Source organism: Xenopus laevis, chromosome 5S, assembly GCF_017654675.1.
Source record: "Xenopus laevis strain J_2021 chromosome 5S, Xenopus_laevis_v10.1, whole genome shotgun sequence".
In the NCBI taxonomy this organism is placed as follows: Eukaryota; Metazoa; Chordata; class Amphibia; order Anura; family Pipidae; genus Xenopus; species Xenopus laevis.
Window position 1 is genome coordinate 93,832,975 of NC_054380.1, and position 144,179 is coordinate 93,977,153.

The 144,179-nt window shown below is 41.8% G+C and overlaps 4 protein-coding genes, 2 long non-coding RNA genes and 1 pseudogene across 8 annotated transcripts; all 7 read right to left on the reverse strand.

Moving 5' to 3' along the window:
• Nucleotides 1–8,330: 8,330 nt before the first annotated feature.
• Nucleotides 8,331–14,699, reverse strand: LOC121394272. 2 transcript variants are annotated; one of them, XM_041564835.1, is made up of 9 exons: nucleotides 14,426–14,699; nucleotides 12,480–12,521; nucleotides 11,092–11,161; nucleotides 10,940–10,979; nucleotides 10,728–10,812; nucleotides 10,579–10,632; nucleotides 10,258–10,317; nucleotides 9,753–9,902; nucleotides 8,331–8,848 (listed from the first exon to the last, which is right to left on the reverse strand). In XM_041564835.1, the coding sequence occupies exons 2-9, from the start codon at nucleotides 12,510–12,512 to the stop codon at nucleotides 8,798–8,800; spliced, it is 543 nt and encodes a 180-aa protein (XP_041420769.1). In that variant the 5' UTR covers nucleotides 12,513–12,521; nucleotides 14,426–14,699; the 3' UTR covers nucleotides 8,331–8,797. The 2 variants fall into 2 exon arrangements, with proteins under 2 accessions (XP_041420769.1, XP_041420768.1); XM_041564834.1 differs by lacking the exon at nucleotides 8,331–8,848 and having other exon boundaries at nucleotides 9,602–9,902.
• A 12,753-nt stretch (nucleotides 14,700–27,452) lies between these two features.
• On the reverse strand, nucleotides 27,453–63,222 carry LOC121394273 (annotated as a pseudogene).
• Nucleotides 44,374–47,842, reverse strand: LOC121394275. The gene is made up of 3 exons (XR_005961606.1): nucleotides 47,714–47,842; nucleotides 45,765–45,806; nucleotides 44,374–44,443 (listed from the first exon to the last, which is right to left on the reverse strand). It is a non-coding gene; the product is annotated as an uncharacterized LOC121394275 (long non-coding RNA).
• Nucleotides 59,442–79,962, reverse strand: LOC121394274 (probable G-protein coupled receptor 160). 2 transcript variants are annotated; one of them, XM_041564836.1, is made up of 2 exons: nucleotides 79,721–79,962; nucleotides 59,442–60,473 (listed from the first exon to the last, which is right to left on the reverse strand). In XM_041564836.1, the coding sequence occupies exon 2, from the start codon at nucleotides 60,423–60,425 to the stop codon at nucleotides 59,484–59,486; it is 942 nt and encodes a 313-aa protein (XP_041420770.1). In that variant the 5' UTR covers nucleotides 60,426–60,473; nucleotides 79,721–79,962; the 3' UTR covers nucleotides 59,442–59,483. The 2 variants fall into 2 exon arrangements, with proteins under 2 accessions (XP_041420770.1, XP_041420771.1); XM_041564837.1 differs by lacking the exon at nucleotides 79,721–79,962 and adding an exon at nucleotides 64,677–64,767.
• A 7,130-nt stretch (nucleotides 79,963–87,092) lies between these two features.
• Nucleotides 87,093–92,740, reverse strand: LOC121394118. The gene is made up of 8 exons (XM_041564124.1): nucleotides 92,467–92,740; nucleotides 90,527–90,568; nucleotides 89,156–89,225; nucleotides 89,004–89,043; nucleotides 88,792–88,876; nucleotides 88,643–88,696; nucleotides 88,322–88,381; nucleotides 87,093–87,353 (listed from the first exon to the last, which is right to left on the reverse strand). The coding sequence occupies exons 2-8, from the start codon at nucleotides 90,557–90,559 to the stop codon at nucleotides 87,093–87,095; spliced, it is 603 nt and encodes a 200-aa protein (XP_041420058.1). The 5' UTR covers nucleotides 90,560–90,568; nucleotides 92,467–92,740.
• Nucleotides 92,741–105,558: 12,818 nt separating this feature from the next.
• gpr160.S (G protein-coupled receptor 160 S homeolog) lies at nucleotides 105,559–111,752 on the reverse strand (the record flags this gene model as incomplete). Its single annotated transcript, NM_001114813.1, is given in 2 exon segments — nucleotides 105,559–106,593; nucleotides 111,554–111,752. A coding segment is annotated over 1 exon segment (861 nt). The 3' UTR covers nucleotides 105,559–105,603.
• Nucleotides 111,753–128,621: 16,869 nt separating this feature from the next.
• LOC121394079 lies at nucleotides 128,622–133,534 on the reverse strand. The gene is made up of 4 exons (XR_005961494.1): nucleotides 133,261–133,534; nucleotides 130,502–130,543; nucleotides 128,762–128,831; nucleotides 128,622–128,649 (listed from the first exon to the last, which is right to left on the reverse strand). It is a non-coding gene; the product is annotated as an uncharacterized LOC121394079 (long non-coding RNA).
• Nucleotides 133,535–144,179: the final 10,645 nt, after the last annotated feature.

Genomic DNA, 144,179 nt, shown 5'->3' on the forward strand with positions numbered 1-144,179 from the left:
TCTTGTCTTAGAGTCGGCCACCAGAGAGTACGAGACAATAATTCACAAGTCTTCGCACAACCCAGATGACCAGCCACTTTGGAATCATGGGATTCGTGAAGGACAGCTTCACGTAAATTACTCGGAACAAATAACTTGCCCACAGGAATATTAGGAGGAGAATCTACCTGAGCATTTGACAAAGAAGTAAAGAGATCCGGACTCAGGGCTGCCACAATCACCTCCTTCGGAACAATAGGGACTGGCCCCAAATCCTCCCTAGGTTTGGAGACAAAACTTCTAGAAAGGGCATCTGCTTTTACATTCTTATCTGCTGGCCTGTAGGAGATGAGAAAATTAAACCGTGAGAAAAATAATGACCACCTGGCTTGCCGAGGATTTAACCGTCTAGCAGATTCAATGTATAATAGGTTTTTATGGTCAGTGAACACAGAAACAGTATGTTTGGCACCCTCAAGGAGATGTCTCCATTCCTCGAATGCTAATTTAATGGCCAATAATTCCCTGTTGCCAATATCATAATTGACCTCCGCTGAAGAGAATTTCTTTGAAAAAAAAGCACAAGGATGCATCTTACCGGAGACAGGATGTCGCTGAGACAACACAGCACCAGCACCAATCTCGGATGCATCTACCTCAACAATAAAAGGTAAGGAAGAGTCAGGGTGCCGGAGAACTGGGGCAGAAATAAAGGCTTCTTTCAAAAGATGAAAAGCCTCAACCGCCTCAGCAGGCCAAATACTCGGGTCAACCCCCTTCTTAGTTAAGGCAGTAATCGGAGCCACCAACTTAGAAAAATTTAAAATAAATTGTCTGTAGTAATTAGCGAATCCTAAAAACCTCTGGACTGCTTTCAATGAAAGAGGTTGTGCCCACTGCTGAATTGCTTGGACCTTAGCGGGCTCCATCTCAAGACCTGTTTGAGAAATAATGTATCCAAGGAAAGGTACAGCAGAAACCTCAAATAAACATTTTTCAAGTTTTGCATACAAATGATTTTGCCTTAGCCTAGATAAAACCTCACGAACATGGGCCCGATGAGAAAATAAATTTGAAGAAAAAATGAGAATGTCGTCTAGATATACCACGACAAAACGGCCCAAAAGATCACGGAAGATATCATTGACTAGTTCTTGAAAGACAGCGGGGGCATTGCATAAGCCAAAGGGCATAACCAGGTATTCATAATGCCCATCCCGGGTATTAAAAGCTGTCTTCCACTCATCCCCCTCCCTTATCCTGATTAGATTATAGGCGCCCCTTAAATCTAACTTGGAAAAAATAACAGCTCCCTTTACTCGATCAAACAGTTCGGAGATTAAAGGGAGGGGGTAACGATTCTTGACCGTGATCTTGTTTAACCCTCTATAATCGATACAGGGTCTAAGGCTCCCATCTTTCTTTTTGACAAAGAAAAAACCCGCCCCCGCAGGAGAGGAAGAAGGTCTAATGAACCCCCGCTCCAAATTCTCTTTAATATATTCTTCCATGGCCAAGGACTCGGGAAGAGAAAGTGGATATGTCCTACCCTTGGGGGGAGAAGACCCAGACAATAATTCAATGGCACAGTCGTAAGGTCTATGGGGGGTAGAGACTCAGCTGCTTTTTTACAAAAAACATCAGAAAAGGCAGCATAACAGGGAGGGAGACCTTTTAAAGAAGTTGCAGCCAGAGTTTGACCAACCTTAATACAGGAATGTTCACAAGCAGGGCTCCAATTCAAAATCTTACCAGAAGGCCAATCAACCTGGGGATTGTGACTCTGTAACCAGGGAAGGCCTAAAATGATTGGAGTCTGAGGGCACTCGGTAACGAAAAAAGAAAGAGACTCGAAATGATCAGACATGGACATACAGATGACTTTAGATTTGGTAGAAACTAACCCAGAACCCAAAGATCTACCATCAATGGCAGACAACCTGAATGATGGAACCTGTGGTTCGCAAGGGACACCATGTTCTTTAATAAACCCAAGATCCAAAAAATTACCCGCAGCCCCCGAATCCAAAAAAGCAGAGCTCTGCACACAACCACTGTCCCAATTCAAACGGACCGGAATTAAAATTTGAGAAGACTGGGGAGTAGAAACGACATCACCCAAGCAAGACTCCCCAGACCTGCTTAGGCTCTGTCGTTTCCCGGCCTTTTGGGACAGGTGTTGCGAAAATGCCCTTTATCCCCACAATACAGACATAACCCATTACTCCTCCTACGGACCCTCTCAGCAGAAGAAAGACAAGTAGAACCAATCTGCATAGGTTCTTCAAAGGGTTGAGGAAAAACTTGCGGGATATTGGAAACATTTACAGAAGGAGGTGAGATATTGGCAACCTGTTCCTCCTGAAGTCTCTCTCTATGCCTACGATCAATCTGAACAGCCAAATGCATAAGAGAATCCAGGGAGGACTGTGTAGGAAAATTAACAAGACTATCTTTGATAGCTGCGGCCAGACCAACCCTAAATTGGCTCATGAGAGCAGTATCATTCCAGCCCGTCTCTACAGCCCACCGCCGAAACTCAGTACAATAATCCTCTGCCCGCCTCTTGCCTTGTTTAAGAGCACGTATGGCTGCGTCGGCAGAGGCGGCACGATCAGGATCATCGTAAATTACGGCCATGGCTTTAAAGAAAGCTTCGAGAGAGAGACGGGCTGGATCCCTCTGGGACAGACTAAATGCCCAAAGCTGAGCATCGCCCTGTAACAAGGTAACTACAAAATTTACCCTAGATTCCTCGGTGGGGAAAGAATAAGGTAAAAAACTGAAATGTAGCTTACAGGCTTCTTGAAACGTAAAAAACTTACTACGATCCCCAGTAAACTTCTCAGGAAAAGGAACCTTGGGCTCATGGAAGGAGCTACCTGAAGGTGGAGGTAGAGAAGAGCTTGCCAGAGGAGTTGCAGTACTCGGACCAGGAACAGGCTGTTGCTGCATCATATCAAGCCTGGAAGAAAGACCGTGAAGACATTGGACAATATAATCTTGCTTGTCTTCTTGTTCTCCAAGCCTCTGCAGAAGATTTGCCAGGATTGCGTCCGAAGGAGTGGTGGAAGCAGTAACGTCAGCTGGCTCCATCTTCTTAGTTTTTCTCTCTTTTTTTTAATTTGGCCCAACGTAATGTCACGTTCGGTATCCCACAACCCAGAGTTAACCCCAATGTCCCGGGCTCGGCTCACGCTTCAGCCTCAAACCGCCGCCTTTCACTTCGGGATGAGCCCTCCGCTACTCGGATGCCGCCAGGTCTTAAAGTGAGGGGACTAAGAGGACTACAACTCTGAGCGAGCAAGGGAACCTTACGTAAACGTATATCAAAGTCCAGAAACAGGCCAAGTCAAAACCAATCGGAAACAAGGTACGGAATCAGTAAGAAGTAGAGTAGTCGAGGTCACAGGCCGGGTCAGTAACAGTCTTGGGCGAAGTACAAAATCGGGATCCAGAAAGCGTAGTCAGAGGAAAGCCAAAGGGTCAGGGCAGGCAGAGATCAATTACAGGAGTCAGGACTATCCGGAAGGTCAGGAGAAATCAAACAGAATCGCACCCAGGAACTGAAAAACTAGAACCTACGTTGGGCAATGCAGACACTGTGCATTGCCTTTTTATTTTAAATTTTGGCGCCATTGCATGCGTCGCAATGACGCCAGCGCGTCTGCGCCATGACGTCAGCGCGCCTGCGCGAACGCGCCTGCGCCTTTAAGACCGGCGCATGCGCGCCGCGCGCTCCCTAAGGAGCCGGCGCCTGAGGCCTAGAAGCGGCGGCTGCCGCTCGGCGTGACGGGCGTCCCCGCCGTGGGGGCGGCAGGCGTCCCTGCCGTCCCACAGGTAAGTTTGTTACATATACAGATTGGGTACTGTTTCTCCAAATGGGTTGAATAGGGAGTGGGAGTTGAATTGTTTCATTGATCATTAGTTTTGCTTCCTCTTACCGTTCTCTTTATCTCTTTCACTCTTTTTTCTTTTTTCTTTGCTTCCCCCCTTCATATGCATACATTTATTTATTTACATTTATATAAATATTTTCAGGAATTTCCTTTGCATATTTGTTTATCTACATAGAAGTGTATATTCTTTTGTATTTATTTATGTCTTTGTTGTTTTTCCTTTCCCTTTAATAATGTCTGATTTTTCATTACATACATATATTTATATATTTATATCTTTTGATTTTTCAGATTTTTCAAAACATTTTTTCAAAATTTAATATTCAAAGTTTAATATTTAATTATGTTGTATAGGATTAATGGATTTATATTCATACTGTAGTGGACTGCTTAAAGAGTTTACATTTCTAATATATAATAGATTTTTCTACTTGGTGCAAATGCACGCTACGTGATTTTTACTCAGGTGTTCTCATTTGATTTTAACGATGTGTGTTATTTTAGTGTGAGCCCGACAGAGGGCACTCATGCTTCTGATGAAGTGACATAATGGTCACGAAACGCGTCAAGCGCACATCCCCTGCCCGCTGGTGATTTTAATCCATATCCAATAAAGTATTTACGGTTTTAATGCTGGTTCCCTGAGTGTCTACTGTTCCGGTGGAGTCCGTTCCTGATTTTTTGCAAGTTGTTGTATGCCGCGGCCAGAGCGGTTCCTTCAGGACACACCGGCATGCAGATTCCCTGCTAATGGGCTCACTCCGTCAGTTCTTTACTGCTCCTGTGAACTCTTCTTTTATGGAATCACACGTGAATGCTCTGCTGATAACATGCAAGGCGAGCAAGCTGTGGGCGTCTGATCACTATTTTCTTTTGCACCGCTAGAATTTGTCAGGGTGTGGGTTGCTGGATCTGCAGCTGCCACCAGAGCCAATGTTTCAAATCAGGTGTGCTGCTGTGACGTTCGGCTCCTCTTCTGCTCTTTGCTGCGGGCCAATTAAAATTGGATGGCGGGCCGCATTTGGCCCGTGGTCTGTAGTTTGGACACCCCTGGGCCAGGCCAACCCTGAGCCAGTCGTTGTCTCCGCTTAAATGAGAAACAAACCATTAAAGGGATACTGTCATGGGGAAAAAAATGTTTTTTTTAAAATTAATCGGTTAATAGTGCTGCTCCAGCAGAATTCTGCACTGAAATCCATTTCTTAAAAGAGTAAACAGATTTTTTTATATTCAATTTTGAAATCTGACATGGGGCTAGACATATTGTCAATTTCCCAGCTGCCCCAAGTCATGTGACTTGTGCTCTGATAAACTTCATTCACTCTGAGGGGCAAAACTCTAAGGAATATAATAATGGGTATAGATGGGGTTACACTATGACCAAACAATAGAAAGGGCTTTGTCATTAGTTGGAGAATATACAAGGTATGTATGGGGGGTATATTCTTCTTGTAAGGGACAGATGGGTGGGGCAGAAGCAAAAATCATTCATTACTCTGGCAGTGACCAGGCCATTGCATCTTGGGAAACAGGAAGTGATGCTGCATATAGACTGATGTCAGTAACACAATATGACACAAGGTTTCCCTGCCAAATTGGGCTACTAATTTAAACCTCAAGCAGGTTTTTAAAGTCCAACCTAACCAAGATACGGATTTGGGTTACTTTTAGCGGGTTTGTGCCATATTTTTCCATATATAAAGATATGACCAATGTTGGGTTCATATATTCTCGCTCCTCTTCCCATAGGATTCTCGATTTGGGATATAGGATTCTGGACCACAAAGAGTAAGCCCCTCTTGGATTTGAATAAATACTTACTCAAATTGAGCCTGGCCCCCAAGTTCCCCTGGGGCCTGATTCAAACCAATCCGATTCACTCAGGTTATTAACCAGACGGCTTTATTTGAGGTATACATTAATACACAATGTTACAATACAGGGTAAATAATCACTCTTATGTCCCAAAAGCTTGTGAGGACATGGGGGAACAATTAGCAATAGAACATGTTACAATGTAAGCACTTCTTCCCATGGTCCCATGGTAACCAGTCATCATCCTTGTTTTAGTATAATTGTGCCCCTCTGTCCATCTAACATCAGCACAATAGCCAAATAAGGTGCATCTGCTGTATCAGCACAGTGTCCAGAATGGGATCTGTGCTGTGGGGATATTTCTGAGACTATTAAAGAGTCTACCTTGACATGGTGGCAGGCTTAATAATCCTTTGGCCAAAAGTTACTGTTCAGCGCTCATGTCCATGTGACCTTTTGTACTGAGTGGGGGAGTTGTGGGTCCAGGGACATGGTTGACCCAACTTGCCCCTACCTTCCTTATTACCCCTCACAGTGTTGGCAGGCCTAGCAAACAACAGAGTGTGTCATTGTGGGGGCAAGTAGAAATTAAATACTCCTCCATCACTTTAGCAGGAACCCCCGCCTATCAATAGGCTGGTGGGAAGTGGCTAGAATTCCCATATTAAGAAAGGGGACGCAGACTTAGAAATGCTATTGCATTGTGGCCTATGGAGTAAAGCAATATTGTAGTTCCTTCCAGTATGTGTCCCTAGGTCTTTTAGCCCCATCATGTACATATTAATCAATTAACCCTGCAGAAATATTAACCCATTCCCTTCTTCAACTAAATCCCTCTATCAGCACAACCACCCAGTTTTACCCCATGCCGCCTTTGCCCATTTTGAGCAGCCCCAGCAATATTAATTAGTCCGTCACCCAACTGTCAGTCATCTTTAATAGAATGAGGCACAGGAGCCCCTTCCCTCAATATTCACCATAGGGATTAAAGAAAAACACAGAGACATATTTATGGGGAAACCAGGCATTGAGCACAGGATTTATTAAAATAAATAGCCAATTTATGTTTGGGCATCCCTAACGGCTGATGATCCAGAGGAAGGAGAAAAACCCTAAAGTGCTTGGGAATGATCTGCACTGAAGGTAAAATTCCTTCCTGACTCCAAACGGCAGTCGGTTTTACTCCCTGGACCATGGCTTTCTAAGTTCATTAACAAACAATAATTCAACTACACACACACACACATCAAACCACCATCCTTCCCCTACACAGGCTCCCACCAACCCTTTCTACATAGACTTGCTACCCACACCTTATACTCATGTACCAACCCATCCCTCATACATACACCCTCGATCTTATACACATGCAACCACCCTCCCTCTTGCATACGCACACACCCTCCCACTTGCATACAAACCCACCCCTCATACATACATCTTCCCTCCTACACACATGCACCAGCCACCCTCCCTCCTACACACACACACACACACCCTCCATCTCTTCTACAGACAAAAAACACAAACCCACCCTCCTACACACATGTACCTACCCTCCCTCCCTGCTACACACAAGCGCCCACCCTCCTACACACACACCCACCATCCTATACAGACGCACTCACCTCGATCCTGCAGATAAAACACACACACACACACTCCTACACATACACACCAACCCGCCCTCCTACAGACAAAACACACCCACCCTCCTTCCTACACACATGCACGCACCCTCCTTCTAACACACATGTACCCGTCCTCCAATAAACACAGGCACCCACCTTCATTCCTACAGACAAACCCACTCTCCTACACACATGTACCTACCCTCCCTCCCTGCTACATACATGCACCCACTCTCGTACACACAAAAAACACCCACCCTCCTACACGCATGCACCTACCCTCCCACATACATACACACCCACCCGCACACATGCCCCACCATCCTACACACAGTCATCTACCCTCCTACACACATTTAACCAACCTCCCTCCTACACATGCACCCAGCCTCTTACACACACACACACCCTACATCCCTCCTACAGACAAAACCCACAAACCCACTCTCCTACACACATGTACCTACACTCCCTCCCTGCTACATACATGCACCCACCCTCATACACACAAAACACACTCACCCACCCTCCTACAAACACACAACCACCCTCCTATACAGATGCACCCACCCTCCCTCGTACAGACAAAACACACACACTCCTACACACACGCAACCTCCCTCCTACAGAAAACACACTCACCCACGCTCCTACACACATGCACCCATCCTCCTTCCTACACACATGTACCCACACTCCAATATACACATGTGCCCACCTTCCTACAGACAAAATACAGATACCCACTCTCCTACACACATGTACCTACACTCCCTCCCTGCTACACACATGCACCCACCCTCGTACACAAAACAAAACACACTCACCCACCCTCCTACACACATGCACCCACCCACCCTCCCACATACATACACACCCACCCTCCCACATACATACACACCCACACGCACGCACACATACTCCTATACAGATGCACCCACCCTCCCTCCTCCAGACAAAACACACACACACTCCTACACACACGCACCCTCCCTCCTACAGAAAACACACCCACCCATGCTCCTACACACATGCACCCACCCTCCTTCCTACACACATGTACCCGCACTCCAATATACACACATACCCACCTTCCTACAGACAAACTATACATACCCACCCTCCTGCACACAGCCACCCACTCTCCTACACATATGCACCCACCCTCCTGCCCACATGCACCCACCCTCCAACACACATGCACCCACCCTCCCTCATAATACACATACCCACCCTCTTTCCTACATACATGTACCCACCCTCCTACACACGCACCCCGAGCATGCACCCAAGAAGCTAATGATCCAAAGGAAGGCAAAAAAACCAACCACCAAGTGCTTAACAGCCAATCTGCACTGAAGGTAAAAATTCCTTCCTGACTCCTAGAAATGGCAGTCAGTTCTACACCCTGGATCATGGCTAGACACACATATACACACACAGTTACACACTTGCAGGACAAGTAAAAAGGATTCAGGTGGTGGCGGTGGATCGATGACAGCAGGCGAGTTTTCTGGTGGAATGCTGAAAAGAAAATGTTTAGAAAGTGTTGAAATAAGAATAAATTACAGACAAATACTTGTTTATTTCTGATATAAAAGGCTTAGCCTGTCTTTAAGAGCATACTATTTGTTAGGTCTGTGGGGACTGTTTGGGTCTCTTTACATATACAATGCCAGGGCCTGTTATGAATCTCAGTTTTATCAATCTCAGTGAGCATGCACCATTTATTCTTTTATACTCTTTGATCACTTGGTGCCAGTTCATTACCCAGTGGCAACCCATTTCTAAAGATGGATATCCAGGCTAGATGCACAGCAGCCCTATAAGAGTTAACTACCTTCCCTCTTATTGGCCTACTATAAAATCAACACTTTATCTGCAGACTTAGATCTCAGCCTCTGTTAGCAACCTTTTACAAACTTAAGGCAGTCATAAATTGGTCTATCATGTAAGCCCTCAAAGTGATCAGCCTGCGGGCTGAACAGACAGGGTGTATAACGCCAGTGTCAGACCGGGACTCCAGGGGCCCACCCAAAAACCTTAGACCAGGGGCCCACCATAAAACCTTAGACCAGGGGCCCACTCTCAGTAATATTATTCTTCATCTCCTCAATCAACCTATATTCTCCTAGTCTGCTCTCTTTATATTATAAACAATTATTCCATCTATTTAGCCTCTTTTTTCTCATAGAAATACGGAATGGCCATGAAATAGGCCAAAAGTTTAGCAGCACAAGGGCCCACTGACATCTGGGCCCACCGGGAGTTTTCCTGGTATCCTGGTGGGCCAGCCCGACACTGTATAACTTCCTTTCTATTGTTCTGATTGAAAATGATCAGAATGGCCGGAAGTAAAGTGGAACTGCACTGGACAACATGGGGCATCTCTAGATGAAGGGTAATTGACAGTAAATAGATACATTACCCAAACTCTCTGTAGCCTCTTCATGATGGCCTTCCTGACCCGTTTTCGGAGGGTCAGCCTTTCCCCCACCGGAGGATGAGCAGCTTCCTGCAGTTTCTTCTCCTTCTCCGAGAATGTCATGCCAAGCTGGAGAAGGTGAGATTGGACAGTCTGCGAGCGAAGGGGAAACACAAGGATAGGAAAGAAAGGAGACAGTTATGATTATGCCCAGGGCCGCCATTAGAAATTATGGGCCCCGTACAACAAAACTTTTGGGGCCCCTGGCACCCAAGCCCCACCCCTGATCCCACCCACTCCACATCACAGTTAAAAGACCACACAGACATCAGCGCTAAAAAGTAACCCCCACACATACAAGTTATAAAAAGCTATTGATGGTCAGGTCCCCCTTATAGGTTAAAAAAAAAAAATGTTGGCGCCAGGGCCCCCCATAAAAGTTTTTTTTAAACTTGCAAGTGGTTGAATATCCAAGAAAAGCATCAGAGACAGTGATCAGGGAACTTACATTCTGCAGCCGCAGATACTCCAGATGCTGCCTCCATATTTGCTGCTCTGTTGGTGTCTCCTGTGGAAGAAGAGAGTCAATGTTAAGCACTGCTTTGCACCAATGCCATTATTTTGCCCATGTGGCCCCTTGAAACAAAACTCTTTGCAGTGTCTGTGCATAATGACATTTTTGTTGCTGGTGAAGATGGCACTTAGGTGGGTGACTTTAGATGCCCCCCAGGGGAGCAGGAGATACAATGAATAATAATGTTCCTAATTATTATAAAGACACACAGTGAACAATAACCTCTGTTATAATAATTATAATAGTGACACTTACAGGAGACAGCGACACATCAATGCAGAGGGTGGCATGCTCCCTCTTGAGCTCTTCCTGTAACATAAAGAAATTAACAGTGTGAGACAAGGGCTGGCAAATTAATATAATGTATTCCATATTTATCTAAATGTCTATTCTGCATTACTTACCAGATAGTAAATCATTATCCAGTAATGGATAATGTTCCCATTGATTGTGCTCGGGTCCAAAAAGTAGAGCAGTATAAACTGATCTCTGAAAAAGAGAAATCCCAGTGTTAATAACACATTGCTATTTTCCACCCTTACTTCCCTTGCACTTACCCCTGGCTCAATAGCAAATTATTCACAACATTTAATAAGACCATTTTTGTTATACTTACAAGATGACGTTGCTCCCATATTGGACCCGGTAGTGATGTTCTGCAAAGAAAAACACATTTCCATTAAACACTGAGCTAAAGGGGAAAGGAATTCTCATATAATAAAACTAAAGCTGCAACCTCAGCAACTGATAAATAATATAAGATTTTACCGTAATAAGAGGCGAGGGCCTCAAAATCTGTATCCTCCACCCTGAAATCCTCCAGGACGGAGTACAGTGACTGTAAATGAAAAGGAAAAGCATTAGGGACATAATACTAAATGCGTCTAAATGCTACTCATAGTCAGTCTGGCAGGGCCGGGCCAAGGTATTTTGGCACCCTAGGCAAGGGCTTCAATCAGTGCCCCCACCCGGTCCTGCATTACCATTTCCCACCTTACTATTCATGTTGCCCCCATTTGTACCTGTGCCAATGCCAGTCAATCAATCAGATTGCACCCAAGCCCCCAATCTGTACCTGTGCCAGCATAGCCCAAAATATCCATCATATTGTTACCCCCAATCTGTGCATGTGCCAGCAGCAGCCAAAAATCCACAATATGTCCCCCAAATATGTATTTGTGCCAGCAGGAGCCAAAATATCCACAATATTGCCTTCAAATATTTACTTGTGCTGCGCAGGCATAAGCCAAACATCCATCATATTGCCCCCAAATATGTGCCTGTGCCAGCAGCAGCCAAAATCTACAAAATTGCCCCAAACATCTGTGTACTGTGCCAACAGCCACCATATTGCCCCATGTACCTGTGCCAGCAGCAGCCAATCCCTCATATTGCCCCCAATCAGTACCTGTGCCAGTAGCAGCCAAAAAATCCAAAATAATGCCCCTAAATATGTACCTTTGTCAGCAGGAGCCAAGAGGGAGGTGGGGAGTACTTCTGCCTGCAGTACGAATAATGGGCAAGAGGGAGTTGGAACAGGCGGTTTATAAAGTTTAAAAACTATTAAAGGCTAAGCATACCAGAGTTTTAAAAAAAGAAATTCCCCTTAAAAGTGCGTCCCCCCCATGATTGCCCCCTAGGCAGGCGCCTACTCTGCCTACCCCTAGTTCCGGGCCTGCAGTCTGGCTTTGAGGAGAATAGAGACAGAAAAGGTTTCTATGGTACATACATTTTTTTCTGAAAAAGAAAATAAATGTAGTAATTCGATTCCCTCAATGTCGGCTCCCACCTATGTCGAAAAGGAAGCAGTGCAGACAGACAGCTGCTTAAGGGTTAGGGCAAACGGGCAGATTCAGGGAGATTTAGTAGCGTTGCTTCGTTGCCCGTAGTTTCCTCGTGAGGCAACTTCAGACGACTTCGGAAAACAAATCGGCGCGAGTGGCATGCCGCAGGCGGTTTTTAATTTTAGCAGGCAGAAGGCAGGGGGAAGCAGTTCGGGGAGATTAGTCGCCCCAAAGAAGAGGCGATTAGTCGCCAGGCGACTACATCTCTCCAAATCTGCCCGTGTGCCCCAACCCTAAGGAGAGGTTATATAAAAGAGTGAATGGAAACAAAAGTTCAGATGAGAGAGTATTTTTTTTTCACTGAGGCATTACCAGGAGTGATGGAATTCTCTCTGTCTCGTTCATCTTCAAAACCTAAAGATACAAATGGACATAGTCAGACAAAATGAAGTCACAGTTAAAGAGGCTGTTCACCTTTTCAATTTTTCTAATTTGTCATTTTTGAGTTATTTAGGGGCAAATTCACTAACGAAGCGCCTAACGCTAGCGTTGGGCATTTTCGTTACTTCGCAAATTCACTAACGAACGCTGGCGTAAATTCGCTAGTGTTACTTCGCACCCTTATGCCTGGCGAATTTTTGCTACAGATGTAACTACGCAAATTCACTAACGCGCGCAGTGTACTGAACGCTACCTTTTACGCTAGACTTCCTTTGCCACCTCAGACCAGGCGAAGTGCAATAGAGTAGATAGGGATTGCTTGAAAAAAAGTTCAAATTTTTTCTAAGTCCCAAAAAACGCTGGCGTTTTTTCTATAATATGGGTGATAGGCTGAAAAAGATCAAAACATTTTTTGGGGCTCCATTCCTTCCCCCCTACATTTCCTAACTCATGGCAACTTAACTATACAGTGGGCACATGTGTAGGGCAAAAAAAAAAATTTATTTGATGTTTTGAAGGTTTCCCAGGCATTTGTAGTGATTGTACGTATTCCTCCATTGAAATTTGAATTTGGTGCCGTATGCAAATTAGGCATCGCTAGCGTAACTTCGCTTTGCTTAGCGAATCAACGCTAGTGCAACTTCGCAACCTTACGCTACCCCTGTGCGCAACTTCGGATTTTAGTGAATTTGCGGAGCGCTGGCGAAACTACGCCTGGCGAAACTACGCCTGGCTAAGTGTGGCGAAGTGCGGCGAAGTTGCTCCTGGCTCAACTACGAATCTTAGTGAATTTGCCCCTTAGCTTTTTCTTCAGCAGCTCTACAGTTTGCAATTGCAGTAATATAGTTGCTAGGGTCCAAATTACCCCAGCAACCATGCACTGATTTGATAAATAGTAGCAATAACAATAAATGTGTAGCCTTACAGAGCATTCATTTTTTAAATGGGGTCAGTGACCCCCATTTGAAAGCTGGGAATATTCAGAAGAATGCAAATAATTCAAAATTTTAAAAATAAACAATGAAGATCAATTGAAAAGTTGCTTAGCCCACTTTAAGGATAAACTCAATTGATAATGGTTAATGAAAGACTAACCAGTATACTTATAGATAAAAATGAGAAATTCAAGGAAATATGGTAACCGTGTTATCGATATTCCTTCCCAAATACAGAAACCCCTATGATCTTTTTGTAATCACTATATGATAGCAATATATGTTACACTTTATACTTTCTCAGATGTGGAATAACTAATACTTAACAGTTGTATTTCAGGTAATTCATTCAGCCTATAGAATTATCTTCTATTATGATACTTAAGGGACCTCGTGGAAACCACTGTAGAGCATGCAACGCTCGATACAAATGTTTCATAATACATAATATGCCGTCAAAGTTAATTTCAGTTTATTTATTTCTCTTTCTTTAATCAGCAGGTCCATTGGATTAAGAAAGGACCGACTCCATCTCTACTCTTCTCTCTTAACTCCTTTCCTCCAAGTAAATACTTGATGTTATTACATAACTGTTATAACTTCTCATTTTTCTTAAAATGTTAAAACTCAATAAAAACTATTGAAAAGAAAAGTTGCTCAGAATTTGCCATACTATAACATAATAAAAGTTAACTGAAAGGTGAACCACCCATTTATTTCCTTATCTATATTATCCCATTTGTATGAAACATTGTTCCACTCAATGACAAAAGCCCATTATTAATGCTGTTGATGGCAATGGATTGGCTTCTTATAAATACCATATACAGTAAACATATGGGCTGATATGGACAAAGCCACATAGGACTCCAACAAGAGAATTTAGAGCAGACTTGCTGAAGAAGAATTCATGAACTGAATCAATTGTATTTGCAAGATTACCTGTTAAAGGAGCTTTTCAGATCTTGAAAAATGTAGGGGCCGGCTCAAGGCCGGGGTACCCCAAGGGGGTCTCCCTAAGGAGACCCTGGCTATCTCTTACACTTGTTCAGACGAGATGGATTTATCTGAACAAAGGAGAAGCCAAAAAATAATAAACCCAGATGTTAAAAGGCAGGTGTAGCACCAAGTCGCAGTCCAAAAAGGCAGGAAAAGCACTGTAGCAATCTGTATAGAAAGAGAATAAAAAGGCAAGTTAATGAATGTAGCACTTAATATTTCCTATATAATACAGAGGGAGGCAGGCAGAGATCTATGTTACCCTAAACTTGAGCTTTGCATCACTTCCAGAAGGTAATGGGCCTCAGTTTATAGAATTAAGCATCGGTGCAGTTGGAATGAGCACACAGTACATTGGTGCCATTCACTCCATGTTTTTTTAAGTAAGGCCCAGTTATGCCCTTGGGTGACTTGGCTAGAGAAGTACAGAATTCATAGAAAACTCAAAGCAAATACTTCTGATTGATCTACAGAAAGTGACTGGTTTGGTTGATATGGGGAATGACACACATGGCAGTAAATGAAGCTTGTTGTCCCCAGTTCATGGAAAGACTCATTGATCTGTTAGATCTCCAACTATTTCATACACTATTCATAGCAGGAATGCACCCGATCTACCATTTCAACTGAACTTAACTCTGCAACACATGATTAATATCTAGTTGCTAGGCTTCATGGCGTTAGCAACCAGGTGCCTAAATGTAAAAGAGCACTTGCCAATAGCAACAGATCAGCTATTCGCTTTTATTCATCACCACAATTTTTGGACTAAAGTACCTGCCCTATATACCCCCTATCTTTTATAGTTGTTTATAACTGTAGGCAATAAAACATTGTGACCTACCATGTACCCTGTTTGCCCCCCTCATTTTGGCATTTGAAGGGAAAGAGCATGCATGAGATTTACAAATAAATGTTATTCTTTAAAAGGAAAAAGAATTGGGAATGATTAAATTTAGTTTTATAAGGTACATAAGAGCAGGGCAGATACCCGGGGTCAGAGGGGCAAAACTCTAAGAAACCTGTCGGTACTGGCAGGAAAAAATAAGTATGTTATGGTGAGGTGCAGGGGTCCCAAAATGTTTCCTGTTTATGGGGCACTAGTGGAAAATAAGAGTAGATATGCTGGCAGCCTGCATAACATCCAAATCCTGGGTCTGTGTTACCTAACCAGCACTAAGATTAAAAGGCAGCTCCAAAGCCCATTTTAGGGGAAAAATCTCTAAGATCAGTGAGAGAAGCAACACCTGTTAGTCTGGGGAGGTGTCACTTAACTATTTCCCCTATTTTTTCTACTAATATAAGGGATATTTGGCAAAGAATCCCTCAGAGGGAATATACACTTATCACAGTGTTAACCAACGGACAAAACCAACTGTCAAACCCTAGGTATGCTCACCTCCCTTATATGGGATCCTGCTATTTGTCCCCTACTCATTTGCTATCACCCCCCCCAACTGTCCAAATGGCACGTGCCTCTGCTGCCAACTGTTGCTGTTGATACTGGGAACAAAAAGTAAGCACCTTATGGTTGGTACAGGGGTCCCCAAATGCTACCTATAGTAGGAAGTGGTCATATTTGCTGGCAGCCCTGCATAACTGACAAATCCTGGGTCTGTATCTCCCAAGCAGCGCTTAGATTAAATGCATCTCCAAAACCAATTTTAGGGGAAAAATCTCCAGATTCACTAAAATCAGTGAGAAAAGCAACACCTGCTAGCCTGGGGGGGCATCACCCAACTTTCCCCTCTTTTTTTTGCACTAAAATAAGGGTTATTTTGCCAAAAACTCTCTCAGAGGGAATATACATTTAACACAGTGCCAACCAACGGACAAAACCAACAGTCTAATCCCTAGGGGTACAGTCACCTCTCTTACAGTATATGGGATCCTGCTATTTGTCCCCCAATCATTTGCTATCACCCCTTAACTGTCCCCATGGCACGTGCCTCTGCTGCCCTCCCCTAGTTCCACACTTTGATAAAGGGAGCATGTATTTAGCTACAATGTTGGTAGATAAGAGCAGGGCAGATACCCCAGGGCTGAGGGGCAAAACTCTAAGGAGCCTGTTAATACTGGGAACAAAAATTAAGCACCTCATGGTGTAGTACAGGGGTCCCCAAATGCACCAAAATCAGTGAGAAAAGCAACACCCGCTAGTCTGGCGGCATCACCCAATTTCCCCCTATTTTTTTGCACTAAAATCAGGGTTATTTGGCAAAAAATCTCTCAGAGGGAAAGTTTACTTACCTCTCACCACAATGCCAACCAACGGACTGAACCAACTGTCGCATCCCCAGGCATGAAGTCACCTCTGTTCCCTGCTCTTAAAGGGGAAGTGTCCCCTGTTGTTGAGTGAAGTTTATATTTTGCCTTAGATGTGCAGTACATACACAGCTTATTATGTACACAGAGCATTGCTTTGTATGGGTGGCCTATTGAGTCAGTGCAGTTACTATGCTGCCATATCTGTTGGATCCATTCATTTATCAGCCATGGTTCCAATCACTGCTGCTGCTGTTGCTAAGTCTGGTGGAACCGGGGGTCCTTTGCTTGTAGGGGTTCCCTTCCTTAGCCTGAATAGTGGGTTTAGATGGGGTTACTCTCTGACCAAACAATAGAAAGGGCTTTGTCCTTAGTTGGGGAATATATAAGGTATGTATGGGGGGGCATATTCTTCTAGTAAGGGACAGTTGGGTGGGGCAGCAGCACAAATCATTCATTACTCTGGCAGTGACCAGGTCATTGCATCTTGGGAAACAGGAAGTGATGCTGCATATAGACTGATGTCAGTAACACAATATGACACTGTGTTGGCGGTTTTCCTGCCAAATTGGGCTACTAATTTAAAGCTCAGGCAGGTTTTTAAAGCCCAAACTAGCCAAGGTACGGATTTGGGTTACTTTTTGCATCTTTTGGCTGGTTTGTGCCATATTTTTCCATATAAAAAGATATGACCAATGTTGGATTCATATATTCTCGCTCCTCTTCCATAGGATTCTTGATTTGGGATATAGGATTCTGGCTCACAATGAGTAAGCCCCTCTTGTATTTGAATAAATACTTACTCAAATTGAGCCTGGCCCCCAAGTTCCCCTAGGGCCTGATTTGAACCAATCAGATTCCCTCAGGTTATTAACCAGATGTTCTTAGCCTTGCACTAGGAATACTTCTGACATGAGACAACCAATGTATTCTTTGTATTCCTTTTATCTTCCTGCCCTTGATTCATGATTACTGATGGCAGTGGCGTAACTAGTTGTAACTGGGCCCCACAACAAATTATTTTTCTGGCCCCCAAAATTTCTAGAGGTTGGCCTGTTTTACCAATATTTATTGACAGGGTTGGACTGGCCCATCGGGGCTGCCACATCAGGGCCCCCCCCAAACCCCCCACAAGGTCTCCCTCCTCAGTCACAGTCTTCCATTCTCAGCAAACCACCGTCTGCCCTCTCGGAGCATACCTAATTCATGCAGAGTGGGCAGGCAGGGCAAGTGAGAGTCAGGAGCGAGTTGGAGGACAGGAGCAGAGGGGGTCTGGGCCGGTGGGCCCACAAGGACTGGGGCCAACTGGGTTTTTTCCCAGTCCTACGGTGTTTATTGAAATTGTTTATTAATTGGGGCCTTTTTTGGCTGCTATACCTCCTTGGCCCCCCCACTGTAGTTACGCACCTGGTGATGTGAAAATTCACAAAAAGCATATTTTCACATATATTATTTGTTAAGGCATTTTTTTCAATTGCGTATTGTGCTATTTTTGGGCTACTTTTGAAGTGCCTTTTGGCTAGTTTTGGGCTGGTTTTGAAAATTAGACCTGGCAACCATGTTCCAGCCTGATGTCAGTAATACAATTTGGCAGACCTGTTACACAAACCCCCATAACACAGGGAACCTCCTCTTTGCGATAAACCTTTTTGCCTTGGCAGTCTCTGTCTCTATCTCTATATATATTGAAAATGAGTTTTTGAGCAGTCGCACGCATGAAATACTGAGGGGGTCACGCTGTGTCTGTCAAGAAATCCTAAGAGGTTATGCTGTGTCGGTCATGAAATGCTTAGGGGCCATATCTTGAGTTTTTTTTGTCATATTTCATTTCAATTGTATGTTTTTAATGCTGTAAAAAAAATACAATTATAAAACGCTGCTTCCGGATGTACTGTCTTTCCCAAAAGGCAAAAAAGGCGACTGCAAGATCCAAGGTGCATCGCTCCACATCTCTACCTTGCCAGCCTTTTAAACTGGAAGCTAGTTCTAGCTGCGGGGAGTGTAACTTCTTTGACGTCATTTATTTCTGCAAAAGCAGGATAGATCTGTAGGTGGAAAAGAGTAGAGTGGATTTTTAACTTGAAAAAACTAGTGTTACTGGTCCTTTAAGCTGGCCATAGATGTGCAGATTTATTCCTTGTGCAATGGAAACTTATTCAGTATAGACTAATTATCTACCATTAACCATTCAGTCCTAAATAAATAAGAAATATAAATAAAATGATGTTCTAGCCATTAGTTGAGAGACAGCAATCGTACAAAAGTCACCCATTGATATAGTCAGGCAATACATGCAGAAATCTTATTGGTTGCTGATATAAATCTTTTAACCTGTCTGATTGACAAAATGAGACCCTCCTTTCTTGTAATTGGAATGGGTGACCTCGTCAGCTGGTAAATAAAGCATTAGAGAAATTCTTATATGATCCCCTTATATATTTATAAATAGTTATCATGTCACACCTTAAAGGGATACTGTCATGGGAAAAAAAACATTTTTTCAAAATGAATCAGTTAATAGTGCTACTCCAGCAGAATTCTGCCCTGAAATCCATTTCTCAAAAGAGCAAACAGATTTTTTTATATTCAATTTTGAAATCTGAAATGGGGCTAGACATACTGTCAATTTCCCAGCTGCCCCAAGTCATGTGAGTTGTGCTCTGATAAACTTAAATCACTCTTTACTGCTGTACTGGAGTGATATCACCTCCCCCCCCCCAGCAGCCAAACAAAAGAACAATGGGAAGGTAACCAGATAGCAGCTCCCTAACACAAGATATAGCTGCCTGGTAGATCTGACTGACACATTCAGTTACATTGAGAAAGAAAAACAGCAGCCTGCCAGAAAGCATTTCTCTCCTAAATGGATTCCATACTCTATTTCATACTCTATTCTATTTATAGGCCACAAGATGGTAACAGAGAGTAGATTTTTAGCCTCTAAAGAAGCAAACCAAAGATGCTTTTATTTGTATTAAATAATCACTGATTTTTTCATTCAGAATTGCATTTAGGCTGTTTTACTTTGCTGATCCTGCTGGAGACCATTGCATACTTTTATAATGGGATTGTGCGTCTGGAAAGCTCTGGAAGGTTTGTCCCAGCAAAGCATCCATAGAGGGAGCTTGTGGCCAGCTAACCAGGAAGCCAGACTGTCTGTACAAAGGAGTGTATAGCAGGGAGGCAGGGACAGAGAGGAGAACAGCCTGGATTTGTAACAATGTGCCTGAAGTTTATCAAACTGAGAGTTCAGATTTTAATAAATAAAAACTCCCCCATTCATTCCTATGGGATTTTTGGAAGCGTATTCATCAAATGGTGAGTTCCAATTTTCACCCATTGATAAATATCCTTCTAAAAATCCCATAGGAATGAATAGAATGTGGAGGAGTTTTTAATTTATAAAAATCTGAACTCAAAGTTTCATAAATCTGCTCCTAAATCAGGGCTTATTTATCAGGCTCCGAATTTTTGTAGTCGGATTTTTAGGGGAAAATACTGTTTTTTATGTGAAAAAAAACTAACATTTTTTTGGTGTTAAAAGTCAGACCTGTTGAGAACATGTAAGAGTTAATAGCAGAGGTCCCGTTAACAACTGGAAGATTTTTTGAGTTCCGAACTCCAAAAAAATCTTAGGATTTGGATTTTTTTTTTACGATTTTATTGTGACTTTTTCCACACAAGAAGACATTTTTGAAAAATTATTTATAAATAGCCCGTGCAGATTTGGTTCGGAGTGGTTTTCAGAAAAAAGAAAATTTCGGAGTTTGATATATAATTACCCTAAATAAACCAAATAGAATTGTTTTACCTCTCATAAAGATTAGTTATATACTAGTTGGGATCAAGTACAAGATACTGTCTTATTATGACAGAGAAAAGGGAAATCGTCTTTTAAATTATTTTATTAAAATGCAATTCTGTAAGCTCTCTGGATATGGATCCTATACCTATAATAAAAAAAGCACAACAGAAAAACAAACTGAAAAAGGTCACTTGTAAATTCTGATAAGAATACTCCCATCTCATCAGCACTGCATTTTTTAGGAAGAGATGCTTTCCTATAAACCAGGATAATCTCTTCTCAGACTTGACCATAAGATTGTGTGAAAAATCAAATGCTTTAAAGAACCCAGCAAGAAGGGTGCTGCTGTCTAAATGCAGTTCAGACAGCAACTTGCATGTATTAAAGATGTCCTATTATCATAAAACTGGAATTGGGAAAAGGAACTTTTAGGGGGTTATTTATTAAAGTCCGAATGCCAAAAATCTTTTCTGCCAAAAAATGTATTATACGCAGAGGATGGAAAAAGTTTGAATCCGAAAATCCGGCATCTCCGACCTACTGAGGTTGTATATATGTCAATGGATGAGGTCCCTATCCTTTTTGGAAGTTTTTGTGGTCTGTGCTGGAATTAGCCTGACAATGCGACTATTTTGGACTTTTCGGGCATAAATCCCAAAATTTTGTGCTTTTTGTGGAAAAGGCGTTAAGGGAAAAAACTCTGCAACAAATCGATTCGGATTTTCGCTAGATTTTTTCCGTGTTTGTTCCCTATCCGATTAAATTGTGCTTTTTTTTAATAATAAATAAGGTCCAACAGTAGATTCTAGTTTGGTTAGTCTTTTTGTTATCTAAATAGTCAGAAAAATTTGGATTTTGATAAATAAGGCCCTAACTTTCTCAGAAAATTATACTGCTTAGATCCTATAACCACTAAGGGTAAAAGCTTGATTCTATAAATATTGTGAAAAAGATAAACCTTTTAAGTGGTTAAATTCCATCAAAACCCCCAACAGTAAAGAAAACTGAAAACTATTAACCCTACTAGGGTCAAGGTAAGTACTTAAAGGGGACCCGTCACCCGAAAAAATTATTCCAAATCCTATTTTATCTAGTTATTCAAGCAAAATGAACTTTAAATACACCATATACATTATTTGAATCTTCAATCTGTGAACTAGGGATGCACCGAATCCAGGATTCGGTTCAGGATTCGGCCTTTTTCAGCTGGATTCGGATTCGTACGAATCCTTCTGCCCGGCCGAACCAAATCCGAATCCTAATTTGCATATGCATATACAAATTGGGGGCGGGGGGAAATCATGTGACTTTTTGCCACAAAATAAGGAAGTAAAACATGTTTTCCCCTTCCCACCCCTAATTTACATATGCAAATCAGGATTCGGATTCAGTTCGGTATTCGGCTGAATCTTTTGCAAAGGATTCGGGGGTTTGGCTGAATCCAAAATAGTGGATTCGGTGCATCCCTACTGTGAACTCAAAATGATAGCAAGGAGGCAGGAGCCATTTTGTGGACAATGTTATTAAGGCAAGCCTTGTATCATCTCAAAATTGTGTTTGTGAATCAGAATAGGGGACCTGATGTCCAACCCCATGCACTGGTTACACAATTAAATGGTGAAGAGGGAGGGGGAATGTGGGGAGAGCAGTGACATATATTAAGTGCTGAATGGAAAGTGAAAGTAATTGTCTGCCTAAGGCATAGAGGAGGGGTCAGGGCAAGTAAATTAAAGGGTCATTTTATTGCATACAGTCAGGTTAAAGTATATTGAAGATAAGTTCTTTTTCATTAAAGAAAGTAAAAATTTTATTTTATTTTTTGGCCTTTACGTTCCCTTTAATGAAATAGTTGTTATTGTCTTTACTGCATTATATACTTCTAAATACAAAATACATTGCAAATACCTTGTCCAAGATTTTAGCATTTGGTGAAACCATATTGGAATATCACATTTGAAATACATTATGTCTAAAGCAACTGCATGTTGATTATTATTGGAAAGGTTTCGCCACTTCAGTTCAGAGTGATAGGGAAATAAAAAAATATTACTGTTCTATGCAGGACTAAGCTTGGGATACCCAGACATAAGGTAAGATGGCAGTGAGACACCCATGCTGGTGCAGTCCCTAAAGGGATAAAATTTGCAGTTGGACTCACTGGCGGGGGGTGCCTAACATTTTGCACCCACCCCCAGTAAATCCACCAGATCCTTTAAACATGGTATATAAAAGTCTACAGTATGTTGCATGACAAAGTATTATCTTGGAGAGGGCAACTCCACTTGGTTACAGTCCTGAGTGTTGATCTCTACAGGCTGATGGCAAAAAATCCAAGTTTAAATCAGGGATTCTTTATCTATGGATGGGTTTCGGACCACATAAAAAATACAATAGGCAGGTTTTACCACTACAAGGGGTTAGAGTCAGGCAAAAAGACATGGGTCCCGAAAGCAGTCCAATGCCAACCTCAATATCCCATCCCCAGAGCTATGTGCAGAGGGCTCATCACAGCAGGGAACCATTGCTATTTAGTTATCAGCGAATTTGTCCAAAAATTTCACCAAACTGCAAAAAAATTTGCGAGACGAGGAGATTTAGTGAAACTTATTGAAGTAAATGGATGTTTTTTCTTATGGTTACTTTTTTTGTCCTAATGCATTAAAGTCAATGGTTTTTTTTTTCTCTGCAAGTTTTCGCAAGTTAACCTGCTTGCAAGAGTAAGGGATGTCTGGGGTATCAGGGCTGTAGCAAGCGGTCAACAACAGCTAAAATGCCATTCCCATTCCTGAGAATATTAATTGGCTGATCAATAAATGCTTCCTGCTGATTGATATGGGTTTGTAGTCAAGCTGTAAACTTTGCACCTTTTATTACATCCCCCCTTAATGTCATGTGAGCTGAAAAGAAACAGGTTGTGCAGGTTCTCTCCATTTCTGACTCCCTTCCTCTATTTATTATTGGGTAAAAATGAACTGCAACACCAGAAAGAAGAATACATTAGAAGGTTGCCCAGTGTGGTCAGTGACAAAGCTAATTTAGGATGTCCAGCCTGTCAAATTGCTATTCACAATTGTTTTCTCTAAATGCCGTAGTTACTCCCACCTGGGTTCTGAATTTGCAATACAGCAACTGGTGCCTAAAGCCCCCAATCATGCCATGTTTTGGTTCATTTGTGTATTTCCATGCCCACAGAGGCACACTATCCCAGGCTTGGAAACTTACTGTAAGCCGCTATTACAAATAATAATTCTTCCTGTGACTCCTGCAATCAGTCTCTGTAAGTGTATGCATGCATTGCTGCTGAAATAAAGTTTTATGGCAGCTGAGAGTAAAGCCGCCAACAATTTGACCATCACCTAAGGCACCTTTAAAGGCTTTAGTTGATAGCACATAGTAATCTTAAGATGTGGTCAACTGAACACTCATTTAATGAAGCTAACAGTTTAGGGCTATAAAGAATACAGAGTCTATTTTGCTATGCAGTCCTCAGGGGCCACTTAACCAGTCAGGATATAATTACTTGACATATATATCCGACATGACTATGCACCTGTTGCACGTGTGTCTGCAAGGATACGCATTATTTATTGCTTTCAGGCCCCTGTTAGCAGATACTTCTAACCAGAATACTTATGCATGCTCTTAAAGAGGTAGTTCAATGTTCCAATACAGTAGCCCAAGATCACAGTTTGGCCACCTGTGTAAATGTGCTGCTTGCTGGTCACCAAAATGGATGTTGAGAACAAAATGTGCAAAGCTAAAGGTGGTGGCCAACATTTGCTGAAAGGCTCTGTACTTCTGGGGATGCTTTAGGGGAACAGGTAAGTTGGAACAAGTATTAGTAACACATTGGGGAGGGGTCTGGGGGCAGTGTACTGGTACTAAAACTAAAAACTTGCCAGGGAGGCTTTACTTCCCTTTTGAATAAAGAATTTTAGCATATATTCACCCAAAATGTTAATTTTGCCTTATTCATTAAGCAAAAACTAGCAAATAATGCAAAAGTGAAGTAAATCAAATTTTTGTCACCTATTTTGTTGGCAGTAATACATTTACTTAGTTCGAGTGAAGGAATAGAATAAGAAAAACTTCGAATTTCGAAGTTTTTTTCGGCTACTTCGACCTTTGGCTACGACTTTGAATCAAACGTTTCGAACTAAAAATCGTTCAACTTTTGGACCATTTGATAGTCGAAGCACTGTCTCTTTAAAAAAAACTTTGACCCCCTACTTCGCCACCTAAAACCTACCGAACTCAATGTTAGCCTATGGGGAAGGTCCCCATAGGCTTTCTAAGCTTTTTTTGGTTGTAGAAAAATCGTTCGATCGATGGATTAAAATCCTTCGAATCGTTCGATTCGAAGGATTTAATAGTTCAATTGAACGATTTTTCGTTCGATCAAACTAATTGCGGTACATCCTTCGACTACGATATTCAAAGGATTTACCTTCGGCAGTCGAATATCGAGGGTTAATTAACTCTCGATATTCGACCCTATGTAAATCTGCCCCATATATATATATGGTAAAAAAATACACTTTTTTTCTTGTTTATAAAAATGCTAACGCGGCATTTTACACCTATTATTCTAATTATACAAACACCTAGCTTGTACCCTGCCAATAGGCTGTTGATTTCGATGAATGTGCAAATGACCCCCTGAAACTGCCACTGAAAGCAGGGTGAATTGAGATTGGAGGAAGCAATGCAGAGCAGAGGAGGAAGAGTTACACTGAGCTTGACTTCATTTTAAAAACTTTGAGGGAAAATTAAGTTTTTCTTCTCCGCTGTTTTAACAAAATATTCACAAAGGTGCCAGTAAACCATCTTTCTTCCTCAAAAAAATTCTGTTTGTAAATAACGAGATGATTTTAAAGGGGTTGTTCACTTTAAAACACTTTTTCAGTTCAGTTGGTTTCAGATAGTTCACCAGAAATAAAGAATTTTTCCAACAACTTTATATTTGTTACCGTTTTTCTAATACTGAAGTGTTAAGTTTCATTTTTCAAGTTAGGAAGCAGAGGGGCTGAATGGAAGGTGCACAATAAAAGGAACAATAACAAATGTAGCATCACAGAGACTCTGCACTCAAATACTGAATAAAGTAAAGTTTGTTTAAAGTAAATTTCATATAGTAAAAAGCTGCTTATCACCAATAAATGTGCGACTTAATAAAATGTCAAATTATCTGAATGGAGGGAATAACTAATGGTTATTATTGTTGTACATTCATAAAGTGAGAGATGACATGTTATGTCCCATTTTATGTGATAACGTGTGTGTTATTTCATATCCATCTTTATTGAATAGATGCCAAAAAGTCCACTTAATGTTGAACTTCCCCTTTACGTTTATCCCTTTACATTTTTTGTTTTAAAGAAATTTCTAAACACCCATGAAAATTGGTATCGCTTGTATGAAACAAGAAAGATAGTTCATGGCACACGTAAAAAATGGGACAGAATACCGACATTCCTTCCTAGAGGCAACAGTTGTTTTTCAATAAAATACTCACACAGTAACAGTTTGGGAAAAAAAAAAGAATTATGCGACTTAATCAGGGAAGCACATTTACCACGTCCATTTAGAAAATGCACAAGTAAGAGATTTCAGAGGGTGTCACAACAATGCTATTTAAAGAAACAGTAACATCAAAAAAATAAGTGTTTGAAAGAGTTACAAATATAATGCAGTGTTGCCCTGAACTGGTAAAACTGCTGTTTTCTTTAGAAACACTACTACTGTTTATATAAATAAGCTGCTGTGTAGCCATGGGGGCAGCCATTCAAAGGAGAAAAGACTCAAGTTACACAGCAGATAAGCTCTGTAGAACACAATGGTGTTATCTGTTATCTACTATTTAACCTGTGACATATAGCCTTTTTTCAATTTCCGCCATTGCTACACAGCAGGTTGGGTATATGAACTACAGTAGTGTTTCTGAAGCAAACAGATCAGTTTTACCAGCGCAGGGCAACGCTACATGATATTCTCATTACTTTAAAGCACTTTCATGTTTTGGTGTTACTGTTCCTTTAACAGCATCCTATGCAGCAGGCTTCTAGCAGATAGGTTTTCTGCTTACGGCTTGCAGGCCTCTTTGTGATCCTTGACCTACAGCAGTTGGTGAAAAAAGGGGGTGCCTTGTGTCTAGTTACCTAGACACAAGGCAATGATATTTCCATTTTTTATTTCCCCTTTAAAAATGGAAATATCATCGCTTTAAAGGGATTCTGTCATGATTTTTATGGTTTCATTTTTATTTCTAAATGCCACTGTTTACACTGCAAATAATTCACTCTACGATATAAAATGTAATTCCTGAACTAATAAGTGTATTTTTTTTAGTTGTAATATCGGTTTGTAGGCAGCCATCTCAGGTCATATTGCCTGGTCATGTGCTATCAGAAAGAGCCAGTACTTTAGGATGGAACTGCTTTCTGATTTCTCCTACTCAATGTAACTGAATGTGTTGCAGTGGGACCTGGATTTTTACTATTGAGTACTATTCTTAGATCTACCAGGCAGCTGTTATCTTGTGTTAGGGAGCTGTTATCTGGTTACTTCCAATTGTCATGTTGTTAGGCTGTTGTTGCAGTACAGAAGTAAAGAGTGACTGAAGATTATTAGTGCACAAGTCACATGACTGGGCTCCTGGGAAACTGATTATGTCTAGCATAATGTCAGATTTCAACATTAAATATAAAAAAAACTCTTTTGAAAAATGGATTTCAGTGCAGAAGTCTGCTGGAGCAGCACTATTAACTGATGCATAATGAAAAACATGTTTTCCCATGACAGTATCCCTTTAACATAACAGAGGAAAGTATCCTCTGTATTGCAAGAGTAATAGAGAAACCTATTATACAACCGTTTAGTAAACAAAAGAACCTGAGAGTAGATTTCCTATTTTACTAACTGTAGCCTGGAACATGAAATGAATCAAACAATCATAACTGGATGTAACTGCTCATTCAAATAATCTTCTGCTTTGTAGTGAATGTCAATAAAAGGCAGAATGCAATATTTCCAGCTGATGAAAGGGTCTATGGAAAAGGTCTCTCTGGTCGGGTCAATTTGAGGATACTTAAGGACATAGGCCAATCCCACAAGGAAACTGTTCATAAAATAAAGCCAAGCCACGTTCATGTCCATGTAGCCTGGGATTGGTGCACACAAAATGAGGAGAATAATTTGACGGAGGACAAATGGAGCCCAAGTGCCCAGAAACGAGAACACAAGAGCAGTATAGAGACATATGGTTCCTTGGACAGGCCACTCATCTCCACAGGAAAACAGGACAGTCTTGTTGGTGAAGGAGATGAGCTCATGGATTTTATTAAAGCCACCACTTCAAAGCAACATATTCCCAGAATAAAAACAATGGCACACACCACTGCGGCTGATAAATAATAAGTCTGGCTGCTGACGTAGAAAGTGCACTGGTATGAGGACAGTCCAGGGCCTGAGATTGGAGGAGGAACAGAAGATAGAGAGCAAAGGATAGTGCTACCGTCCATAGGAGCAGGGTAAAGTATAACATGCAGGAAGCCGAGACAAAGCCTGGGGAGATGAATGGATTTAACAACAGTATTGTAATAATCTAGCCCTGCTGTTAACAGCACTGGATAGTGTAGAATGCCATACGCATGGATATGATCTGAGTAAACAGGCAGATGTGATAGTTAGTGAACCTCATGCTACAAACAGCAAAATCCTGTAAATAATGGATATTTATTATGATTTTGCCAGTTAAGATCAGTATCAGTATACAGCTGGGCTCGTGCAGTTGTATGTCCATGTCGGGCTTCAGGAACACAGGCCCCTCTAATGCATCCGGGTCTGGCATGCTCTGGGTAGAAGGCAGACTAATTTCTTGCTTCTTGTAGGCCACAAGGAGGAACCGACATTTCAACCTCTTTTCTTTCTCCTGCAAATTTAAAAAAACACATTGTTTAATTTATTAAGGAACATATATTCATAATTTAAATGGAGATGTTCGTCAAAGCTACTTGCTATTGTTAGACTATAACTCACTGCAGTCATTGGGAATCAGCAGGGGGGGGGGGAAGACAAGATGACCCAGGTGGATAGTAGACCTGACTGGGGGAGTTGGCATTGTACAGAGGGGGCATATAACATTTTATAAACATTTGTCATTTACAGGACAAGTGATTCCACTGTTTACACTGCAAATAATTCACTATCCAATAAAAAAAAGTCATTCCTAAACCAACAAGTGTATTTTTTTAGTTGTAATATTGGTGTGTAGGCAGCCATCTCAGGTCATTTTGCCTGGTCATGTGCTTTCAGAAAGAGCCAGCTGCTTTCTGGCAGGCTATTGTTTCTCCTACTCAATGTAACTGAATGTGTTGCAGTGGGACCTGGATTTTACTACTGAGTGCTGTTCTTAGATCTACCAGGCAGCTGTTATCTTGTGTTAGGAAGTTACTATCTGGTTACCTTCCTCTTGTTCTGTTGTTAGGCTGCTGGGGAGGAAAGGGTGCGCTTTGTTTACCACCAAAGCTACCCCAGAACAAACTGCACGTGATTTCCTTCTGGTTTCTGGCTTTAACTGTATCTCCTCCCAAAACCTGTACTGTTATGTAATATCCCCGGACGTTCACCTTGAAGAGGCCTAGAGATCAAGACGGTGTAGTGTGATGTGACTGAGGGCATGATCACCTTGCAGTGTTTAAACATGATAAAAGGTCAAGGAAGGCAGCAGGAAGACCCGATATAGAAAGTTATTATAAGTCATAAATGTTCCCTAGTTATAATATATATATTTTATTTAACACATGTACATGTACAAATGCTATCTTACAGTGCATTATACTGATAATAAGGAGAACTCCACCCAAAAACTCTGTGTATAATAAAAGAAAATGTCAGTCTAAACAACTTTCTGACACCTCTCATAATAATTAAAAAGAATTGCATGCGAGTATAGCACACAGTTATGCTACATTCCACTTATTATCATGAGAAGTGATGCTTTATAATTCTCAGCATTATTCTACCTAGACACAGAAGTCTGGGCTTACCTCCTACTGGCCTATAGCTGTCCACAACTAAAGTGCCAATCTGGGATGGAAGACTTAAATTATGAGGGTAGACTGTCAAGGTTGGGGTTGTTTTCTCTGGAAAAAAGATGCTTGAGAGGGACATGATTACACTTTACAAGTACATTAGAAGACATTATAGACAATAGCAGGGGATCTCTTTACCCATAAAGAGGATCACAGCACCAGAGGCCACCCCTTTGACTAGAGGAAAAGAACTTTCATTTGAAGCAGAGTAGGTGGTTCTTCACAGTCAGGACAGTGAGGTTGTGGAATGCACTTGCCGGGTGACGTTGTGATGCTGATTCTGTTAATGCTTTTAAGAGGGGCTTGGATGATTTTTGGACAAGCATAATATCCAAGGATAGTGTGATACTAAAATCTATAGTTAGTGTATGAGTATATATAGTTTATGTGAGTGTACAGAGTGTGTGTATGTATGGATGCTGGGTTTCATTTGGAGGGTTGAACTTGATGGACTTTGTCTTTTTCTAATGTAACTATATACCTGTAGCTACATTTTCCTCTTAATACTGTAAACTGAGAAAGGGGCAAAAAAGTCACTAACCACCAACTAAAGGATAGGCCAGGATTAAGGTGGCCATGCCACGGGCAGATTTAAACTGCTGATTCGGCAGCTTATCTGCTGTGTATGGGGCCCTCCAACAGGCCTCCCCGATTGAAATCTGGCAAAAATTGGCCAGATTTATCAGAACTATATCACCCAAGTGGGCCTTTGAGAGAAAAGATTCAATCGTTAGCACTTCTACCTTTAATTTGTTATGGCTCAAGCTGTGTGTAAAGAAACATATTTAATGAAATGCTATTGTTTGCCATGGAGGAGAAATTGTTTCTTGCCCACCAAACAGTGCGGTCTGTTGCACTTCAGTTGCACTGAAACCTAAACTACACAGTAACAAAATGTCACTCTTATGTCAACCACTATGAATTATATGACTGTGCCCTGATCATGTGACAGAAACTTGCCATAACACAGCCCCCCCTTTTTGTATATCATAACACTGCCCCGCAGCACCTGAAACTACACTAGAGCAGCACATACTCTCTGGTCTGCTATAGAGGGCGCCCTCTAATGTTAGCAAACATGAATACAATAAACTGAATGAAAAGGGGCTTTTTCTAAACACTATAAGTGGCACCTGAAACTGCACTACCGACAACAACAGCGGCACCTGAAAATGAAATAACAAACAGTGGAACCTGAAACTGCCCTAACATAGCACCTGAACCTGCATGATAGCACCGCGGCACCTGAAAATGAAATAACAAACAGTGGAACCTGAAACTGCCCTAACATAGCACCTGAACCTGCATGATAGCACTGCGGCACCTAAACTGCACCACTACAAAACTACAAAAACTATTTGCAGCTGCTGTGGCTAGACAATGTAGCAGTGCAATTTGTTGCCACGGAATAGCAAGTGACATTGGCTTCCAAGCCAGGCCTGGACTTGCTGTGTTTTTTCTTGAAGACGTTTCACCAGTCATCCAACTGGCTTTCTCAATTCAGAATAATTTATAAATAGGGATCTTTCGGGAATATATTATCTGGAATCTTGCTCCAATCAGTGTAATCTTTTTATCATAAATCAGTCATGAAGTTAAGTGTTGATTGTATTAGCATAATTGGAGCTTGGAGGTGTTATTAAACCTTCAGGGAGAGGTGCCAAAACAGCATTGTATGTGGCAGACAATAGATGCAGTGTGTATGTGTAACATTGTGTATGCAGTGAGGAGTGTTCTGATTTGTATGTGGGAGAAACCAAACAACAGTTACACCAGAGTATGGTGCAGCACAGAAGAGCCGGGTACCTACATCTAAAGAAAAAGGACACACGTTTGAAGACTGCCAAGTCCAGATTCTAGACCGGGAGAGCAACTGGTCAGGTTCGACATCTATTTTCTGCCAATACAGAGAAAAAGGAAATAATCATATGATTAAAAATGGAGTCTATGGGAGATAGCTTTCCCGTAATTCAGAGCTTTCTGGTAAATGAGTTTCTGGATAATTGATCCCATACCTACCTGTACAACACATTTTACAAGACATGTACACAAATGGTCACGGGTTGCGGATAAGGCAAGTGGGGTCTGGGTCGGTAGCGGATCGATAGTGGGTAAATATGAGGGTTGCGGTTTCGGGTCGCAGAAATTGGTTCCCACATATCTCGACTCTATGTTAGTAGGGTTGGGACCTTTTCTGGAAAACACTCTACCGGCCTTCCTTTATATTATCTTTTGTCTCATTAATCACATTTGGGATTAATCATATTTTACCGGCCAGGCCGGTGGGAACCCTAGTGTAAGGTTAGATACAGGTTAATAACCTGCTAACACCAATCTGTAGGCAGCATTGTGGTGTTCCCTTGGCTAAGAGATATTGCACCGGCAAGTTCCCCTTTTATTAGATATGAGTAGTGTAATGGGTGTCAGATGTAGCCTTTTTTATGAGACAAAGAGGCTAAATAGTTGGAAATAGAGTATGTTGTAAAGAAAAGAACTAGGAGAATAGAGAGTTGATGAGGAGAGGAAGAAAAATAGTACTAAGAGTGGCCCCTGTCTCAAAATTAATTGGTGGGCCCCCGTGGTCAAAAGGTTTTTGGGGTGGGCCACTGAGTGCCCATTCCAGGCCACTGCCTAGGCTGAGCCAAATGCCGCACAGGTTGGAACAGTCCATCCAAGAGCTGTCCCAGTGAACTCACCTCTCTGTTTCATGTCCAGAGGCATGAGGGCCCCATTAAAGTGAATTAGAATGGGGACTGTGTCAGGCAGGTCTGGTGGAGTCAAAAAAGCCTGGCTTTTGTTACAGAGAGGCCCAATCAGCTATCCCCACCAGCCCACTAAATATGACATTCTGTGGCATCTTATGACAGCCCTCGGCTTAGTGTTGGACTGGCCCAAAGGGATACCAGCAAAAGTCCCGGATGGCCCAGGGTGTCAGTGGCCTCCTGCTGCTAACATTTGGCATATTTCATGGGCATTCCATATTTTTATGAGCAAACAAGAGACAAAATAGATTGGAATAAAGATTATATCATGTAAAGAAAACAGGACTAGAGGCTGAGTGAGGAGTAGGATATTATAATATAGTGAGAGTGGGCCCTGATCTAAGTCTGTGGTGGCCCCTGGTCTAAGATTTTTGGGTGGGCCCCTGGAGTCCCAGTCTAACACTGCCTCTGCATTGCCACACCCACAGATTGCCAGTTCGGGTTTTGAATTGTCAGGTTTTGGCGGGTGTTCGTACAAAAACAATGATTGTCCATTACAGATACACTTACCCTTTGGCTAAACACAATGTTCTCTAAGGAGCAGTAATACATTACACTGAATTAACAAAGACTCCTGAACTAGCACTCCCCAAAACCGCTATTATCCAGATTGTGGCTGGGACCTGCGCAGCACGAAACATGGCTTAGTGATAACCATTCTTATTATAAACACATCCAGCGACCCCCATCAACCTCCCCCTATCCTACTGACCGACGTAGCTCTTCCCAGGGACGTCTCATGCTGACGGTTCCCAAGTTCCACTAGGAAATAAATGACCGTTCCGACCGCTGCAACAGCCCAGTTCCGGCTCCCCCAGCCCAGAGAAAAGGTATACTACTGAACCCGGCTCCTAAGAAAGTGTAGCCAAGGTACAGACCCAAGAAGTCCGGGAGGAGGCGAAACCCTTAGGACTCAGGTGCCATCAGATTTCTCCTGCCTGTAGTACACCATAATACAATACACCATCACAATAACACACATCACATACCAAACACACAACTGGAGGAGAGAGCAATAACTACCAGCGGGGATTATAGAGTACCTGCGATGGTCCATAGTCAGTCACAGGGTGGTTCTCTTGTCAGAGGAAGTTGGACTTTCCTAATGGTGTGCGGTAGAGAGCCATGCCGAAGTTGAGGGGAGGTAAATTCGCAAGAAACTGCCTAGATTACCAGATTCAAACCGACATACAAACCATACATAACTTCTTGACTAGTCGAGGCACAGTGCACACACACACACAGTCAACCACAGTGGAGTATATCGTTAATAAGTCCCCAGGTGATCTGGCGTTATTTAGAGTCACCGAGATCTGAAAGGCAATGAAGATAGGATGTATAAGGGATTAATTTACAATGAACAACATAGTGGCGGACCTTATACGTGGAAGGACGTATCAGGCAAGGCAATAAGTGTGTCCAAGTAGTCAGTCTCGCTTACGGATGGTGAATAATCAAAACAGAATGATATTCATTGACCGTTAGATCCAATTATATCTTATAGGGGCGCCTTTTGCCTAGAAAGATGTTTATAGAGCTCACTCTATTAAGATCACCAGACATTCATGTCTCTCTAAGTGCAGAATTTTGTGCAAAAGGCAGTATTGTTAGGATTTTTGTTCTGTACTGGAATCCGTTATTAAATGAAGAGCTCTAAATACATCTGCTAGGAAAGGAAGGCCCCTATAAGATATTATTGGAAAGTCAATGATTATCTTGACACCCACCTGCTGCATAAGAACAGAAATGAAGAGAAACAGATCCTGAGATGAGGAACAGGTGAATATAAACTTGATTTATTTCAGAAACAATTCAAGAATATTTAAGTTGATTGTATTTACACATTTTCTATTGCATTTATGGTGAAGCTTATATTTAATTTTAATTTCGGATAGTTCCGCTTTAAAAATAAGCACCTACTCGGAGGCCACTTGAGCAACATCCAAGGGACTGTGGTTGTGAGGCAACACATTGCTCACGAGCAACTGGTGGGGATTTCACTGGCTCTAAAACATTGGACTATAGAGATTAAAAGCTAAATAGCTGCACATTGCAGTTGCTGCACAGGACACAGGATTAGTTGTGAAGTCCAGTTAAATAACGTGCTGGTTACTGTCACACTCACTGAAGCACACTACATCTCTTACAAACCAGAAGTGGTTTTGGTAAAGTTTTGGTAATGTTATTTGTAAACACACTGTTTTCTTTTTTTGTCAGCTGCGCACAAGGAGAGTAACATTACACCTTTAAAAAAGTTTGGAAATTGGAACTCCTGAACATTACAAGAAGCCTATATTTACACATACACAGTTGGCCGGGAGGGACACATTATTAAACGATCAATAAATATCAAAATAACCAGAGAAAGCTTGTCTCGTGGTCTTTTTGCCCTTCACGATGCAGGAGCTACGTGTGGGTTTTAAGAACGTTTCCTATTACATAGTTAAAAGCCTTTTAGCATGTCAGGTGAAAGATAACAGTGTGGCGGTAATTGGAGCAGATACATGCTGACAATTGACTGGTTTAATGAATTAAAGCAAGATATACATTTCATTTTAAATGACACCTAAAAGAATAAAATACTAGAATGCCAATATGTTGGAAATCCCCCTCCCAGAGTTAAAGTAAATCACGTTTACTCTATCTCATGGATCAGTGCACATCTTACAGAAAAAATGCAGACAAGCCCCAAATGCCACATTCTTCAAGCACCCCCATGTGGAGAATAGTACTTCTGGAGTTTAATATCGGAAAAATTGCCCAAGCCTAGCACATTACTGCAGGATTCAAAATCCATTTTAACAAATTGTTTAAAATTTTGACTAAAATAAAAAGATTTAATCACCTTACCAAAGTTAGTAATCAAGCAAACCTATTCTTTAAGTGATGGATAGCAACTCCATATCAATTAGGTTAATTTCCATAACATATTCATGACTACAAGCAGTTCATGGTCGCTGCCTCCTGAAAAGTCAAAATGAGGCACTGAGATAGAAAAATTAAATTGTAATTCATATATCTCGGTTTGGTTGGATAGGTCATGGTTCTAATATCTTTCCCTCCGCATTATACAAGCCTGGAAAGAAATGTGATTTTTTAAGACTGAGCTAACATTTACCATCAGTTCACAGATCACTGGATACATCACTAAAATAGTGTATTTAGCCAATAAGCAAATTCTAGATGGATGTAAATATACCCGCCAATACACATATACAACAAAACAATTATTACTCTTTACTCATCAGTCATTTTCCACACCTATTAATGGAGTATTTAAGAATGGCTGACCTTTTAATTTAACTTTATATGTTATCAGTAAATCCAACTTTAAATCCAACTTAAATTGATCTTCAATATTAATTATAGTTTTTTTTTTAAATTATTTGTCTTTTTTTCTGACTTTCCCAGGCTATAAAATAGGGTCACTGACCCCCACTAGAAATAATGCTCCTGTTAATGCTGCAAAGATTGTTATTGCTACATTATTTATTTGCTCATCTTTCTAATTCAGGTCCTCTCTTATTCATAATCCAAAGCGACCCTAGCAACCGACTGCTGAAATTGCCACACTGATAAGAACTGCTGAATAAAAAAAAATAATAACAAAGAGATAGAGGAATATTCACTCTAAAAGCAGATTTTCCAAGGGAACTCCAATTACAATCTCCTGCTGCCAATCCCCTAAATAAACCATTAAAGGGGTTTGTTCACAGTTAAGCTAACTTTATAGGGCCAAATTCACTAAGCAGCGAAAATGTGCAGCCTCGGCTTCGGCACCACTTCGCCGCATTTCGCCAGGCAAGTTTTCGCCACGGGCGCCGCAATTCACTAAAATCCGAGAAGTTTCACTCGGAGGCGAACGGTTTTGCGGAAGTTGTGCTAGCAGTTAATTCGTTCAAGCCAAAAGCGAAGTTTCACGCTAGTGAGTGCCTTAATTTGCACACTCGCAAGTTAAAGTACAATGCGATGTATATGTAGCAACAATACATTACACTACAGAAAGGCTGGGAAAAGCTTCATAAGATAAAATAGAGTTGTTATATTGCCCTAACATGTGCCACTGTATAGTTTAGGTGCCATAATATGTTAGGGAAATGTAGGGGGAAAGGAGGAGGTACCCCCAAAAAATGTATTATCTTGTTTTCAGCCTATCCACCTAAAAAGGGCAAAAGACGCCAGGGTTTTTGGGACTTATTAAAAAAATGTTCAACTATTGAAGCAATCCCGTATCTACTCTATTGCCCTTCTCCTGGTCTGAAGTGGTGAAGCAAGTCGGCGCAAGAGCGTAACACTTCAGTTAAAAAAAATGCGCAATTTAGTGAATTAGCTTTAGTTATGTCCCATTCGCGCATAGTGTTTTACTTCGCCTGGTGTAAGTGTGTGAAGTAGCGCTAGAGTAGGTCCACTTCGCTAGCGAATTTACGCCAGCGCCCGCTAGTAAATCGGCGAAGTAACGAAATGACGTCACGCTGGTGAATTTGCGCTAGCGTTAGCCACTTCGCACTTTAGTGAATTTGCCCCTTAGTATGATGTAGAGAGTGATATTCTGATATAATGTGCAACTGGTTTTAATAATTTATATGTGGGTTTTGCCTTATTTAGATTTTAATTCAGCAGATCTGCAGTTTGATATTTCTGCCATCTGGTTCCTAGGGTTCAAATTACCTTAGTAACCATGCACTGATTTGAATAAGACACTGGAATATGAATAGGAGAGGACCTGAATAGAAAGAGGAATATTAAAAAGTAGCAATAGCAATACATGTGTAGCCTTGCAGAGCATTTGTTTTTTTAGATGGGGTAGTGACACTCATTTGGAAGCTGGGAAGAGCCAGAAGAAGCAAATAATTTAAAGGAGACATACAGGATAAATGAAAAAACACCAATTTTGTAGGCAATATGAGTAATATATGGTGTTGCTTTTACATGGTGCTAAAAAATTATATTATCTTTAAAAATCGCCCCTTTATTAGAGCTCCCTATAGTTGTTTACTGGTCCCTGTCTGTGTTTCAAATGAGGGGTGGGCAGCGTCCGACTGGCCCACCGGGATACCAGGAAAACTCCCGGTGGGCCCAGGTGTCAGTGGGCCCTCATGCTGCTAAACTTTTGTCTTATTTCACGGGCATTCCCTATTTCTATGAGAACAAAGTGGCTAAATAGGTGGGATAATAGATTATAGTATGTAAAGAAAAGAGACTAGGAGAATAGAGGTTGAGAAGAGGAAGAAAATCGTACTGAGGGTGGGCCCTCGGTCTAAAAACTTTTGGTGGGCCCCTGGTTTAAGATTTTTTGGTGGGCCCCTGGTGTCCCAGTCCGACACTAGGGGTGGGTGTGTCCTAACATCCCTGCCAGAAGCACAGTAGGAGGAGGACAGCCAATCACAGCCCTCCAGTCACACAAACTGAGACAGGCTTCAGTTCCCTATCAGGGAACTAGTCAGGTGTCACAAGTCTCATCTCGCGAGATATACATCCGTATATAAGTACAGTCCATTTAACAGCAGGGGGTATGGAATCACACGTGAATGCTCTGCTGATAACATGCAAGGCGAGCAAGCTGTGGGCGTCTGATCACTATTTTCTTTTTGCACCGCTAGAATTTGTCAGGGTGTGGGTTGCTGGATCTGCAGCTGCCGCCAGAGCCAATGTTTCAAATCAGGTGTGCTGCTGTGACGTTCGGCTCCTCTTCTGCTCTTTGCTGCGGGCCAATTAAAATTGGATGGCGGGCCGCATTTGGCCCGTGGTCTGTAGTTTGGACACCCCTGGGCCAGGCCAACCCTGAGCCAGTCGTTGTCTCCGCTTAAATGAGAAACAAACCATTAAAGGGATACTGTCATGGGGAAAAAAATGTTTTTTTCAAAATTAATCGGTTAATAGTGCTGCTCCAGCAGAATTCTGCACTGAAATCCATTTCTTAAAAGAGTAAACAGATTTTTTTTATATTCAATTTTGAAATCTGACATGGGGCTAGACATATTGTCAATTTCCCAGCTGCCCCAAGTCATGTGACTTGTGCTCTGATAAACTTCATTCACTCTGAGGGGCAAAACTCTAAGGAATATAATAATGGGTATAGATGGGGTTACACTATGACCAAACAATAGAAAGGGCTTTGTCATTAGTTGGGGAATATACAAGGTATGTATGGGGGGTATATTCTTCTTGTAAGGGACAGATGGGTGGGGCAGCAGCAAAAATCATTCATTACTCTGGCAGTGACCAGGCCATTGCATCTTGGGAAACAGGAAGTGATGCTGCATATAGACTGATGTCAGTAACACAATATGACACAAGGTTTCCCTGCCAAATTGGGCTACTAATTTAAACCTCAAGCAGGTTTTTAAAGTCCAACCTAACCAAGATACGGATTTGGGTTACTTTTAGCGGGTTTGTGCCATATTTTTCCATATATAAAGATATGACCAATGTTGGGTTCATATATTCTCGCTCCTCTTCCCATAGGATTCTCGATTTGGGATATAGGATTCTGGACCACAAAGAGTAAGCCCCTCTTGGATTTGAATAAATACTTACTCAAATTGAGCCTGGCCCCCAAGTTCCCCTGGGGCCTGATTCAAACCAATCAGATTCACTCAGGTTATTAACCAGACGGCTTTATTTGAGGTATACATTAATACACAATGTTACAATACAGGGTAAATAATCACTCTTATGTCCCAAAAGCTTGTGAGGACATGGGGGAACAATTAGCAATAGAACATGTTACAATGTAAGCACTTCTTCCCATGGTCCCATAGTAACCAGTCATCATCCTTGTTTTAGTATAATTGTGCCCCTCTGTCCATCTAACATCAGCACAATAGCCAAATAAGGTGCATCTGCTGTATCAGCACAGTGTCCAGAATGGGATCTGTGCTGTGGGGATGTTTCTGAGACTATTAAAGAGTCTACCTTGACATGGTGGCAGGCTTAATAATCCTTTGGCCAAAAGTTACTGTTCAGCGCTCATGTCCATGTGACCTTTTGTACTGAGTGGGGGAGTTTGGGTCCAGGGACATGGTTGACCCAACTTGCCCCTACCTTCCTTATTACCCCTCACAGTGTTGGCAGGCCTAGCAAACAACAGAGTGTGTCATTGTGGGGGCAAGTAGAAATTAAATACTCCTCCATCACTTTAGCAGGAACCCCCGCCTATCAATAGGCTGGTGGGAAGTGGCTAGAATTCCCATATTAAGAAAGGGGACGCAGACTTAGAAATGCTATTGCATTGTGGCCTATGGAGTAAAGCAATATTGTAGTTCCTTCCAGTATGTGTCCCTAGGTCTTTTAGCCCCATCATGTACATATTAATCAATTAACCCTGCAGAAATATTAACCCATTCCCTTCTTCAACTAAATCCCTCTATCAGCACAACCACCCAGTTTTACCCCATGCCGCCTTTGCCCATTTTGAGCAGCCCCAGCAATATTAATTAGTCCGTCACCCAACTGTCAGTCATCTTTAATAGAATGAGGCACAGGAGCCCCTTCCCTCAATATTCACCATAGGGATTAAAGAAAAACACAGAGACATATTTATGGGGAAACCAGGCATTGAGCACAGGATTTATTAAAATAAATAGCCAATTTATGTTTGGGCATCCCTAACGGCTGATGATCCAGAGGAAGGAGAAAAAACCCTAAAGTGCTTGGGAATGATCTGCACTGAAGGTAAAAATTCCTTCCTGACTCCAAACGGCAGTCGGTTTTACTCCCTGGACCATGGCTTTCTAAGTTCATTAACAAACAATAATTCAACTACACACACACACACATCAAACCACCATCCTTCCCCTACACAGGCTCCCACCAACCCTTTCTACATAGACTTGCTACCCACACCTTATACTCATGTACCAACCCATCCCTCATACATACACCCTCGATCTTATACACATGCAACCACCCTCCCTCTTGCATACGCACACACCCTCCCACTTGCATACAAACCCACCCCTCATACATACATCTTCCCTCCTACACACATGCACCAGCCACCCTCCCTCCTACACACACACTCACACACACCCTCCATCTCTTCTACAGACAAAAAACACAAACCCACCCTCCTACACACATGTACCTACCCTCCCTCCCTGCTACACACAAGCACCCACCCTCCTACACACACACCCACCATCCTATACAGACGCACTCACCTCGATCCTGCAGATAAAACACACACACACACTCCTACACATACACACCAACCCTCCCTCCTACAGACAAAACACACCCACCCTCCTTCCTACACACATGCACGCACCCTCCTTCTAACACACATGTACCCGTCCTCCAATAAACACAGGCACCCACCTTCATTCCTACAGACAAACCCACTCTCCTACACACATGTACCTACCCTCCCTCCCTGCTACATACATGCACCCACTCTCGTACACACAAAAAACACCCACCCTCCTACACGCATGCACCTACCCTCCCACATACATACACACCCACCCGCACACATGCCCCACCATCCTACACACAGTCATCTACCCTCCTACACACATTTAACCAACCTCCCTCCTACACATGCACCCAGCCTCTTACACACACACACACCCTACATCCCTCCTACAGACAAAACCCACCAAACCCCACTCTCCTACACACATGTACCCTACACTCCCTCCCTGCTACATACATGCACCCACCCTCATACACACAAAACACACTCACCCACCCTCCTACAAACACAACAACCACCCTCCTATACAGATGCACCCACCCTCCCTCGTACAGACAAAACACACACACTCCTACACACACGCAACCTCCCTCCTACAGAAACACCACTCACCCACGCTCCTACACACATGCACCCATCCTCCTTCCTACACACATGTACCCACACTCCAATATACACATGTGCCCACCTTCCTACAGACAAAATACAGATACCGACTCTCCTACACACATGTACCTACACTCCCTCCCTGCTACACACATGCACCCACCCTCGTACACAAAACAAAACACACTCACCCACCCTCCTACACACATGCACCCACCCACCCTCCCACATACATACACACCACCCTCCCACATACATACACACCCACACGCACGACACATACTCCCGACACACATGCACCCAGGCCTCCTATACAGATGCACCCACCCTCCCTCCTCCAGACAAAACACACACACACTCCTACACACACGCACCCGTCCCTCCTACAGAAAACACACCCACCATGCTCCTACAACACATGCACCCACCCTCCTTCCTACACAACATGTACCCGCACTCCAATATACACACATACCCACCTTCCTACAGGACAAACTATACATACCCACCCTCCTGCACACAGCCACCCACTCTCCTACACATATGCACCCACCCTCCTGCCCACATGCACCCACCCTCCAACACACATGCACCCACCCTCCCTCATATACACATACCCACCCTCTTTCCTACATACATGTACCCACCCTCCTACACACGCACCCCCGAGCATGCACCCAAGAAGCTAATGATCCAAAGGAAGGCAAAAAAACCAACCAAGTGCTTAACAGCCAATCTGCACTGAAGGTAAAAATTCCTTCCTGACTCCTAGAAATGGCAGTCAGTTCTACACCCTGGATCATGGCTAGACACACATATACACACACAGTTACACACTTGCAGGACAAGTAAAAAGGATTCAGGTGGTGGCGGTGGATCGATGACAGCAGGCGAGTTTTCTGGTGGAATGCTGAAAAGAAAATGTTTAGAAAGTGTTGAAATAAGAATAAATTACAGACAAATACTTGTTTATTTCTGATATAAAAGGCTTAGCCTGTCTTTAAGAGCATACTATTTGTTAGGTCTGTGGGGACTGTTTGGGTCTCTTTACATATACAATGCCAGGCCCTGTTATGAATCTCAGTTTTATCAATCTCAGTGAGCATGCACCATTTATTCTTTTAATAACTCTTTGATCACTTGGTGCCAGTTCATTACCCCAGTGGCAACCCATTTCTAAAGATGGATATCCAGGCTAGATGCCACAGCAGCCCTATAAGAGTTAACTACCTTCCCTCTTATTGGCCTACTATAAAATCAACACTTTATCTGCAGACTTAGATCTCAGCCTCTGTTAGCAACCTTTTACAAGCTTAAGGCAGTCATAAATTGGTCTATCATGTAAGCCCTCAAAGTGATCAGCCTGCGGGCTGAACAGACAGGGTGTATAACGCCAGTGTCAGACCGGGACTCCAGGGGCCCACCCAAAAACCTTAGACCAGGGGCCCACCATAAAACCTTAGACCAGGGGCCCACTCTCAGTAATAATATTCTTCATCTCCTCAATCAACCTATATTCTCCTAGTCTGCTCTCTTTATACTATAAACAATTATTCCATCTATTTAGCCTCTTTTTTCTCATAGAAATACGGAATGGCCATGAAATAGGCCAAAAAGTTTAGCAGCACAAGGGCCCACTGACATCTGGGCCCACCGGGAGTTTTCCTGGTATCCTGGTGGGCCAGCCCGACACTGTATAACTTCCTTTCTATTGTTCTGATTGAAAATGATCAGAATGGCCGGAAGTAAAGTGGAACTGCACTGGACAACATGGGGCATCTCTAGATGAAGGGTAATTGACAGTAAATAGATACATTACCCAAACTCTCTGTAGCCTCTTCATGATGGCCTTCCTGACCCGTTTTCGGAGGGTCAGCCTTTCCCCCACCGGAGGATGAGCAGCTTCCTGCAGTTTCTTCTCCTTCTCCGAGAATGTCATGCCAAGCTGGAGAAGGTGAGATTGGACAGTCTGCGAGCGAAGGGGAAACACAAGGATAGGAAAGAAAGGAGACAGTTATGATTATGCCCAGGGCCGCCATTAGAAATTATGGGGCCCCGTACACAAAACTTTTGGGGCCCCCTGGCACCCAAGCCCCACCCCTGATCCCACCCACTCCACATCACAGTTAAAAGACCACACAGACATCAGCGCTAAAAAAGTAACCCCCACACATACAAGTTATAAAAGCTATTGATGGTCAGGTCCCCCTTATAGGTTAAAAAAAAAAAATGTTGGCGCCAGGGCCCCCCATAAAAGTTTTTTTTAAACTTGCAAGTGGTTGAATATCCAAGAAAAGCATCAGAGACAGTGATCAGGGAACTTACATTCTGCAGCCGCAGATACTCCAGATGCTGCCTCCATATTTGCTGCTCTGTTGGTGTCTCCTGTGGAAGAAGAGAGTCAATGTTAAGCACTGCTTTGCACCAATGCCATTATTTTGTCCATGTGGCCCCTTGAAACAAAACTCTTTGCAGTGTCTGTGCATAATGACATTTTTGTTGCTGGTGAAGATGGCACTTAGGGTGGGTGACTTTAGATGCCCCCCAGGGGAGCAGGAGATACAATGAATAATAATGTTCCTAATTATTATAAAGGACACACAGGAACAATAACCTCTGTTATAATAATTATAATAGTGACACTTACAGGAGACAGCGACACATCAATGCAGAGGGTGGCATGCTCCCTCTTGAGCTCTTCCTGTAACATAAAGAAATTAACAGTGTGAGACAAGGGCTGGCAAGATTAATATAATTTATTCCATATTTATCTAAATGTCTATTCTGCATTACTTACCAGATTAGTAAATCATTATCCAGTAATGGATAATGTTCCCATTGATTGTGCTCGGGTCCAAAAAGATAGAGCAGTATAAACTGAATCTCTGAAAAGAGAAATCCCAGTGTTAATAACACATTGCTATTTTCCACCCTTACTTCCCTTGCACTTACCCCTGGCTCAATAGCAAATTATTCACAACATTTAATAAGACCATTTTTGTGTATACTTACAAGATGACGTTGCTCCCATATGGACCAGGTAGTGATGTTCTGCAAAGAAAAACACATTTCCATTAAACACTGAGCTAAAGGGGAAAGGAATTCTCATATAATAAAACTAAAAGCTGCAACCTCAGCAACTGATAAATAATATAAGATTTTACCGTAATAAGAGGCGAGGGCCTCAAAATCTGTATCCTCCACCCTGAAATCCTCCAGGACGGAGTACAGTGACTGTAAATGAAAAGGAAAAGCATTAGGGACATAATACTAAATGCGTCTAAATGCTACTCATAGTCAGTCTGGCAGGCGCCGGGCCAAGGTATTTTGGCACCCTAGGCAAGGGCTTCAATCAGTGCCCCCACCCGTCCTGCATTACCATTTCCCACCTTACTATTCATGTTGCCCCCATTTGTACCTGTGCCAATGCCAGTCAATCAATCAGATTGCACCCAAGCCCCCAATCTGTACCTGTGCCAGCATAGCCCAAAATATCCATCATATTGTTACCCCCAATCTGTGCATGTGCCAGCAGCAGCCAAAAATCCACAAATATGTCCCCCAAATATGTATTTGTGCCAGCAGGAGCCAAAATATCCACAATATTGCCTTCAAATATTTACTTGTGCTGCGCAGGCATAAGCCAAAAATCCATCATATTGCCCCCAAATATGTGCCTGTGCCAGCAGCAGCCAAAAACTTACAAAATTGCCCCAAACATCTGTGTACTGTGCCAACAGCCACCATATTGCCCCATGTACCTGTGCCAGCAGCAGCCAATCCCTCATATTGCCCCCAATCAGTACCTGTGCCAGTAGCAGCCAAAAAATCCAAAATAATGCCCCTAAATATGTACCTTTGTCAGCAGGAGCCAAGAGGGAGGTGGGGAGTACTTCTGCCTGCAGTACGAATAATGGGCAAGAGGGAGTTGGAACAGGCGGTTTATAAAGTTTAAAAACTATTAAAGGCTAAGCATACCAGAGTTTTAAAAAAAGAAATTCCCCTTAAAAGTGCGTCCCCCCATGATTGCCCCCTAGGCAGGCGCCTACTCTGCCTACCCCTAGTTCCGGGCCTGCAGTCTGGCTTTGAGGAGAATAGAGACAGAAAAGGTTTCTATGGTACATACATTTTTTTCTGAAAAAGAAAATAAATGTAGTAATTCGATTCCCTCAATGTCGGCTCCCACCTATGTCGAAAAGGAAGCAGTGCAGACAGACAGCTGCTTAAGGGTTAGGGCAAACGGGCAGATTCAGGGAGATTTAGTAGCGTTGCTTCGTTGCCCCGTAGTTTCCTCGTGAGGCAACTTCAGACGACTTCGGAAAACAAATCGGCGCGAGTGGCCATGCCGCAGGCGGTTTTTAATTTTAGCAGGCAGAAGGCAGGGGAAGCAGTTCGGGGAGATTAGTCGCCCCAAAGAAGAGGCGATTAGTCGCCAGGCGACTACATCTCTCCAAATCTGCCCGTGTGCCCCAACCCTAAGGAGAGGTTATATAAAAGAGTGAATGGAAACAAAAGTTCAGATTGAGAGAGTATTTTTTTTTCACTGAGGCATTACCAGGAGTGATGGAATTCTCTCTGTCTCGTTCATCTTCAAAACCTAAAAGATACACAATGGACATAGTCAGACAAAATGAAGTCACAGTTAAGAGGCTGTTCACCTTTTCAATTTTTCTAATTTGTCATTTTTGAGTTATTTAGGGGCAAATTCACTAACGAAGCGCCTAACGCTAGCGTTGGGCATTTTCGTTACTTCGCAAATTCACTACGAACGCTGGCGTAAATTCGCTAGTGTTACTTCGCACCCTTATGCCTGGCGAATTTTTGCTACAGATGTAACTACGCAAATTCACTAACGCGCGCAGTGTACTGAACGCTACCTTTTACGCTAGACTTCCTTTGCCACCTCAGACCAGGCGAAGTGCAATAGAGTAGATAGGGATTGCTTGAAAAAAAGTTCAAATTTTTTCTAAGTCCCAAAAAACGCTGGCGTTTTTTCTATAATATGGGTGATAGGCTGAAAAAGATCAAAACATTTTTTGGGGCTCCATTCCTTCCCCCCTACATTTCCTAACTCATGGCAACTTAACTATACAGTGGGCACATGTGTAGGGCAAAAAAAAAAATTTATTTGATGTTTTGAAGGTTTCCCAGGCATTTGTAGTGATTGTACGTATTCCTCCATTGAAATTTGAATTTGGTGCCGTATGCAAATTAGGCATCGCTAGCGTAACTTCGCTTTGCTTAGCGAATCAATGCTAGTGCAACTTCGCAACCTTACGCTACCCCTGTGCGCAACTTCGGATTTTAGTGAATTTGCGGAGCGCTGGCGAAAACTACGCCTGGCGAAACTACGCCTGGCGAAGTGTGGCGAAGTGCGGCGAAGTTGCTCCTGGCTCAACTACGAATCTTAGTGAATTTGCCCCTTAGGCTTTTTCTTCAGCAGCTCTACAGTTTGCAATTGCAGTAATATAGTTGCTAGGGTCCAAATTACCCCAGCAACCATGCACTGATTTGATAAATAGTAGCAATAACAATAAATGTGTAGCCTTACAGAGCATTCATTTTTTAAATGGGTCAGTGACCCCCATTTGAAAGCTGGGAATATTCAGAAGAATGCAAATAATTCAAAATTTTAAAAATAAACAATGAAGATCAATTGAAAAGTTGCTTAGCCCACTTTAAGGATAAACTCAATTGATAATGGTTAATGAAAGACTAACCAGTATACTTATAGATAAAAATGAGAAATTCAAGGAAATATGGTAACCGTGTTATCGATATTCCTTCCCAAATACAGAAACCCCTATGATCTTTTTGTAATCACTATATGATAGCAATATATGTTACACTTTATACTTTCTCAGATGTGGAATAACTAATACTTAACAGTTGTATTTCAGGTAATTCATTCAGCCTATAGAATTATCTTCTATTATGATACTTAAGGGACCTCGTGGAAACCACTGTAGAGCATGCAACGCTCGATACAAATGTTTCATAATACATAATATGCCGTCAAAGTTAATTTTCAGTTTATTTATTTCTCTTTCTTTAATCAGCAGGTCCATTGGATTAAGAAAGGACCGACTCCATCTCTACTCTTCTCTCTTAACTCCTTTCCTCCAAGTAAATACTTGATGTTATTACATAACTGTTATAACTTCTCATTTTTCTTAAAATGTTAAAACTCAATAAAAACTATTGAAAAGAAAAGTTGCTCAGAATTTGCCATACTATAACATAATAAAAGTTAACTGAAAGGTGAACCACCCATTTATTTCCTTATCTATATTATCCCATTTGTATGAAACATTGTTCCACTCAATGACAAAAAGCCCATTATTAATGCTGTTGATGGCAATGGATTGGCTTCTTATAAATACCATATACAGTAAACATATGGGCTGATATGGACAAAGCCACATAGGACTCCAACAAGAGAATTTAGAGCAGACTTGCTGAAGAAGAATTCATGAACTGAATCAATTGTATTTGCAAGATTACCTGTTAAAGGAGCTTTTCAGATCTTGAAAAATGTAGGGGCCGGCTCAAGGCCGGGGTACCCCAAGGGGGTCTCCCTAAGGAGACCCTGGCTATCTCTTACACTTGTTCAGACGAGATGGATTTATCTGAACAAAGGAGAAGCCAAAAATAATAAACCCAGATGTTAAAAGGCAGGTGTAGCACCAAGTCGCAGTCCAAAAAGGCAGGAAAAGCACTGTAGCAATCTGTATAGAAAGAGAATAAAAAGGCAAGTTAATGAATGTAGCACTTAATATTTCCTATATAATACAGAGGGAGGCAGGCAGAGATCTATGTTACCCTAAACTTGAGCTTTGCATCACTTCCAGAAGGTAATGGGCCTCAGTTTTAGAAATTAAGCATCGGTGCAGTTGGAATGAGCACACAGTACATTGGTGCCATTCACTCCATGTTTTTTTAAGTAAGGCCCAGTTATGCCCCTTGGGTGACTTGGCTAGAGAAGTACAGAATTCATAGAAAACTCAAAGCAAATACTTCTGATTGATCTACAGAAAGTGACTGGTTTGGTTGATATGGGGAATGACACACATGGCAGTAAATGAAGCTTGTTGTCCCAGTTCATGGAAAGACTCATTGATCTGTTAGATCTCCAACTATTTCATACACTATTCATAGCAGGAATGCACCCGATCTACCATTTCAACTGAACTTAACTCTGCAACACATGATTAATATCTAGTTGCTAGGCTTCATGGCGTTAGCAACCAGGTGCCTAAATGTAAAAGAGCACTTGCCAATAGCAACAGATCAGCTATTCGCTTTTATTCATCACCACAATTTTTGGACTAAAGTACCTGCCCTATATACCCCCTATCTTTTATAGTTGTTTATAACTGTAGGCAATAAAACATTGTGACCTACCATGTACCCTGTTGCCCCCTCATTTTGGCATTTGAAGGGAAGAGCATGCATGAGATTTACAAATAAATGTTATTCTTTAAAAGGAAAAAGAATTGGGAATGATTAAATTTAGTTTTATAAGGTACATAAGAGCAGGGCAGATACCCGGGGTCAGAGGGGCCAAAACTCTAAGAAACCTGTCGGTACTGGCAGGAAAAAATAAGTATGTTATGGTGAGGTGCAGGGGTCCCAAAATGTTTCCTGTTTATGGGGCACTAGTGGAAAATAAGAGTAGATATGCTGGCAGCCTGCATAACATCCAAATCCTGGGTCTGTGTTACCTAACCAGCACTAAGATTAAAGCAGCTCCAAAGCCCATTTTAGGGGAAAAATCTCTAAGATCAGTGAGAGAAGCAACACCTGTTAGTCTGGGGAGGTGTCACTTAACTATTTCCCCTATTTTTTCTACTAATATAAGGGATATTTGGCAAAGAATCCCTCAGAGGGAATATACACTTATCACAGTGTTAACCAACGGACAAAACCAACTGTCAAACCCTAGGTATGCTCACCTCCCCTTATATGGGAATCCTGCTATTTGTCCCCTACTCATTTGATATCACCCCCCCCAACTGTCCAAATGGCACGTGCCTCTGCTGCCAACTGTTTGCTGTTGATACTGGGAACAAAAAGTAAGCACCTTATGGTTGGGTACAGGGGTCCCCAAATGCTACCTATAGTAGGAAGTGGTCATATTTGCTGGCAGCCCTGCATAACTGACAAATCCTGGGTCTGTATCTTCCCAAGCAGCGCTTAGATTAAATGCATCTCCCAAACCAATTTTAGGGGAAAAATCTCCAGATTCACTAAAATCAGTGAGAAAAGCAACACCTGCTAGCCTGGGGGGCATCACCCAACTTTCCCTCTTTTTTTTGCACTAAATAAGGGTTATTTGCCAAAAACTCTCTCAGAGGGAATATACATTTAACACAGTGCCAACCAACGGACAAAACCAACAGTCTAATCCCTAGGGGTACAGTCACCTCTTCTTACAGTATATGGGATCCTGCTATTTGTCCCCCAATCATTTGCTATCACCCCTTAACTGTCCCCATGGCACGTGCCTCTGCTGCCCTCCCCTAGTTCCACACTTTGATAAAGGGAGCATGTATTTAGCTACAATGTTGGTAGATAAGAGCAGGGCAGATACCCCAGGGCTGAGGGGCAAAACTCTAAGGAGCCTGTTAATACTGGGAACAAAAATTAAGCACCTCATGGTGTAGTACAGGGGTCCCCAAATGCACCAAAATCAGTGAGAAAAGCAACACCCGCTAGTCTGGCGGCATCACCCAATTTCCCCCTATTTTTTTGCACTAAAATCAGGGTTATTTGGCAAAAAAATCTCTCAGAGGGAAAGTTTACTTACCTCTCACCACAATGCCAACCAACGGACTGAACCAACTGTCGCATCCCCAGGCATGAAGGTCACCTCTGTTCCCTGCTCTTAAGGGGAAGTGTCCCCTGTTGTTGAGTGAAGTTTATATTTTGCCTTAGATGTGCAGTACATACACAGCTTATTATGTACACAGAGCATTGCTTTGTATGGGGTGGCCTATTGAGTCAGTGCAGTTACTATGCTGCCATATCTGTTGGATCCATTCATTTATCAGCCATGGTTCCAATCACTGCTGCTGCTGTTGCTAAGTCTGGTGGAACCGGGGGTCCTTTGCTTGTAGGGGTTCCCTTCCTTAGCCTGAATAGTGGGTTTAGATGGGGTTACTCTCTGACCAAACAATAGAAAGGGCTTTGTCCTTAGTTGGGGAATATATAAGGTATGTATGGGGGGCATATTCTTCTAGTAAGGGACAGATGGGTGGGGCAGCAGCACAAATCATTCATTACTCTGGCAGTGACAGGTCATTGCATCTTGGGAAACAGGAAGTGATGCTGCATATAGACTGATGTCAGTAACACAATATGACACTGTGTTGGCGGTTTTCCTGCCAAATTGGGCTACTAATTTAAAAGCTCAGGCAGGTTTTTAAAGCCCAAACTAGCCAAGGTACGGATTTGGGTTACTTTTTGCATCTTTGGCTGGTTTGTGCCATATTTTTCCATATAAAAAGATATGACCAATGTTGGATTCATATATTCTCGCTCCTCTTCCCATAGGATTCTTGATTTGGATATAGGATTCTGGCTCACAATGAGTAAGCCCCTCTTGTATTTGAATAAATACTTACTCAAATTGAGCCTGGCCCCCAAGTTCCCCTAGGGCCTGATTGAAACCAATCAGATTCCCTCAGGTTATTAACCAGATGTTCTTAGCCTTGCACTAGGAATACTTCTGACATGAGACAACCAATGTATTCTTTGTATTCCTTTTATCTTCCTGCCCTTGATTCATGATTACTGATGGCAGTGGCGTAACTAGTTGTAACTGGGCCCCACAACAAATTATTTTTCTGGCCCCCAAAATTTCTAGAGGTTGGCCTGTTTTACCAATATTTATTGACAGGGTTGGACTGGCCCATCGGGGCTGCCACATCAGGGCCCCCCCCAAACCCCCCACAAGGTCTCCCTCCTCAGTCACAGTCTTCCATTCTCAGCAAACCACCGTCTGCCCTCTCGGAGCATACCTAATTCATGCAGAGTGGGCAGGCAGGGCAAGTGAGAGTCAGGAGCGAGTTGGAGGACAGGAGCAGAGGGGGTCTGGGCCGGTGGGCCCACAAGGACTGGGGCCAACTGGGTTTTTTCCCAGTCCTACGGTGTTTATTGAAATTGTTTATTAATTGGGGCCTTTTTTGGCTGCTATACCTCCTTGGCCCCCCCCACTGTAGTTACGCACCTGGTGATGTGAAAATTCACAAAAAGCATATTTTCACATATATTATTTGTTAAGGCATTTTTTTCAATTGCGTATTGTGCTATTTTTGGGCTACTTTTGAAGTGCCTTTTGGCTAGTTTTGGGCTGGTTTTGAAAATTAGACCTGGCAACCATGTTCCAGCCTGATGTCAGTAATACAATTTGGCAGACCTGTTACACAAACCCCCATAACACAGGGAACCTCCTCTTTGCGATAAACCTTTTTGCCTGGCAGTCTCTGTCTCTATCTCTATATATATTGAAAATGAGTTTTTGAGCAGTCGCACGCATGAAATACTGAGGGGGTCACGCTGTGTCTGTCAAAATCCTAAGAGGGTTATGCTGTGTCGGTCATGAAATGCTTAGGGGCCATATCTTGAGTTTTTTTTGTCATATTTCATTTCAATTGTATGTTTTTAATGCTGTAAAAAAAATACAATTATAAAACGCTGCTTCCGGATGTACTGTCTTTCCCAAAGGCAAAAAAGGCGGACTGCAAGATCCAAGGTGCATCGCTCCACATCTCTACCTTGCCAGCCTTTTAAACTGGAAGCTAGTTCTAGCTGCGGGGAGTGTAACTTCTTTGACGTCATTTATTTCTGCAAAAGCAGGATAGATCTGTAGGTGGAAAAGAGTAGAGTGGATTTTTAACTTGAAAAAACTAGTGTTACTGGTCCTTTAAGCTGGCCATAGATGTGCAGATTTATTCCTTGTGCAATGGAAACTTATTCAGTATAGACTAATTATCTACCATTAACCATTCAGTCCTAAATAAATAAGAAATATAAATAAAATGATGTTCTAGCCATTAGTTGAGAGACAGGCAATCGTACAAAAGTCACCCATTGATATAGTCAGGCAATACATGCAGAAATCTTATTGGTTGCTGATATAAATCTTTTAACCTGTCTGATTGACAAAATGAGACCCTCCTTTCTTGTAATTGGAATGGGTGACCTCGTCAGCTGGTAAATTAAAGCATTAGAGAAATTCTTATATGATCCCCTTATATATTTATAAATAGTTATCATGTCACACCTTAAAGGGATACTGTCATGGGAAAAAAAACATTTTTTCAAAATGAATCAGTTAATAGTGCTACTCCAGCAGAATTCTGCCCTGAAATCCATTTCTCAAAAGAGCAAACAGATTTTTTTATATTCAATTTTGAAATCTGAAATGGGCTAGACATACTGTCAATTTCCCAGCTGCCCCAAGTCATGTGAGTTGTGCTCTGATAAACTTAAATCACTCTTTACTGCTGTACTGGAGTGATATCACCTCCCCCCCCAGCAGCCAAACAAAAGAACAATGGGAAGGTAACCAGATAGCAGCTCCCTACACAAGATATAGCTGCCTGGTAGATCTGACTGACACATTCAGTTACATTGAGAAAGAAAAACAGCAGCCTGCCAGAAAGCATTTCTCTCCTAAATGGATTCCATACTCTATTTCATACTCTATTCTATTTATAGGCCACAAGATGGTAACAGAGAGTAGATTTTTAGCCTCTAAAGAAGCAAACCAAAGATGCTTTTATTTGTATTAAATAATCACTGGATTTTTTCATTCAGAATTGCATTTAGGCTGTTTTACTTTGCTGATCCTGCTGGAGACCATTGCATACTTTTATAATGGGATTGTGCGTCTGGAAAGCTCTGGAAGGTTTGTCCCAGCAAAGCATCCATAGAGGGAGCTTGTGGCCAGCTAACCAGGAAGCCAGACTGTCTGTACAAAGGAGTGTATAGCAGGGAGGCAGGGACAGAGAGGAGAACAGCCTGGATTTGTAACAATGTGCCTGAAGTTTATCAAACTGAGAGTTCAGATTTTAATAAATAAAAACTCCCCCATTCATTCCTATGGGATTTTTGGAAGCGTATTCATCAAATGGTGAGTTCCAATTTTCACCCATTGATAAATATCCTTCTAAAAATCCCATAGGAATGAATAGAATGTGGAGGAGTTTTTAATTTATAAAAATCTGAACTCAAAGTTTCATAAATCTGCTCCTAAATCAGGGCTTATTTATCAGGCTCCGAATTTTTGTAGTCGGATTTTTAGGGGAAAATACTGTTTTTTATGTGAAAAAAAACTAACATTTTTTTGGTGTTAAAAGTCAGACCTGTTGAGAACATGTAAGAGTTAATAGCAGAGGTCCCGTTAACAACTGGAAGATTTTTTGAGTTCCGAACTCCAAAAAAATCTTAGGATTTGGATTTTTTTTTTACGATTTTATTGTGACTTTTTCCACACAAGAAGACATTTTTGAAAAATTATTTATAAATAGCCCGTGCAGATTTGGTTCGGAGTGGTTTTCAGAAAAAAGAAAATTTCGGAGTTTGATATATAATTACCCTAAATAAACCAAATAGAATTGTTTTACCTCTCATAAAGATTAGTTATATACTAGTTGGGATCAAGTACAAGATACTGTCTTATTATGACAGAGAAAAGGGAAATCGTCTTTTAAATTATTTTATTAAAATGCAATTCTGTAAGCTCTCTGGATATGGATCCTATACCTATAATAAAAAAAGCACAACAGAAAAACAAACTGAAAAAGGTCACTTGTAAATTCTGATAAGAATACTCCCATCTCATCAGCACTGCATTTTTTAGGAAGAGATGCTTTCCTATAAACCAGGATAATCTCTTCTCAGACTTGACCATAAGATTGTGTGAAAAATCAAATGCTTTAAAGAACCCAGCAAGAAGGGTGCTGCTGTCTAAATGCAGTTCAGACAGCAACTTGCATGTATTAAAGATGTCCTATTATCATAAAACTGGAATTGGGAAAAGGAACTTTTAGGGGGTTATTTATTAAAGTCCGAATGCCAAAAATCTTTTCTGCCAAAAAAATGTATTATACGCAGAGGATGGAAAAAGTTTGAATCCGAAAATCCGGCATCTCCGACCTACTGAGGTTGTATATATGTCAATGGATGAGGTCCCTATCCTTTTTGGAAGTTTTTGTGGTCTGTGCTGGAATTAGCCTGACAATGCGACTATTTTGGACTTTTCGGGCATAAATCCCAAAATTTTGTGCTTTTTGTGGAAAAGGCGTTAAGGGAAAAAACTCTGCAACAAATCGATTCGGATTTTCGCTAGATTTTTCCGTGTTTGTTCCCTATCCGATTAAATTGTGCTTTTTTTTAATAATAAATAAGGTCCAACAGTAGATTCTAGTTTGGTTAGTCTTTTTGTTATCTAAATAGTCAGAAAAATTTGGATTTTGATAAATAAGGCCCTAACTTTCTCAGAAAATTATACTGCTTAGATCTATAACCACTAAGGGTAAAAGCTTGATTCTATAAATATTGTGAAAAAGATAAACCTTTTAAGTGGTTAAATTCCATCAAAACCCCCAACAGTAAAGAAAACTGAAAACTATTAACCCTACTAGGGTCAAGGTAAGTACTTAAAGGGGACCCGTCACCCGAAAAAATTATTCCAAATCCTATTTTATCTAGTTATTCAAGCAAAATGAACTTTAAATACACCATATACATTATTTGAATCTTCAATCTGTGAACTAGGGATGCACCGAATCCAGGATTCGGTTCAGGATTCGGCCTTTTTCAGCTGGATTCGGATTCGTACGAATCCTTCTGCCCGGCCGAACCAAATCCGAATCCTAATTTGCATATGCATATACAAATTGGGGGCGGGGGGAAATCATGTGACTTTTTGCCACAAAATAAGGAAGTAAAACATGTTTTCCCCTTCCCACCCCTAATTTACATATGCAAATCAGGATTCGGATTCAGTTCGGTATTCGGCTGAATCTTTTGCAAAGGATTCGGGGGTTTGGCTGAATCCAAAATAGTGGATTCGGTGCATCCCTACTGTGAACTCAAAATGATAGCAAGGAGGCAGGAGCCATTTTGTGGACAATGTTATTAAGGCAAGCCTTGTATCATCTCAAAATTGTGTTTGTGAATCAGAATAGGGGACCTGATGTCCAACCCCATGCACTGGTTACACAATTAAATGGTGAAGAGGGAGGGGGAATGTGGGGAGAGCAGTGACATATATTAAGTGCTGAATGGAAAGTGAAAGTAATTGTCTGCCTAAGGCATAGAGGAGGGGTCAGGGCAAGTAAATTAAAGGGTCATTTTATTGCATACAGTCAGGTTAAAGTATATTGAAGATAAGTTCTTTTTCATTAAAGAAAGTAAAAATTTTATTTTATTTTTTGGCCTTTACGTTCCCTTTAATGAAATAGTTGTTATTGTCTTTACTGCATTATATACTTCTAAATACAAAAATACATTGCAAATACCTTGTCCAAGATTTTAGCATTTTGGTGAAACCATATTGGAATATCACATTTGAAATACATTATGTCTAAAGCAACTGCATGTTGATTATTATTGGAAAGGTTTCGCCACTTCAGTTCAGAGTGATAGGGAAATAAAAAAATATTACTGTTCTATGCAGGACTAAGCTTGGGATACCCAGACATAAGGTAAGATGGCAGTGAGACACCCAAGTTGGTGCAGTCCCTAAAGGAAGCCTTGGGATAAAATTTGCAGTTGGACTCACTGGGGGTGCCTAACATTTTGCACCCACCCCCAGTAAATCCACCAGATCCTTTAAACATGGTATATAAAAGTCTACAGTATGTTGCATGACAAAGTATTATCTTGGAGAGGGCAACTCCACTTGGTTACAGTCCTGAGTGTTGATCTCTACAGGCTGATGGCAAAAAATCCAAGTTTAAATCAGGGATTCTTTATCTATGGATGGGTTTCGGACCACATAAAAAATACAATAGGCAGGTTTTACCACTACAAGGGGTTAGAGTCAGGCAAAAAGACATGGGTCCCGAAAGCAGTCCAATGCCAACCTCAATATCCCATCCCCAGAGCTATGTGCAGAGGGCTCATCACAGCAGGGAACCATTGCTATTTAGTTATCAGCGAATTTGTCCAAAAATTTCACCAAACTGCAAAAAAATTTGCGAGACGAGGAGATTTAGTGAAACTTATTGAAGTAAATGGATGTTTTTTCTTATGGTAACTTTTTTTGTCCTAATGCATTAAAGTCAATGGTTTTTTTTTTCTCTGCAAGTTTTCGCAAGTTAACCTGCTTGCAAGAGTAAGGGATGTCTGGGGTATCAGGGCTGTAGCAAGCGGTCAACAGCAGCTAAAATGCCATTCCCATTCCTGAGAATATTAATTGGCTGATCAAAAATATGGGTTTGTAGTCAAGCTGTAAACTTTGCACCTTTTATTACATCCCCCCTTAATGTCATGTGAGCTGAAAAGAAACAGGTTGTGCAGGTTCTCTCCATTTCTGACTCCCTTCCTCTATTTATTATTGGGTAAAAATGAACTGCAACACCAGAAAGAAGAATACATTAGAAGGTTGCCCAGTGTGGTCAGTGACAAAGCTAATTTAGGATGTCCTATGTAAATCTGCCCCATATATATATATGGTAAAAAATACACTTTTTTTCTTGTTTATAAAAATGCTAACGGCATTTATTATTTATACAACAACACCCCTGCCAATAGGCTGTTGATTTCGATGAATGTGCAAATGACCCCCTGAAACTGCCACTGAAAGCAGGGTGAATTGAGATTGGAGGAAGCAATGCAGAGCAGAGGAGGAAGAGTTACACTGAGCTTGACTTCATTTTAAAAACTTTGAGGGAAAATTAAGTTTTTCTTCTCCGCTATTTGTTGTTTTAACAAAATATTCACAAAGGTGCCAGTAAACCATCTTTCTTCCTCAAAAAAATTCTGTTTGTAAATAAGGAGATGATTTTAAAGGGGTTGTTCACTTTAAAACACTTTTTCAGTTCAGTTGGTTTCAGATAGTTCACCAGAAATAAAGAATTTTTCCAACAACTTTATATTTGTTACCGTTTTTCTAATACTGAAGTGTTAAGTTTCATTTTTCAAGTCAGGAAGCAGAGGGGCTGAATAGAAGGTGCGCAATAAAAGGAACAATAACAAATGTAGCATCACAGAGACTCTGCACTCAAATACTGAATAAAGTAAAGTTTGTTTAAAGTAAATTACATATAGTAAAAAGCTGCTTATCACCAATAAATGTGCGACTTAATAAAATGTCAAATTATCTGAATGGAGGGAATAACTAATGGTTATTATTGTTGTACATTCATAAAGTGAGAGATGAGATGTTATGTCCCATTTTATGTGATAACGTGTGTGTTATTTCATATCCATCTTTATTGAATAGATGCCAAAAAGTCCACTTAATGTTGAACTTCCCCTTTACGTTTACCCCTTTACATTTTTTGTTTTAAAGAAATTTCTAAACACCCATGAAAATTGGTATCGCTTGTATGAAACAAGAAAGATAGTTCATGGCACACGTAAAAAATGGGACAGAATACCGACATTCCTTCCTAGAGGCAACAGTTGTTTTTCAATAAAATACTCACACAGTAACAGTTTGGGAAAAAAAAAAGAATAATGCGACTTAATCAGGGAAGCACATTTACCACGTCCATTTAGAAAATGCACAAGTAAGAGATTTCAGAGGGTGTCACAACAATGCTATTTAAAGAAACAGTAACATCAAAAAAATAAGTGTTTGAAAGAGTTACAAATATAATGCAGTGTTGCCCTGAACTGGTAAAACTGCTGTTTTCTTTAGAAACACTACTACTGTTTATATAAATAAGATGCTGTGTAGCCATGGGGGCAGCCATTCAAAGGAGAAAAGACTCAAGTTACACAGCAGATAAGCTCTGTAGAACACAATGGTGTTATCTGTTATCTACTATTTAACCTGTGACATATAGCCTTTTTTCAATTTCCGCCATTGCTACACAGCAGGTTGGGTATATGAACTATAGTAGTGTTTCTGAAGCAAACAGATCAGTTTTACCAGCGCAGGGCAACGCTACATGATATTCTCATTACTTTAAAGCACTTTCATGTTTTGGTGTTACTGTTCCTTTAACAGCATCCTATGCAGCAGGCTTCTAGCAGATAGGTTTTCTGCTTACGGCTTGCAGGCCTCTTAGTGATCCTTGACCTACAGCAGTTGGTGAAAAAAGGGGTGCCTTGTGTCTAGTTACCTAGACACAAGGCAATGATATTTCCATTTTTATTTCCCCTTTAAAAATGGAAATATCATCGCTTTAAAGGGATTCTGTCATGATTTTTATGGTTTCATTTTTATTTCTAAATGCCACTGTTTACACTGCAAATAATTCACTCTATGATATAAAATGTCATTCCTGAACTAATTGGGAATCAGCAGGGGGTAGACAAGATGACCCAGGTGGATAGTAGACCTGACTGGGGGAGTTGGCATTGTACAGAGGGGGCATATAACATTTTATAAACATTTGTCATTTACAGGACAAGTGATTCCACTGTTTACACTGCAAATAATTCACTATCCAATAAAAAAAGTCATTCCTGAACCAACAAGTGTATTTTTTTAGTTGTAATATTGGTGTGTAGGCAGCCATCTCAGGTCATATTGCCTGGTCATGTGCTATCAGAAAGAGCCAGTACTTTAGGATGGAACTGCTTTCTGATTTCTCCTACTCAATGTAACTGAATGTGTTGCAGTGGGACCTGGATTTTACTATTGAGTACTATTCTTAGATCTACCAGGCAGCTGTTATCTTGTGTTAGGGAGCTGTTATCTGGTTACTTTCCAATTGTCATGTTGTTAGGCTGTTGTTGCAGTACAAAGTAAAGAGTGACTGAAGATTATTAGAGCACAAGTCACATGACTGGGGGCTCCTGGGAAACTGATTATGTCTAGCATAATGTCAGATTTCAACATTAAATATAAAAAAAAACTCTTTTGAAAAATGGATTTCAGTGCAGAAGTCTGCTGGAGCAGCACTATTAACTGATGCATAATGAAAAACATGTTTTCCCATGACAGTATCCCTTTAACATAACAGAGGAAAGTATCCTCTGTATTGCAAGAGTAATAGAGAAACCTATTATACAACCGTTTAGTAAACAAAAGAACCTGAGAGTAGATTTCCTATTTTACTAACTGTAGCCTGGAACATGAAATGAATCAAACAATCATAACTGGATGTAACTGCTCATTCAAATAATCTTCTGCTTTGTAGTGAATGTCAATAAAAGGCAGAATGCAATATTTCCAGCTGATGAAAGGGTCTATGGAAAAGGTCTCTCTGGTCGGGTCAATTTGAGGATACTTAAGGACATAGGCCAATCCCACAAGGAAACTGTTCATAAAATAAAGCCAAGCCACGTTCATGTCCATGTAGCCTGGGATTGGTGCACACAAAATGAGGAGAATAATTTTACGGAGGACAAATGGAGCCCAAGTGCCCAGAAACGAGAACACAAGAGCAGTATAGAGACATATGGTTCCTTGGACAGGCCACTCATCTCCACAGGAAAACAGGACAGTCTTGTTGGTGAAGGAGATGAGCTTCATGGATTTTATTAAAGCCACCACTTCAAAGCAACATATTCCCAGAATAAAAACAATGGCACACACCACTGCAGCTGATAAATAATAAGTCTGGCTGCTGACGTAGAAAGTGCACTGGTATGAGGACAGTCCAGGGCCTGAGATTGGAGGAGGAACAGAAGAATAGAGGGCAAAGGATAGTGCTGCCGTCCATAGGAGCAGGGTAAGTATAACATGCAGGAAGCCGAGACAAAGCCTGGGGAGATGAATGGATTTAACAACAGTATTGTAATAATCTAGCCCTGCTGTTAACAGCACTGGATAGTGTAGAATGCCATACGCATGGGATATGATCTGAGTAAACAGGCAGATGTGATAGTTAGTGAACCTCATGCTACAAACAGCAAAATCCTGTAAATAATGGATATTTATTATGATTTTGCCAGTTAAGATCAGTATCAGTATACAGCTGGGCTCGTGCAGTTGTATGTCCATGTCGGGCTTCGGGAACACAGGCCCCTCTAATGCACCCGGGTCTGGCATGCTCTGGGTAGAAGGCAGACTAATTTCTTGCATCTTGTAGGCCACAAGGAGGAACCGACATTTCAACCTCTTTTCTTTCTCCTGCAAATTCAAAAAAACACATTGTTTAATTTATTAAGGAACATATATTCATAATTTAAATGGAGATGTTCGTCAAAGCTACTTGCTATTGTTAGACTATAACTCACTGCAGTCATTGGGAATCAGCAGGGGGGGGTAGACAAGATGACCCAGGTGGATAGTAGACCTGACTGGGGGAGTTGGCATTGTACAGAGGGGGCATATAACATTTTATAAACATTTGTCATTTACAGGACAAGTGATTCCACTGTTTACACTGCAAATAATTCACTATCCAATAAAAAAAGTAATTCCTGAACCAACAAGTGTATTTTTTTAGTTGTAATATTGGTGTGTAGGCAGCCATCTCAGGTCATTTTGCCTGGTCATGTGCTTTCAGAAAGAGCCAGCTGCTTTCTGGCAGGCTATTGTTTCTCCTACTCAATGTAACTGAATGTGTTGCAGTGGGACCTGGATTTTACTACTGAGTGCTGTTCTTAGATCTACCAGGCAGCTGTTATCTTGTGTTAGGAAGTTACTATCTGGTTACCTTCCTATTGTTCTGTTGTTAGGCTGCTGGGGAGGAAAGGGTGCACTTTGTTTACCACCAAAGTTACCCCAGAACAAACTGCACGTGATTTCCTTCTGGTTTCTGGCTTTAACTGTATCTCCTCCCAAAACCTGTACTGTTATGTAATATCCCCGGACGTTCACCTTGAAGAGGCCTAGAGATCAAGACGGTGTAGTGTGATGTGACTGAGGGCATGATCACCTTGCAGTGTTCAAACATGATAAAGGTCAAGGAAGGCAGCAGGAAGACCCGATATAGAAAGTTATTATACAGTGAATTATGTACCCCCTATTGTAAAATACAATATTACAAGTCACCAAGGTTTCAATAACCATATAAAAGCACAAGGCTGAATCTAAGGGTTTCAAGGTTCTATAACAGGCCTTACAGGTCTCTGTTTCCAAAACAGTCCTGCAGAAATTCACAAAAATGTGCAGGGAAAAAAGGCAGACTGCACCCAAGTCATAAATGTTCCCTAGTTATAAACCCAAGGAACTGATTCACATACTGATTGAAAAACTCCAGTCAGGACAGTGAGGTTGTGGAATGCACTTGCCGGGTGACGTTGTGATGCTGATTCTGTTAATGCTTTTAAGAGGGGCTTGGATGATTTTTTGGACAAGCATAATATCCAAGGATAGTGTGATACTAAAATCTATAGTTAGTGTATGAGTATATATAGTTTATGTGAGTGTACAGAGTGTGTGTATGTATGGATGCTGGGTTTCATTTGGAGGGGTTGAACTTGATGGACTTTGGTCTTTTTTCCAACAGATCTAACTATGTAACTATATACCTGTAGCTACATTTTCCTCTTAATACTGTAAACTGAGAAAGGGGCAAAAAAGTCACTAACCCACCAACTAAAGGATAGGCAGGATTTAAGGTGGCCATGCACGGGCAGATTTAACTGCTGATTCGGCAGCTTATCTGCCTGTGTATGGGGCCCTCCAACAGGCCTCCCCGATTGAAATCTGGCAAAAATTGGCCAAATTTATCAGAACTATATCAGTCACCCAAGGTGGGCCTTTGAGAGGAAAGATTCAATCGTTGGCACTTCTACCTTTAATTTGTTATGGCTCAAGCTGTGTGTAAAGAAACATATTTATGAACATGCCTATTGTTTGCATGGAGGAGAAATTGTTTCTTGCCCACCAAACAGTGCGGTCTGTTGCACTTCAGTTGCACTGAAACCTAAACTACACAGTAACAAAATGTCACTCTTATGTCAACCACTATGAATTATGACTGTGCCCTGATCATGTGACAGAAACTGCCATAACACCGCCCCCCTTTTTGTATATCATAACACTGCCCCGCAGCACCTGAAACTACACTAGAGCAGCACATACTCTCTGGTCTGCTATAGGGGGCACCCTCTAATGTTAGCAAACATGAATACAATAAACTGAATGAAAAGGGCTTTTTCTAAACACTATAAGTGGCACCTGAAACTGCACCACGACAACACAGTGGCACCTGAAAATGAAATAACAAACAGTGGAACCTGAAACTGCCCTAACATAGCACCTGAACCTGCATGATAGCACTGCGGCACCTGAAACTGCACCACTACAAAACTACAAAAAACTATTTGCAGCTGCTGTGGCTAGACAATGTAGCAGTGCAATGTGTTGCCACGGAATAGCAAGTGACTGGCTTCCAAGCCAGGCCTGGACTTGCTGTGTTTTTTCTTGAAGACGTTTCACCAGTCATCCAACCGGCTTTCTCAATTCAGAATAATTTATAAATAGGATCTTTCGGGAATATATTATCTGGAATCTTGCTCCAATCAGTGTAATCTTTTTATCATAATCAGTCATGAAGTTAAGTGTTGATTGTATTAGCATAATTGGAGCTTGGAGGTGTTATTAAACCTTCCAGGGAGAGGTGCCAAAACAGCATTGTATGTGGCAGACAATAGATGCAGTGTGTATGTGTAACATTGTGTATGCAGTGAGGAGTGTTCTGATTTGTATGTGGGAGAAACCAAACAACAGTTACACCAGAGTATGGTGCAGCACGGAAGAGCCGTGTACCTACATCTAAAAGAAAAAGGACACACGTTTGAAGACTGCCAAGTCCAGATTCTAGACCGGGAGAGCAACTGGTCAGCTTCGACATCTATTTTCTGCCAATACAGAGAAAAAGGAAATAATCATATGATTAAAATGGAGTCTATGGGAGATAGCTTTCCCGAAATTCATGGATAATGGATCCCATACCTACCTGTACATCACATTTTACAAGACATGTACACAAATGGTCACGGGTTGGGGATAAGGCAGTTGCGGGTCTGGGTCGAGTAGCGGATCACAGTGGGTAAATATGAGGGTTGCGGTTCGGGTCGCAGAAATTAGTTCTGCATATGACTCTAGTGTAAGTAGGGTTGGGACCTTTTCTGGAAAACAATACCGGCCTTCCTTTATATTTATATTTTTTCCCTATTAATCACATTGGGATTAATCATCATTTTTACCTGCCAGGCCGGTGGCAACCCTAAGTGTAAGGGTAAGATACAGGTCTAATAACCTGCTAACACCAATCTGTAGGCAGCATTTAGTGGTGTTGCCCTTGGCTACAAGATATTGCACCTGGGCAAAGTTGCCCCTTTTATTATATTATTATTACATATTAGTATGTAAAGAAAAGAGACTAGGAGAATAGAGGTTGAGTGAGGAGAAGAAGAAAAATAGTACTAGGAGTGGGCCCCTGGTCTCAAATTAATTGGTGGGCCCCTGGTCAAAGGTTTTTGGGTGGGCCCCTGTTGTCCCAGTCCGACACTGCCCTAGGCTGACCCAATGCCGGCACAGGTGGAACAGTCCATCAAGCAGCTGGCACAGGCGGAACTCACCTCTCTGCTTTCATAGTCCAGAGGCATGAGGGCCCCATAAAGTGAACTTAGAATGGGGACTGGATGTCAGGCAGGTCTGGACTGGGAGTCAAAATAAGCCTTGGCATTCCTAGTACAGATAGGCCCAATCAGCTCCCCACCAGCCCACTAAATAGTGACTTTCTGTGGCATCTTATGACAGCCCCTCTGGCCAGTGTTGGACTGGCTCACAGGGATACCAGGAAAAGTCCCGGTGGGCCCAGGTTTCAGTGGGCCCTCCTGCTGCTAAACATTTGACCTATTTCATGGCCATTCCCTATTTCTATGAGAACAAAGAGACAAAATAGATTGAATTATAGATTATAGCATGTAAAGAAAAGAGACTAGCTGAATAGAGGTTGAGTGAGGAGAGGAATTATAATAGTAGTGAGAGTGGGGCCCTGATCTAAGGTCTGTTGGTGGCCCCTGGTCTAAGATTTTTGGGTGGGCCCCTGGAGTCCCAGTCTGACACTGCCTCTGGCATTTGCCACAACCCACAGATTGCCAGTCCGGGTCTGAATTGTCAGGGTTTGGCAGGTGTTGCAGTTCAAAAACAACTGATTTCCATTACAGATACACTTTACCCTTGGCTAACACAATGTTCTCTAAGGAGGCAGTAATACATTACACTGAATAACAAAGCACTCGCTGAACTAGCACTCCCCAAACCCCCGCAACAGTCCAGATTGTGGCTGGTACCTGCAGCACGAAACATGCTTAGTGATAAACATTCTTATTTATAAACAGCGACCCCATCAACCTCCCCCTATTGCCTACTGACCAGTAGCTCTTCCCAGGACGTCACATGCTGACGGATTCCCAAGTTCACTAGAACATAATGACGGTTCCAAAGCTGCAACAGCAGTTCGGCTCCAGCGACAGAAAAGGTGGATGCTTACTCGAACGGGCTCCTAAAGAAAAGTGTAGCAGGTACAGACCAAGAGTCCGGGGGAGGAGGCGAAACTTAGGACTCAGGTGCAGCTCAGCTCTTCCTCCTGCCTGTAGTACACATCCACATACAAGTACACATCACATACAAACACACATCACATACCAAACAACACAGCCCCTACTGGCAGGAGCATAGCCACCCATTAACTACACGCCCCGGGGGATTCTACAGAGTCACCTGCGATGCGTCATAGTTTCAGTCAGGGGTGGGTTCTCCCTCTGTCAGTCAGGAGTTGGACTCTTCCTAATCGCTGCTCGTGCTGCCGCCGAGGTGTTGAGCGCGGAGGTAAATGTTGCACAGCAAACTGCTGAGGATTACAGGTTCATCGATACGAACACCATACAAACATACATATATAAGTGCAGCCCAGGCACCATAATCCAGTCACACACAGCTGCCAGGAGTATATCGTGAATAAAGTACCAGGTGTCATGGCCTTATTAGAGCACGAGGCTGAAGGCAATGGAACTGTAGATGTGACTTCAAACAAGGGGCACTTTATTTACTATGAAACACACAGCAGGGCAGATTAACGCATATGAACAAAGTAAGTTTGTAAGGAAAAACAAGCGGAGCTCACCAACTCGGCGTCCAAGAAACACGTCTCCCCCTCCAGCGGCATCCCGCAAGAGCTCCACAGGTGCAAACAATCCCAACTCTTACAATACAAGATGAGCTCAAACACTGCCGGCGCTCAGCCGGAGAAAATATATAAATATTAACATTTATATATGAGATAACTTGCACGATTTATTCTTAGCGTGTATTTAATATATGCACGATTGGAGTGTTTTTTAAAGATTGGTTTTTTAATGATTGGGACTTAGCTTACATAGTGGTAGACTCACACATAATACATATTTGTATAGGTGTATTTTAAAGGTGTATTTTACTCGTTTTATGCAAATATATCATTAATTGCATCCATATGTGTAGGGGGTGGATTCATCACAGTATTTAAAGGGAAGTTCACTCACTACGAATTTAGCTCTGAAGAAGTGCCGTTGTTTTGGGCACGAAACGCGTAGGCTTAACTGCACTCATGATTGCCACTGTTTGTCATCATTGTTTGCGTGAATAAAGCCACATTTGATGAAGATTTAACGTTCCCTATTTTCTCCGGCTGAGCGCCGGCAGTGTTTGAGCTCATCTTGTATCGAATTAACGCATAGACTAGGGGCCCATTAGTGGTCAGTGGCCCAAGTGATTTTTGTTGGAATATTTTTTTTGGGCCCAATCAGGCCCCGCGCTCCAGCTGCCCAGCCTGCCTCAAGCTTTGATTGGCCCAGCCCACCCTCAGTCACAAGCTGAGCCCCAAGCCTTCCCCCACAATTGGCCCAGCCCACCTCCTACTCAGATGATTGCCCGGGCTTGTGTGCAGTGCGCAGTGAGCAGCACAGCTGGTGGGCCTGAACTTGCTCCTAGTAGCTTAAATCTTTTGTCTATGATCAACAATAAATTACGATCCAGTGCCTTAAACCCCTGAATCAGTTACACAGGTCCGGTAACAGTGCGCACTTTTTCTCGATATAAAGAATGTTGGAGGATTGGACTCCACTGCGCGCATGAAGTCTACTGCTCTGGAGAAGCGCAACAGTGCTTACTGGATGGTCTTGCTTTATAGTTAACCTGGGGGAAGTGGGTTAAGGTCACAAAGACAGATCATAAATTTCCACTATGCAATACTGTTGCTGGAAAGGGGGGGTTCTAAGGATGCAAGACACATGCCATTGTTGTTGGCTATGCTTGCTACAGTTTACAATTAACTGTTTCAGGGTATGGGGAGTACGAGACAGAAGACAACAGTATTGTTCCCTATTCCTGCTGTTTAAAATTAACTGTTACAGGGTATTGAGGCAGGATTAACTATCCTATTGTTGCTGACTCACTCACTGTGAAACATGATGCTATCAGGCCAAGGCCAGCTTTTGCAGTATCACTTTAGTGCACCAGAACAAATAGGAAGAGATCAGGGCACAAAAAAGATGGAGAGCTGTGTCAAAAATTCAGAGGCAGTAGTCCACAGTCTGAAGGAAAGGGGAAAATGGGGCGATACAAAGAAAAGAGGGGTGCTAGCTAATGAACAGGAAGAGGTAGAGCAGTATGTAAAGAGAAGTAACGAATATTGGATAGAAAGAAAAAAGACAGAAATAGAAGAAAGCAAGACACAGATGTATAAAAAAAGAAAAGGGAAAGAAAAGCAGAACAGGCAGCACAAATATAAGGTTAGTAGTATGTTGGTTTAAAATATTTATATAAATGTATGCATGTATAATGTGGGCCTTTCACATGGGTAACCTGTGTTCATAACAATTTGCTTGTTTGCGTTGGCATGTCTGGTGGACTATAACTTACTCTTGTAATGATTTGAACAGCATTGTATGCTATTGCTATTGCTGGTTACACACTACCACTCTGTTTTCTTCCCCTGTCGTATTTAACATTGGTGCTGTAGCTTCTCACCAGACACTTGTGAGCCTCAGATAGATAAAGAATACCTGTAAATTCAACTCTCATCCATTTGACTCACAAGTGAATGTAGGGAAGTTGCAGCACAAAGGCCTATTGCTGACAGGGTTAGAACTGGGAGCCGGGGTTTAGAAGTTATCTGTAACAGATCACATTTTGTTTTTAATAAACCTTATCTCCATTCTCTTTTTTGTAAACTAAAAGCCTTCCTCTTTTTATACTGCTGTGTTTTCGGGTCATTTAAAGGGGTGTTTACCTTTGAGATAATTTTAGTATGATGTACAGAGTGATATCTGAGACAATTTGCAATTGGTTTTCATTTTTTTATTATTTGTGGTTTTTGAGTTTTTTTATTCAGCAGTTGTTCAATTTTGCATTTTAAGCAATTTGGTTGTTAGGGTCCAAATTACCCTAGCAACCATGCATCAATCTAAATAAAACACTGAATATAATGAGAGGGTCCGATAGAAAGATGAGTAATAAAAAATAGCAAGTAAGGATAAATGTGTAGCCTTACAAGCATGTTGTTTTTTTTAGAAGGGGTCAGCAACGCCCATTTGAAAGCTGCAAAGAGTCCAGAAGAAAAATTATTTCTACATAATCTAGTCTGGTCATTTCTCTAATGATATATGTAACCACAAGCAACTTGTCAATAAACAGAACAAATAGGACTTACCAATATTTATTAATTTAGTACTCCCTCTTTGTGAGTAAAAGATAATTTCCTATTGCAGGGTTTGTAGTGTCTGATTCAAAATAAAGAGAACGACTCAATCAGATCAAACAGCTGTGTGGTGCCATTACCACAGGTTAAGTTGGGATTCATTAGATGACATTAAAGGGATTGTTTATTGTCGAATATAAAAGCCAAACAAATTCTAAGCTCCAGCAGTACCTATTGAATGGTTTTATTTGGATGTCCGAGGACTGTGCTTTAGCAAACATCACACATCTAAAGCTAGTCCATATTGCACACAAGTTAGAAAATCATAATAGCATATAGAAAATCATGACGGCGGCGGTCTGCAACAAAATTTTGTATTCAGCATAGGCCGAGGATTGAAATTATATAAAGCTTTTATGCTGCTATTTGCCAACAGGGAAACCAAAGCATTCACATTATTGAGCTGCTGATAATAAACAAATTGAATTTACTAGATATAATGGTATAATGGTGACAGACCGAGTCAGCAGCTTATTGGCCCCTGTGTGGGACCCTCCAACGATCTTCCCCAATTGGTATCTGGAGATCGATCGGGCAGGAGAAAAAATCCTGTCGGATCACAGCACTGCGTATCTTGACAGCGCTATATAAATAAATGATGATGATGATGATGATCACAGACTGCACCTGTTCGTTGATGTGGTCCCGCGATCTAACCGCCCGGTTTGATCTGATCATTGGGCCTTAGAGCCCATGATGGGTTCAGCCCAGTATCGCCCACCTCATATGGGGGATAGATCCGATTGTATGGCAAAATCGTCAAAAATATCGTGACTTTCCACACACGGTCCTCAATTTGTAACGATCAGATCTTTGCGTCTATGGCCATCTTAAACCAGGTATTTAAACTAGGTCTTTTTTCAAAGGGGTTTACTCCAAGCTCCTAAAAGACTTTGCTAGATGGTTATCTATGAGTAAGTTTGAAGAGTCAAAAGTAGATTTTATGCTCTAAACAGGGGTCCCAAACCTATTTTACCTGTGAGCCACATTCAAATGTAAAGAGTTGGGGAACACAAGCATGAAAAAAACTTCATGTGGGTGGCAAATAAGGTCTATGATTGGCTATTTGGTAGCCCCTATGTGAACTGGCAGTCTACAGGAGGCTATTTTTGGCAGTAAACCTGGTTTTTTATGCAACTAAAACTTTCCACAAGCCAGGGGAAATATCATGAAAATGAAAATTTAATATAAGCTTCAGCATACTGAAATAAGAGACTTTCTAAATACAATCAATTAAAAATGCTGTAGTATTTCTGAAATAATCAAGTTTATATTCACTAATCTTCTCTCAACATCTGTTTCTCTTCATTCTCTCTTCGTGCAGCAGTTGGGTGTCAGATATTCATTGACCGTTAGATCCAATATATCTTATAGGGGGCTCCTTTTGCCTAGAAGATGTATAGAGCTCACTCTATTAAGATCACCAGACATCATGTCTCTCTAAGTGCAGAATTTGTGCAAAAGGCAGTTATTGTTAGATTTTGTTTGTACTGGAATCCGTTATTTAAATGAGCTCTAATACATCTGCTAGGAAAGGAAGCCCCCTATAAGATATATTGGATAAGTCAATGATTATCTGACACCCACCTGCTGCATGAAGACAGAATGAAGAGAAACAGATCCTGAGAGAGGAACAGTGAATATAAACTTGATTATTTCAGAAACAATTCAGAATATTTAATTGATTGTATTTACACATTTTCTTATTGCCATTATGGTGAAGCTAATATAGTTAATTTATAAGTTTCGCATAGATTCCGCTTTAAAAAACAAAGCACCTACTTGGAACGGCCACTATTGAGCAAACATCCAGAAGGGGTTGTGAGCAACACATTGCTCACGAGCCAACTGGTTGGGGCATTCACTGGTCTAAAACATGACTACTAGAGAATAAAAGCTAAATAGCTGCACATTGAGCTTGCTGCACAGACACAAGGCATTAGTTGTGAAGTCCAGTTTACAATAACGGCTGCTTACTGTCACACTCACTGACTACCCATCTTGGTCAGTGCCCTTCCTGTCTGCTAAACATTTGGCATTATTTCATGGGCATTCCATATTTTTATGAAACAAAGAGACAAAATAGATTGAATAATAGATTATATCATGTAAAGAAAAACCAGGACTAGAGGCTGAGTGAGGAGAGAATTATAATAGTAGGGAGAGTGGGGCCCTGATCTAAGGTTGTTTGGTGGCCCCTGCGTCTAAGATTATTTGGGTGGGCCCCTGGAGTCCCAAGTTCTAACACTTGCCTCTGGCATTTGCCACAAACCACAGATTGCCAGTTCGGGTTTGAATGTCAGGGTTTGGCGGGTGTTGCCAGCTACAAAAACAACTGATTTCCATTTTAACAGATACACTTTACCCTTGGCTAACACAATGTTCTCTAAGGAGGCAGTAATACATTTACACTGAATAACAAGCACTCGCTGAACTAGACACTCCCCAAAGACCCCGCTATAGTCCAGATTGTGGCTGGTACCTGCGCAGCACGAAACATGCTTAGTGCATAAACATTCTTATTTATAAACAGCGTCAGCGAGAAAACCCCCCCATTTTCAAAACCCCCTTTGTCCCCCCCCTTTTTATGCTACTGACCAGTAGCTCTTCCCAGGACGTCTCATTGCACGGATTCCCAATTCACTAGAAACATAATGACCGGTTTCCGACGCATGCAACAGCAGTCCTCCAGCGCACAGAAAAAAGGTGATGACTACTGAACGGCTCCTAAAGAAAGCTGTAGGCAGGCTACAGACCAAGAGTCCGGGGGAGGAGGCGAAACTTAGACTCAGGGCAGCTCAGCTCTACCTCCCATGCCTGTATACACATCACAATACAAGTTACACATCACATACCAAACACACATCACCATACGAAAACACACAAGCCCTACTTGGCAGAGCAGAGCCACCCATAACTACACGCCACCCCGGGGGATTCTGACAGACCTCACCGCGAATGCGTCATTAGTCAGTCAGGGTGGGTTCTCCCTCTGTCAGTCAGAAGTTGGACTCTATCCTAATCGCTGCTGTGCTGCGCCGAGGTGGTTGAGCGCGGAGTAAATGTCGCACAGAAACTGCTGAGTATTACAGATTTCAAACGAAAAACACCATACAAAAACATTTACATATTAAGTCAGCCCAGGCACCATATCCAGTCACAAACACAGCTGGAGTATATCGTTTGAATAAAGTACCAGGTGTCATGCCTTATGTAGAAGCACGAGACTGAAGGCAATGGAACCTGTAGATTGTGACTCAACAAGGGGCACTTTATTACCTATGAAACACACAGCAGGCGACTAACGCATAGACTAGGCCGCGCCCATAGTGGTCACAGTGGCCTTTAAACCCCTGAATCAGTACACAGGTCCGGTAACAGTGCCGCACTTTCTCGATAAAGATGTGGGAGGATTGGACTCCACTGCGCGCATGAAGTCTACTGCTCTGAGAAGCCGCCACAGTCTTACTGGATGGCTGCTGTTAAGTTAAACAGGGGGAAGTGGGTTAATGTCACCAAGACAGATCATTAAATCCACTATGCATACTGGTGCGTGGAAAGGGGGTTCTAAGATGCACAGACACATGCCCATTGTTGTTGGCTATGCTTCTACCAGTTTACAATTAACTGTTTCAGGGTATGGGCGAGTAGAGACAGAAGCAACAGTATTGCTTCCCTTATTCTGCCTGTTTAAAAATTAAACTGGGTAATTAGGCAGGATTAACTATCCTATTGTTGCTGAAATTGACTGCACTGCTGAACTGAAAATGATGCTTATCAGGGCCAAGGCGCTTTTTGCACTCATCATTTTAGTGCACAGAACAAATAGAGAGATCAGGGCACAAAAAATGGGAGAAGCTGTGTCAAAAATATCTCAAGAGGCAAGTAGTCACAGTCTGAAGAGAAAGGGGAAAATGGGGTGATACAAAGAAAAGCAGGGCGTGCTAGCTAATGAACAGGAAGAGGTAGTAGCAGCTGATGCTAAAGAGAAGTAACGAAAATGCTGAAGATGATAAAAAGAACAGAATAGAAGAAAGCAAGACACAGATGTATAAAAAAAGAAAAGGAGAAAGAAAAGCATAACAGGCCAGCACAAATATAAGGTTATATATGTTGGTTTACATTATTTATATAAATATATGCATGTATAAGTGGGCCTTTTCACATGCGGTAACCTGTGTCATAACATTGCTTGTTTGTCCGCGTTGCATGTTGGTGGAACTATACTTACTGCTTGTAATGATTGAACAGCATTGCTATTACAGATCTGCAGGTAAGGACATCCATTAGCATCACCGTTGAAATGTGTTGTGTGCTTGCAGTCTAGTGCAGGTCTCCCTCTTGCTGGTTAACACACCTACCACTCTATTGTTTCTTCCCTGTCGTATTTTAACATTGGTGCTGTAGCTTCTCACCAGACACTTGTGAGCCTCAGATAGATAAAGAATACCTGTAAATTCAACTCTCAATCCATTTGACTCACAAGCGAATGTAGGGAAGTTGCAGCACAAAGGCCTATTGCTGACAGGGTTAGAACTGGGAGCCGGGGTTTAGAAGTTATCTGTAACAGATCACATTTTGTTTTAAAGAGGTTGTTTACCTTTGAGATAACTTTTAGTATGATGCAGAGAGTGATATTCTGAGACAATTTGCAATTGGTTTTCATTTTTATTATTTGTGGTTTTGAGTTTTTTTATTCAGCAGTTGTTCAATTTGTATTTTAAGCAATTTGGTTGCTAGGGTCCAAATTACCCTAGCAACCATGCATCAATCTAAATAAGACACTGGATTTTAAATATGAGAGGGTCCGAATAGAAAGATGAGTAATAAAAAATAGCAGTAACGATAAATGTGTAACAGCCTTACAGAGCATTTGTTTTTTTAGAAGGGGTCAGCAACGCCCATTTGAAAGCTGCAAAGAGTCAGAAGAAAAATTATTTCTATATAATCTAGTCTGGTCATTTCCCTAATGATATATGTAACCACAAGCAACTTGTCAATAATACAGAACAAATAGGACTTACCAATATTTTATTAATTTAGTACTCCACTTTGTGAGTACAAGATTATTTCCTATTGCAGGGTTTGTAGTGTCTGATTCAAAAAAAAGAGAACCGACTCAATCAGATCAACAGCTGTGTGGTGCCATTACCCAGGTAAGTTGGATTCATTAGATGACATTAAAGGGATTGTTCACCTTTGAGATTACTTTTAGTATGATGGATAGAGTGATATTCTGAGACAATTCGCACTTTGTTTTCATTTTTTTATGATTGAAGGTTTTTGAGTTATTTAGCCTTTTATTCAGCAGCGCTTCAATTTGCATCTTAACCAATCTGGTAACTAGGGTCCAAATTACCCTAGCAACCATGCATGGATTTGAATAAGAGACTGGACTATGAATAGGAGAGGGCCTGAATACAAGGATCAGTAATAAAAAGTAACAATACATTTGTAGCCTTACAGAGCGTTTTTTTTTAGAAGGGAGTTCGTGATGCCCATTTGAAAGCTACAAAGAGTCAGAGGGAAAAGGCAAATAACTATAAAACTTGAAAAAATAAATAATGAAAACCAATTGAAACGTTGCTTAGAATTGGTAGTTCTATAACATAAGAAAAGTTACCTGAAAGGTAAACCACCCCTTTAAAAAGTATCAGCAAAATTGGATGAAATAAAAAGATGGTGTGATGTAAATTGGCATGCATAAATGCATAATATGAGTAGAACACTCAAACTTAATAACTATTAGCCATTTGTGCAAGGAGGGTTTATATTCCACTAATTATGACTTTAACTGTTATTGCTGGTATTCATATGTGAGCAATTGTCTGTCTAACTAATGCAATGCTGCAATGCTTCCTATCATTTTTTTTCTCATATAGAGAATGGCAAAAATATGAGCATAAGAAAAATGTTTGAAATGGTGAGCCAAAACTACTGTATAAATAAATAATATATTCATGTTAGAACATTATAACTGTTGCCACAATTTGGTACTCATAACATTCCTGTAATTCTTAAAGGGGAACTAAAGTCTAAAATAGAATAATGCTAGAAATGCTGTATTTTGTATACTAAGCATAAACTTACTGCACCAGAAGCCTAATTAAACAAATTATTTATGTTTTCAAAGTTAGCCGCATGGAGCTGTCATCTTGCAACTTTGTTAAACATCTTTGCAAGACCAAGACCATGCACATGCTCAGTGTGGTTTGGGCTTCAGTTGGGAGGTTAAGCTTAGGGATCATCATAAATGATCAAAACAGCACAAGTCAAATAATATCTGCCTTTGAAGCAGATACAGCAAGACTGATTAATAAGCAGAATATGCAGACTGCACTGGGCCTGTGGATACAGGGAAACAAACAAAGCTGCTCTAGGTCTGGGAAGTAAGGTGGGGGCCGCCCCCTGCAGTTGGAAAGTATGATTGTTTCCCTAAAGAGCAATTAGGGACCTTCTGAAGTTTCCTATCTGCAGCTGTCAGAGCAAGTAAAACAAAGGGGGAATTTTACTGCATACAGTCAGGTTTATTGTAATGATGGTACACATTTTTTAATTAAAGTATATTGAGATAGATTTCTTGTTCATTAAAGAAAGTAAAAATGGGATTTTATTTTTTTGCCGTTACATCCCCTTTAAAGGGCATGTATCCCTTATGAAAATACAAAACTTCCCATCCCAAACAAGAAGTGCACCTTAATTTCCAAATGGTGCAACTACTGACCGATTAACTGCCAAGATGACCTCTAATATAAAGCCAAACAAATTCTAAGCTCCAGCAGTACCTATTGCATGGTTTTATTTGGATGTCCGAGGACTGTGCTTTAGCAAACATCACACATCTAAAGCTAGTCCATATTGCACACAAGTTAAAAAATCATAATAGCATATAGAAAATCATGACGGCGGCAGTCTGCAACAAAATTTGTATTCAGCATAGGCCGAGGTTTGAAATTATAAAGCTTTATGCTGCTATTTGCCAACAGGGAAACCAAAGCATTCATACTATTGAGCTGCTGATAATAAACAAATTGAATTTACTAGATATAATGGTATAATGGTGACAGACCGAGTCAGCAGCTTATTGGCCCCTGTGTGGGACCCTCCGACGATCTTCCCCAATTGGTATCTGGAGAGTCAGCCAGATGTCGATCGGGCAGGAGAAAAAATCCTGTCGGATCGCAGACTGCACCTGTTCGTTGATGCGGTCCCGCGATCTAACCGCCTGTTGGTGGTGGTGGGCATACGGAGGAGAGATCCGATTGTTTGGCGAAATCGTCAATTGAGCGGGGTTCTCTGTGTATAGACACCTTTACACAATACACCCTTCTCTTGCCTAATGAACATAATGAAATATACATGTCAAAAGTACTAGCCAACCACCTCAAATAAAGACAACATCTTTACATTCATCATAACCCTGTCAGTGCACTGCAGAATTTGCATATAAAACAAGTTACCTATTACATGTTTAAAGCTAGTGACAGTCTCCCTCTAATAATCGTACGATCGGCAATACATGCAGAGAAATTATCGGCAGCCGACAGAAATCTTTTAATCTGTTCGATTGACCAAACGACCGATCTCCGCCAGACGAAATCTATCGGGACTTTCCACACACGGTCCGAAAATAGTACGAATCCTCGATTTATAACGATCAGATCTTTGTGTCTATGGCCATCTTAAACCAGGTATTTAAACTAGGTCTTTTTTCAAAGGGGTTTACTCCAAGCTCCTGAAAGACTCTGCTAGATGGTTATCTATGAGTAAGTTTGAAGAGTCAAAAGTAGATTTTATGCTCTAAACAGGGGTCCCCAACCTATTTTTCCTGTGAGCCACATTCAAATGTAAAGAGTTGGGGAACACAAGCATGAAAAAACGTCATGTGGGTGGCAAATAAGGTCTATGATTGGCTATTTGGTAGCCCCTATGTGAACTGGCAGTCTACAGGAGGCTATTTTTGGCAGTACACCTGGTTTTTATGCAACTAAAACTTACCACAAGCCAGGGGAACTATCATGAAAATGAAAATTTAATATAAGCTTCAGCATACTGAAATAAGAAACTTTCTAAATACAATCAATTAAAAATGCTGTACTATTTCTTCACTTAGCATCTGTTTCTCTTCATTCTCTCTTCGTGCAGCAGTTGGGTCTCAGATATTCATTGACCGTTAGATCCAATATCTTAAAGGGGGCTCCTTTTGCCTAGAAGATGTATAGAGCTCACTCTATTAAGATCACCAGACATCATGTCTCTCTAAGTGCAGAATTTGTGCAAAAGGCAGTTATTGTAAGATTTTGTTTGTAATGGAATCAGTTATTTAAATGAGCTAGGAAAGGAAGCCCCCCCCCTATAAGATATATTGGATCTGTCAGTGATTATCTGACACCCACCTGCTGCATGAAGACAGAATGAAGAGAAACAGATCCTGAGAGAGGAACAGTAAATATAAACTTGATTCTTTCAGAAACAATGCAGAATATTTAATTGATTGTATTTACAAAATTTCTTATTTCAGTATGGTGAAGCTTATAGTTAATTTTAATTTTCGCGATAGTTCCCCTTTAAAAATAAGCACCTACTTTGAGGCCACTTTGAGCAACATCCAAGGGGTTGTGAGCAACATGTTGCTCATGAGCAACTGGTTGGGGATCACTGCTCTAAAATATTGACTGTAGAGATATAGCTAAATAGCTGCACATTGAGGTACTGCACAGACACAGGCATTAGTTGTGAAGTCCGGTTAAATCACGTGCTGTACTGTCACACTCACCGAGCACACTAATCTTCTACAAACTAGAAGTGTTTTGTAAAGTTTTGGTAATGTTATTTTGTAAACACACATGGTTTCTTTTTTTTGTCAGCTGCGCACGAGAGAGGAACATTAACCTTTCCAAAAGTTGGCAAAGTGGAACTCCTAAGCATTAGCAAGAAGCCTATATTTACACATACAAGTGGCCGGGAGGGACACATTATTAAAAGATCAATAAATATCAAAATAACCAGAGAAAGCTTTTTAGTGGCCTTTTTGCCCTTACACGATGGCAGGAGCTACGTGTGGGTTAAGAACGTTTCCTATACATAGTAAAATCTTTAGCCATACAGCCGAACAATCAGATTACCCCCGATATAGCAAAGACACGAACCGCTACCAAGGCGCAGATCAAGAATACCAGGAATCCGGCACAGTTCACATCAACCTTCGGCTTTATTCACGCATAGGAAGGATTGCAGTGGAGGGTGTACAATTTTAACGCGTTTCATGCCCCATAGCTGGGCACTTCATCAGACTCTGTTGCCAAAAGAGCGGATCTTTGCATCTATGGCCACCTTTATTCATATCAAGGACAGTGGCAACCAGACTAATGAAATTGCACACTGGAGAGCTGCTGAATAAAAAAATAACAATAAAAGAATCCCACACATAAAATGAAAAGGAAATTGTGAATATCAGAATATCACTTTCTAAAAGCAGATTTCCAAGGGGAACTCCAATTACCATCCCCTGCTGCCAATAACCTCTAATAAACCTTAAAGGAGTTGTTCACAGTTAAGCAAACTTTTAGTATGATGTAGAGAGTGATATTCTGAAATAATATGCAACTGGTTTTAATAAATTTATTTGTGGGTTTTGCCTTATTTAGCTTTTAATTCAGTAGCTCTGCAGTTTGCAATTTCTGCCATCTGGTTGTTAGGGTTCAAATTACCTTAGTAACCATGCACTGATTTGAATAAGAGACTGGAATATGAATAGGAGAGGACCTGACTAGAAAGAGGAGTATTAAAAAGTAGCAATAACAATACATGTGTAGCCTTGCAGAGCATGTTATTTTAGATGGGGTCAGTGACCCTCATTTGGAAGCTGGGAAGAGTCAGAAGAAGGCAAATAATTTAAAGGAGACATACAGGATAAATGAAAAAACCCTGATTTTGTAGGCAATTATGAGTGATATATGGTGTTGCTTTTACATGGTGCTAAAAATTAATATTATCTTTAAAAATCACCCCTTTATTAGAGCTCCCTATAGTTGTTGACTGGTCCCTGTCTGTGTTTCAAATGAGGGGTGGGCAGTGTCGGACTGGCCCACCGGGATACCAGGAAAACTCCCAGTGGGCCCAGGTGTCAGTGGGCCCTCATGCTGCTAAACTTTTGTCTTATTTCATGGGCATTCCCTATTTCTATGAGAACAAAGTGGCTAAATAGGTGGAATAATAGATTATAGTATGTAACGAAAAGAGACTGGGAGAATAGAGGTTGCGTGATGAGAGGAAGAATATAGTACTGAGGGTGGGCCCCTTGTCTAAAAACTTTTGGTGGACCCCTGGTCTAAGGTTTTTTGGTGGGCCCTTGGTGTCCAAGACTGACACTGGGGGTGGGTGTGTCCTAACGTCCCTGCCAGAAGCACTGTAGGAGGGGGACAGCCAATCACAGCCCTGCAGTCACACAAGCAGAGACAGGCTTCAGTTCCCTATCAGCTCCTGCTAGCTGCTGATTGGTTCCTTTCCTACAGTGCATTGAGTTGAGAGCTGCCTGCTCCCCTGCACATCCTGGGAATTCAGGGAGCAGGAAGTGGAAGAGAAGGGAGGGATTATTAGGGTTTTTGCAGAAATATTCAATAAATCAGCCTGAAACACTACTTTTTTAAGCACAATTCTTCTATATCTAAATGAGTATAATGCACTGGTACATTCTTATTTTTTTTTACACAAAATGTATCCTTTAAAAACTATAAAAAAAATAATAATAATGAAGACCAATTGAAAAGTTGCTTAGAATTGGCCATTCTGTAATATATTAAAAGTTAACACGCCTTTAAGTGTTAGCACCGTTGTCTACACCAATACTCTTACCATAGGATACTGGGAGCTGCAATTTCACAGGCGCTGGAGAATGTGGAGTAGGTTATCCTCATGCTAGATGGCAGAGAGTATTAGGTTCTTGATTGAGGGTAGGGGCACATGGGCAGATTCGGGGAGATTTAGTCGCCTGGTGACTAATTGCCTCTTCTTCAGGGTGACAGTCGATTCGATTTCCGAAGTCGCCCGAAGTTGCCTCACGAGGAAACTTCAGGTAACTTCGGAAATTGGAAATTCGGAAAGTGCGTTGCCACAGGCGATTTTTCATTTTAGCAGGTGGAAGGCAGTTTGGGGAGATTGTCGCCCTGAAGAAGAGGTGATTAGTTGCCAGGCGACTAAATCTCCCCGAATCTGCCCTTGTGTCCTAATCACTAACCTTTTTCTAGTTGAAACCCTGAGGTATTCTGTAATAGCAGCTGTACCTATTATTTTAGGGTGAATAGGCTACGGTGGCTGTGTCTCATCAGGGAATTGCTCAGGTATCCTACACATCAGCTGTGCTACACTGAATATACAATGTGTGCATTCTTTCCACTATTACTAATACACAGGCAGAAAGAGGCAAGCCCCAAACTGACCAGTCACACGTTAACCCTTTCATTATTCTAACAAAACCTCAGCATTCTACAAGCCCCCCACAATGCACTGCGAGCAAGCAGAACATTCCAATGTTAGAGCTGGTGGTCACATCCAGACTACATGTCCCAGAATGCAGCGACTGAAAAATGCATGAGCAGTTCAGTAAGAGGACTTGATTCACACGATTACAAATAAGAAAACTGTGTAGTTCACGTCTGATTGGTCCTATTATTTGACTTACCCCTTAAAATATGCTTTAACCCGGACCTGGTGGGCGTGTTCTGATGGCTGGGACATGGTATTGTCCCTCTGTGTCGGCATGTCCTCTAGAAGGAGTCCTGAGGTACCTTGCAGTTGTCAGTATGCAGGAGAGGATCCCTGAAACACTGTAGCTTCAGCAGCCTCACCTCTTCTTCCTTTCCCTCTCCCGATTCCTATTGCAGAGCCTGGAAGAGCGTACCAAGCTGCTACACATTCCACATACCTCCCAACATCCCAACAAAGTAAAAAGAGGGACAAAAAAATTTTCCGCACGTAGCGCAGCAATTTTTTTGACCACACCTCTTTCTGTGGCCACACCCCCTAATTACCATGTTTGTTTTACAAAATTTAGCAGGTTATGAAAGTTTGAAAATATTTCTCCTTATCTAAACTGTGTTTTTGTGTCTCAAAATTGTTACAAAGTATCTTATTTGCACCTGTTAGCTGTTCTGGGCTCTCTGCTAAAAGCCAATTACTGTGTTTCTTTTTCTGGCTGTTCAGTGCAGAGAAAAGAGGGACTTTCCAGTACAAATGAGGGACTGCGGGTTGAGCTGTCAAAAGAGGGACTGTCCCTCCGAAAAAGGGACAGTTAGGAGGTATGCATCCGGGGGAGGGGACAACCCTTCCCTGGACACACCCACGCTACCCAGATAGGTAATGAGAGGCGGAGTAGAGGGGGGTAGGGCAGAACGAGTCACACATCACAATAATGATGCATCGTAAGCTACGTGAGGTCGAACGCTGATGGCTTACCACCTATGTCACTGTGCCTACAATTTTTTTAACTTGGCCCACAGTCCCGGATGGCTGTTGAAAGCACCATAAATGTCAAGTTCCTTGACTACTATTTTGTTTGTTTACTTTTAACTACAAAGTCAGGCGTCACAAGTCTCATCTCGCGAGATATACATCCGTATATAAGTACAGTCCATTTAACAGCAGGGGGGTATGGAATAACACGTGAATGATCTGCTGATAACATGCAAGGCCTCATGCCTGGTTTCTGGGAGGGAGGGGGAGTGACAAGGTGAGTGACTGTGTCTAAGGCAGGGATCCCCAACCTTTTGAGCCCGTGAGCAACATTCAGAAATAAAAGGAGTTGGGGAGCAACGCTAGAATGAAAAATGTTCTTGGGATGCCAAATAAGTGCTGTGATTGGCCATTTAGTAGCCCTTATGTGGATTGTCAACCTAAATTAAGGCTCTGTTTGGCAGTGCACCTGGTTTTTATGAAACCAAAACTTGCCTCCAAGCCTGGAATTCAAAAATAAGCACCTGCTTTGAGACCACTGGGAGCAACATCCAATGGGTTGGAGAGCAACATGTTGCTCACGAGCTACTGGTTGGGGATCACTGGTCTAAGGTTTAACAAATCACTGAGGCTTGCTGCTGTGAATTTCGGCTCCTCTTCTGCTCTTTGGTGCGGGCCAATTAAAAATGTATCGCGGGCCGCATTTGGACACCCCTGGGCCAGGCCAACCCTGAGCCAGTCGTTGTCTCCTCTTAAATGAGAAACAAACCATTAAATGGATACTGTCATGGGAAAAAATGTTTTTTTTTTCAAAATGAATCGGTTAATAATGCTGCTCCAGCAGAATTCTGCACTGAAATCCATTTCTCGAAAGAGCAAACAGATTTTTTTTATATTCAATTTTGAAATCTGACATGGGGCTAGAGACATATTGTCAATTTCCCAGCTGCCCCAAGTCATGTGACTTGTGCTCTGATAAACCTTTATTCACTCTGAGGGGCAAAACTCTAAGGAGCCTGTTAATACTAGAAGCAAAAATTAAGCACCTCATGGTGTAGTACAGGGGTCCCCAAATGCTCCCTACAGTAGAAAATATGTATATTTGCTGGCAGCCCTGCATAACATCCAAATCTTGGGTCTGTATCTCCCAAGCAACACCTGCTAGTCTGGGGGGCATCACCCAATTTTCCCCTCTTTTTTTTGCACTAAAATCAGGGTTATTTGGCAAAAAATCTCTCACAGGGAAAGTTTACTTACCACTCACCAAAATGCCAACCAACGGTCTGAACTAACTGTCGCATCCCCAGGTAGGAAGTCACCTCTGTTCCCTGCTCTTAAAGGGGAAGTGCCCCCTGTTGTTGAGTGAGGTTTATATTTTGCATTATGTGCAGTACATACACAGCTTATTATGTACACAGAGCATTGTATGTGTGGCCTATTGAGTCAGGGCAGTTACTGTGCTGCCATATCTGTTGGATCCATTCATTCATCAGCCATGGTTCCAATCACTGCTGCTGCTGTTGCTAAGTCTGGTGGAACCGGGGGGTCCTTTGCTTGTAGGGGTTCCCTTCCTTAGTATGGGGGGGCATATTCTTCTAGTAAGGGACAGATGGGTGGGGCAGCAGCACAAATCATTCATTACTCTGGCAGTGACCAGGTCATTGCATCTTGGGAAACCGGAAGTGATGCTGCATATAGACTGATGTCAGTAACACAATATGACACTGGGTTGCCAGGTTGGTGGTTTCCCTGCCAAATTGGGCTACTAATTTAAAAGCTCAGGCAGGTTTTTAAAGTCCAACCTAACCAAGGTACGGATTTGGGTTACTTTTTGCAGCTTTTGGCTGGTTTGTGCCATATTTTTTCCATATAAAAAGATATGACCAATGTTGGATTCATATATTCTCGCTCCTCTTCCCATAGGATTCTCGATTTGGGATATAGGTTTCTGAACCACAATGAGTAAGCCCCTCTTGGATTTGAATAAATACTTACTCAAATTGAGCCTGGCCCCCAAGTTCCCCTGGGGCCTGGTTATTAACCAGACGGCTTTATTTGAGGTATACATTAATACAAAATATTACAATACAGATTAAATAATCACTCTTATGTCCTAAAAGCTTGTGAGGGCATGGGGGAACAATAAGCAATAGAGCATGTTACAATTTAAGCACTTCTTCTTCCCATGGTCCCATGGTATCCAGTCATCATCCTTGTTTTAGTATAATTGTGCCCCTCTGTCCATCTAACATCAGCACAATAGCCAAATAAGGTGCATCTGCTGTATCAGCACAGTGTCCAGAATGGGATCTGTGCTGTGGGGATGTTTCTGAGACTATTAAAGAGTCTACCTTGACATGGTGGCAGGCTTAATAATCCTTTGGCCAAAAGTTACTGTTCAGCGCTCATGTCCATGTGACCTTTTGTAATGAGTGGGGGAGTTGTGGGTCCAGGGACATGGTTGACCCAACTTGCCCCTACCTTCCTTATTACCCCTCACAGTGTTGGCTGGCCTAGCAAACAACAGAGTGTGTCATTGTGGGGGCAAGAAGAAATTAAATACTCCTCCATCACTTTAGCAGGAACCCCCACCCCCACAAGGATGTCTCTCAACCTGGACAGAGACATACCCAAAAATGAATCCAGCATAGTCATTCCCCCAATATCAATCACATTGATATACTAAATGTCTGGTATAGTATCAATAGGCTGGTGGGAAGTGGCTGGAATTCCCATATTAAGAAAGAGGACGTAGACTTAGAAATGCTATTGCATTGTGGCCTATGGAGTAAAGCAATATTGTAGTTCCTTCCAGTATGTGTCCCTAGGTCTTTTAGCCCCATCATGTACATATTAATCAATTAACCCTGCAGAAATATTAACCCATTCCCTTCTTCAACTAAATCCCTCTATCAGCACAACCACCCAGTTTTATCCCATGCCGCCTTTGCCCATTTTGAGCAGCTCCAGCAGTATTAATTAGTCCGTCACACAACTGTCAGTCATCTTTAATAGAATGAGGCACAGGAGCCCCTTCCCTCAATATTCACCATAGGGATTAAAGAAAAACACAGAGACATATTTATGGGGAAACCAGGCACTGAGCACAGGATTTATTAAAATAAATAGCCAATTTATGTTTGGGCATCCCTAACGGCTGATGATCCAGAGGAAGGAGAAAAACCCTAAAGTGCTTGGGAATGATCTGCACTGAAGGTAAAAATTCCTTCCTGACTCCAAACGGCAGTCGGTTTTACTCCCTGGACCATGGCTACACACACACACACGTCAAACCACCATCCTTCCCCTACACAGGCTCCCACCTACTCTTTCTACATAGACTTGCTACCCACACCTTATACTCATGTACCAACCCATCCCTCATACATACACCCTCGATCTTATACACATGCACCCACCCTCCCTCCTGCATACACACACGCACACACCCTCCCACTCACATACAAACCCACCCCTCATACATACATCTTCCCTCCTACACACATGCACCAGCCACCCTCTCTCCTACACACACACACCCTCCATCTCTTCTACAGACAAAAAACACGAACCCATCTTCCCTCCTACACACATGTACCTACCCTCCCTCCCTGCTACAAACAAGCACCCATGATCCTACACACAAACCCACCATCCTATACAGATGCACTTACCTCCCTCCTACAGACAAAACACACACACACACTCCTTCCTACACACATGCACGCACCCTCCTTCCAACACACATGTACCTGTCCTCCAATATACACAGGCACCACCTTCCTTCCTACAGACAAAACACACAAACCCACTCTCCTACACACATGTACCTACCCTCCCTCCCTGCTACATACATGAACCCACCCTCGTACACACAAAAAAACACCCACCCTCCTACACACATGCACCAACCCTCCCACATACATACACACCCTCACACACGCACGCACACATGCCCCACCATCCTACACACAGCCATCTACCCTCCTACACACATTTAACCACCCTCCCTCCTACACATGCACCCAGCCTCTTACACACACACACACCCTACATCCCTCCTACAGACAAAACACACAAACCCTCTTACAACTCTCCTACACACATGTACCCGCACTCCAATATACACATGTGCCCACCTTCCTACAGACAAAATAAACATACCCACCCTCCTGCACACAGCCACCCACTCTCCTACACATATGCACCCACCCTCCTGGCAACACGCACCCACCCTCCTACACACATGCACCCACCCTCCTTCCAACACACATGTACCCGTCCTCCAATATACACAAGCACCCACCTTCCTTCCTACAGACAAAACACACAAACCCACTCTCCTATACATATATACCTACCCTCCCTCCCCCAGCTACACACATGTACCCACCCTCGTACACACAAGAAACACCCACCCTCCTACACACATGCACCCACCCTCCCACATACATACACACCACCCACACACACGCACACATGCCCCACCATCCTACACACAGCCATCTACCCTCCTACACACATTTAACCACCTTCCCTCCTACACATGCACCCAGCCTCTTACACACACCCACCCTCCATCCATCCTACAGACAAAACACACAAACCCACTCTCCTACCAACATGTACCTACCCACCCTCCTTGCTACACACATGCACCAACCCTCCCACATACATACACACCCACACGCATGCACACATGCCCCATCATCCTACACACAGCCATCTACCCTCCTACACTCATGCAACCACCCTCCCTCCTTCACACGCACCCAGCCTTTTACACACACCCACCCTACATCCCCCCTACAGACAAAACACACAAACCCACTCTCCTACACACATGTACCTACCCTCCCTCCCTGCTACACACATGCACCCACCCTCGTACACACAAAACACACTCACCCACGCTCCTACAAACAACCACCCACCTTCCTATACAGATGCACCCACCCTCCCTCCTACAGACAAAACACACACACTCTTACACACACGCAGCCTCCCTCCTACAGAAAACACATCCACCCACGCTCCTACAAACATGCACCCACCCTCCTTCCTACACACATGTACCCGCACTCCAATATACACATGTGCCCACCTTCCTACAGACAAAATACAGATACCCACTCTCCTACACACATGTACCTACACTCCCTCCCTGCTACACACATGCACCCACCCTCGTACACAAAACAAAACAGACTCACCCACCCTCCTACACACATGCACCCACCCACACGCACGCACACATGCTCCGACACACATGCACCCACCCTCCTATACAGATGCATCCACCCTCCCTCCTCCAGACAAAACACACATACTCCTACACACACACACCCTCCCTCCTACAGAAAACACACCCACCCATGCTCCTACACACATGCACCCACCCTCCTTCCTACACACATGTACCCGCACTCCAATATACACACATACCCACCTTCCTACAGACAAACTACACATACCCACCCTCCTGCCCACACGCACCCTCCCTCATATACACGCACCCTCCCTCTTTCCTACATACATGTACCCACCCTCCTACACACGCACCCCCTAGCATGCACCCAAGAAGCTAATGATCCAAAGGAAGGCAAAAAAACCAACCAAGTGCTTAACAGCCAATCTGCACTGAAGGTAAAAATTCCTTCCTGACTCCTAGAAATGGCAGTCAGTTCTACACCCTGGATCATGGCTAGACACACATATACACACACAGTTACACACTTGCAGGACAAGTAAAAAGGATTCAGGTGGTGTCGGTGGATCGATGGCAGCAGGCGAGTTTTCTGGTGGAATGCTGAAAAGAAAATGTTTAGAAAGTGTTGAAATAAGAATAAATTACAGACAAATACTTGTTTATTTCTGATATAAAAGGCTTAGCCTGTCTTTAAGAGCATACTATTTGTTAGGTCTGTGGGGACTGTTTGCGTCTCTCTACATATACAATGCCAGGGCCTGTTATGAATCTCAGTTTTATCAATCTCAGTGAGCATGCACCATTTATTCTTTTATACTCTTTGATCACTTGGTGCCAGTTCATTACCCAGTGGCAACCCATTTCTAAAGATGGATATCCAGGCTAGATGCACAGCAGCCCTATAAGAGTTAACTACCTTCCCTCTTATTGGCCTACTATAAAATCAACACTTTATCTGCAGACTTAGATCTCAGCCTCTGTTAGCAACCTTTTACAAGCTTAAGGCAGTCATAAATTGGTCTATCATGTAAGCCCTCAAAGTGATCAGCCTGCGGGCTGAACAGACAGGGTGTATAATGTCAGTGTCGGACTGGGACTCCAGGGGCCCACCCAAAAACCTTAGACCAGGGGCCCACCATAAAACCTTAGACCAGGGGCCCACTCTCAGTAATAATATTCTTCATCTCCTCAATCAACCTATATTCTCCTAGTCTGCTCTCTTTATACTATAAACAATTATTCCATCTATTTAGCCTCTTTTTTCTCATAGAAATACGGAATGGCCATGAAATAGGCCAAAAGTTTAGCAGCACAAGGGCCCACTGACATCTGGGCCCACCGGGAGTTTTCCTGGTATCCTGGTGGGCCAGCCCGACACTGTATAACTTCCTTTCTATTGTTCTGATTGAAAATGATCAGAATGACAGGAAGTAAAGTGGAACTGCAGTGGACAACATGGGGCATCTCTAGATGAAGGGTAATTGACAGTAAATAGATACATTACCCAAACTCTCTGTAGCCTCTTCATGATGGCCTTCCTGACCCGTTTTCGGAGGGTCAGCCTTTCCCCCACCGGAGGATGAGCAGCTTCCTGCAGTTTCTTCTCCTTCTCCGAGAATGTCATGCCAAGCTGGAGAAGGTGAGATTGGACAGTCTGCGAGCGAAGGGGAAACACAAGGATAGGAAAGAAAGGAGACAGTTATGATTATGCCCAGGGCCGCCATTAGAAATCATGGGGCCCCGTACAACAAAACTTTTGGGGCCCCTGGCACCCAAGCCCCACCCCTGATCCCACCCAACTCCACATCACAGTTAAAAGACCACACAGACATCAGCGCTAAAAAAGTAACCCCCACACATACAAGTTATAAAAAGCTATTGATGGTCAGGTCCCCCTTATAAGTTAAAAAAAAAAAAACGGCGCCAGGGCTCCCCATAAAAGTTTTTTTTAAACTTGCAAGGGCCCCCCTTACAAGTTAAAAAAAACATTGGTGGCAGGGGCCTATAGAATATTAAAATAATACATTGGTGGCCAGGGGATTAACAAAAAATAAAAAACACAAATTGAACTCATGGCTTCAGAAATTCAATTTCGCCTTCTTTCGTGACTTTGGGTCTTTTCGCCACTTCAGGACTTCAATTTCAGCTGTTTTCGTGACTTCGGGTCTTCTTGCCGCTTCGGGGCTTCGGCTTTGGCTATTTTCGTGGCTTCGGGTCTTTCCGCCTCTTCAGGAGTTCGGCTTCGGCTATTTTCGGGACTTCAGCTTTTCGGCATTTCGGCTGTTCAGGACTTTGCATATGGCCGCACGGCTTAGGCGCTGTCAAGGGGGGCCCGCCGCTCTCAAAAGTGTAGCACTGCCAGGCCCCCCTTCAGGCCTGGGACACTTGTCCCCCCAGTCCCCTCCTGAAGGCGACCCTGATTATGCCTGTATATGTGGTGCTAATAGTACTTTATACGCTGAGGCAGTGATGGTGTTGGATTCCCTGCCGGGTGATGTCGTGGTATTGTATTTATGACCATTAGTATGCCTTTTCTCATCATAGGGAAAGACCAATCAAAGTTAATTATCTAGTGGTTGAATATCTAAGAAAAGCATCAGAGACAGTGATCAGGGAACTTACATTCTGCAGCCGCAGATACTCCAGATGCTGCCTCCATATTTGCTGCTCTGTTGGTGTCTCCTGTGGAAGAAGAGAGTCAATGTTAAGCACTGCTTTGCACCAATGCCATTATTTTGCCCATGTGGCCCCTTGAAACAAAACTCTATGCAGTGTCTGTGCATAATGACATTTTTGTTGCTGGTGAAGATGGCACTTAGGTGGGTGACTTTAGATGCCCCCCAGGGGAGCAGGAGATACAATGAATAATAATGTTCCTAATTATTATAAAGACACACAGTGAACAATAACCTCTGTTATAATAATTATAATAGTGACACTTACAGGAGACAGCGACACATCAATGCAGAGGGTGGCATGCTCCCTCTTGAGCTCTTCCTGTAACATAAAGAAATTAACAGTGTGAGACAAGGGCTGGCAAATTAATATAATTTATTCCATATTTATCTAAATGTCTATTCTGCATTACTTACCAGATAGTAAATCATTATCCAGTAATGGATAATGTTCCCATTGATTGTGTGCGGGTCCAAAAAGTAGAGCAGTATAAACTGATCTCTGAAAAAGAGAAATTCCAGTGTTAATAAAACATTGCTATTTTCCACCCTTACTTCCCTTGCACTTACCCCTGGCGCAATAGCAAATTATTCACAACATTTAATAAGACCATTTTTGTTATACTTACAAGATGACGTTGCTCCCATATTGGACCCGGTAGTGATGTTCTGCAAAGAAAAACACATTTCCATTAAACACTGAGCTAAAGGGGAAAGGAATTCTCATATAATAAAACTAAAGCTGCAACCTCAGCAACTGATAAATAATATAAGATTTTACCGTAATAAGAGGCGAGGGCCTCAAAATCTGTATCCTCCACCCTGAAATCCTCCAGGACGGAGTACAGTGACTGTAAATGAAAGGGAAAAGCATTAGGGACATAATACTAAATGCGTCTAAATGCTACTCATAGTCAGTCTGGCAGGGCCGGGCCAAGGTATTTTGGCACCCTAGGCAAGGGCTTCAATCAGTGCCCCCACCCGGTCCTGCATTACCATTTCCCACCTTACTATTCATGTTGCCCCCATTTGTACCTGTGCCAATGCCAGTCAATCAATCGGATTGCACCCAAGCCCCCAATCTGTACCTGTGCCAGCATAGCCCAAAATATCCATCATATTGTTACCCCCAATCTGTGTATGTGCCAGCAGCAGCCAAAAATCCACAATATGTCCCCCAAATATGTATTTGTGCCAGCAGGAGCCAACATATCCACAATATTGCCTTCAAATATTTACTTGTGCTGCGCAGGCATAAGCCAAAAATCCATCATATTGCCCCCAAATATGTGCCTGTGCCAGCAGCAGCCAAAAATCTACAAAATTGCCCCAAACATCTGTGTACTGTGCCAACAGCCACCATATTGCCCCATGTACCTGTGTCAGCAGCAGCCAATCCCTCATATTGCCCCCAATCAGTACCTGTGCCAGCATCAGCCAAAAAATCCAAAATAATGCCCCATAATATGTTACTTTGCCGGTAGGAGCCAAGAGGGAGGTGGGGAGTACTTCTGCCTGCAGTACGAATAATGGGCAAGAGGGAGTTGGAACAGGCGGTTTATAAAGTTTAAAAACTATTAAAGGCTAAGCATACCAGAGTTTTAAAAAAAGAAATTCCCCTTAAAAGTGCGCACCCCCATTTTTGCGCCCTAGGCATGCGCCTACTCTGCCTACCCCTAGTTCCGGGCCTGCAGTCTGGCTTTGAGGAGAATAGAGACAGAAAAGGGTTTCTAGGGTACATACATTTTTTTCTGAAAAAGAAAATAAACGTAGTAATTCGATTTCCTCAATGTCTGCTCCCACCTATGTCGAAAAGGAAGCAGTGCAGACAGACAGCTGCTTAAGGGTTAGGGCACACGGGCAGATTCAGGGAGATTTAGTAGCGTTGCTTCGTTTTCCGAAGTCGCCCCTAGTTTCCTCGTGAGGCAACTTCGGAAAACAAATCGGCGCGAGTGGCATGCCGCAGGCATAAGGCAGGGGGAAGCAGTTCGGGGGGAGATTAGTCGCCCCAAAGAAGAGGCGATTAGTCGCCAGGCGACTAAATCTCCCCAAATCTGCCCGTGTGCCCCAACCCTAAGGAGAGGTTATATAAAAGAGTGAATGGAAACAAAAGTTCAGATGAGAGAGTATTTTTTTTTCACTGAGGCATTACCAGGAGTGATGGAATTCTCTCTGTCTCGTTCATCTTCAAAACCTAAAGATACAAATGGACATAGTCAGACAAAATGAAGTCACAGTTAAAGAGGCTGTTCACCTTTTCAATTTTTCTAATTTGTCATTTTTGAGTTATTTAGGGGCAAATTCACTAACGAAGCGCCTAACGCTAGCGTTGGGCATTTTCGTTACTTCGCAAATTCACTAACGAACGCTGGCGTAAATTCGCTAGTGTTACTTCGCACCCTTACGCCTGGCGAATTTTTGCTACGGATGTAACGACGCAAATTCACTAATGCGCGCAGTGTACTGAACGCTACCTTTTACGCTAGACTTCCTTCGCCACCTCAGACCAGGCGAAGTGCAATAGAGTAGATAGGGATTGCTTGAAAAAAAGTTCAAATTTTTTCTAAGTCCCAAAAAACGCTGGCGTTTTTTCTATATTATGGGTGATAGGCTGAAAAAGATCAAAAAAATTTTTGGGGCTCCCCTCCTTCCCCCCTACATTTCCTAACTCATGGCAACTTAACTATACAGTGGGCACATGTGTAGGGCAAAGAAAAAATTTTGTTTGATGTTTTGAAGGTTTCCCAGGCATTTGTAGTGATTGTACGTATTCCTCCATTGAAATTTGAATTTGGTGCCGTATGCAAATTAACCATCGCTAGCGTAACTTCGCTTTGCTTAGCGAATCAACGCTAGTGCAACTTCGCAACCTTACGCTACCCCTGTGCGCAACTTCGGATTTTAGTGAATTTGCGGAGCGCTGGCGAAACTACGCCTGGCGAAACTACGCCTGGCGAAGTGTGGCGAAGTGCGGCGAAGTTGCTCCTGGCTCAACTACGAGTGAATTTGCCCCTTAGCTTTTTCTTCAGCAGCTCTACAGTTTGCAATTGCAGTAATATAGTTGCTAGGGTCCAAATTACCCCAGCAACCATGCACTGATTTGATAAATAGTAGCAATAACAATAAATGTGTAGCCTTACAGAGCATTCATTTTTTAAATGGGGTCAGTGACCCCCATTTGAAAGCTGGGAATATTCAGAAGAATGCAAATAATTCAAAATTTTAAAAATAAACAATGAAGATCAATTGAAAAGTTGCTTAGCCCACTTTAAGGATAAACTCAATTGATAATGGTTAATGAAAGACTAACCAGTATACTTATAGATAAAAATGAGAAATTCAAGGAAATATGGTAACCGTGTTATCGATATTCCTTCCCAAATACAGAAACCCCTATGATCTTTTTGTAATCACTATATGATAGCAATATATGTTACACTTTATACTTTCTCAGATGTGGAATAACTAATACTTAACAGTTGTATTTCAGGTAATTCATTCAGCCTATAGAATTATCTTCTATTATGATACTTAAGGGACCTCGTGGAAACCACTGTAGAGCATGCAACGCTCGATACAAATGTTTCATAATACATAATATGCCGTCAAAGTTAATTTCAGTTTATTTATTTCTCTTTCTTTAATCAGCAGGTCCATTGGATTAAGAAAGGACCGACTCCATCTCTACTCTTCTCTCTTAACTCCTTTCCTCCAAGTAAATACTTGATGTTATTACATAACTGTTATAACTTCTCATTTTTCTTAAAATGTTAAAACTCAATAAAAACTATTGAAAAGAAAAGTTGCTCAGAATTTGCCATACTATAACATAATAAAAGTTAACTGAAAGGTGAACCACCCATTTATTTCCTTATCTATATTATCCCATTTGTATGAAACATTGTTCCACTCAATGACAAAAGCCCATTATTAATGCTGTTGATGGCAATGGATTGGCTTCTTATAAATACCATATACAGTAAACATATGGGCTGATATGGACAAAGCCACGTAGGACTCCAACAAGAGAATTTAGAGCAGACTTGCTGAAGAAGAATTCATGAACTGAATCAATTGTATTTGCAAGATTACCTGTTAAAGGAGCTTTTCAGATCTTGAAAAATGTAGGGGCCGGCTCAAGGCCGGGGTACCCCAAGGGGGTCTCCCTAAGGAGACCCTGGCTATCTCTTACACTTGTTCAGACGAGATGGATTTATCTGAACAAAGGAGAAGCCAAAAAATAATAAACCCAGATGTTAAAAGGCAGGTGTAGCACCAAGTCGCAGTCCAAAAAGGCAGGAAAAGCACTGTAGCAATCTGTATAGAAAGAGAATAAAAAGGCAAGTTAATGAATGTAGCACTTAATATTTCCTATATAATACAGAGGGAGGCAGGCAGAGATCTATGTTACCCTAAACTTGAGCTTTGCATCACTTCCAGAAGGTAATGGGCCTCAGTTTATAGAATTAAGCATCGGTGCAGTTGGAATGAGCACACAGTACATTGGTGCCATTCACTCCATGTTTTTTTAAGTAAGGCCCAGTTATGCCCCTTGGGTGACTTGGCTAGAGAAGTACAGAATTCATAGAAAACTCAAAGCAAATACTTCTGATTGATCTACAGAAAGTGACTGGTTTGGTTGATATGGGGAATGACACACATGGCAGTAAATGAAGCTTGTTGTCCCCAGTTCATGGAAAGACTCATTGATCTGTTAGATCTCCAACTATTTCATACACTATTCATAGCAGGAATGCACCCGATCTACCATTTCAACTGAACTTAACTCTGCAACACATGATTAATATCTAGTTGCTAGGCTTCATGGCGTTAGCAACCAGGTGCCTAAATGTAAAAGAGCACTTGCCAATAGCAACAGATCAGCTATTCGCTTTTATTCATCACCACAATTTTTGGACTAAAGTACCTGCCCTATATACCCCCTATCTTTTATAGTTGTTTATAACTGTAGGCAATAAAACATTGTGACCTACCATGTACCCTGTTGCCCCCCTCATTTTGGCATTTGAAGGGAAAGAGCATGCATGAGATTTACAAATAAATGTTATTCTTTAAAAGGAAAAAGAATTGGGAATGATTAAATTTAGTTTTATAAGGTACATAAGAGCAGGGCAGATACCCGGGGTCAGAGGGGCAAAACTCTAAGAAACCTGTCGGTACTGGCAGGAAAAAATAAGTATGTTATGGTGAGGTGCAGGGGTCCCAAAATGTTTCCTGTTTATGGGGCACTAGTGGAAAATAAGAGTAGATATGCTGGCAGCCTGCATAACATCCAAATCCTGGGTCTGTGTTACCTAACCAGCACTAAGATTAAAGGCAGCTCCAAAGCCCATTTTAGGGGAAAAATCTCTAAGATCAGTGAGAGAAGCAACACCTGTTAGTCTGGGGAGGTGTCACTTAACTATTTCCCCTATTTTTTCTACTAATATAAGGGATATTTGGCAAAGAATCCCTCAGAGGGAATATACACTTATCACAGTGTTAACCAACGGACAAAACCAACTGTCAAACCCTAGGTATGCTCACCTCCCTTATATGGGATCCTGCTATTTGTCCCCTACTCATTTGCTATCACCCCCCCAACTGTCCAAATGGCACGTGCCTCTGCTGCCAACTGTTGCTGTTGATACTGGGAACAAAAAGTAAGCACCTTATGGTTGGTACAGGGGTCCCCAAATGCTACCTATAGTAGGAAGTGGTCATATTTGCTGGCAGCCCTGCATAACTGACAAATCCTGGGTCTGTATCTCCCAAGCAGCGCTTAGATTAAATGCATCTCCAAAACCAATTTTAGGGGAAAAATCTCCAGATTCACTAAAATCAGTGAGAAAAGCAACACCTGCTAGCCTGGGGGGGGCATCACCCAACTTTCCCCTCTTTTTTTTTGCACTAAAATAAGGGTTATTTGCCAAAAACTCTCTCAGAGGGAATATACATTTAACACAGTGCCAACCAACGGACAAAACCAACAGTCTAATCCCTAGGGGTACAGTCACCTCTCTTACAGTATATGGGATCCTGCTATTTGTCCCCCAATCATTTGCTATCACCCCTTAACTGTCCCCATGGCACGTGCCTCTGCTGCCCTCCCCTAGTTCCACACTTTGATAAAGGGAGCATGTATTTAGCTACAATGTTGGTAGATAAGAGCAGGGCAGATACCCCAGGGCTGAGGGGCAAAACTCTAAGGAGCCTGTTAATACTGGGAACAAAAATTAAGCACCTCATGGTGTAGTACAGGGGTCCCCAAATGCACCAAAATCAGTGAGAAAAGCAACACCCGCTAGTCTGGCGGCATCACCCAATTTCCCCCTATTTTTTTGCACTAAAATCAGGGTTATTTGGCAAAAAATCTCTCAGAGGGAAAGTTTACTTACCTCTCACCACAATGCCAACCAACGGACTGAACCAACTGTCGCATCCCCAGGTATGAAGTCACCTCTGTTCCCTGCTCTTAAGGGGAAGTGTCCCCTGTTGTTGAGTGAGGTTTATATTTTGCCTTAGATGTGCAGTACATACACAGCTTATTATGTACACAGAGCATTGCTTTGTATGGGTGGCCTATTGAGTCAGTGCAGTTACTATGCTGCCATATCTGTTGGATCCATTCATTTATCAGCCATGGTTCCAATCACTGCTGCTGCTGTTGCTAAGTCTGGTGGAACCGGGGGGTCCTTTGCTTGTAGGGGTTCCCTTCCTTAGCCTGAATAGTGGGTTTAGATGGGGTTACACTCTGACCAAACAATAGAAAGGGCTTTGTCCTTAGTTGGGGAATATACAAGGTATGTATGGGGGGGCATATTCTTCTAGTAAGGGACAGATGGGTGGGGCAGCAGCACAAATCATTCATTACTCTGGCAGTGACCAGGTCATTGCATCTTGGGAAACAGGAAGTGATGCTGCATATAGACTGATGTCAGTAACACAATATGACACTGTGTTGGCGGTTTTCCTGCCAAATTGGGCTACTAATTTAAAGCTCAGGCAGGTTTTTAAAGCCCAAACTAGCCAAGGTACGGATTTGGGTTACTTTTTGCATCTTTTGGCTGGTTTGTGCCATATTTTTCCATATAAAAAGATATGACCAATGTTGGATTCATATATTCTCGCTCCTCTTCCCATAGGATTCTTGATTTGGGATATAGGATTCTGGCTCACAATGAGTAAGCCCCTCTTGTATTTGAATAAATACTTACTCAAATTGAGCCTGGCCCCCAAGTTCCCCTAGGGCCTGATTTGAACCAATCAGATTCACTCAGGTTATTAACCAGATGTTCTTAGCCTTGCACTAGGAATACTTCTGACATGAGACAACCAATGTATTCTTTGTATTCCTTTTATCTCCCTGCCCTTGATTCATGATTACTGATGGCAGTGGCGTAACTCGTTGTAACTGGGCCCCACAACAAATTATTTTTCTGGCCCCCAAAATTTCTAGAGGTTGGCCTGTTTTACCAATATTTATTGACAGGGTTGGACTGGCCCATCGGGGCTGCCACATCAGGCCCCCCCCAAACCCCCCACAAGGTCTCCCTCCTCAGTCACAGTCTCCATTCTCAGCAAACCACCGTCTGCCCTCTCGGAGCATACCTAATTCATGCAGAGTGGGCAGGGCAAGTGGGCAGGCAGGGCAAGTGAGCGTCAGGAGCGAGTTGGAGGACAGGAGCAGAGGGGTCTGGGCCGGCGGGCCCACAAGGACTGGGGCCAACTGGGTTTTTTCCCAGTCCTACGGTGTTTATTGAAATTGTTTATTAATTGGGGCCTTTTTGGGCTGCTATACCTCCTTGGCCCCCCACTGTAGTTACGCACCTGGTGATGTGAAAATTCACAAAAAGCATATTTTCACATATATTATTTGTTAAGGCATTTTTTTCAATTGCATATTGTGCTATTTTTGGGCTACTTTTGAAGTGCCTTTTGGCTAGTTTTGGGCTGGTTTTGAAAATTAGACCTGGCAACCATGTTCCAGCCTGATGTCAGTAATACAATTTGGCAGACCTGTTACACAAACCCCCATAACACAGGGAACCTCCTCTTTGCGATAAACCTTTTTGCCTTGGCAGTCTCTGTCTCTATCTCTATATATATTAAAAATGAGTTTTTGAGCAGTCGCACACATGAAATACTGAGGGGGTCACGCTGTGTCTGTCAAGAAATCCTAAAGGTTATGCTGTGTCGGTTATGAAATGCTTAGGGGCCATATCTTGAGTTTTTTTGTCATATTTCATTTCAATTGTATGTTTTTAATGCTGTAAAAAAAATACAATTATAAAACGCTGCTTCCGGATGTACTGTCTTTCCCAAAAGGCAAAAAAGGCGACTGCAAGATCCAAGGTGCATCGCTCCACATCTCTACCTTGCCAGCCTTTTAAACTGGAAGCTAGTTCTAGCTGCGGGGAGTGTAACTTCTTTGACGTCATTTATTTCTGCAAAAGCAGGATAGATCTGTAGGTGGAAAAGAGTAGAGTGGATTTTTAACTTGAAAAAACTAGTGTTACTGGTCCTTTAAGCTGGCCATAGATGTGCAGATTTATTCCTTGTGCAATGGAAACTTATTCAGTATAGTCTAATTATCTACCATTAACCATTCAGTCCTAAATAAATAAGAAATATAAATAAAATGATGTTCTAGCCATTAGTTGAGAGACAGCAATCGTACAAAAGTCACCCATTGATATCGTCAGGCAATACATGCAGAAATCTTATTGGTTGCTGATATAAATCTTTTAACCTGTCTGATTGACAAAATGACCAACTGTAAAAAAAAAATTTAGACCCTCCTTTCTTGTAATTGGAATGGGTGACCTCGTCAGCTGGTAAATAAAGCATTAGAGAAATTCTTATATGATCCCCTTATATATTTATAAATAGTTATCATGTCACACCTTAAAGGGATACTGTCATGGGAAAAAAAACATTTTTTCAAAATGAATCAGTTAATAGTGCTACTCCAGCAGAATTCTGCACTGAAATCCATTTCTCAAAAGAGCAAACAGATTTTTTTATATTCAATTTTGAAATCTGACATGGGGCTAGACATACTGTCAATTTCCCAGCTGCCCCAAGTCATGTGACTTGTGCTCTGATAAACTTAAATCACTCTTTACTGCTGTACTGTAGTGATATCACCCCCCCCCAGCAGCCAAACAAAAGAACAATGGGAAGGTAACCAGATAGCAGCTCCCTAACACAAGATATAGCTGCCTGGTAGATCTGACTGACACATTCAGTTACATTGAGAAGGAAAAACAGCAGCCTGCCAGAAAGCATTTCTCTCCTAAATGGATTCCATACTCTATTTCATACTCTATTCTATTTATAGGCCACAAGATGGTAACAGAGAGTAGCTTTTTAGCCTCTAAAGAAGCAAACCAAAGATGCTTTTATTTGTATTAAATAATCACTGATTTTTTCATTCAGAATTGCATTTAGGCTGTTTTACTTTGCTGATCCTGCTGGAGACCATTGCATACTTTTATAATGGGATTGTGCGTCTGGAAACCTCTGGAAGGTTTGTCCCAGCAAAGCATCCATAGAGGGAGCTTGTGACCAGCTAACCAGGAAGCCAGACTGTCTGTACAAAGGAGTGTATAGCAGGGAGGCAGGGACAGAGAGGAGAACAGCCTGGATTTGTAACAATGTGCCTGAAGTTTATCAAACTGTGAGTTCAGATTTTAATAAATAAAAACTCCCCCATTCATTCCTATGGGATTTTTGGAAGCGTATTCATCAAATGGTGAGTTCCACCCATTGATAAATATCCTTCTAAAAATCCCATAGGAATGAATAGAATGTGGAGGAGTTTTTAATTTATAAAAATCTGAACTAAAATTTTCATAAATCTGCTCCTAAATCAGGGGCTTATTTATTAGGCTCCGAATTTTTGTAGTCGGATTTTTAGGGGAAAATACTATTTTTTATGTGAAAAAAAACCAAACATTTTTTTGGTGTTAAAAGTCAGACCTGTTGAGAACATGTAAGAGTTAATAGCAGAGGTCCCGTTAACAACTGGAAGATTTTTTGAGTTCCGAAATCCAAAAAAATCTTAGGATTTGGATTTTTTTTTACGATTTTATTGTGACTTTTTCCACACAAGAAGACATTTTTGAAAAATTATTAATAAATAGCCCGTGCAGATTTGGTTCGGAGTGGTTTTCAGAAAAAAGAAAATTTCGGAGTTTGATATATAACTACCCTAAATAAACCAAATAGAATTGTTTTACCTCTCATAAAGATTAGTTATATACTAGTTGGGATCAAGTACAAGATACTGTCTTATTATGACAGAGAAAAGGGAAATCGTCTTTTAAATTATTTTATTAAAATGGAGTCTTTCTGCAATTCTGTAAGCTCTCTGGATATGGATCCTATACCTATAATAAAAAAAGCACAACAGAAAAACAAACTGAAAAAGGTCACTTGTAAATTCTGATAAGAATACTCCCATCTCATCAGCACTGCATTTTTTAGGAAGAGATGCTTTTCTATAAACAAGGATAATCTCTTCTCAGACTTGACCATAAGATTGTGTGAAAAATCAAATGCTTTAAAGAACCCAGCAAGAAGGGTGCTGCTGTCTAAATGCAGTTCAGACAGCAACTTGCATGTATTAAAGATGTCCTATTATCATAAAACTGGAATTGGGAAAAGAAACTTTTAGGGGGTTATTTATTAAATAAATCTTTTCTGCCAAAAAAATGTATTATACCCAGAGGATGGAAAAAGTTTGAATCCGAAAATCCGGCATCTCCGACCTACTGAGGTTGTATATATGTCAATGGATGAGGTCCCTATCCTATTTGGAAGTTTTTGTGGTCTGTGCTGGAATTAGCCTGACAATGCGACTATTTTGGACTTTTCGGGCATAAATCCCAAAATTTTGGGCTTTTTGTGGAAAAGGCGTTAAGGGAAAAAACTGTGCAACAAATCGATTCGGATTTTCGCTAGATTTTTTTCGTGTTTGTTCCCTATCTGATTAAATTGTGCTTTTTTTTAATAATAAATAAGGTCCAACAGTAGATTCTAGTTTGGTTAGTTTTTTTGTTATCTAAAAATTTGGATTTTGATAAATAAGGCCCTAACTTTCTCAGAAAATTATACTGCTTAGATCCTATAACCACTAAGGGTAAAAGCTTGATTCTATAAATATTGTGAAAAAGATAAACCTTTTAAGTGGTTAAATTCCATCAAAACCCCCAACAGTAAAGAAAACTGAAAACTATTAACCCTACTAGGGTCAAGGTAAGTACTTAAAGGGGACCCGTCACCCAAAAAAATTATTCAAATCCTATTTTATCTAGTTATTCAAGCAAAATGAACTTTAAATACACCATATACATTATTTGAATCTTGTTTTCTTCAATCTGTGAACTAGGGATGCACCGAATCCAGGATTCGGTTCAGGATTCGGCCTTTTTCAGCTGGATTCGGATTCGTACGAATCCTTCTGCCCGGCCGAACCAAATCCGAATCCTAATTTGCATATGCATATACAAATTGGGGGCGGGGGGAAATCATGTGACTTTTTGCCACAAAATTAGGAAGTAAAACATGTTTTCCCCTTCCCACCCCTAATTTACATATGCAAATCAGGATTCGGATTCAGTTCGGTATTCGGCTGAATCTTTTGCAAAGGATTCGGGGGTTCGGCTGAATCCAAAATAGTGGATTCGGTGCATCCCTACTGTGAACTCAAAATGATAGCAAGGAGGCAGGAGCCATTTTGTGGACAATGTTATTAAGGCAAGCCTTGTATCATCTCAAAATTTTTTTGTTAATTTAGAATAGGGGACCTGATGTCCACCCCCATGCACTGGTTACACAATTAAATGGTGAAGAGGGAGGGGGAATGTGGGGAGAGCAGTGACATATAGTAAGTGCTAAATGGAAAGTGAAAGTAATTGTCTGCCTAAGGCATAGAGGAGGGGTCAGGGCAAGTAAATTAAAGGGTCATTTTATTGCATACAGTCAGGTTAAAGTATATTGAAGATAGGTTCTTTATCATTAAAGAAAGTAAAAATGTTATTTTATTTTTTGGCCTTTACGTTCCCTTTAATGAAATAGTTGTTATTGTCTTTACTGCATTATATGCTTCTAAATACAAAATACATTGCAAATACCTTGTCCAAGATTTTAGCATTTGGTGAAACCATATTGGAATATCACATTTGAAATACATTATGTCTAAAGCAACTGCATGTTGATTATTATTGGAAAGGTTTCGCCACTTCAGTTCAGAGTGATAGGGAAATAAAAAAATATTACTGTTCTATGCAGGACTAAGCTTGGGATACCCAGACATAAGGTAAGATGGCAGTGAGACACCCATGTTGGTGCAGTCCCTAAAGGAAGCCTTGGGATAAAATTTGCAGTTGGACTCACTGGCGGGGGGTGCCTAACATTTTGCCCCCAGTAAATCCACCAGATCCTTTAAACATGGTATATAAAAGTCTACAGTATGTTCTTGGAGAGGGCAACTCCACTTAGTTACAGTCCTGAGTGTTGATCTCTACCGGTTATTAGATAGACATTTATTAATGAGGCAGGGTAAGACACAAATATTGGATTTTTATAAAGCCAGGCTGATGGCAAAAAATCCAAGTTTAAATCAGGGATTCTTTATCTATGGATGGGTTTCGGACCACATAAAAAAATACAATAGGCAGGTTTTACCACTACAAGGGGTTAGAGTCAGGCAAAAAGACATGGGTCCCGAAAGCAGTCCAATGCCAACCTCAATACCCCATCCCCAGAGCTATGTGCAGAGGGCTCATCACAGCAGGGAACCATTGCTATTTAGTTATCAGCGAATTTGTCCAAAAATTTCACCAAACTGCAAAAAAATTTGAGAGTCGGGGAGATTTAGTGAAACTTATTGAAGTAAATGGACGTTTTGTCTTATGGCAACTTTTTTTTGTCCTAATGCATTAAAGTCAATGGTTTGTTTTTTTCTCTGCAAGTTTTCGCAAGTTAACCTGCTTGCAAGAGTAAGAGATGTCTGGGGTATCAGGGCTGTAGCAAGCGGTCAACAGCAGCTAAAATGCCATTCCCATTCCTGAGAATATTAATTGGCTGATCAATATATGGGTTTGTAGTCAAGCTGTAAACTTTGCACCTTTTATTACATCCCCCCTTAATGTCATGTGAGCTGAAAAGAAACAGGTTGTGCAGGTTTTCTCCATTTCTGACTCCCTTCCTCTATTTATTATTGGGTAAAAATGAACTGCAACACCAGAAAGAAGAATACATTAGAAGGTTGCCCAGCGTGGTCAGTGACAAAGTTAATTTAGGATGTCCAGCCTGTCAAATTGCTATTCACAATTGTTTTCTCTTAATAGTTACTCCCACCTGGGTTCTGAATTTGTAATACAGCAACTGGTGCTTAAAGCCCCTAATAATGCCATGTTTTGGTTCATTTGTGTATTTCCATGCCCACAGAGGCACACTATCCCAGGCTTGGAAACTTACTGTAAGCCGCTATTACAACTAATCATTCTTCCTGTGACTCCTGCAATCAGTCTCTGTAAGTGTATGCATGAATTGCTGCTGAAATAAAGTTTTATGGCAGCTGAGAGTAAAGCCGCCACGAATTTGACCATCACCTAAGGCACCTTTAAAGGCTTTAGTTGATAGCACATAGTAATCTTAAGATGTGGTCAACTGAACACTCATTTAATGAAGCTAACAGTTTAGGGCTATAAAGAATACAGAGCCTATTTTTCTATGCAGTCCTCAGGGGCCACTTAACCAGTCAGGATATAATTACATGACATATATATCCGACATGACTATGCACCTGTTGCACGTGTGTCTGAAAGGATACGCATTATTTATTGCTTTCAGGCCCCTGTTAGCAGATACTTCTAACCAGAATACTTTTGCATGCTCTTAAAGAGGTAGTTCAATGTTCCAATACAGTAGCCCAAGATCACAGTTTTGCCGCCTGTGTAAATGTGCTGCTTGCTGGTCACCAAAATGGATGTTGAGAACAAAATGTGCAAAGCTAAAGGTGGTGGCCAACATTTGCTGAAAGGCTCTGTACTTCTGGGGATGCTTTAGGGGAACAGGTAAGTTGGAACAAGTATTAGTGACACATTGGGGAGGGGTCTGGGGGCAATGTACTGGTACTAAAACTAAAAACTTGCCAGGGAGGCTTTACTTCCCCTTTGAATAAAGAATTTTAGCATATATTCACCCAAAATGTTAATTTTGCCTTATTCATTAAGCAAAAACTAGCAAATAATGCAAAAGTGAAGTAAATCAAATTTTTGTCACCTATTTTGTTGGCAGTAATACATTTACTTAGTTCGAGTGAAGGAATAGAATAAGAAAAACTTCGAATTTCAACGTTTTGTTTCGGCTACTTCGACCTTTGGCTACGACTTCGAATCAAACGTTTCGAACTAAAAATCGTTCAACTTTTGGACCATTTGATAGTCGAAGTACTGTCTCTTTAAAAAAAACTCTGACCCCCTACTTTGCCACCTAAAACCTACCGAACTCAATGTTAGCCTATGTGGAAGGTCCCCATAGGCTTTCTAAGCTTTTTTTGGTTGTAGAAAAATCGTTTGATCGATGGATTAAAATCCTTCGAATCGTTCGATTCGAAGAATTTAATCGTTCAATTGAACGATTTTTCGTTCGATAAAACTAATTGCGGTACATCCTTCGACTACGATATTCGAAGGATTTACCTTCGGCAGTCGAATATCGAGTTTTAATTAACCCTCGATATTCGACCCTATGTAAATCTGCCCCATATATATATATATATATATATATATGGTAAAAAATACACTTTTTTCTTGTTTATAAAAATGCTAACGAGGCATTTTACACCTATTATTCTAATTATACAAACACCTAGCTTATACCCTGCCAATAGGCTGTTGATTTCGATGAATGTGCAAATGACCCCCTGAAACTGCCACTGAAAGCAGGGTGAATTGAGATTGGAGGAAGCAATGCAGAGCAGAGGAGGAAGAGTTACACTGAGCTTGACTTCATTTTAAAAACTTTGAGGGAAAATTAAGTTTTTCTTCTCCGCTATTTGTTGTTTTAACAAAATATTCACAAAGGTGCCAGTAAACCATCTTTCTTCCTCAAAAAAATTCTGTTTGTAAATAAGGAGATGATTTTAAAGGGGATGTTCACTTTAAAACACTTTTTCAGTTCAGTTGGTTTCAGATAGTTCACCAGAAATAAAGAATTTTTCCAACAACTTTATATTTGTTACCGTTTTTCTAATACTGAAGTGTTAAGTTTCATTTTTCAAGTCAGGAAGCAGAGGGGCTGAATGGAAGGTGCGCAATAAAAGGAACAATAACAAATGTAGCATCACAGAGACTCTGCACTCAAATACTGAATAAAGTAAAGTTTGTTTAAAGTAAATTTCATATAGTAAAAAGCTGCTTATCACCAATAAATGTGCGACTTAATAAAATGTCAAATTATCTGAATGGAGGGAATAACGAATGGTTATTATTGTTGTACATTCATAAAGTGAGAGATGAGATGTTATGTCCCATTTTATGTGATAACGTGTGTGTTATTTCATATCCACCTTTATTGAATAGATGCCAAAAAGTCCACTTAATGTTGAACTTCCCCTTTACGTTTACCCCTTTACATTTTTTGTTTTAAAGAAATTTCTAAACACCCATGAAAATTGGTATCGCTTGTATGAAACAAGAAAGATAGTTCATGGCACACGTAAAAAATGGGACAGAATACCGACATTCCTTCCTAGAGGCAACAGTTGTTTTTCAATAAAATACTCACACAGTAACAGTTTGGGGAAAAAAAAAAAATATGTGACTTAATCAGGGAAGCACATTTACCACGTCCATTTAGAAAATGCACAAGTAAGAGATTTCAGAGGGTGTCACAACAATGCTATTTAAAGAAACAGTAACATCAAAAAAATAAGTGTTTGAAAGAGTTACAAATATAATGCAGTGTTGCCCTGAACTGGTAAAACTGCTGTTTTCTTTAGAAACACTACTACTGTTTATATAAATAAGCTGCTGTGTAGCCATGGGGGCAGCCATTCAAAGGAGAAAAGACTCAAGTTACACAGCAGATAAGCTCTGTAGAACACAATGGTGTTATCTGTTATCTACTATTTAACCTGTGACATATAGCCTTTTTTCAATTTCCGCCATTGCTACACAGTAGGTTGGGTATATGAACTATAGTAGTGTTTCTGAAGCAAACAGATCAGTTTTACCAGCGCAGGGCAATGCTACATGATATTCTCATTACTTTAAAGCACTTTCATGTTTTGGTGTTACTGTTCCTTTAACAGCATCCTATGCAGCAGGCTTCTAGCAGATAGGTTTTCTGCTTACGGCTTGCAGGCCTCTTAGTGATCCTTGACCTACAGCAGTTGGTGAAAAAAGGGGGTGCCTTGTGTCTAGTTACCTAGACACAAGGCAATGATATTTCCATTTTTATTTCCCCTTTAAAAATGGAAATATCATCGCTTTAAAGGGATTTTGTCATGATTTTTATGGTTTCATTTTTATTTCTAAATGCCACTGTTTACACTGCAAATAATTCACTCTACGATATAAAATGTAATTCCTGAACTAATAAGTGTATTTTTTTTAGTTGTAATATTGGTGTGTAGGCAGCCATCTCAGGTCATATTGCCTGGTCATGTGCTATCAGAAAGAGCCAGTACTTTAGGATGGAACTGCTTTCTGATTTCTCCTACTCAATGTAACTGAATGTGTTGCAGTGGGACCTGGATTTTACTATTGAGTACTATTCTTAGATCTACCAGGCAGCTGTTATCTTGTGTTAGGGAGCTGTTATCTGGTTACTTTCCAATTGTCATGTTGTTAGGCTGTTGTTGCAGTACAGAAGTAAAGAGTGACTGAAGATTATTAGAGCACAAGTCACATGACTGGGGGCTCCTGGGAAACTGATTATGTCTAGCATAATGTCAGATTTCAACATTAAATATAAAAAAAAACTCTTTTGAAAAATGGATTTCAGTGCAGAAGTCTGCTGGAGCAGCACTATTAACTGATGCATAATGAAAAACATGTTTTCCCATGACAGTATCCCTTTAACATAACAGAGGAAAGTATCCTCTGTATTGCAAGAGTAATAGAGACACCTATTATACAACCGTTTAGTAAACAAAAGAACCTGAGAGTAGATTTCCTATTTTACTAACTGTAGCCTGGAACATGAAATGAATCAAACAATCATAACTGGATGTAACTGCTCATTCAAATAATCTTCTGCTTTGTAGTGAATGTCAATAAAAGGCAGAATGCAATATTTCCAGCTGATGAAAGGGTCTATGGAAAAGGTCTCTCTGGTCGGGTCAATGTGAGGATACTTAAGGACATAGGCCAATCCCACAAGGAAGCTGTTCATAAAATAAAGCCAAGCCACGTTCATGTCCATGTAGCCTGGGATTGGTGCACACAAAATGAGGAGAATAATTTGACGGAGGACAAATGGAGCCCAAGTGCCCAGAAACGAGAACACAAGAGCAGTATAGAGACATATGGTTCCTTGGACAGGCCACTCATCTCCACAGGAAAACAGGACAGTCTTGTTGGTGAAGGAGATGAGCTTCATGGATTTTATTAAAGCCACCACTTCAAAGCAACATATTCCCAGAATAAAAACAATGGCACACACCACTGCGGCTGATAAATAATAAATCTGGCTGCTGACGTAGAAAGTGCACTGGTATGAGGACAGTCCAGGGCCTGAGATTGGAGGAGGAACAGAAGAATAGAGGGCAAAGGATAGTGCTACCGTCCATAGGAGCAGGGTAAGTATAACATGCAAGAAGCCGAGACAAAACCTGGGGAGATGAATGGATTTAACAACAGTATTGTAATAATCTAGCCCTGCTGTTAACAGCACTGGATAGTGTAGACTGCCATACGCATGGGATATGATCTGAGTAAACAGGCAGATGTGATAGTTAGTGAACCTCGTGCTACAAACAGCAAAATCCTGTAAATAATGGATATTTATTATGATTTTGCCAGTTAAGATCAGTATCAGTATACAGCTGGGCTCGTGCAGTTGTATGTCCATGTCGGGCTTCAGGAACACAGGCCCCTCTAATGCATCCGGGTCTGGCATGCTCTGGGTAGAAGGCAGACTAATTTCTTGCATCTTGTAGGCCACAAGGAGGAACCGACATTTCAACCTCTTTTCTTTCTCCTGCAAATTCAAAAAAACACATTGTTTAATTTATTAAGGAACATATATTCATAATTTAAATGGAGATGTTCGTCAAAGCTACTTGCTATTGTTAGACTATAACTCACTGCAGTCATTGGGAATCAGCAGGGGGGGGGTAGACAAGATGACCCAGGTGGATAGTAGACCTGACTGGGGGAGTTGGCATTGTACAGAGGGGGCATATAACATTTTATAAACATTTGTCATTTACAGGACAAGTGATTCCACTGTTTACACTGCAAATAATTCACTATCCAATAAAAAAAGTCATTCCTGAACCAACAAGTGTATTTTTTTAGTTGTAATATTGGTGTGTAGGCAGCCATCTCAGGTCATTTTGCCTGGTCATGTGCTTTCAGAAAGAGCCAGCTGCTTTCTGGCAGGCTATTGTTTCTCCTACTCAATGTAACTGAATGTGTTGCAGTGGGACCTGGATTTTACTACTGAGTGCTGTTCTTAGATCTACCAGGCAGCTGTTATCTTGTGTTAGGAAGTTACTATCTGGTTACCTTCCTATTGTTCTGTTGTTAGGCTGCTGGGGAGGAAAGGGTGCGCTTTGTTTACCACCAAAGTTACCCCAGAACAAACTTCACGTGATTTCCTTCTGGTTTCTGGCTTTAACTGTATCTCCTCCCAAAACCTGTACTGTTATGTAATATCCCCGGACTTTCACCTTGAAGAGGCCTAGAGATCAAGACGGTGTAGTGTGATGTGACTGAGGGCATGATCACCTTGCAGTGTTCAAACATGATAAAGGTCAAGGAAGGCAGCAGGAAGACCCGATATAGAAAGTTATTATACAGTGAATTATGTACCCCCTATTGTAAAATACAATATTACAAGTCACCAAGGTGTTCAATAACCATATAAAAGCACAAGGCTGAATCTAAGGGTTCCAAGGTTCTATTACAGGCCTTAGAGGTCTCTGTGTTCCAAAACAGACCTGCAGAAATTCACAAAAATGTGCGGGGAAAAAAGGCAGACTGCACCCAAGTCATAAATGTTCCCTAGTTATAAACCCAAGGAACTGATTCACATACTGATTGAAAAACTCCAGAGCCAAAAATTTCCTACATGAACAGCTCCCATAGAACACATGGATGGACACATTTTATTTAACACATATACAAATGCTATCTTACAGTGCATTATACTGATAATAAGGAGAACTCCACCCAAAAACTCTGTGTATAATAAAAGAAAATGTCAGTCTAAACAACTTTCTGACACCTCTCATAATAATTAAAAAGAATTGCATGCGAGTATAGCACACAGTTATGCTACATTCCACTTATTATCATGAGAAGTGATGCTTTATAATTCTCAGCATTATTCTACCTAGACACAGAAGTCTGGGCTTACCTCCTACTGGCCTATAGCTGTCCACAACTAAAGTGCCAATCTGAGATGGAACACTTAAATTATGAGGGTAGACTGTCAAGGTTGGGGTTGTTTTCTCTGGAAAAAAGATGCTTGAGAGGGGACATGATTACACTTTACAAGTACATTAGAAGACATTATAGACAAATAGCAGGGGATCTCTTTACCCATAAAGAGGATCACAGCACCAGAGGCCTCCCCTTTAGACTAGAGGAAAAGAACTTTCATTTGAAGCAGAGTAGGTGGTTCTTCACAGTCAGGACAGTGAGGTTGTGGAATGCACTGCCGGGTGATGTTGTGATGGCTGATTCTGTTAATGCTTTTAAGAGGGGCTTGGATGATTTTTTGGACAAGCATAATATCCAAGGATAGTGTGATACTAAAATCTATAGTTAGTGTATGAGTATATATAGTTTATGTGAGTGTACAGAGTGTGTGTATGTATGGATGCTGGGTTTCATTTGGAGGGGTTGAACTTGATGGACTTTGGTCTTTTTTCCAACAGATCTAACTATGTAACTATATACCTGTAGCCACATTTTCCTCTTAATACTGTAAACTGAGAAAGGGGCAAAAAAGTCACTAACCCACCAACTAAAGGATAGGCAGGATTTAAGGTGGCCATGCACGGGCAGATTTAACTGCTGATTCGGCAGCTTATCTGCCTGTGTATGGGGCCCTCCAACAGGCCTTCCCTGATTGAAATCTGGCAAAAATTGGCCAGATTTATCAGAACTATATCAGTCACTCAAGGTGGGCCTTTCAGAGGAAAGATTCAGTTGTTAGCACTTCTACCTTTAATTTGTTATGGCTCAAGCTGTGTGTAAAGAAACATATTTATGAACATGCCTATTGTTTGCATGGAGGAGAAATAGTTTCTTGCCCACCAAACAGTGCGGTCTGTTGCACTTCAGTTGCACTGAAACCTAAACTACACAGTAACAAAATGTCACTCTTATGTCAACCACTATGAATTATGACTGTGCCCTGATCATGTGACAGAAACTGCCATAACACCGCCCCCCTTTTTGTATATCATAACACTGCCCCGCAGCACCTGAAACTACACTAGAGCAGCACATACTCTCTGGTCTGCTATAGAGGGCGCCCTCTAATGTTAGCAAACATGAATACAATAAACTGAAGAAAAGGGCTTTTTCTAAACACTATAAGTGGCACCTGAAACTGCACTACGACAACACAGCGGCACCTGAAAATGAAATAACAAACAGTGGAACCTGAAACTGCCCTAACATAGCACCTGAACCTGCATGATAGCACCGCGGCACCTGAAAATGAAATAACAAACAGTGGAACCTGAAACTGCCCTAACAAAGCACCTGAACCTGCATGATAGCACTGCGGCACCTAAAACTGCACCACTACAAAACTACAAAAAACTATTTGCAGCTGCTGTGGCTAGACAATGTAGCAGTGCAATTTGTTGCCACGGAATAGCAAGTGACATTGGCTTCCAAGCCAGGCCTGGACTTGCTGTGTTTTTTCTTGAAGACGTTTCACCAGTCATCCAACCGGCTTTCTCAATTCAGAATAATTTATAAATAGGATCTTTCGGGAATATATTATCTGGAATCTTGCTCCAATCAGTGTAATCTTTTTATCATAATCAGTCATGAAGTTAAGTGTTGATTGTATTAGCATAATTGGAGCTTGGAGGTGTTATTAAACCTTCCAGGGAGAGGTGCCAAAACAGCATTGTATGTGGCAGACAATAGATGCAGTGTGTATGTGTAACATTGTGTATGCAGTTTGGAGTGTTCTGATTTGTATGTGGGAGAAACCAAACAACAGTTACACCAGAGTATGGTGCAGCACAGAAGAGCCGGGTACCTACATCTAAAAGAAAAAGGACACACGTTTGAAGACTGCCAAGTCCAGATTCTAGACCGGGAGAGCAACTGGTCAGGTTCGACATCTATTTTCTGCCAATACAGAGAAAAAGGAAATAATCATATGATTTAAATGGAGTCTATGGGAGATAGCTTTCCCGAAATTCAGAGCTTTCTGGTAAATGAGTTTCTGGATAATTGATCCCATACCTACCTGTACATCACATTTTACAAGACATGTACACAAATGGTCACGGGTTGCGGATAAGGCAGTTGCGGGTCTGGGTCGGGTAGCGGATCATAGTGGGTAAATATGAGGGTTGCGGTTCGGGTCGCAGAAATTGGTTCCGCATATGACTCTAGTGTTAGTAGGGTTGCCACCTTTTCTGGAAAACAATACCGGCCTTCCTTTATATTTATCTTTTTTCCCTATTAATCACATTGGGATTAATCATCATTTTTACCGGCCAGGCCGGTGGCAACCCTAAGTGTAAGGTTAAGATACAGGTCTAATAACCTGCTAACACCAATCTGTAGGCAGCATTTAGTGGTGTTGCCCTTGGCTAAGAGATATTGCACCTGGGCAAAGTTGCCCCTTTTATTAGATATGGAGTAGTGTAATGGGTTGTCAGATGTAGCCTATTTTTATGAGAACAAAGAGGCTAAATAGTTGGGAAAATAGAGTATAGTATGTAAAGAAAAGAGACTAGGAGAATAGAGGTTGAGTGAGGAGAGGAAGAAAAATAGTACTAAGAGTGGGCCCCTGGTCTCAAATTAATTGGTAGGCCCCTGGTCAAAGGTTTTTGGGTGGGCCCCTGGTGCCCCAGTCCGGCACTGCCCTAGGCTGACCAAATTCCACAGGTGGAAAAGTCCATCAAGAAGCTGGCCCAGGTGGAACTCACCTCTCTGCTTTCATCGTCCAGAGGCATGAGGGCCCCATAAAGTGAACTTAGAATGGGGACTGGATGTCAGGCAGGTCTGGACTGGGAGTCAAAATAAGCCCTGGCATTTCTAGTACAGAGAGGCCCAATCAGCTCCCCACCAGCCCACTAAATAGTGACTTTCTGTGGCATCTTATGACAGCCCCTCTGGCCAGTGTTGGACTGGCCCACAGGGATACCAGGAAAAGTCCCGGTTGGCACAGGTGTCAGTGGGCCCTCCTGCTGCTAAACATTTGGCATATTTCATGGGCATTCCCTATTTTTATGAGAACAAAGAGACAAAATAGATTGAATAATAGATTATATCATGTAAAGAAAACAGACTAGCAGAATAGAGGCTGAGTGAGGAGAGGAATTATAATAGTAGTGAGAGTGGGGCCCTGATCTAAGGTCTGTTGGTGGCCCCTGGTCTAAGATTTTTGGGTGGGCCCCTGGAGTCCCAGTCTAACACTGCCTCTGGCATTTGCCACAACCCACAGATTGCCAGTCCGGGTTTGAATTGTCAGGGTTTGGCGGGTGTTGCAGTACAAAAACAACTGATTTCCATTACAGATACACTTTACCCTTGGCTAACACAATGTTCTCTAAGGAGGCAGTAATACATTACACTGAATAACAAAGCACTCGCTGAACTAGCACTCCCCAAAACCCCGCAACAGTCCAGATTGTGGCTGGTACCTGTGCAGCACGAAACATGCTTAGTGATAAACATTCTTATTTATAAACAGCGTCAGCGACCCCCATCAACCTCCCCCTATGCCTACTGACCAGTAGCTCTTCCCAGGACGTCACATGCTGACGGATTCCCAAGTTCACTAGAACATAATGACGGTTCCGACGCTGCAACAGCAGTTCGGCTCCAGCGACAGAAAAGGTGATGCTACTGAACGGCTCCTAAAGAAAGTGTAGCAGGTACAGACCAAGAGTCCGGGGGAGGAGGCGAAACTTAGGACTCAGGTGCAGCTCAGCTCTTCCTCCTGCCTGTAGTACACATCACATACAAACACACAGCCCTACTGGCAGGAGCAGAGCCACCCATCAACTACACGCCCCGGGGGATTCTACAGAGTCACCTGCGATGAGTCATAGTTCAGTCAGGGTGGGTTCTCCCTCTGTCAGTCAGGAGTTGGACTCTTCCTAATCGCTGCTGTGCTGTGCCGAGGTGTTGAGCGCGGAGGTAAATGTCGCACAGAAACTGCTGAGATTACGGGTTCAAACGAACACCATACAAAACATACATATTTAAGTGCAGCCCAGGCACCATATCCTGTCACACACAGCTGGAGTATATCGTGAATAAAGTACCAGGTGTCATGGCCTTATTAGAGCACGAGGCTGAAGGCAATGGAACTGTAGATGTGACTTTAACAAGGGGCACTTTATTTACTATGAAACACACAGCAGGGCGGATTAACGCATAGACTAGGGGCCCATTAGTGGTCAGGGGCCTTAAACCCCTGAATCAGTTACACAGGTCCGGTAACAGTGCGCACTTTTCTCGATAAAAGAATGTGGGAGGATTGGACTCCACCGAGCGCATGAAGTCTACTGCTCTGGAGAAGCGCACAGTCTTACTGGATGGCTGCTGTTAAGTTAACTGGGGGGAAGTGGGTTAAGGTCACAAGACAGATCATAAATTCACTATGAATACTGGTTGCTGGAAAGGGGGGTTCTAAGGATGCAAGACACATGCCATTGTTATTGGCTATGCTTGCTACAGTTTACAATTAACTGTTTCAGGGTATGGGGAGTAGAGACAGAAGACAACAGTATTGTTCCCTATTCTGCTGTTTAAAATTAACTGGGTATTGAGGCAGGATTAACTATCCTATTGTTGCTGACTCACTCTACTGTGAAACATGGCAGCTTTTGGAGTCATCATTTAGTGCACAGAACGAATAGGAAGAGATCAGGGCACAAAAAAATGGGAGAGCTGTGTCAAAATATTCAAGAGGCAGTAGTCACAGTCTGAAGAGAAAGGGGAAAATGGGCGATACAAAGAAAAGAGGGGTGCTAGCTAATGAACAGGAAGAGGTAGAGCAGTATGTAAAGAGAAGTAACGAAATGCTGGAAGAAGATAAAAAGACAGAAATAGAAGAAAGCAAGAATCAGATGTATAAAAAAATAAAAGGGAAAGAAAAGCAGAACAGGCAGCACAAATATAAGGTTAGTAGTATGTTGGTTTAACATATTTTATATAAATATATGCATGTATAATGTGGGCCTTTCACATGGGTAACCTGTGTTCATAACAATTTGCTTGTTTGTGGTGCCATGTTGGTGGAACTATAACTTACTCTTGTAATGATTGAACAGCATTGTATTGACAGATCTGCAGGAAGGACATCCATTTAGCATCAGCCGTTGGAATGTGTTGTGTGCTTGCAGTCATAGTGCAGGTCTCCCTCTTGCTGGTTACACACCTACCACTCTATTGTTTCTTCCCTGTCGTATTTAACATTGGTGCTGTAGCTTCTCACCAGACACTTGTGAGCCTCAGATAGATAAAGAATACCTGTAAATTCAACTCTCAATCCATTTGACTCACAAGCGAATGTAGGGAAGTTGCAGCACAAAGGCCTATTGCTGACAGGGTTAGAACTGGGAGCCGGGGTTTAGAAGTTATCTGTAAGGGCTCTTACACACGGCCGTTCCGACCTGCGCTCCCCTGCGTTCCGTTTGTTGGCGTTCAGCCGCAGGGGAGCGCAGGAATAGACGCAAGTAATGATTTGAAATGGGGCTGTACTCACTCAGGCGCGTGTAGGCGCCGAACGCAGGAAAAATGCAGCATGTTGCGTCTGAACCTGCGTTCGGCGCCTACATGCGCCTGAGTGAGTACAGCCCCATTTCAAATCATTACTTGCGTCTATTCCTGCGCTCCCCTGCGGCTGAACGCCAACAAACGGAGCGCAGGGGAGCGCAGGTCGGAACGGCGGTGTGTAAGAGCCCTTACAGATCACATTTTGTTTTAAAGGGGTTGTTTACCTTTGAGATAACTTTTAGTATGATGCAGAGAGTGATATTCTGAGACAATTTGCAATTGGTTTTCATTTTTTATTATGTGTGGTTTTTGAGTTTTTTTATTCAGCAGTTGTTCAATTTGTATTTTAAGCAATTTGGTTGCTCCAAATTACCCTAGCAACCATGCATCAATCTAAATAAGACACTGGAATTTAAATAAGAGAGGGTCCGAATAGAAAGATGAGTAATAAAAAATAGCAGTAAGGATAAATGTGTAGCCTTACAGAGCATTTGTTTTTTTAGAAGGGGTCAGCAACGCCCATTTGAAAGCTGCAAAGAGTCAGAAGAAAAATTATTTCTATATAATCTAGTCTGGTAATTTCCCTAATGATATATGTAACCACAAGCAACTTGTCAATAATACAGAACAAATAGGATTTACCAATATTTTATTAATTTAGTACTCCACTTTGTGAGTAAAAGATAATTTCCTATTGCAGGGTTTGTAGTGTCTGATTCAAAATAAAGAGAACCTACTCAATCAGATCAACAGCTGTGTTGTGCCATTACCCAGGTAAGTTGGATTCATTAGATGACATTAAAGGGATTGTTCACCTTTGAGATTACTTTTAGTATGATGGATAGAGTGATATTCTGAGACAATTCGCACTTTGTTTTCATTTTTTTATAAGGTTTTTAAGTTATTTAGCCTTTTATTCAGCAGCGCTTCAATTTGCATCTTAACCAATCTGGTAACTAGGGTCCAAATTACCCTAGCAACCATGCATGGATTTGAATAAGAGACTGGAATATGAATAGGAGAGGGCCTGAATACAAGGATCAGTAATAAAAAGTAACAATACATTTGTAGCCTTACAGAGCGTTTTTTTTAGAAGGGAGTCCGCGATGCCCATTTGAAAGCTACAAAGAGTCAGAGGGAAAAGGCAAATAACTATAAAACTTGAAAAAATAAATAATGAAAACCAATTGAAACGTTGCTTAGAATTGGTAGTTCTATAACATATGAAAAGTTACCTGAAAGGTAAACCACCCCTTTAAAAAGTATCAGCAAACTTGGATGAAACAGTTAATAAAAAGATGGTGTGATGTAAATTGGCATGCATAAATGCATAATATGAGTAGAACACTCAAATTTAATAACTATTAGCCATTTGTGCAAGGAGGGTTTATATTCCACTAATTATGACTTTAACTGTTATTGCTGGTATTCATATGTGAGCAATTGTCTGTCTAACTAATGCAATGCTGCAATGCTTCCTATCATTTTTTTTCTCATATAGAGAATGGCAAAAATATGAGCATAAGAAAAATGTTTGAAATGGTGAGCCAAAACTACTGTATAAATAAATAATATATTCATGTTAGAACATTATAACTGTTGCCACAATTTGGTACTCATAACATTCCTGTAATTCTTAAAGGGGAACTAAAGTCTAAAATAGAATAATGCTAGAAATGCTGTATTTTGTATACTAAGCATAAACTTACTGCACCAGAAGCCTAATTAAACAAATTATTTATGTTTTCAAAGTTAGCCGCATGGAGCTGTCATCTTGCAACTTTGTTAAACATCTTTGCAAGACCAAGACCATGCACATGCTCAGTGTGGTTTGGGCTTCAGTTGGGAGGTTAAGCTTAGGGATCATCATAAATGATCAAAACAGCACAAGTCAAATAATATCTGCCTTTGAAGCAGATACAGCAAGACTGATTAATAATCAGAATATGCAGACTGCACTGGGCCTGTGGATACAGGGAAACAAACAAAGCTGCTCTAGGTCTGGGAAGTAAGGTGGGGGCCGCCCCCTGCAGTTGGAAAGTATGATTGTTTCCCTAAAGAGCAATTAGGGACTTTCTGAAGTTTCCGATCTGCAGCTGTCAGAGCAAGTAAAACAAAGGGGGAATTTTACTGCATACAGTCAGGTTTATTGTAATGATGGTACACATTTTTAAATTAAAGTATATTGAGATAGATTTCTTGTTCATTAAAGAAAGTAAAAATGGGATTTTATTTTTTTGCCGTTACATCCCCTTTAAAGGGCATGTATCCCTTATGAAAATACAAAACTTCCCATCCCAAACAAGAAGTGCACCTTAATTTCCAAATTTCCAAGATGACCTCTAATATAAGGCCAAACAAATTCTAAGCTCCAGCAGTACCTATTGCATGGTTTTATTTGGATGTCCTAGGACTGTGCTTTAGCAAACATCACACATCTAAAGCTAGTCCATATTGCACACAAGTTAGAAAATCATAATAGCATATAGAAAATCATGACGGCGGCAGTCTGCAACAAAATTTGTATTTAGCATAGGCCGAGGTTTGAAATTATAAAGCTTTATGCTGCTATTTGCCAACAGGGAAACCAAAGCATTCATACTATTGAGCTGCTGATAATAAACAAATTGAATTTACTAGATATAATGGTATAATGGTGACAGACCGAGTCAGCAGCTTATTGGCCCCTGTGTGGGACCCTCCGACGGGCTTTCCCAATTGATATCTGGCTGTGAGTCAGCCAGATGTCGATCGGGCAGGAGAAAAAATCCTGTCGGATCACAGACTGCACCTGTTCGTTGATGCGGCCCCGCAATCGAACCGCCTGTTATGATCTGATGATTGGGCCTTAGAGCCCACGATGGGATCAGCCCGGTGGGCATACGGATCTTTGCGTCTATGGCCATCTTAAACCAGGTATTTAAACTAGGTCTTTTTTTTAAAGGGGTTTACTCCAAGCTCCTGAAAGACTCTGCTAGATGGTTATCTATGAGTAAGTTGAAGAGTCAAAAGTAGATTTTATGCTCTAAACAGGGGTCCCCAACTATTTTACCCGTGAGCCACATTCAAATGTAAAGAGTTGGGGAACACAAGCATGAAAAAACTTCATGTGGGTGGCAAATAAGATCTATAATTGGCTATTTGGTAGCCCCTATGTGAACTGGCAGTCTACAGGAGGCTATTTTTGGCAGTACACCTGGTTTTTATGCAACTAAAACTTACCACAAGCCAGGGGAACTATCATGAAAATTTAATATAAGCTTCAGCATACTGAAATAAGAAACTTTCTAAATACAATCAATTAAAAATGCTGTACTATTTCTTCTCTTAGCATCTGTTTTTCTTCATTCTCTCTTCGTGCAGCAGTTGGGTGTCAGATATTCATTGACCGTTAGATCCAATATATCTTAAAGGGGGCTCCTTTTGCCTAGAAGATGTATAGAGCTCACTCTATTAAGATCACCAGACATCATGTCTCTCTAAGTGCAGAATTTGTGCAAAAGGCAGTTATTGTTAGATTTTGTTTGTACTGGAATCGGTTATTTAAATGAGCTAGGAAAGGAAGCCCCCCCCTATAAGATATATTGGTTCTGTCAATGATTATCTGACACCCACCTGCTGCATGAAGACAGAATGAAGAGAAACAGATCCTGAGAGAGGAACAGTAAATATAAACTTGATTCTTTCAGAAACAATGCAGAATATTGAATTGATTGTATTTACAAAATTTCGTATTTCAGTATGGTGAAGCTTATAGTTAATTTTAATTTTCGCGATAGTTCCCCTTTAAAAATAAGCACCTACTTTGAGGCCACTTTGAGCAACATCCAAGGGGTTGTGAGCAACATGTTGCTCATGAGCAACTGGTTGGGGATCACTGCTCTAAAACATTGACTATAGAGATATAGCTAAATAGCTGCACATTGAGTTACTGCACAGACACAGGCATTAGTTGTGAAGTCCGGTTAAATCACGTGCTGTACTGTCACACTCACCGAGCACACTAATCTTCTACAAACTAGAAGTGTTTTGTAAAGTTTTGGTAATGTTATTTTGTAAACACACATGGTTTCTTTTTTTGTTAGCTGTGCACAAGAGAGGAACATTAACCTTTCCAAAAGTTGGCAAAGTGGAACTCCTGAGCATTAGCAAGAAGCATATATTTACACATACAAGTGGCCGGGAGGGACACATTATTAAAAGATCAATAAATATCAAAATAACCAGAGAAAGCTTTCTCATGGCCTTTTTGCCCTTACACGATGGCAGGAGCTACGTGTGGGTTAAGAACGTTTCCTATACATAGTAAAATCTTTAGCCATACGGCCGAACAATCAGATTACCCCCGATATAGCAAAGACACGAACCGCTACCAAGGCGCAGATCAAGAATACCAGGAATCCGGCACAGTTAACATCAACCTTCGGCTTTATTCACGCATAGGAAGGATTGCAGTGGAGGGTGTACAATTTTAACGCGTTTCATGCCCCATAGCTGGGCACTTCATCAGACTCTGTTGCCAAAAGAGCGGATCTTTGCATCTATGGCCACCTTTATTCATATCAAGGACAGTGGCAACCAGACTACTGAAATTGCACACTGGAGAGCTGCTGAATAAAAAAATAACAATAAAACAATCCAAGGGGAACTCCAATTACCATCCCCTGCTGCCAATAACCTCTAATAAACCTTAAAGGAGTTGTTCACAGTTAAGCAAACTTTTAGTATGATGTAGAGAGTGATATTCTGAAATAATATGCAACTGGTTTTAATAAATTTATTTGTGGGTTTTGCCTTATTTAGCTTTTAATTCAGTAGCTCTGCAGTTTGCAATTTCTGCCATCTGGTTGTTAGGGTTCAAATTACCTTAGTAACCATGCACTGATTTGAATAAGAGACTGGAATATGAATAGGAGAGGACCTGACTAGAAAGAGGAGTATTAAAAAGTAGCAATAACAATACATGTGTAGCCTTGCAGAGCATGTTATTTTAGATGGGGTCAGTGACCCTCATTTGGAAGCTGGGAAGAGTCAGAAGAAGGCAAATAATTTAAAGGAGACATACAGGATAAATGAAAAAACCCTGATTTTGTAGGCAATTATGAGTGATATATGGTGTTGCTTTTACATGCTGCTAAAAATTAATATTATTTTTAAAAATCACCCCTTTATTAGAGCTCCCTATAGTTGTTCACTGGTCCCTGTCTGTGTTTCAAATGATGGGGTGGGCAGTGTCGGACTGGCCCACCGGGATACCAGGAAAACTCCCAGTGGGCCCAGGTGTCAGTGGGCCCTTGTGCTGCTAAACTTTTGTCTTATTTCATGGGCATTCCCTATTTCTATGAGAACAAAGTGGCTAAATAGGTGGAATAATAGATTATAGTATGTAACGAAAAGAGACTGGGAGAATAGAGGTTGCGTGATGAGAGGAAGAATATAGTACTGAGGGTGGGCCCCTTGTCTAAAAACTTTTGGTGGACCCCTGGTCTAAGGTTTTTTGGTGGGCCCTTGGTGTCCAAGACTGACACTGGGGGTGGGTGTGTCCAAACGTCCCTGCCAGAAGCACAGTAGGAGGGGGACAGCCAATCACAGCCCTGCAGTCACACAAGCAGAGACAGGCTTCAGTTCCCTATCAGCTCCTGCTAGCTGCTGATTGGTTCCTTTCCTACAGTGCATTGAGTTGAGAGCTGCCTGCTCCCCTGCACATCCTGGGAATTCAGGGAGCAGGAAGTGGAAGAGAAGGGAGGGATTATTAGGGTTTTTGCAGAAATATTCAATAAATCAGCCTGAAACACTACTTTTTTAAGCACAATTCTTCTATATCTAAATGAGTATAATGCACTGGTACATTCTTATTTTTTTTTTTACGCAAAATGTATCCTTTAAAAACTATAAAAAAAATAATAATAATGAAGACCAATTGAAAAGTTGCTTAGAATTGGCCATTCTGTAATATATTAAAAGTTAACACGCCTTTAAGTGTTAGCACCGTTGTCTACACCGATACTCTTACCATAGCTGGGAGCTGCAATTTCACAGGCGCTGGAGAATGTGGAGTAGGTTATCCTCATGCTAGATGGCAGAGAGTATTAGGTTCTTGATTGAGGGTAGGGGCACATGGGCAGATTCGGGGAGATTTAGTCGCCTGGTGACTAATTGCCTCTTCTTCAGGGTGACAGTCGATTCGATTTCCGAAGTCGCCCGAAGTTGCCTCACGAGGAAACTTCAGGTAACTTCGGAAATTGGAAATTCGGAAAGTGCGTTGCCACAAGCGATTTTTCATTTTAGCAGGTGGAAGGCAGTTCGGGGAGATTGTCGCCCCGAAGAAGAGGTGATTAGTTGCCAGGCGACTAAATCTCCCCGAATCTGCCCTTGTGTCCTAATCACTAACCTTTTTCTAGTTGAAACCCTGAGGTATTTTGTAATAGCAGCTGTACCTATTATTTTAGGGTGAATAGGCTACGGTGGCTGTGTCTCATCAGGGAATTGCTCAGGTATCCTACACATCAGCTGTGCTACACTGAATATACAATGTGTGCATTCTTTCCACTATTACTAATACACAGGCAGAAAGAGGCAAGCCCCAAACTGACCAGTCACACGTTAACCCTTTCATTATTCTAACAAAACCTCAGCATTCCACAAGCCCCCACAATGCACTGCGAGCAAGCAGAACATTCCAATGTTAGAGCTGGTGGGCACATCCGGACTACATGTCCCAGAATGCAGCGACTGAAAAATGCATGAGCAGTTCAGTAAGAGGACTTGATTCACACGATTACAAATAAGAAAACTGTGTAGTTCACGTCTGATGGGTCCTATTACTTGACTTACCCCTTAAAATATGCTTTAACCCGGACCTGGTGGGCGTGTTCTGATGGCTGGGACATGGTATTGTCCCTCTGCGTCGGCATGTCCTCTAGAAGGAGTCCTGAGGTATCTTGCAGTTGTCAGTATGCAGGAGAGGATCCCTGAAACACTGTAGCTTCAGCAGCCTCACCTTTTTTTGACCACACCTCTTTCTGTGGCCACACCCCCTAATTACCATGTTTGTTTTACAAAATTTAGCAGGTTATGAAAGTTTGAAAATATTTCTCCTTATCTAAACTGTGTTTTTGTGTCTCAAAATTGTTACAAAGTATCTTATTTGCACCTGTTAGCTATTCTGGGCTCTCTGCTAAAAGCCAATTACTGTGTTTCTTTTTCTGGCTGTTCAGTGCAGAGAAAAGAGGGACTTTCCAGTACAAATGAGGGACTGCGGGTTGAGCTGTCAAAAGAGGGACTGTCCCTCCGAAAAAGGGACAGTTAGGAGGTATGCATCCGGGGGAGGGGACAACCCTTCCCTGGACACACCCACGACCCAGATAGGTAATGAGAGGCAGAGTAGAGGGGGGTAGGGCAGAACGAGTCACACATCACAATAATGATGCATCGTAAGCTACGTGAGGTCGAACGCTGATGGCTTACCGCCTATGTCACTGTGCCTACAATTTTTTTAACTTGGCCCACAGTCCCGGATGGCTGTTGAAAGCGCCATAAATGTCAAGTTCCTTGACTACTATTTTGTTTGTTTACTTTTAACTACAAAGTCAGGCGTCACAAGTCTCATCTCGCGAGATATACATCCGTATATAAGTACAGTCCATTTAACAGCAGGGGGGTATGGAATAACACGTGAATGATCTGCTGATAACATGCAAGGCCTCATGCCTGGTTTCTGGGAGGGAGGGGGAGTGACAAGGTGAGTGACTGTGTCTAAGGTTTAACAAATCACTGAGGCGTGCTGCTGTGACGTTCGGCTCCTCTTCTGCTCTTTGGTGCGGGCCAATTGAAAATGGATCGCGGGCCGCATTTGGACACCCCTGGGCCAGGCCAACCCTGAGCCAGTCGTTGTCTCCGCTTAAATGAGAAACAAACCATTAAATGGATACTGTCATGGGAAAAAATGTTTTTTTTTTTCAAAATGAATCGGTTAATAATGCTGCTCCAGCAGAATTCTGCACTGAAATCCATTTCTCGAAAGAGCAAACAGATTTTTTTTATATTCAATTTTGAAATCTGACATGGGGCTAGAGACATATTATCAATTTCCCAGCTGCCCCAAGTCATGTGACTTGTGCTCTGATAAACCTTTATTCACTCTGAGGGGCAAAACTCTAAGGAGCCTGTTAATACTAGAAACAAAAATTAAGCACCTCATGGTGTAGTACAGTGGTCCCCAAATGCTCCCTACAGTAGAAAATATGTATATTTGCTGGCAGCCCTGCATAACATCGAAATCTTGGGTCTGTATCTCCCAAGCAACACCTGCTAGTCTGGGGGGCATCACCCAATTTTACCCTCTTTTTTTTGCACTAAAATCAGGGTTATTTGGCAAAAAATCTCTCAGAGGGAAAGTTTACTTACTACTCACCAAAATGCCAACCAACGGACTGAACCAACTGTCGCATCCCTAGGTAGGAAGTCACCTCTGTTCCCTGCTCTTAAAGGGGAAGTGCCCCCTGTTGTTGAGTGAGGTCGATATTTTGCCTTATGTGCAGTACATACACAGCTTATTATGTACACAGAGCATTGTATGTGTGGCCTATTGAGTCAGTGCAGTTACTGTGCTGCCATATCTGTTGGATCCATTCATTCATCAGCCATGGTTCCAATCGCTGCTGCTGCTGCTGTTGCTAAGTCTGGTGGAACCGGGGGGTCCTTTGCTTGTAGGGGTTCCCTTCATTAGTATGGGGGGGGGCATATTCTTCTAGTAAGGGACAGATGGGTGGGGCAGCAGCACAAATCATTCATTACTCTGGCAGTGAGCAGGCCATTGCATCTTGGGAAACCGGAAGCGATGCTTCATATAGACTGATGTCAGTAACACAATATGACACTGGGCTGCCAGGTTGGCGGTTTCCCTGCCAAATTGGGCTACTAATTTAAAAGCTCAGGTAGGTTTTTAAAGTCCAACCTAACCAAGGTACGGATTTGGGTTACTTTTTGCAGCTTTTGGCTGGTTTGTGCCATATTTTTTCCATATAAAAAGATATGACCAATGTTGGATTCATATATTCTCGCTCCTCTTCCCATAGGATTCTCGATTTGGGATATAGGTTTCTGAACCACAATGAGTAAGCCCCTCTTGGATTTGAATAAATACTTACTCAAATTGAGCCTGGCCCCCAAGTTCCCCTGGGGCCTGGTTATTAACCAGACGGCTTTATTTGAGGTATACATTAATACAAAATATTACAATACAGATTAAATAATCACTCTTATGTCCTAAAAGCTTGTGAGGACATGGGGGAACAATTAGCAATAGAGCATGTTACAATTTAAGCACTTCTTCTTCCCATGGTCCCATGGTATCCAGTCATCATCCTTGTTTTAGTATAATTGTGCCCCTCTGTCCATCTAACATCAGCACAATAGCCAAATAAGGTGCATCTGCTGTATCAGCACAGTGTCCAGAATGGGATCTGTGCTGTGGGGATGTTTCTGAGACTATTAAAGAGTCTACCTTGACATGGTAGCAGGCTTAATAATCCTTTGGCCAAAAGTTACTGTTCAGCGCTCATGTCCATGTGACCTTTTGTAATGAGTGGGGGAGTTGTGGGTCCAGGGACATGGTTGACCCAACTTGCCCCTACCTTCCTTATTACCCCTCACAGTGTTGGCTGGCCTAGCAAACAACAGAGTGTGTCATTGTGGGGGCAAGAAGAAATTAAATACTCCTCCATCACTTTAGCAGGAACCCCCACCCCCATAAGGATGTCTCTCAACCTGGACAGAGACATACCCAAAAATCCAGCATAGTCATTCCCCCAATATCAATCACATTGATATACTAAATGTCTGGTATAGTATCAATAGGCTGGTGGGAAGTGGCTGGAATTCCCATATTAAGAAAGAGGACGTAGACTTAGAAATGCTATTGCATTGTGGCCTATGGAGTAAAGCAATATTGTAGTTCCTTCCAGTATATGTCCCTAGGTCTTTTAGCCCCATCATGTACATATTAATCAATTAACCCTGCAGAAATATTAACCCATTCCCTTCTTCAACTAAATCCCTCTATCAGCACAACCACCAAGTTTTACCCCATGCCGCCTTTGCCCATTTTGAGCAGCCCCAGAAATATTAATTAGCCCGTCACACAACTGTCAGTCATCTTTAATAGAATGAGGCACAGGAGCCCCTTCCCTCAATATTCACCATAGGGATTAAAGAAAAACACAGAGACATATTTATGGGGAAACCAGGCATTGAGCACAGGATTTATTAAAATAAATAGCCAATTTATGTTTGGGCATCCCTAACGGCTGATGATCCAGAGGAAGGAGAAAAACCCTAAAGTGCTTGGGAATGATCTGCACTGAAGGTAAAAATTCCTTCCTGACTCCAAACGGCAGTCGGTTTTACTCCCTGGACCATGGCTACACACACACACGTCAAACCACCATCCTTCCCCTACACAGGCTCCCACCTACTCTTTCTACATAGACTTGCTACCCACACCTTATACTCATATACCAACCCATCCCTCATACATACACCCTCGATCTTATACACATGCACCCACCCTCCCTCCTGCATACACACACGCACACACACACCATCCCACTCACATACAAACCCACCCCTCATACATACATCTTCCCTCCTACACACATGCACCAGCCACCCTCCCTCCTACACACACACACACACACACACACACCCCCCATCTCTTCTACAGACAAAAAACATGAACCCACCCTCCTACACACATGTACCTACCCTCCCTCCCTGCTACAAACAAGCACCCACGATCCTACACACAAACCCACCATCCTATACAGACGCACTCACCTCCCTCCTACAGACAAAACACACACACCCTCCTTCCTACACACATGTACCCGTCCTCCAATATACACAGGCACCCACCTTCCTTCCTACAGACAAAACACACAAACCCACTCTCCTACACACATGTACCTACCCTCCCTCCCTGCTACATACATGAACCCACCCTCGTACACACAAAAAAACACCCACCCTCCTACACACATGCACCAACCCTCCCACATACATACACACCCTCACACACGCACGCACACATGCCCCACCATCCTACACACAGCCATCTACCCTCCTACACACATTTAACCACCCTCCCTCCTACACATGCACCCAGCCTCTTACACACACACACCCTCCATCCCTCCTACAGACAAAACACACAAACCCACTCTGCTACCCACATGTACCTACCCACCCCCCTTGCTACACACATGCACCAACCCTCCCACATACATACACACCCACACGCATGCACACATGCCCCATCATCCTATACACAGCCATCTACCCTCCTACACTCATGCAACCACCCTCCCTCCTACACACGCACCCAGCCTTTTACACACACCCACCCTACATCCCCCCTACAGACAAAACACACAAACCCACTCTCCTACACACATGTACCTACCCTCCCTCCCTGCTACACACATGCACCCACCCTCGTACACACAAAACACACTCACCCACGCTCCTACAAACAACCACCCACCTTCCTATACAGATGCACCCACCCTCCCTCCTACAGACAAAACACACACACTCCTACACACACGCAACCTCCCTCCTACAGAAAACACATCCACCCACGCTCCTACAAACATGCACCCACCCTCCTTCCTACACACATGTACCCGCACTCCAATATACACATGTGCCCACCTTCCTACAGACAAAATACAGATACCCACTCTCCTACACACATGTACCTACACTACCTCCCTGCTACACACATGTACCCACCCTCGTACACAAAACAAAACAGACTCACCCACCCTCCTACACACATGCACCCACCCACACGCACGCACACATGCTCCGACACACATGCACCCACCCTCCTATACAGATGCATCCACCCTCCCTCCTCCAGACAAAACACACATACTCCTACACACACACACACCCTCCCTCCTACAGAAAACACACCCACCCATGCACCTACACACATGCACCCACCTTCCTTCCTACACACATGTACCCGTACTCCAATATACACACATACCCACCTTCCTACAGACAAACTACACATACCCACCCTCCTGCCCACACGCACCCTCCCACACACATGCACATACCCTCCCTCATATACACGCACCCACCCTCTTTCCTACATACATGTACCCATCCTCCTACACACGCACCCCCTAACATGCACCCAAGAAGCTAATGATCCAAAGGAAGGCAAAAAAACCAACCAAGTGCTTAACAGCCAATCTGCACTGAAGGTAAAAATTCCTTCCTGACTCCTAGAAATGGCAGTCAGTTCTACACCCTGGATCATGGCTAGACACACATATACACACACAGTTACACACTTGCAGGACAAGTAAAAAGGATTCAGGTGGTGTCGGTGGATCGATGACAGCAGGCGAGTTTTCTGGTGGAATGCTGAAAAGAAATGTTTAGAAAGTGTTGAAATAAGAATAAATTACAGACAAATACTTGTTTATTTCTGATATAAAAGGCTTAGCATGTCTTTAAGAGCATACTATTTGTTAGGTCTGTGGGGACTGTTTGGGTCTCTCTACATATACAATGCCAGGGCCTGTTATGAATCTCAGTTTTATGAATCTCAGTGAGCATGCACCATTTATTCTTTTATACTCTTTGATCACTTGGTGCCAGTTCATTACCCAGTGGCAACCCATTTCTAAAGATGGATATCCAGGCTAGATGCACAGCAGCCCTATAAGAGTTAACTACCTTCCCTCTTATTGGCCTACTATAAAATCAACACTTATCTGCAGACTTAGATCTCAGCCTCTGTTAGCAACCTTTTACAAGCTTAAGGCAGTCATAAATTGGTCTATCATGTAAGCCCTCAAAGTAATCAGCCTGCGGGCTGAACAGACAGGGTGTATAACGTCAGTGTCAGACCGGGACTCCAGGGGCCCACCCAAAAACCTTAGACCAGGGGCCCCACCATAAAACCTTAGACCAGGGGCCCACTCTCAGTAATAATATTCTTCATCTCCTCAATCAACCTATATTCTCCTAGTCTGCTCTCTTTATACTATAAACAATTATTCCATCTATTTAGCCTCTTTTTCTCATAGAAATACGGAATGGCCATGAAATAGGCCAAAAGTTTAGCAGCACAAGGGCCCACTGACATCTGGGCCCACCGGGAGTTTTCCTGGTATCCTGGTGGGCCAGCCCGACACTGTATAACTTCCTTTCTATTGTTCTGATTGAAAATGATCAGAATGGCCGGAACTAAAGTGGAACTGCACTGGACAACATGGGGCATCTCTAGATGAAGGGTAATTGACAGTAAATAGATACATTACCCAAACTCTCTGTAGCCTCTTCATGATGGCCTTCCTGACCCGTTTTCGGAGGGTCAGCCTTTCCCCCACCGGAGGATGAGCAGCTTCCTGCAGTTTCTTCTCCTTCTCCGAGAATGTCATGCCAAGCTGGAGAAGGTGAGATTGGACAGTCTGCGAGCGAAGGGAAACACAAGGATAGGAAAGAAAGGAGACAGTTATGATTATGCCCAGGGCCGCCATTAGAAATCATGGGGCCCCGTACAACAAAACTTTTGGGGCCCCTGGCACCCAAGCCCCACCCCTGATCCCACCCAACTCCACATCACAGTTAAAAGACCACACAGACATCAGCGCTAAAAAGTAACCCCCACACATACAAGTTATAAAAAGCTATTGATGGTCAGGTCCCCCTTATAAGTTAAAAAAAAAAAAACGGCGCCAGGGCTCCCCATAAAAGTTTTTTTTAAAACTTGCAAGGGCCCCCCTTACAATTTAAAAAAAACATTGGTGGCAGGGGCCTATAGAATATTAAAATAATACATTGGTGGCCAGGGGATTAACAAAAAATAAAAACACGGAATTGAACTCATGGCTTCAGAAATTCAATTTCGCCTTCTTTCATGGCTTCGGGTCTTTCCGCCTCTTCAGGAGTTCAGCTTCGGCTATTTTCGGGACTTCAGCTTTCGGCACTTCCGCGCATTTCGGCTGTTCAGGACTTTGCATTATGGCCGCACGGCTTTAGGCGCTGTCAAGGGCGGCGCGCCGCTCTCAAAAGTGTAGCACTGCCAGGCCCCCCTTCAGGCCTGGGACACTTGTCCCCCCAGTCCCCCCCTGATGGCGGCCCTGATTATGCCTGTATATGTGGTGCTAAAAGTACTTTATACGCTGAGGAAGTGATGGTGTTGGATTCCCTGCCGGGTGATGTTGTGGTATTGTATTTATGACCATTATTATGCCTTTTCTCATCATAGGGAGAAAAAGACCAATCAAAGTTAATTATCTAGTGGTTGAATATCCAAGAAAAGCATCAGAGACAGTGATCAGGAACTTACATTCTGCAGCCGCAGATACTCCAGATGCTGCCTCCATATTTGCTGCTCTGTTGGTGTCTCCTGTGGAAGAAGAGAGTCAATGTTAAGCACTGCTTTGCACCAATGCATTTATTGTGCCCATGTGGGCCCCTTGAACAAAACTCTATGCAGTGTCTATGCATAATGACATTTTTGTTGCTGGTGAAGATGGCACTTAGGTGGGGTGACTTTAGATGCCCCCCAGGGGAGCAGGAGATACAATGAATAATAATGTTCCTAATTATTATAAAGACACACCAGTGAACAATAACCTCTGTTATAATAATAATAATAGTGACACTTACAGGAGACAGCGGACACATCAATGCAGAGGGTGGCATGCTCCCTCTTGAGCTCTTCCTGTAACATAAAGAATTAACAGTGTGAGACAAGGGGCTGGCAAATTAATATAATTTATTTCATATTTATCTAAATGTCTATTCTGCATTACTTACCAGATAGTAAATCATTATCCAGTAATGGATAATGTTCCCATTGATTGTGTGCGGGTCCAAAAAGTAGAGCAGTATAAACTGATCTCTGAAAAAGAAGAAATCCCAGTGTTAATAAAACATTGCTATTTTCCACCCTTACTTCCCTTGCACTTACCCCTGGCGCAATAGCAAATTATTCACAACATTTAATAAGGACCATTTTTGTTTATACTTACAAGATGACGTTGGCTCCCATATTGGACCCGGTAGTGATGTTCTGCAAAGAAAAAACACATTTCCATTAAACACTGAGCTAAAGGGAAAGGAATTCTCATATAATAAAACTAAAGCTGCAACCTCAGCAACTGATAAATAATATAAGATTTTACCGTAATAAGAGGCGAGGGCCTCAAAATCTGTATCCTCCACCCTGAAATCCTCCAGGACGGAGTACAGTGACTGTAAATGAAAGGGAAAAGCATTAGGGACATAATACTAAATGCGTCTAAATGCTACTCACAGTCAGTCTGGCAGGGCCGGGCCAAGGTATTTTGGCACCCTAGGCAAGGGCTTCAATCAGTGCCCCCACCCGGTCCTGCATTACCATTTCCCACCTTACTATTTCATGTTGCCCCCATTTGTACCTGTGCCAGTCAATCAATCGGATTGCCACCCAAGCCCCCAATCTGTACCTGTGCCAGCATAGCCCAAAATATCCATCATATTGTTACCCCCAATCTGTGTATGTGCCAGCAGCAGCCAAAAATCCACAATACGTCCCCCAAATATGTATTTGTGCCAGCAGGAGCCAAAATATCCACAGTATTGCCTTCAAATATTTACTTGTTGCTGTGCAGGCATAAGCCAAAAATCCATCATATTGCCCCCAAATATGTGCCTGTGCCAGCAGCAGCCAAAAATCTACAAAATTGCCCCAAACATCTGTGTACTGTGCCAACAGCCACCATATTGCCCCATGTACCTGTGCCAGCAGCAGCCAATCCCTCATATTGCCCCAATCTGTACCTGTGCCAGCATCAGCCAAAAAATCCAAAATAATGCCCCATAATATGTAACTTTGCCGGTAGGAGCCAAGAGGGAGGTGGGGAGTACTTCTGCCTGCAGTACGAATAATGGGCAAGAGGGAGTTGGAACAGGCGGTTTATAAAGTTTAAAAACTATTAAAGGCTAAGCATACCAGAGTTAAAATAAAAGAAATTCCCCTTAAAAGTGCGCCCCCCCATGATTGCGCCCTAGGCATGCGCCTACTCTGCCTACCCCTAGTTCCGGGACTGCAGTCTGGCTTTGAGGAGAATAGAGACAGAAAAGGGTTTCTATGGTACATACAGTGTTTTTCTGAAAAAGAAAATAAACGTAGTAATTCGATTCCCTCAATATCGGCTCCCACCTATGTCGAAAAGGAAGCAGTGCAGACAGACAGCTGCTTAAGGGTTAGGGCACACGGGCAGATTCAGGGAGATTTAGTAGCGTTGCTTCGTTTTCCGAATTCGCCCGTAGTTTCCTCGTGAGGCAACTTCAGGCGACTTCGGAAAACAAATCGGCGCGAGTGGCATGCCGCAGGCGGTTTTTAATTTTAGCAGGCAGAAGGCGGGGGAAGCAGTTCGGGGAGATTAGTCGCCCCAAAGAAGAGGCGATTACCGTATATACTCGAGTATAAGCCGAGTTTTTCAGCCCCCAAAATATGCTGAAAAACTCTACCTCGGCTTATACTCGGGTCAAGCGCAAAAACGGTCGCCGGCGCCTAAGAATATTCACCGGCGCCTTAGAATAGTAGCCGGCGCCTAAGAATATTCGCCGGCGCCTTAGAATAGTAGCCGGCGCCTAAGAATAGTCATCCAAAAACGAGATTGAAACTTACCAGAAGCTGCTGCATTTCTCACCCTCGGCTTATACTCGAGTCAATAAGCTTTCCCAGTTTTTGGAGGTAAAATTAGGTACCTCGGCTTATACTCGGGACGGCTTATACTCGAGTATATACGGTAGTCGCCAGGCGACTAAATCTCCCCAAATCTGCCCGTGTGCCCCAACCCTAAGGAGAGGTTATATAAAAGAGTGAATGGAAACAAAAGTTCAGATGAGAGAGTATTTTTTTTTCACTGAGGCATTACCAGGAGTGATGGAATTCTCTCTGTCTTGTTCATCTTCAAAACCTAAAGATACAAATGGACATAGTCAGACAAAATGAAGTCACAGTTAAAGAGGCTGTTCACCTTTTCAATTTTTCTAATTTGTCATTTTTGAGTTATTTAGGGGCAAATTCACTAACGAAGCGCCTAACGCTAGCGTTGGGCATTTTCGTTACTTCGCAAATTCACTAACGAACGCTGGCGTAAATTCGCTAGTGTTACTTCGCACCCGCCTGGCGAATTTTTGCTACGGATGTAACTACGCAAATTCACTAACGCGCGCAGTGTACTCAGCGCTACCCTTTTACGCTAGACTTCCTTCGCCACCTCAGACCAGGCGAAGTGCAATAGAGTAGATAGGGATTGCTTGAAAAAAAGTTCAAATTTTTTCTAAGTCCCAAAAAACGCTGGCGTTTTTTCTATATTATGGGTGATAGGCTGAAAAAGATCAAAACATTTTTTGGGGCTCCCCTCCTTCCCCCCTACATTCCTAACTGGCAGATTCAGGGAGATTTAGTAGCGTTGCTTCGTTTCCGAAGTCGGCCCCTAGTTTCCTAGTGAGGCAACTTCGGAAAACATAATCGCGCGAGTGGCCATGCCGCAGCGGTTTTTAATTTTAGAGCAGAGGCAGGGGGAACGCAGTTCGGGGAGATTAGTCGCCCCAAAGAAGAGGCGATTAGTCGCCAGGCGACTAAATCTCCCCAAATTCTGCCCGTGTGCCCCAACCTAGGAGAGGTTATATAAAAGAGTGAATGGAACAAAATTCAGATGAAGAGTATTTCCTTTTTCACTGAGGCATTAACAGAGTGATGAATTCTCTTCTGTCTCGTTCATCTTCAAAACCTAAAGAACAAATGGACATAGTCAGACAAAATGAAGTCACAGTTAAAGAGCTGTTCACCTTTTCAATTTTTCTAATTTGCCATTTATGAGATTATTTAGGGGCAAATTCACTTAAACGAAGCCGCTACGCTAGGCGTTGGAGCATTTTCGTTACTTCGCAAATTCACTAACGACGCTGGCGTAAATTCGCTAGTGTTACTTCGCGCCCTTACGCCTGAGCGAATTTTTTGCTACGGCATGTAACTACGCAAATCACTAAACGCGCGCAGTGTACTGAACGCTACCTTTTACGCTAGACTTCCTTCGCCACCTCAGACCAGGCGAAGCGCAATAGAGTAGATAGGGATTGCTTGAAAAAAAGTTCAAATTTTTTCTAAGTCAAAAAAACGCTGGCGTTTTTTTCTATATTATGGGTGATAGGCTGAAAAAGATTCAAAAAAATTTTTTGGCTCCCCTCCTTCCCCTACATTTCCTAACTCATGGCAACTTAACTATACAGTGGGCACATGTGTAGGGCAAAGAAAAAAATTTTTTTGATGTTTTGAAGGTTCCCAGGCATTTGTAGTGATTGTACGTATTCCTCCATTGAAATTTGAATTTGGTGCCGTATGCAAATTAGGCATCGCTAGCGTAACTTCGCTTTGCTTAGCGAATCAACGCTAGTGCAACTTCGCAACCTTACGCTACCCCTGTGCGCAACTTCGGATTTTAGTGAATTTGCGGAGCGCTGGCGAAACTACGCCTGGCGAAACTACGCCTGGCGCAAGTGTGGCGAAGTGCGGCGAAGTTGCTCCTGGTCAACTACGAGTGAATTTGCCCCTTAGCTTTTTCTTCAGCAGCTCTACAGTTTGCAATTGCAGTAATATAGTTGCTAGGTCCAAATTACCCCAGCAACCATGCACTGATTTGATAAATAGTACAATAACAATAAATGTGTAGCCTTACAGAGCATTCATTTTTAAATGGGTCAGTGACCCCCATTTGAAAGCTGGGAATATTCAGAAGAATGCAAATAATTCAAAAATTTTAAAAATAAACAATGAAGACCAATGAAAAGTTGCTTAGCCCACTTTAAGGATAAACTCAATTGATAATGGTTAATGAAAGACTAACCAGTATACTTATAGATAAAAATGAGAAAATTCAAGGAAATATGGTAACCGTGTTATCGATATTCCTTCCCAAATACAGAAACCCCTATGATCTTTTTGTAATCACTATATGATAGCAATATATGTTACACTTTATACTTTCTCAGATGTGGAATAACTAATACTTAACAGTTGTATTTCAGGTAATTCCATTCAGCCTATAGAATTATCTTCTATTATGATACTTAAGGGACCTCGTGGAAACCACTGTAGAGCATGCAACGCTCGATACAAATGTTTCATAATACATAATATGCCGTCAAAGTTAATTTCAGTTATTTATTTCTCTTTCTTTAATCAGCAGGTCCATTGGATTAAGAAAGGACCGACTCCATCTCTACTCTTCTCTCTTAACTCCTTTCCTCCAAGTAAATACTTGATGTTATTACATAACTGTTATAACTTCTCATTTTTCTTAAAATGTTAAAACTCAATAAAAACTATTGAAAAGAAAAGTTGCCTCAGAATTTGCCATACTATAACATAATAAAAGTTAACTGAAAGGTGAACCACCCATTTATTTCCTTATCTATATTATCCCATTTGTATGAAACATTGTTCCACTCAATGACAAAAGCCCATTATTAATGCTGTTGATGGCAATGGATTGGCTTCTTATAAATACCATATACAGTAAACATATGGGGCTGATATGGACAAAGCCACGTAGGACTCTAACAAGAGAATTTAGAGCAGACTTGCTGAAGAAGAATTCATGAACTGAATCAATTGTATTTGCAAGATTACCTGTTAAAGGAGCTTTTCAGATCTTGAAAAATGTAGGGGCCGGCTCAAGGCCGGGGTACCCCAAGGGGGTCTCCCTAAGGAGACCCTGGCTATCTCTTACACTTGTTCAGACGAGATGGATTTATCTGAACAAAGGAGAAGCCAAAAAATAATAAACCCAGATGTTAAAAGGCAGGTGTAGCACCAAGTCGCAGTCCAAAAAGGCAGGAAAAGCACTGTAGCAATCTGTATAGAAAGAGAATAAAAAGGCAAGTTAATGAATGTAGCACTTAATATTTCCTATATAATACAGAGGGAGGCAGGCAGAGATCTATGTTACCCTAAACTTGAGCTTTGCATCACTTCCAGAAGGTAATGGGCCTCAGTTTATAGAATTAAGCATCGGTGCAGTTGGAATGAGCACACAGTACATTGGTGCCATTCACTCCATGTTTTTTTAAGTAAGGCCCAGTTATGCCCCTTGGGTGACTTGGCTAGAGAAGTACAGAATTCATAGAAAACTCAAAGCAAATACTTCTGATTGATCTACAGAAAGTGACTGGTTTGGTTGATATGGGGAATGACACACATGGCAGTAAATGAAGCTTGTTGTCCCCAGTTCATGGAAAAACTCATTGATCTGTTAGATCTCCAACTATTTCATACACTATTCATAGCAGGAATGCACCCGATCTACCATTTCAACTGAACTTAACTCTGCAACACATGATTAATATCTAGTTGCTAGGCTTCATGGCGTTAGCAACCAGGTGCCTAAATGTAAAAGAGCACTTGCCAATAGCAACAGATCAGCTATTCGCTTTTATTCATCACCACAATTTTTGGACTAAAGTACCTGCCCTATATACCCCCTATCTTTTATAGTTGTTTATAACTGTAGGCAATAAAACATTGTGACCTACCATGTACCCTGTTGCCCCCCTCATTTTGGCATTTGAAGGGAAAGAGCATGCATGAGATTTACAAATAAATGTTATTCTTTAAAAGGAAAAAGAATTGGGAATGATTAAATTTAGTTTTATAAGGTACATAAGAGCAGGGCAGATACCCGGGGTCAGAGGGCAAAACTCTAAGAAACCTGTCGGTACTGGCAGGAAAAAATAAGTATGTTATGGTGAGGTGCAGGGGTCCCAAAATGTTTCCTGTTTATGGGGCACTAGTGGAAAATAAGAGTAGATATGCTGGCAGCCTGCATAACATCCAAATCCTGGGTCTGTGTTACCTAACCAGCACTAAGATTAAAGGCAGCTCCAAAGCCCATTTTAGGGGAAAAATCTCTAAGATCAGTGAGAGAAGCAACACCTGTTAGTCTGGGGAGGTGTCACTTAACTATTTCCCCTATTTTTTCTACTAATATAAGGGATATTTGGCAAAGAATCCCTCAGAGGGAATATACACTTATCACAGTGTTAACCAACGGACAAAACCAACTGTCAAACCCTAGGTATGCTCACCTCCCTTATATGGGATCCTGCTATTTGTCCCCTACTCATTTGCTATCACCCCCCCAACTGTCCAAATGGCACGTGCCTCTGCTGCCAACTGTTGCTGTTGATACTGGGAACAAAAAGTAAGCACCTTATGGTTGGTACAGGGGTCCCCAAATGCTACCTATAGTAGGAAGTGGTCATATTTGCTGGCAGCCCTGCATAACTGACAAATCCTGGGTCTGTATCTCCCAAGCAGCGCTTAGATTAAATGCATCTCCAAAACCAATTTTAGGGGAAAAATCTCCAGATTCACTAAAATCAGTGAGAAAAGCAACACCTGCTAGCCTGGGGGGGCATCACCCAACTTTCCCCTCTTTTTTTTTGCACTAAAATAAGGGTTATTTGCCAAAAACTCTCTCAGAGGGAATATACATTTAACACAGTGCCAACCAACGGACAAAACCAACAGTCTAATCCCTAGGGGTACAGTCACCTCTCTTACAGTATATGGGATCCTGCTATTTGTCCCCCAATCATTTGCTATCACCCCTTAACTGTCCCCATGGCACATGCCTCTGCTGCCCTCCCCTAGTTCCACACTTTGATAAAGGGAGCATGTATTTAGCTACAATGTTGGTAGATAAGAGCAGGGCAGATACCCCAGGGCTGAGGGGCAAAACTCTAAGGAGCCTGTTAATACTGGAACAAAAATTAAGCACCTCATGGTGTAGTACAGGGGTCCCCAAATGCACCAAAATCAGTGAGAAAAGCAACACCCGCTAGTCTGGCGGCATCACCCAATTTCCCCCTATTTTTTGCACTAAAATCAGGGTTATTTGGCAAAAAATCTCTCAGAGGGAAAGTTTACTTACCTCTCACCACAATGCCAACCAACGGACTGAACCAACTGTCGCATCCCCAGGTATGAAGTCACCTCTGTTCCCTGCTCTTAAAGGGGAAGTGTCCCCTGTTGTTGAGTGAGGTTTATATTTTGCCTTAGATGTGCAGTACATACACAGCTTATTATGTACACAGAGCATTGCTTTGTATGGGTGGTCTATTGAGTCAGTGCAGTTACTATGCTGCCATATCTGTTGGATCCATTCATTTATCAGCCATGGTTCCAATCACTGCTGCTGCTGTTGCTAAGTCTGGTGGAACCGGGGGTCCTTTGCTTGTAGGGGTTCCCTTCCTTAGCCTGAATAGTGGGTTTAGATGGGGTTACACTCTGACCAAACAATAGAAAGGGCTTTGTCCTTAGTTGGGGAATATACAAGGTATGTATGGGGGGGCATATTCTTCTAGTAAGGGACAGATGGGTGGGGCAGCAGCACAAATCATTCATTACTCTGGCAGTGACCAGGTCATTGCATCTTGGGAAACAGGAAGTGATGCTGCATATAGACTGATGTCAGTAACACAATATGACACTGTGTTGGCGGTTTCCTGCCAAATTGGGCTACTAATTTAAAGATCAGGCAGGTTTTTAAAGCCCAAACTAGCCAAGGTACGGATTTGGGTTACTTTTTGCATCTTTTGGCTGGTTTGTGCCATATTTTTCCATATAAAAAGATATGACCAATGTTGGATTCATATATTCTCGCTCCTCTTCCCATAGGATTCTTGATTTGGGATATAGGATTCTGGCTCACAATGAGTAAGCCCCTCTTGTATTTGAATCAATACTTACTCAAATTGAGCCTGGCCCCCAAGTTCCCCTAGGGACTGATTTGAACCAATCAGATTCACTCAGGTTATTAACCAGATGTTCTTAGCCTTGCACTAGGAATACTTCTGACATGAGACAACCAATGTATTCTTTGTATTCCTTTTATCTCCCTGCCCTTGATTCATGATTACTGATGGCAGTGGCGTAACTAGTTGTAACTGGGCCCCACAACAAATTATTTTTCTGGCCCCCAAAATTTCTAGAGGTTGGCCTGTTTTACCAATATTTATTGACAGGGTTGGACTGGCCCATCGGGGCTGCCACATCAGGCCCCCCCCAAACCCCCCACAAAGTCTCCCTCCTCAGTCACAGTCTTCCATTCTCAGCAAACCACCGTCTGCCCTCTCGGAGCATACCTAATTCATGCAGAGTGGGCAGGCAGGGCAAGTGAGCGTCAGGAGCGAGTTGGAGGACAGGAGCAGAGGGGGTCTGGGCCGGCGGGCCCACAAGGACTGGGGCCAACTGGGTTTTTTCCCAGTCCTACGGTGTTTATTGAAATTGTTTATTAATTGGGGCCTTTTTGGGCTGCTATACCTCCTTGGCCCCCCCACTGTAGTTACGCACCTGGTGATGTGAAAATTCACAAAAAGCATATTTTCACATATATTATTTGTTAAGGCATTTTTTCAATTGCATATTGTGCTATTTTTGGGCTACTTTTGAAGTGCCTTTTGGCTAGTTTTGGGCTGGTTTTGAAAATTAGACCTGGCAACCATGTTCCAGCCTGATGTCAGTAATACAATTTGGCAGACCTGTTACACAAACCACCATAACACAGGGAACCTCCTCTTTGCGATAAACCTTTTTGCCTTGGCAGTCTCTGTCTCTATATCTATATATATCTATATATATTAAAAATGAGTTTTTGAGCAGTCGCACGCATGAAATACTGAGGGGGTCACGTTGTGTCTGTCAAGAAATCCTAAGAGGTTATGCTGTGTCGGTCATGAAATGCTTAGGGGCCATATCTTGAGTTTTTTTTGTCATATTTCATTTCAATTATATGTTTTTAATGCTGTAAAAAAAATATAATTATAAAACGCTGCTTCCGGATGTACTGTCTTTCCCAAAAGGCAAAAAAGGCGACTGCAAGATCCAAGGTGCATCGCTCCACATCTCTACCTTGCCATCCTTTTAAACTGGAAGCTAGTTCTAGCTGCGGGGAGTGTAACTTCTTTGACGTCATTTATTTCTGCAAAAGCAGGATAGATCTGTAGGTGGAAAAGAGTAGAGTGGATTTTTAACTTGAAAAAACTAGTGTTACTGGTCCTTTAAGTTGGCCATAGATGTGCAGATTTATTCCTTGTGCAATGGAAACTTATTCAGTATAGTCTAATTATCTACCATTAACCATTCAGTCCTAAATAAATAAGAAATATAAATAAAATAATGTTCTAGCCATTAGTTGAGAGACAGCAATCGTACAAAAGTCACCCATTGATATCGTCAGGCAATACATGCAGAAATCTTATTGGTTGCTGATATAAATCTTTTAACCTGTCTGATTGACAAAATGACCAACTGTAAAAAACAAAATTTAGACCGTCCTTTCTTGTAATTGGAATGGGTGACCTCGTCAGCTGGTAAATAAAGCATTAGAGAAATTCTTATATGATCCCCTTATATATTTATAAATAGTTATCATGTCACACCTTAAAGGGATACTGTCATGGGAAAAAAACATTTTTTCAAAATGAATCAGTTAATAGTGCTACTCCAGCAGAATTCTGCACTGAAATCCATTTCTCAAAAGAGCAAACAGATTTTTTTATATTCAATTTTGAAATCTGACATGGGGCTAGACATACTGTCAATTTCCCAGCTGCCCCAAGTCATGTGACTTGTGCTCTGATAAACTTAAATCACTCTTTACTGCTGTACTGGAGTGATATCACCCCCCCAGCAGCCAAACAAAAGAACAATGGGAAGGTAACCAGATAGCAGCTCCCTAACACAAGATATAGCTGCCTGGTAGATCTGACTGACACATTCAGTTACATTGAGAAAGAAAAACAGCAGCCTGCCAGAAAGCATTTCTCTCCTAAATGGATTCCATACTCTATTTCATACTCTATTCTATTTATAGGCCACAAGATGGTAACAGAGAGTAGATTTTTAGCCTCTAAAGAAGCAAACCAAAGATGCTTTATTTGTATTAAATAATCACTGATTTTTTCATTCAGAATTGCATTTAGGCTGTTTTACTTTGCTGATCCTGCTGGAGACCATTGCATACTTTTATAATGGGATTGTGCGTCTGGAAAGCTCTGGAAGGTTTGTCCAGCAAAGCATCCATAGAGGGAGCTTGTGGCCAGCTAACCAGGAAGCCAGACTGTCTGTACAAAGGAGTGTATAGCAGGGAGGCAGGGACAGAGAGGAGAACAGCCTGGATTTGTAACAATGTGCCTGAAGTTATCAAACTGTGAGTTCAGATTTTAATAAATAAAAACTCCCCCATTCATTCCTATGGGATTTTTGGAAGCGTATTCATCAAATGGTGAGTTCCAATTTTCACCCATTGATAAATATCCTTCTAAAAATCCCATAGGAATGAATAGAATGTGGAGGAGTTTTTAATTTATAAAAATCTGAACTCAAATTTTCATAAATCTGCTCCTAAATCAGGGCTTATTTATTAGGCTCCGAATTTTTGTAGTCGGATTTTTAGGGGAAAATACTGTTTTTTATGTGAAAAAAAACTAACATTTTTTTGGTGTTAAAAGTCAGACCTGTTGAGAACATGTAAGAGTTAATAGCAGAGGTCCCGTTAACAACTGGAAGATTTTTTGAGTTCCGAAATCCAAAAAAATCTTAGGATTTGGATTTTTTTTTTACGATTTTATTGTGACTTTTTCCACACAAGAAGACATTTTTGAAAAATTATTAATAAATAGCCCGTGCAGATTTGGTTCGGAGTGGTTTTCAGAAAAAAGAAAATTTCGGAGTTTGATATAACTACCCTAAATAAACCAAATAGAATTGTTTTACCTCTCATAAAGATTAGTTATATACTAGTTGGGATCAAGTACAAGATACTGTCTTATTATGACAGAGAAAAGGGACAGCAACTTGGATGTATTAAAGATATCCTATTATCATAAAACTGGAATTGGGAAAAGGAACTTTTAGGGGGTTATTTATTAAAGTCCGAATGCCAAAAATCTTTTCTGCCAAAAAAATGTATTATACGCAGAGGATGGAAAAAGTTTGAATCCGAAAATCCGGCATCTCCGACCTACTGAGGTTGTATATATGTCAATGGATGAGGTCCCTATCCTATTTGGAAGTTTTTGTGGTCTGTGCTGGAATTAGCCTGACAATGCGACTATTTTGGACTTTTCGGGCATAAATCCCAAAATTTTGGGCTTTTTGTGGAAAAGGCGTTAAGGGAAAAAACTCTGCAACAAATCGATTCGGATTTTCGCTAGATTTTTTTCGTGTTTGTTCCCTATCCGATTAAATTGTGCTTTTTTTTAATAATAAATAAGGTCCAACAGTAGATTCTAGTTTGGTTAGTCTTTTTGTTATCTAAATAGTCAGAAAATTTGGATTTTGATAAATAAGGCCCTAACTTTCTCAGAAAATTATACTGCTTAGATCCTATAACCACTAAGGGTAAAAGCTTGATTCTATAAATATTGTGAAAAAGATAAACCTTTTAAGTGGTTAAATTCCATCAAAACCCCCAACAGTAAAGAAAACGGAAAACTATTAACCCTACTAGGGTCAAGGTAAGTACTTAAAGGGGACCCGTCACCCGAAAAAATTATTCCAAATCCTATTTTATCTAGTTATTCAAGCAAAATGAACTTTAAATACACCATATACATTATTTGAATCTTGTTTTCTTCAATCTGTGAACTAGGGATGCACCGAATCCAGGATTCGGTTCAGGATTCGGCCTTTTTCAGCTGGATTCGGATTCGTACGAATCCTTCTGCCCGGCCGAACCAAATCCGAATCCTAATTTGCATATGCATATACAAATTGGGGGCAGGGGGAAATCATGTGACTTTTTGCCACAAAATAAGGAAGTAAAACATGTTTTCCCCTTCCCACCCCTAATTTACATATGCAAATCAGGATTCGGATTCAGTTCGGTATTCGGCTGAATCTTTTGCAAAGGATTCGGGGGTTCGGCTGAATCCAAAATAGTGGATTCGGTGCATCCCTACTGTGAACTCAAAATGATAGCAAGGAGGCAGGAGCCATTTTGTGGACAATGTTATTAAGGCAAGCCTTGTATCATCTCAAAATTGTGTTTGTGAATCAGAATAGGGGACCTGATGTCCACCCCCATGCACTGGTTACACAATTAAATGGTGAAGAGGGAGGGGGAATGTGGGGAGAGCAGTGACATATATTAAGTGCTGAATGGAAAGTGAAAGTAATTGTCTGCCTAAGGCATAGAGGAGGGGTCAGGGCAAGTAAATTAAAGGGTCATTTTATTGCATACAGTCAGGTTAAAGTATATTGAAGATAGGTTCTTTTTCATTAAAGAAAGTAAAAATTTTATTTTATTTTTTGGCCTTTACGTTCCCTTTAATGAAATAGTTGTTATTGTCTTTACTGCATTATATACTTCTAAATACAAAATACATTGCAAATACCTTGTCCAAGATTTTAGCATTTGGTGAAACCATATTGGAATATCACATTTGAAATACATTATGTCTAAAGCAACTGCATGTTGATTATTATTGGAAAGGTTTCGCCACTTCAGTTCAGAGTGATAGGGAAATAAAAAAATATTACTGTTCTATGCAGGACTAAGCTTGGGATACCCAGACATAAGGTAAGATGGCAGTGAGACACCCATGTTGGTGCAGTCCCTAAAGGAAGCCTTGGGATAAAATTTGCAGTTGGACTCACTGGCGGGGGGTGCCTAACATTTTGCACCCACCCCCAGTAAATCCACCAGATCCTTTAAACATGGTATATAAAAGTCTACAGTATGTTGCATGACAAAGTATTATCTTGGAGAGGGCAACTCCACTTGGTTACAGTCCTGAGTGTTGATCTCTACAGGCTGATGGCAAAAAATCCAAGTTTAAATCAGGGATACTTTATCTATGGATGGGTTTCGGACCACATAAAAAATACAATAGGCAGGTTTTACCACTACAAGGGGTTAGAGTCAGGCAAAAAGACATGGGTCCCGAAAACAGTCCAATGCCAACCTCAATATCCCATCCCAAGAGCTATGTGCAGAGGGCTCATCACAGCAGGGAACCATTGCTATTTAGTTATCAGCGAATTTGTCCAAAAATTTCACCAAACTGCAAAAAAATTTGCGAGACGAGGAGATTTAGTGAAACTTATTGAAGTAAATGGATGTTTTTTCTTATGGTAACTTTTTTTGTCCTAATGCATTAAAGTCAATGGTTTTTTTTTTCTCTGCAAGTTTTCGCAAGTTAACCTGCTTGCAAGAGTAAGGGATGTCTGGGGTATCAGGGCTGTAGCAAGCGGTCAACAGCAGCTAAAATGCCATTCCCATTCCTGAGAATATTAATTGGCTGATCAATAAATGCTTCCTGCTGATTGATATGGGTTTGTAGTCAAGCTGTAAACTTTGCACCTTTTATTACATCCCCCCTTAATGTCATGTGAGCTGAAAGAAACAGGTTGTGCAGGTTCTCTCCATTTCTGACTCCCTTCCTCTATTTATTATTGGGTAAAAATGAACTGCAACACCAGAAAGAAGAATACATTAGAAGGTTGCCCAGTGTGGTCAGTGACAAAGCTAATTTAGGATGTCCAGCCTGTCAAATTGCTATTCACAATTGTTTTCTCTAAATGCCGTAGTTACTCCCACCTGGGTTCTGAATTTGTAATACAGCAACTGGTGCCTAAAGCCCCCAATCATGCCATGTTTTGGTTCATTTGTGTATTTCCATGCCCACAGAGGCACACTATCCCAGGCTTGGAAACTTACTGTAAGCCGCTATTACAAATAATAATTCTTCCTGTGACTCCTGCAATCAGTCTCTGTAAGTGTATGCATGCATTGCTGCTGAAATAAAGTTTTATGGCAGCTGAGAGTAAAGCTGCCAACAATTTGACCATCACCTAAGGCACCTTTAAAGGCTTTAGTTGATAGCACATAGTAATCTAAAGATGTGGTCAACTGAACACTCATTTAATGAAGCTAACAGTTTAGGGCTATAAAGAATACAGAGTCTATTTTGCTATGCAGTCCTCAGGGGCCACTTAACCAGTCAGGATATAATTACTTGACATATATATCTGACATGACTATGCACCTGTTGCACGTGTGTCTGCAAGGATACGCATTATTTATTGCTTTCAGGCCCCTGTTAGCAGATACTTCTAACCAGAATACTTATGCATGCTCTTAAAGAGGTAGTTCAATGTTCCAATACAGTAGCCCAAGATCACAGTTTGGCCACCTGTGTAAATGTGCTGCTTGCTGGTCACCAAAATGGATGTTGAGAACAAAATGTGCAAAGCTAAAGGTGGTGGCCAACATTTGCTGAAAGGCTCTGTACTTCTGGGGATGCTTTAGGGGAACAGGTAAGTTGGAACAAGTATTAGTGACACATTGGGGAGGGGTCTGGGGGCAGTGTACTGGTACTAAAACTAAAAACTTGCCAGGGAGGCTTTACTTCCCCTTTGAATAAAGAATTTTAGCATATATTCACCCAAATTGTTAATTTTGCCTTATTCATTAAGCAAAAACTAGCAAATAATGCAAAAGTGAAGTAAATCAAATTTTTGTCACCTATTTTGTTGGCAGTAATACATTTACTTAGTTCGAGTGAAGGAATAGAATAAGAAAAACTTCGAATTTCGACGTTTTTTTCGGCTACTTCGACCTTTGGCTACGACTTCGAATCAAACGTTTCGAACTAAAAATCATTCAACTTTTGGACCATTTGATAGTCGAAGCACTGTCTCTTTAAAAAAAACTTTGACTCCCTACTTCGCCACCTAAAACCTACCGAACTACCGAAGCCCATAGGCTTTCTAAGCTTTTTTTGGTTGTAGAAAAATCGTTCGATCGATGGATTAAAATCCTTCGAATCGTTCGATTCGAAGGATTTAATAGTTCAATTGAATGATTTTTCGTTCGATCAAACTAATTGCGGTACATCCTTCGACTACGATATTCAAAGGATTTACCTTCGGCAGTCGAATATCGAGGGTTAATTAACCCTCGATATTCGACCCTATGTAAATCTGCCCCATATAGGCATTTTACACCTATTATTCTAATTATACAAACACCTAGCTTGTATCCTGCCAATAGGCTGTTGATTTCGATGAATGTGCAAATGACCCCCTGAAACTGCCACTGAAAGCAGGGTGAATTGAGATTGGAGGAAGCAATGCAGAGCAGAGGAGGAAGAGTTACACTGAGCTTGACTTCATTTTAAAAACTTTGAGGGAAAATTAAGTTTTTCTTCTCCGCTGTTTTAACAAAATATTCACAAAGGTGCCAGTAAACCATCTTTCTTCCTCAAAAAAATTCTGTTTGTAAATAAGGAGATGATTTTAAAGGGGTTGTTCACTTTAAAACACTTTTTCAATTCAGTTGGTTTCAGATAGTTCACCAGAAATAAAGAATTTTTCCAACAACTTTATATTTGTTACCGTTTTTCTAATACTGAAGTGTTAAGTTTCATTTTTCAAGTCAGGAAGCAGAGGGGCTGAATGGAAGGTGCGCAATAAAAGGAACAATAACAAATGTAGCATCACAGAGACTCTGCACTCAAATACTGAATAAAGTAAAGTTTGTT

Coding starts and splice junctions, on each gene's coding strand:
- LOC121394272 (XM_041564834.1), bottom strand. CDS start 12,512: ATGAACGAGACAGAGAGAATTCCATCACTCCTG. Junction 10,980..11,091: donor GGCCCTCGCCTCTTATTACG/GTAAAATCTTAT, acceptor TTTTCTTTGCAG/AACATCACTACCGGGTCCAA. Junction 9,903..10,257: donor AGTATCTGCGGCTGCAGAAT/GTAAGTTCCCTG, acceptor CTTCGCTCGCAG/ACTGTCCAATCTCACCTTCT.
- LOC121394274 (XM_041564836.1), bottom strand. CDS start 60,425: ATGCAAGAAATTAGTCTGCCTTCTACCCAGAGCATGCCAGACCCGGGT.
- LOC121394118 (XM_041564124.1), bottom strand. CDS start 90,559: ATGAACGAGACAGAGAGAATTCCATCACTCCTG. Junction 89,226..90,526: donor AGAGAATTCCATCACTCCTG/GTAATGCCTCAG, acceptor TTTCATTTACAG/TCACTGTACTCCGTCCTGGA. Junction 88,877..89,003: donor TATGGGAGCAACGTCATCTT/GTAAGTATAACA, acceptor TCTCTTTTTCAG/AGATCAGTTTATACTGCTCT.